At 37.0% G+C, this 144,179-nt stretch overlaps 1 protein-coding gene and 1 pseudogene across 1 annotated transcript; one reads left to right on the plus strand and one right to left on the minus strand.

Annotated features, from left to right (window-relative positions):
- The first annotated feature begins 2,849 nt into the window (after nucleotides 1-2,849).
- On the plus strand, nucleotides 2,850-104,396 carry LPGAT1 (lysophosphatidylglycerol acyltransferase 1). Its single transcript, XM_077157749.1, is given in 9 exon segments — nucleotides 2,850-2,873; nucleotides 2,875-2,931; nucleotides 3,806-4,070; nucleotides 50,278-50,396; nucleotides 54,491-54,586; nucleotides 57,232-57,505; nucleotides 60,765-60,891; nucleotides 97,544-97,653; nucleotides 99,671-104,396. Coding segments are annotated over 9 exon segments (1,224 nt in total). The 3' UTR covers nucleotides 99,823-104,396.
- On the minus strand, nucleotides 92,112-92,462 carry LOC143681036 (transcription elongation factor A protein-like 8; annotated as a pseudogene).
- Nucleotides 104,397-144,179: the final 39,783 nt, after the last annotated feature.

Consider the following 144,179-nt stretch of genomic DNA (forward strand, 5'->3'; position numbering starts at 1 on the left):
CTGCCCTGTACTAACTACATCTCATTAAGTGCAGGTGTGTCTAGCTCTTAGGCAGATGCTCTGTGATTCAGAGGTAGGGTGTAAATCCCAGGGTAGGTTATCTCTTTCTAGGTATCAGTCAGTGCTTACCTGGCAGGTGCACCAGATTGAGTGGGATGGATCATGAACGTGGCCCAGTATCCTTTGGGGAGTTTACTCTTGAGTCTCAGAAGAAGCTTGTGCCTCATCTTACTTAAGAATACAATGGCATATTTCTAATAATAATCTACAGTACATATGTTATTTCTCTCATGAGACTTATTTAAAAATCCTTTCACCTTAGCACCTAAATTCTCAGATGGACTACAGGGAACAGAACTGGAATATCTAATTCTCCTATTACTATACATCAGTTAAACTTACATGGAAAGTTCCCAGACAGAGCCTCTGCCCTTTTATGCCCTGTACAGTTAAAATATATTAGTGAAATATATAAATAAAAACAAATAATAAATGGAAAGGACTCTAATAAACACTTTCAGCCAGACTCTGTGCATTCAAATATTACCTTATGCCATGATGAACGGAAATATAAAATATTCTTTTATATGGTATAAGGTGAATTTTCTTCCTTCACCTCATTATATTCTGTGAACTAAAGAGGAACTGAAATTAAAAAAGATAAAGTTGAGGGTCCAAACAATCAGAGTGAGGAACATTTTCAAAGCAGGCAGAACAGGTAGCATTCGGACTTAAATATGGCAGCTAACTGGGGACATGTAAAAATTGCCTCCTCCTTCCTCATTTACAAATATGGTTAAGGGACATAAGGTTTTTATTATTTTATTTTAATGTTTTATTGATAAATCGTCACACACATAAAGTCCATACATGGCGTACAATCAATGGCTCACATTATCATCAGTTGTATTCATCACTATGATCATTTTAAAAATATTTCCATCACTTCAGAAAAAGAAATAAAAAGAAAAACTCATAGATCCCATACCCCTTATCCTTCCCTGTCATTGACCACTAGTATTTCAATCTTTCCAATTTGTTTTACCCCTATCCCTCCTATTATTTATTTTTTATCCATAATTTTTTACTCATCTGTCCATACCCTGGATAAAATGAGCATCAGAAACAAGGTTTTCACACTCACACAATCACATTGTAAAAACTATATCATCATACAATCATCCTCAAGAATCTAGGCTACTGGACACAGTTCAACAGTTTCAAGTATCTCCCTCCAGCCAGTCCAACACACCATAAACTAAAAACGGATAACCTCCAGGATAACTGCTTGACTCTGTTTGAACTCTCTCAGCCACTGAAACTTTATTTTGCCTCACTTCTCTCCTCTCCCTTTTGGTCAAGAAGGCTTTCTCAATCTCATGATGTTAGGTCCTGGCTCATCCCTGGAGTCCTGTTCCACGTTGCCAGGGAGATTTACACCCCTCGGAGGTATGTCCCCATATAGGGGGGAAGGCAGTGAGTTCACCTGGACATAAAGTTTTATAAGTTTTTTTTTTCCCCTTCTTTTTTTTAACTTAACTTTGGGCAGGCCATTTGAGAATGTTCAGGTGGGCAAGTCATTGGCCTGCTTTCTCTATTCTCCATGGAGTGGTCCCACCTCTGAAACAGAATACAGCTACAGTACTCCAGGAGGGAAGAAGCCTGTCCAGGGGTACCTGTGGCCACCGTGTTTTGAGCACTTACTCAAGACCAGCCACCTGATTAAGCACTTTTCCCTCCTTGACTAAATTTCAGTCTCTCTGTGTAGATCTCACATTCCCATTGAATTGGGGGGTGAGGGTGGGGGAAGAGGAGTGGATGGGGAATAGGAATTGTTGTTAATGTTCCAGGTGTTTTCCAGAAACAAAATCTGGAGCTTAAAATGAATTGCTCTTTAAATTCTGGACCTTAATACGCTAGAAAGATTCTGAAGAAAAGCCATGAGGGCATTAAGAAAAAGAGATTCCATCTTCAAGGAGATAGCTCCCAGTTTGGGCAGTGGTGGGCCTGTTAGACAAGAGAACCCCAACAATGAAAAGCAGCAGTTTTGGCTGAAAAGAGATCTCTCAATTTGGACCAAAACACTCCTCGTGTGGCGTACGGATTCGGGCTCATTCCTAGATCTTCCCCGGGCAGTCCTTTCCTCGGTCCTTGGCTCGGGGAGGTCCTGGCCTAGCCGCCAGGCAGCCCTAAGGGCCCCGACCCTTAACCAGCAGGGTTTGGGGCGCGGGCCGCGGTGGCCGCTGCGCCTTCATTAGAGGGCGCTCTGGGGGCGCCTCCGCCGCAGTCCCGGCTCCCGCCGCTTCCTCCCCGTCGCCCCTCCCTGCTAGACCGGAGAACGCGGCCAGGCCCTGGGGACCGAGTCTCGGCGCTGCCGGAGACTGGGCGCGAGTCGCGCCGCAGCCGAAGCGGGGCTGGGCCCCGCTGCCGCCTCTTTCTACCGGCTCCGGCCATGCATTCTTCCGGCTGCTCCGGCTCCCGCCACCCGGGCCGGGGCCCGGCCAGCCCGAGGTAACCCCCAGCCCGGCGGGCGCAGGCCCTGAGGCGGCTGCGGAAACGGGCCCGGGGAGACGCTGGGGGGCGGGGAGGGGGTGTCGTCGTCGCGTAACCTCCTCAGGGAGGCGGCGGCGGCGGCGTGAGGGGCTAAGCGGAGGGACCAGGGCGCGGTAGGCCCGGGGGAGGAGGCGGGGGCGCGGGGCATCCGCCCGCCTCCCCGGGACCCGCCCCGGTGACAGGTCCGGCCTTTGAGTCCCCGCCGTCCCTCTGTCCGCAGGCAGCCGCGAGGGGAGTAGGGCGCCCGCGCGCCCGTCCGCGCCGCGACTCGCGCCTCCTCGGCCGCCGCCGCGCCCATGACCGCGACTCCTCGGCCGGGGACACACGCCGTCCGCCTCGCGCTCCGCCGCCGCCCGCCCGCCGTCCGCGCCCGCCGAGGTGAGCCGCGCGCGCTGGCCGCGCCCGCCGCTCCGACCCTCTCCACGTCCTTGTAAACCGCTGCGAGCTCCACCCGCCCCTTTAGCGCTGTTGTCTCCCCTTCTTCCCGGCTGCTTTTATCGTCGTTCGCTTCCCCGTTCTCTGGTCGGAGAATTTATTCTCTTCATCCCTGGCCCCTGGCCCTTTCCCTCCTTCTGCCCCCCCCCCCTTCTGCTGCCCTTCCTCTTTTTCCTCCTATTACGTCCACTTTCTTCCTCTCACCTTTATGTTCTCTCTTTTCCAGGCCCTTGTCCTTTTTTTTTCTTAAAAAAGGGAAAATAACGCCCCTCCTGCCACAAATGAAAAATCTTAGCCTCAGTCTTGACTAATGCTAATGCTTTTTAAACCATGGATCAGTGTGCAGGAATGGTATTGGTGAGGATAGCGGGGTTCTCGGTGTCTGGGAATCTGATGGAGAGGTCCATGTTTCAGCCTTTTCACGCGTGTCGTCAGTTTTGCAATACTGAGGGTGCCTGAAGCATGTGGGTTTATTTTTCTTCTTTAAAATCCTAATAGACGACTGCAGTGAGACGCGGTCCGGGGAGGGGGGGGCGGTCAACGAGCCATCCGTTGGTGTGAATTGTATTATCATTTGCTGAATATATCGTGACATACCCTCTGTCTCTGTGAACAGCTCCCTTGACCTTGTGCGGCTCCTCCTTCCTCGCTCTCTGTCCCCCTCTGGAATTTCCCAGAGAGATCACTGAGGTACTACACCGGGAAAGCTTAGACCCTCGTCTTGTCTTTTCTTTTTATGCTGGAAGCGTTTTCTTTGCTGGTGACTAGTTAGATATGTTTAATCCTTTTTTAAAATAATTTTTTTCTTTCACCGCAGAAAGCCAGGGCCGACTCCAATGTGAGAATGGCGATGACTTTGGAGGAAGCTCCCTGGCTGGGCTGGACTTTGGTGAGAGCCGTGATGAGGTTTGCCTTCATGGTTGCCAACAACCTGGTGGCTATTCCTTCCTACATCTGCTATGTAATCATACTTCAGCCTCTGCGAGTGCTGGACAGTAAGCGGTTCTGGTACATTGAAGGAATCATGTATAAATGGCTTTTAGGAATGGTGGCTTCTTGGGGATGGTATGCTGGATATACAGGTAAGGAGGAGCACTTTTGTTTAATATATATGAAAAATGTATAATGTTCGCTTAACTCGGGCCATGATTAAATTTATATATTACGGTTTGGATTGCAGATGCTTTTATGCTTTGATTATTGAAAAAAATAATAGAAAACAATTCTATTAGGAAGCATGATAGTTTCAGAAGTGTAGTTTTGTAATTATATATTGCTAAATTCCTTAGGGTTTTTAATGCGATTGAGATTCATTTATTAAAATTGTTTATAGAAAATATTTCTTAGAGAAATAAAAGCTAAAAAGGAGTTGAGGGCTTATAAAAAGTGAAAAGTTAAGATATTTAGCCCATAAACCTTAGGAATTTAGAAAATGACTGATCCATATTTGTGCTAAGTTTTTCATTTAATGTGGTATACACTGTGTTAACAATAGTATAAGCCAAGCAAAAATGGCCTTCTTTTCTGTTACGTATGTTTCTTTTGTTTACTGTAATCGATATTTTATCTTTTTATTATATATAGAATATTATATATAAAAAGTTGAGTTTTATGTAAAGCTAATGTCTTTAAGTAGATTTTTATTTCTGCTTTTAAATTGTATTTTGGAAAGGAGGGGTAACTGTTCTGAAGCAGACTTGTGAGACTAAATGAGAAGTAGTGTTTTGTTTATTTACTGGTTATAAACTTTGTGTACTTTGAGAATTTTTGCCTTTGCTGTGCTACTCAAGAAAGTACCCTCTTCACTCTTCCAAGCTATGAACTACAGACCCTATTGGCTGTGAATCTGCAGCATGATCTCTACGGAACTTGCCTGTTACAAAATTCTATGATAAAACTCTCCACTTCTAACAGCAGTTTCCCATTGTAAATTCTCTGTCTCCTTCTTTCCTGCTCAGGCTGCATCTGCAGATTTTATCCATGCACATGAGAAAAGGACTGACAGCACACTGCTTGGTTGGAGTCTGACAGACTCTATGACAGAGTGCTCTCACTTGCCCTGATGAAGCCTTTTCTCCTTCTGGCAATGCCATTTATTATTCTAGAAAAACTGAAGCCTCTGGAATAGTATATGCATTGCTTCCTTGTCATGCGTCTTGTTGAAATGCTAGTTCTCTTTGAATACAGTAGGTAAGCATTTAGTCCTTTTTTAGGACATGGTGGTAGCAGTAGCAGTGGTTGAGATAAAATGAAATTCTAGTCTGTGGTGCTGTATTCTTATCTGAATGTCATGACTGTCTTAGAATTGCTTTGCTGGGTATAGTTTGATTTTCACCAAATATGTTATGTGGTACTAGTGTCTTTATATACTTGGCTTTGCTTGTTTTAAATGAGCTCATAGTATTTTTATATACAGGTTAAGCATTATGAAATTAATGTTTGTTCTTGTAAATGTGGTACATTTATGTATAAGTGTTATCATGATGGGAAGCTGAAAAAATTAATTTGACATTGATTTTGAAATTATAGGAAATGTAATGGTGCCTCTTGGAGTTAAAGTTAGTTGTGCTGTGGTCACAGCATGGCTGCAGTGTGTTTTTAAGTATATTTTCTTAGGATGTCTTTTCCTTGCTGACTTTGGAATTGTGTAGTTTCTTTTGCCACCTGCCTGAAATGTGGTCTTGGCATGGTGTGCATATTTTAGTCTCTCTGAAGCATCTGCTCTTCTTTAGACTGCTGCATTTTGCCAGTTTGATTGATTTGTTTCATTTAAATATAGAATATTTTAGTATATATGTTTTAAATGGTTTTCCAATACTTGATTTTAGAGGATTTAGTCATAGTTTGATCATTATAGAACACAGTCAAAGAGGCCAAATAACTGTAGGAATGAGTTTGAAAGCCACAACTAGGCTTAAAAGAAGCAAACATAAATAGGAGTCCATAGGAGTCCATTTCTCCTTAAATAGGAGAAATGAATAAGAGATCATTTCTTTCCTTTGTGTCAAGAGGAGGGTGGGCCTGCTAAGATGTTTTTTTTTTCCCTCCTCTCTCCCTTTTCCTAAGTTTCAGATGGAAAATTGAATATTGCCAAAGGAATTCTTCTCAGTAGACCTAGTTATGTTTCTGTTTTAGAATAAGTATTGCCAAAACTTTATTGAAAAACAACTTCTGAAGAAGCCTGATAAGCCTTAGATATTAACTGGGGAGATGACAATGGAATGTTGGTTTAGAATGCCAGTTTTTCAAATTGTGACATTCAGTCTAACAATTACTTAGCTTGTAGCTAAGGATTTATGTTGAATATCTGAGCTACACCACCCCATGTGGTAGCCGCTAGCTACATGTGGCTATTTAAATATAAATTAATTAAAATGAAATAAGGTTTAAAATTCAGTTCCTGTCACACCAATCGCATTTCAAGTGCTCACATTTCAAGTTGCTACTGTATTAGAAAACTCGGTTGTAGAACATTTACGTCATCACAGAAAGTTCTATATTGCACAGAGCTGGTAAATACTAAGTGTGACTTTCTCCCTTTTCTTAGGAAAAATGCAGTTTATAAAAATAACATCTTTTTCATTCCAAACAGATTTTTTTTTGAGAAGACAAGATTTGTTAAAGTTTTATAAAACTCTCTTAATTTGAGGCAGATTTCACAAATATGAGTCCTTTAAAGTATTAAGACTGTTTGTATAAGCCCAACGCTAACATTCTTCTTGGGTAGGGATTTGTGAGGTTAGTGAGTCCAAGAGTTTGGGTGAAAATACTTTTACTTCGTTTTGCATTCTCAGAGTTGAAGTTACTGCCCATGGACAGAAGATGAAAAGGAAGTTTTTCGACTTTGTCTGTTTCTGACTTTGTGTCTCATCAGGAGAATGCAGTTCTTGAAAGAAGTCTGATGGCACTGGGGTTTGTTGGTCCCTAGATTGCTACTGGGTAGTGATGATTGTTACACATTCCCACCCGAACATTTCATGTTGAAGAAAAGCTTTATGCTGCCTTTGCCCCGGTACTTCAAGGGCAAACCAGAAGAAATACTAGTTTAATGATCCACTTCTGCATGTTTTATTCAGATCTGGGATAAATCAGCCCCCCAGTGCCAGCCCTCACCCCCCAGTTTAGGAGATGATTGCCAAATTTCAGAGAGAGATTTTTAAAAAATGTTTATTTAAAATTGCTTATTTTGATTTTCATTCCCTTATTTTGATAAATTCATTGTTCCCTGTCCAAACACTTATAGTTTCTGTATATAAAATAGTTTCAAAATATTCATTACAGCGGAAACTCCAGAATTTCTATATAGGGTAAGAATCTTAATGGGCTACAGTCTGGCTGAAAGGTGGCTGGAGTGCAAGGGGACTTGCCACCAAGCTTTTTCTTTCTTAGCAAATGCTGTTTTCCTTAGATTGGGAAGGCTTTAGGGAAAGCTGAGGGAGATTAGATTTAGTCTCCTCCCAGCTCCCTCCCTCCCAAGTGACAGCTGCCATGGTTGTATGTTAGTTTATTTATTTTTGGTGTGAAATAAATTCAGTGTGTGAGAAAAAGTAATTATTAGGAATGATATGTGATCTTGAAATTCTAGAGAAAGTTTAAAAATATATTTTCTAGAACAGTGTTTTTCAGTCTTTGAGTCATAAATCCAATTTAGTCAACATGAACATTTTTTTGGAAGTGAAATAGAATAGCATTAAATATATGTTAAGGATTACAGTCAGAATTGCATTAAATATAAAAGATCAGGAACGTGTGTATCTGTGTGGTGGGCAGTGCTAAGAATATATTTTTTTACTGTGAGTACTACCACCAGTTTTTGAAAGGCATTGTTTTAGTGGAAATAGCACCATATTTAGGAGAACTTGGAGTCAGCTGTCTCCAGCTTTCACATTTCTACTCAGTGATGAGGGGAGATCCTTACCTGTTGTATGCTGCCAGGCTGGGAGTTCTTTAGAGGCAGAGACATGGTCTTTATGACTCAGGAGCCCAGCTCCTTGCCTGATATACTCAGTAAGTGTTTCTTGAATGATCCCCTTTCTCTTTCTTGGTCCCAGTTGAAGTGACTTCGTTTGCCTACTTTTCTGAAAGGTTTTATAGCAAGATCATTGCAGTCTGCAAAATACAAATTCTGAATGAGATCATGTGTATATACATATATTTCCTATAACACCACATTTATTAACATACAAAAATAACACATTTATTTCAGAACAGGTGCCCTGCAGGTACTGAGATATACAAGATGTAATCACTGACTTTAAGGATCTCACAGTAGTCTTGGTGGGGAGATGAGTACACCAACTATGAATGTATGCTGGGATTATTCTATACTAGAGTGGGATTAAAAGGTGGGCCTCCTGATCTAGCATCTGTGTTGGTGGTGGGAGGGAGAAAATAGGAAATTTAGGGGAAGGAGGCTTCAAATTCCTTTTTTTTTTTTCTTTTGGGGAAGTGTTTTTCCATGGATTTCTTGTCTAGCTTTCATCGGTAATTATAGTAGATTTAAAGGCTTGGATAAATCTTTAATATATGAATATGTCAGTTTTAAATTTGCATCTTTGTTGTGAACATTATTAGCTAACATTTATTGAAATGTAAACCAAACAGTGTTGTAAGTGCTTCACTTATTTAATCCTCACAACAGTCTTATCAGGTTAGTACTATTATAATTATTTCCCTCCCTTTTCTGTTTTTTGTATGTTTGTTTTAAAGACATTTTTTAATTGTTAAATATAGCATATATACAAAGAAAAGAAAGAAAAAACAATGATTTCCAAAGTACACTTCAACAAGTAGATACAGAACAGATTTCAGAGTTTGTTGTGGGTTACCATTCCACTATTTCAAATTTTTCCTCCTAGCTGCTCCAAAACATTAGAGGCTAGAAGAGATATATATTTTTTCTTTTTTTGTGAAAAGTAACATATATACAAGAAAGCAATAAATTTCAAAGCATTTCTCAACACCCTTAATTGTAGAACAGATTTTAGTTTGGTATGGCTTACAGTTCCACCATCTTAAGTTTTTACTTCGCACTGCTTTAAGATATTGGAGACTAAAAGAAATATTATAATGAATCAGCAATCATACTCATTTCTTTCTTTCTTTTTTTTTTCATACTCATTTCTTAAACCCTATCTTCTATAACTCCACCATCATCTTTGATCTTTCTCCCACTCTTTGCGTGTATTTGGAGTTATTGGCCATTCTAACTTTTTCATGTTGGAAGGGGCTGTAGATAATATGGGATAGGGGGATGAAACTTGTTGATGTTCTGGAGAAGCTGGCCCCTCTAGATTTCAGGACTTATCTGGTCCAGGGACCCATCTGGAGGTTGTAGGTTTCTGAAATGTCACTGTAGTGCATGGAACCTTTGTAGAACCTCATATAACATCCTAGGTATTCTTTAGGATTGGCTGGAATGTTTTTGCTTGGGGTTTGGCAAGTTGTGGTAAGTAGCAATGTCTAGCTGAAGCTTGTGTAAGAGTGACCTCCAGAGTAGCCTCTCAACTCTATTTGAACTCTCTCAGCCACTGATACTTTATTGTTACACTTCTTTTCCCCCTTTTTGTCAGGATGGCATTGTTGATCCCGCAGTGCCAGGGCCAGGCTCATCCCTGGGAGTCATCTCCCACACTGCCAGGGAGAATTTCAATCCTGGATGTCGTGTCCCATGTAGCAGGGAGGGCAATGATTTCACTTGCAGAGTTGAGCTTAGAAGCAGAGAGGCCAAATCTGAGCAACAAAAGTGGGCCTCCAGAAGTGACTCGTAGGCATAGCTATAGGTAGGCTAAGCTTCTCTGCTGCGTATATAACCTTCATATGAGCAAATCTCAAGATCAAATCCTTGGCCTATTCATTTGGGTGTCCCAAATGTTTGACACAGTATCAGGGGTTTCCATGGTGGTAAAGTTTAATAGTTCTGTATTTTTTTTCTCCCATCCCTCAAGGGACTTTGCCAATACTTTTTGGTTATTTGCTTAATATACTCTAGGATGTATCCAAGCATTACATTACCTATTTTGTTTTTGATGTTGAAACTGAAGCACAGATATTTCACAGTTCCCTTAAGCATTAATTTGAGTTACCACAAGTTTATTTTTGTTTTAAAGAGCCATTATTGACCTTTATGTAGTATTTCTAGAGTTTCTTAATTTTTCCTACCCATATAGCCTTTTGTTTCTGAGGCATGAAGTTTTTTTTCTGAAGCTACACCTCTTCTATACCTAAAAGTGATAGCATAGTTTGGATTTCTGCAAAAGGGTAAAAAAAAATTGTTGCTTTTTGAATAGAAATGTTTGTAGTATACTATAAATTTCATAAAATACCACTTCCTTAAGTCTCTGCCCTAATGGAGAGCAAAAACTCAACTGGAATTTTATTTTTTGAATACTTGACAGTAAATTGTCATCACAGGAGTTTTACTGCATGATATTAGATTGACAGCTGATCTTCACATAAGTCAAGTAGCAAGTTTTCAGTACAGTGTTTTGATTTTTATAGGAAAATATACTGTTAAAGGTAGATATGACTAATTGCTTTAAACTCAAGCCATCTGGTAGGAGTACAAACTTGATATCTGATCTTACTCAAAAAAGTTTATAATAATTATTTTAGATAGTTATTTTTAAATATCTAATGTATATTCATGCATGCATACATACCCACATGCACAATTACATAAACATGTGAGGCAGTGTATGTAATATTTGTAGTGGTTAAGAGCTCAAGATTTGGAATTAGCTGGGTTAAATAAATCCTGCTTTCTTTTTGTTTTATGATAGCTATATATATATATATATATATATATATATATATATATACACACACACACATTATATCTTTGCACATCCTTTTGTTTTCAAACACGCGAGATACATCTCTAGTATATATTATAGGGTTAGGTTTTGCTTAAAAGTCTTCTAATATGATTTGAATGCATTTACATTTATTGATATGTTAGATATATCTTAGCTCTGTCATTGCATTATATTTTTTCTGAATATATATGTATATATTTATTAAAGTCTTTCACTGAGTCTTTCTTTGCTCTTTTGTTGTTGTTCTGATATTTAGGAAGGTTTGTGTTTTTGTCTTACTATTTACTTTATATAATGTTTTTAGTTCTCTAAAACTAAAAAGTTTAGTAACGATTAGTTGCCCTTTATGAACGGTGGCAAAATTCTTTTGAAATTCCTTCCCCTCTTCCCATTCTACCATTTTTCTGATATTATCTGCGTGTCAATTACCCTTTTAGTCCTTTGATTTCATGGTTGAATTTCCTCAGTCAGATATTTGCAGGTTTGTGGCTGGAATCAGGGTATATTTCAAGATTATATGTATCTATGTGTTGCCACAAATCTCCTCCAAACTGTACTGGGTCTAGGAGGTCTCCTGCTGCCAATTCTAGTTTTCCCCCTTAAGGAAGTATAATATTTGCTGTTGTTTTCTGATATCTGCCATTTCTGGGCCCTCCTCATCACATGCCATGTACCCCATACCCAACGTAGATTCTGTCTTACATTGGCCTTGTTTGTCTCTGTACCCCATACCCAACATAAATTCTGTCTGACGTCAGCCTTGTTTGGTCTCAGCACTGCTGAGACATTTTAGATTTCTTTTTCCTAGGTTTGCTGAAAAGGGGATTTGTGGTTCTTTCCCCCCTTTCACCTTGTTGCTGTGTATACGTGTTTTCCAGGAAGAGTCATGTGTACAACTCTACCATGTTCCTATCAGAAAGTATAACACAAGATTTTTATTCAGCTATGTAATTATAATTCAGATAGCTCTGTAGCCATTTTACTGTTCTCTAGTTGATTGTTATAAAATGGAGACCAATTTTACCATCTAATTAACTGTCTTTGAGGTCTGTCCAGAAGCAATAAGGAGCTTACAAAATGTATTTTTTTTCCTCCCAGTAATTCCAAGACTATTTTGATTCTTAGATTACTTACTAATGCAGTAATTAAGTCATCTACTGTTTCCACTTGGCTACAGTAAGAAGACATCACTAAAGTGAATAGAAGAAGTGAGTTATCTATGGCATATCAGGGAAGAATATGGTTGAAATGTGACATTAATACTACTCTTCTTGGGTCTGGTCTGTGGGTCACCTTGAAAACTTTTAAGAATCACCAGTGTCCCCCAAACTTTGCTAAATATTGTTGAAACTAGGTTCTGTGTTTGTCATTCCTGATCTAAAATTAGGCTTTACTGAGTGTTTGCCTTTGTTTGAAGAATTTCTTTTCAGTTTGCAAACCAGTGGCTATATTCAGCAGCTGATGTGTTTTAATTTGGCCCTAGCATTATTATTATTATTTTTTAATGTGATTTTATTGAGATATATTCATACACCATACAAACCATCCAGAGTTTATGATGAGTGACTCACAGTATCATCACATAGTTGTGCATTCATCACCATGATCAGTTTCAGAACATTTTCATTGCTCTGGAAGAAGAAATGAAAATAGAAAAAATAAACTCAAAACATCCCATACCCCTTGTCTCTACTGCCTGTTATTGACCCATTGTATTGGTGTGGTACATTTGTTAGTGTTGATGAAAGGATATTAAGATATTTCTGTTAACTATGGTCCATAGTTTGCAGTAGGTACATTTTCCCCCCATATATCCCTCTATTGTTAACATCTTATAACAGTATTATACAGTTGTTCTAGTTCATGAAAGGACATTTTTATATTTGTACAGTTAATCACAGTCATCTTCTCCCACAAGCGTTTCTGAGTTTTGCATTCCCATGTTTTAACCTCCAGCTTTCCTTCCATGACTCTAAACTTCTCCCTTTCTACTACCTTCATCCACAATTCAGCACTGTTAATTATTCTCATAATAATGTGCTACTGTCAGCTCTGTTCACTTCCAAATGTTTATGCTCAACCTAGTTAATATTCTGCACGTATTAAGCAGCTGTGTCCCCTTCTCTAGCTGCATTCTATATTCTGGTGACCTATATTCTATATTATAGTTACTTCGTGTCAGTGAGATCATACAATATCTGTCCTTTCGTTTCTGACTTATTTCACTTAACATAATGTCCTCAAGATTCATCCATGTTGTCACATGCTTCAGGACTTCGTTCCCTCTTACTGCTGAATAATATTCTATTATATGAATGTATCACATTTTGTTTGTCCATTCATCCGTTGATGGACACTTGGAATGTTTCTGTCTTTTGGCAATTGTGAATAATGCCTCTGTGAGCATCAGTGTGCAAATGTCTGTTCGTGTCACTGCTTTCAGATCTGGGTACATACCGGGTCGCAAGGCAACTCTATATTTAGCTTCCTGAGGAACTGCCAAACCATCCTCCACATTGGCTGTACCATTTTACATTCCCACCATCAGTGAATAAGTGTTCCTGTTTCTCCATGTCCTCTCCATCACTAAATTGGCCTTATCATTATTAAAAAAAATTTTTTAATTAGTTGCCAACATTTAGAAATTAGATTTCACAAAACATGGAAAAAAATCAAGATTTCCAGCTACTCTTGAGAAATTAAAAATCTGGCGATGGTGAGTTCTCATTCCTGCCTGACAGCAATTTGCTAGAACTGAATAGTGACTGCCCCTTTTAGGTGGGGCTTGCGTTCTCCAGCTCACCAAAGAAAACCCATGGATCTTGTCTGTCTTTGGGCTGCTTTGCTCATTTATATCATCTCCCTGGACCCTATAGGCCTCTGGATGATGTTCACTTAAAAAAAATTTAAATCACAATTACTAATCTATTTCTGTTGGTCATATGATAGTTTTACATTTATGCATTAGGAGTGTTTGTAAACTAATGAACTCTTACCCTTAAGACTAAAAGATTGTGAGTGACCACAGTTGCTGATTTCATGAAAGAGGCATATGATGGGAATTGAAAAATGAAGTGCCATTAGTAAGAACGTGGTCACAAGGTTTTTCAAGTTTCATGTGTACTGTATTACTAACCTGGTGAAATGTTTGCAGCTGTGTGTGTACTCGGTAGTTAGTGAATGCTTTAGTTTTACTTATAATTATATAAAATTTACATTATAAAAAATCAGTAACTTCTCTTTGATATTTCATGTATTTAAAATAGAAAAAATAAAACAAGCCTAGTTGATTTCTAGTTATTATTTAAAATTATAATATGCAAATTAAAAATATAGCATTGTAAAAAGCAAGCATAAATTTTAGTCACAAGGTTATACTTTTTCTTAAGGCTTAGCAAAACCTCCTCCTCAATCTTCAGAAAATTTTTTAGACCTTAAAGCATTATGAATCATGTATATGACACATTGTGTGTATGCTCTTAATTAGAAGTTCTTATGATTTGACCCTTAGGGGAAAAGCATTTATTCATTGAACATCAGAATGCTTCTGAGTCTCCAAAAACATACTAATGTTCAGTATAGCTTTAGTTTGAAAGTATTATATACCCCATAAAAGTCCTGTTTTAATCCTTATCCAATCTTGTGGAAGCAGCCATTTCTTTTAATCCCAATTCAACATTGTAGGGAGGAAACTTTTGATTAGAATGTCCCCATGGAAATATGACACATCCGATTGTGGGTGTGACATTTTAATTAGATAAAATATGATGCCACTATTCAAGGTGGATCTTGATTAGTTTACTGAAATCCTTTAGAAGAGGAAACATTTGGAGAAAGTTCAGAGCCGACAGAGAGCTCATACAGATGGTGAGAGAGGAAACCACTGGCATCAGAAGCTGGAAGCAACAAAGCCAGGAACAAGGATCAGCAAACGCCAATCACGGGCCTTTCCAGATCATCCTTTCTTGAGCCAAGGTATCTTTTTCTGAATGCCTTGGTTAGGACATATTTAAGGCCTTAGAACTGTAGCCTTATAACTTATTAAATTACCTTTATAAAAGCTGTTCCATTTCTGGTATATTGCTTTTTGGCAGCTTACCAAACTAATACATTTAGTATTAAGTATATTTGTACTTTTTATTGATATAATTCACATACCATAAAATTCATCCTTTTAAACTGTACATTTCAATGATTTTTAGTATATTTGCAAGGTTGAGCAGTTACCACCTGTTCTAATCCTGTACATTTTCATTACCCCAAAAAAGAAACCCTGTACCCATTAGCAGTCACTCCTTATTCCCCTCTTCCTAGCTCCATGATGCTAATGTGCATTCTGTCTCTATGAATTTGTCTATAATGGACATTTCATATAAATGGAATTGTACTATTTGTGGCCGTTTGTGTCTGGCATTTACTTAGCATGATATGGTCAAAGTTCATCCATTCTGTAGCATGTATCAGTACTTCATTGTTTTTTATGTCAAATAATCCATTTATGGAGAGCCCACATTTTGTTTATTCAGTGATAAACAAATATCAGTGGGCATTTGGGTTGTTTCCACTTTTTGGTTATCATGAATAATGCTACTGTGAAGATTCATGTACAAGTTTTTGTGTGAACATATGTTTTCAATTTTCTTGGGCATATACCAAGGAATGGAATTTCTGGATTATCTTACAACTCTATGTTTAACTTTTTGAGGAACAGCCCAACTGTTTTCCACAGCAGCTGCATAATTTTATATTCCTACTAGTATGAGGATTCCAATTTCTCCACATCCATTTCCATTTCTAAAAATTATTCTAGTGGGTGTGAAGTGGTATTTCATTGTGGAGTTGATTTGTGTTTTTCTGATGATTGATTATGAGCATCTTTTCAATTGCTTATTGACCATTTGTATATCTTCGTTGAAGAAATTTCCATCTAGATGCTTTGTACACTTTAAATTGGGTTATTTTGCTTATCATTGTTGAATTGTTAGGGTCTGGTATCCAGAATATATGGAGAACACTATTTTTCTTTGGTTGCTTGTACTTTTGTTGTCATATCTAAGGTGATGATTTACCCTTATTTTCTTCTAAGAGGTTTATAGTTTAGATCTTACATTTAAGTCTTTGTATATAGTATTTTAATATACATTTTTAAATAATTTTAAATTATTTTAATACACATTTTAAAATAATTTTTGTATATAGTTTGGCATAGGGGTCCAAATTCATCCTTTTGCACATGGATCTCCACTTGTCCCAGTATCATATGTTGAAAAGACTATTTCTTTTCCCATTGAATAATCTTGGCACCTTGTTGAAAGTCAATTGACCATAGAAAATCAGTTGACCCTAGATCTATTGGTTTATGTTTGGGTTCTCAATTCCATTCCATTATATGTCTTTCCTTATGCCAGTACCACACTGCCTTGATTACTGTAGTTTTGTATTAAGTTTTGAGTGTTAATTGTATTTTCTTGTATTTTAATTCGTTAGAAATTCATGATCCTCTTTGTCATGTATTATGACTTTGATAATGAGGCTAATTCAGTGATCAAAAATCCTGATTTCAAACCATTTTGGATTTAAAAGTGTTTTCTGAGTTAGAACAGTGTTTTTCAAGAGTTTAATAATATAATTGGATTAAATGACTCCTTTCTTCATGTTGAAGAAATGCTTACTAGTTATATATTTTATTAGGAGTTGTCCTATAAATTTATTTTAGATATTTTTATTGATAAATTTAACACATAAACATGCCATATATGGCTCACAGTATATGTTGTGTATTCATCATTATGATCATTTTTTAGAACAGTTCTGTCACTCCAGAAAAAGAAATAGAAAAAAGAAAAAAAACTCGTACATATCATGCCCCTTGTTCCTCTCTCTCATTGACCTCTAATATTTCCATCTACCCAATTTATTTCTTATTATTTTATTTATTTTAACCTTTGTCCCCTCTCTTATTTATTTATTTTTTATCCATATTTTTTACTCATCTGTCTATACCTTATATAAAAGGAGCATCAGACACAAAGTTTTCACAGTCACACAATCACATTGTAAAAGCTGTATCATTATACATTCGTCTTCAAGAAACAAGGCTGCTGGAACACAGATCCACAGTTACGGGTAATTCCCTTTATCCACTCCAATATACCATAAACTAAAAAGGATATCCATATAATGTGTAATAATACCCCCCAGGATAACCTCTCAACTCTGTTTGAAATTTCTCAGCCACTGAAACTTTATTTTGTCTCATTTGTCTCTTTCCCCTTTTGGTCAGGAAGACTTGCTTAATCCCCTGACGCCAGGTCCTGGCTCGTCCCTGGATTTCTGTCCCACGTGGCCAAGGAGATTTTCACCCCTGGGAGTCATGTCCTACAATAGGCCCAATATGATACATATTCTCGATTTCAGTTCACCGAGTTTTTGTTTTTTTTTTGGCATGGGCAGGCTCTGGGAATTGAACTTGGGTCTACAGCTCAGCAGGCGAGAATTCTTGCCACTGAGCCACCATTTCACCGCCCTCACTGAGTTGGGGTTTTTTTTTTTTTTTGTATTTAAATTTTTTTTTTTAAATACCAAAGAACACCAAACAAACAAAAACATTCGTAATTTTTGATCATTCGTTCTGCATATATAATCAGTAATTCACAATGTCATCACATAGTTGCATATTCATCATCATGATCATTTCTTGGAACATTTGTGTCTATTCAGAAAAAGAAATAAAGAGACAACAGAAAAAATTCATAAATACCGTACCCTCCACCCCTCCCCCTCACCGATCACCAACATTTCACTCTAAATTTATTTTAACATTTGTTCTCCCTATTATTCATCTTTATTCCATATGCTTTACTCGTCTGTTGATAAGGTAGATAAAAGAGGCATCAGACACAAGGTTTTCACAATTACACAGTCACATTGTGAAAGCTATATCATTATACAATCATCTTCAAGAAACAAGGCTACTGGAACGCAGCTCCACATTTTCAGGCAGTTCCCTCCAGCTTCTCCACTAATTCTTGACTAACAAGGTGATATCTATTTAATGCGTAAGAATAACCTCTCTACTCTGTTTGGAATCTCTTAACCATTGATACTTTATTTTGTCCCATTTCACTTTTCCCCGTTTTGATCGAGAAGGTTTTCTCAATTCTGATTCTGAGTCTCAGCTCATTCTGGGATTTCTGTCCCATGTTGCCAGGAAGGTCCACACCCCTGGGAGTCATGTCTCACGTAGACAGGGGGAGGGTGGTGAGTTTGCTTGTTGTGTGGGCTGGAGAGAGAGGCCACATCTGAGCAACAAATGAGGTTCTCTTAGGGGTGAACCCTAGGCCCAATTTTAAGTAGGCTTAGCCTATCCTTTGTGGGGTTAAGTTTCATATGAACAAACCCCAAGATTGGGGGCTCAGCCTATAGCTTTGATTGTCCGCACTGCTTGAGAGAGTATCAAGAATTCAACTTGGGGAAGTTGAATTTTCCCCCTTTCTCACCATTCCCCAAAGGGGACTTTGTAAATACATTTTTATTCACTGTTCAGATCACTCTGGGATTTATCAGGGGCATCACTCTGGACAAACCAGCAAAATCTTCTGTCCTGTTCAAGGTTCCATGTACTTATGGTGTTCAGTTAAGCTGTCTACATAAGTTGCACTAGTAAAAATATAAATTGTACCAAGTGAACATTTTTGCTTTAGTCTCACACATAAGTTAAAATTTTAAAATACTAATTACCATCTATTTTCAGCCCCTGCAGTGATGACATTCCTTTGTTCTTTCTCATGCAAAAATAGTTTTTAAACTTGTACATTTAGTCACTATCTCTAGGCATTCCTAGATTATACCATCTCAGTTTTTATCATCTATCTTTCTTTATGATTTCATTTGTGCCCCCAGCCCTCCTCCCTCTATTATAATTAGTCCATAGGAGTGAGGCATGATAATATTTCTCCTTTTCTTTCTGACATTTAATTCGACATTCTGTCCTAAGGTTTTCACCTAGTTGCATGCCTCACATATAAATATTTTTAGATATAACAATATTTCCTGTTTAGTCTCTCAAATAAAATGGAGCATCAGTTATAGAAGCATCTTGTTAGGTGATTGATCAGTCAAATGTTTATTGAGTACCTACTACCAGTTAGCAAAGCTATTGATTTGTAAAACATTGCTACATAGTATGATTTAGAGTAATTCCTGCTGAAGTGATTTTTTTTGACTTTTTTTGTGAAAAATAACATGTATACAAAAACAATAAATTTCAAAGCATATCACAATAGTTGTAGAACAGATTTCAGAGTTTGGTGTGGGTTGTAATTTCACAATTTTAGGCTTTGACTTCTAGCTGCTCTAAGATACTGGAGACTAAAAGAAGTATCAATATAATGATTCAGCAATCATACTCATTTGTTAACTCCTACCTTCTCTGTATAACTCCACTGTCAGCTTTGATCTTTCTCCAGCTCTTTACGGCTGTTTGGGCTATGCCCATTCTAACTTTTTCATGTTGAAAGGAGCTGTTGATAATATGGGATAGTGGGGTGGAACTAGTTGACATTCTGGAGAGGGTGGTCCTTCTGCATTTCAGGACTTATCTGATCTAAGGAGGTTGTAGGTTTATGGAATGTACTTTAGTACGTGGAACCTTTGGTAGAATCTTATATAACGCCCTAGGTGTTCTTTAGGATTGTCAGGAATGGTTTTGGTTGGGGTTTGGTGAAGTGATTTTTTGGCATAGTGTTTTTCTGATAGACAGTTTAGGTAATAGTTCAGTTTAGTATGAACTTTGTACAAAATGCACCTGTAAGAAGTTTTCTGGAAAATGGAAATCACTGTGCACATATTCCCTTCTAGTGATAGTTCTTTTTTGAAGTTAATTGAGGTCCCTGCAGAGAAGAAAGTTATTTGGAGGCTGAATTTATATTTTAGAATAAATTTAAAAGATCACATGGGGAAGGAACAAGGGTGTTATTTGAAGTAGAAGTCTCATGCTGTTTTTTGTGAACAGAATAGAATTGTATTTTGTACATGAGAGCCAATATTGGGCAGTCATTTTGAAGCTTAAACAATTGTGTTAAGCTGTTTTAAGCATCACATATAGATGCTGTATTTATACAGTTATTGCTAAGTAAGTGTGATATTGGAGAAAACAAACTGTATTGGGAAAAAAACACATTGACTTGAGCTAGTCTGAATTTGGGTCCTGTCACTACCACTTACTATTTATATAATTTTGGGCTAATTGCTTAACTTCTCTGAGTTGCAGTTTCATCATCTGTAAAAAAAATGGGGGTTATAATACTTATCTCTTGTGAAGCTTAAAGGGAATGGCATGCTGTGTGGTACTCTATAATGATAACATCATCATTATTGTTATTACTACTGTATGAATGCTGAGGAAAACAGCTATGCTAATCTTTTGGGGGAAAGGCATATCTAAATGAATAAGGGCTAATTTGTAGCATAGTTTTGGAAATATCTGCTTTTATGTATTTGAGGATACTCAAGCTTGGCTAATGGTATAGCTCAGTAGAGCTCTTGTTTTAATTAATAGATGAAAGTTTTTAAAACTATAGTCTAAGTAAAATATTAACTAACCAAATTGTATGTTTATAAATTTTGAAATGCTTCAAAGCAATTTAGGCTTAACTGTCCTTTAATTAATTCAGTCACTTATTCTAATATAAAGTATTTATATTGTGTGCCACTCTGTACCAGGCAGGCATTGTGCTGATAGCTGGGGGATGCAGAGCCAACAAAACAACATAGCTCCTATTCTTAAGGAGTTTATGTTTAAATGTGGGACACAGGTGTTAAACAAGAGTAAGTAAATAACCATATAATTGGAGTTGTGAAAAGTGCTAAGAAGAATAATGGGTAGAGGCAATAAAAGTATGTATTAGAGGACTTGATCTAGAGACAAATGATGCCAGGAAAGAATAGTCTCATGGGAAAAGAGTTTTTGAGACTGAAACCTAAGGAATAAGTAGAAGTTATTATTGGTGAAGGTGAAGGGGGAGGGGCAGCACTTACAAAGGCAGTAAAGAGGGTGGCATATTTGAGGGGCAAAGGGAAGGCCAGATTGGCTGTAGTATGGAGTGAGTGAGAAAGAGGCACCACAAGGGGTTGGAGGGTGGGGAAGCTGGCCAGGTCAAATCCTTTGAGACTAAGTAGTACATATTAAGGATTTTGAAATTTAACCTAAGAGGAAAGTATTGAAAAATTTTAAGTAAGTGAATGATGAAATCAGGTTTAAATTTGTAATTCTCCACTCTGCCTGCTTTGTGGAGGTTGAACAGAGAGAAGTGAGATGCTTACCTTATTCAGTGCAGATGATAGTTGCTTGGTCTAAGGGTGATAGCAGTGGAGATGGATTGAAGTGAACAGATTGGAGAGTTATACAGGAAGTAAAATTGTCAGGACTCACTGAGGGATTGGATATGGAGGGGGCAGTAGAGGGGCAGGAACAGAAATGACCATGAGCCTTTTGGTGTGAGCAGCTGGGGAAGAAGCAACATTGAGAGGAAAAATTAAAAATGATGCATAGGAGATGCAAAATATCCAGGTGGTGCTCTGAAACAGACATAAGGATATTCAATCTGGAACTCAGAAAGGAAGCCCAGGCTAGAAAGGTAAATTGGGAAATTATCAATGGCATTTAAAGCTGTTGAGATGGATGAGGGACCTGTTGAATGCTACTGAGAGTTTAAGTATTTTAAGATGAGAGCTGATTTTTTTGAACTTTTTTATTATATAATACAACATATATACAAATGAAAGAAAGGAAAAAGCAATAGTTTTCAAAGCACACTTCAACAAGTAGTTATGGAACAGATCCCAGAGTTTGTCATGAGCTACCATGACATATTTTTCCTTCTAGCTGCTCCAGAACAGTGGAGGCAAGAAGGAATAAATATTTACCATCACAATAGATTTTTTTTCTTTTTCATGAAAAATAACATATATACAAAAAAGCAATAAGTTTCAAAGCATAGAGCAACAATTAGTTGTAGAACAGATTTCAGAATTTGGTATGGGTTACAGCTCCACAATTTTAGGATTTTACTTCTAGCTGTTCTAAGATACTGGAGACTAAAAGAAATATCAATGTAATGATTCAGCAATCATTCTCATTTGTTAAACACTACCTTCTCTGTATAATTCCACCATCACCTTTGATCTTTCTCCCCCTCTTTAGGGGTATTTGGACTATGCCCATTCTAACTTTTTCATGTTGGAAGGACCTATCAATAATAAGGGATAGGGAGATGAAACTAGCTGATGTTCTGGAGAGGCTGGCCCTTCTAGGTGTCAGGACTTATATGGTCCAGGGACCCATCTGGAGGTTGTAGATTTCTGGAGTGTTACTCTAGTGCACAGAACCTTTGTAGAATTTTATATATTGCCCTAGGTGTTCTTTAGGATTGGCTGAAAAGGTTTTGGTTGGGGGTTGGCAAGTTATGGTAGGTAGCAATGTCTAACTGAAGCTTATATTAAGAGTGACCTCCAGAGTAGCCTCTCAACTCTATTTGAACTCTCTCAGCCACTGATACTTTATTTGTTACACTTCTTCCCCCCCCCCACCTTTTTCTTTCTTTTTCTCCTTTTTGATCAGGATGGCATTGTTGATCCCATGGGGCCATGGCCAGACTCATCCCTGAGAGTCATCTCCCATGCTGCCAAGGAAACTTTCATCCCTGGATGTCATGTCCCACATAGTGGGGAGGGCAGTGATTTCACTTGCAGAGTTGGGCTTAGAAAGAGTGAGGCCATATTTGAGCAACAAAACAGATCCTCTGGAGGTAAGTGTTAGGTATAGCTGTAGGTAGGCTAAGCTTCTCTGCTACATACATAGGCTTCACAAGAGCAAGCCTCAGTATCAAGGGCTTGGCGTTTTGATTTGGGTGTCCCTACTGTTTGACACAGTCTCAGGGTTTTCCCCAGTGGTAAAGTTTAATAGTTCCATATTTTTTCTCCCATCCCTCAAGGGACTTTGCGAATACTTTTTGATTATGTGCTTACTATATTCTAGGATGTATCCAGGCATTACATTAAGCTATATAGGATTAATGGCCCTCATTATATGCTTTTTTATAATGGGGTTTTATATGCTTTTTTTATAATGGGGTTTTATATGCTTTTTTTATAATGGGGTTATATGCTTTTTTATTCATATTCAAATCACTCTGGAATTTATCTGGGCATCACTCTGGCCAAACGAACAAAATCTCATGCCCTGCTCAAGGTTCCATGTACTTATGGTGTTCAATTATGGCTTGAAGTTTCTTGACTTCAGACTTTAGTTTCCATGGTTCTACCTCTGAAGACATTTTACCTTCACATTGTCCCTTTTCTGAGTACCCCAGTCCAGACTGGCAGCAGTTCCACTGATACAAGTCCCACAACACTCTTGTTGGCTTTCTATGCAGTAAGCAAGGATTTTGCCCATCAGACAGCAGGAGTTTCCATAAATCCTTTCTGGATAACTCTGTCTCCAATCTTGTCTTTCTCTGAAATGGCTGACTGGTTCCACATTTGACCAAATCCTCACATGTGGCACCATTCTCTGGGGTCTCCCTTCCTGGAAGCCCAGAATAATCCAAAGCATCAATTTCTGATTTCTTTGTACCGTAGAGTTCAGTTCTCAGCTTTCTCTCTTTCCTGTTGCATTTCATGTAAGCTGCAAGGAGGAAACAGATTGTACTTTTCACATTTAATTTGGAAATCTCTTCTGTTTAATATCCAATTTCATGGCTTTTAAAATCTACCTCCCAGCCAAAGCCACTAGTCAATTTTGTCACATTATCTGCCATTTTAAAACAAGGGCCACCTTCTTTCCAGTTCGCAATAACACATGCCTCATTTCTGTATAGATCCTCATCAGAAGTATCTTTAGAGTCCACATTTCTACCAACCGTTTCTTCAAAGCATTCTAGGCCATTATCTATCAAGCTCCTCACAACTCATCCACAGTCTTCCCCTTATCCATTCAAAAGCTGTTCCAATTTTTGTTATTTGCACACTGCAGGAGCACCCCCACTTCTCCAGTACCAAAATCTGTTCTAATTTGCAAGCTGCTGAAACACACTATACCAGAAACAGAATGGCTTTTAAGAAGGGAAATTTATTAAGTTGCAAGTTTACAGTTCTAAGCTGTGAAAATATCCAGATTAAAGCAAGTCTATAGAAATGTCCAATCTAAGGCATCCAGGGAAAGATACCTTGGTTCAGGAAGGTCAACGACATTCAGGGTTTCTCTCACAACTGAAAAGGCACATGGTGAACATAGCGATGTCTGTTAGCTTTCTTTACAGGCTTCTTGTTTAATGAAGCTGCCCCAGGGCTGTTTTCTTTTTTCATCTCCAAAGGTCTCTGGCTGCATGGGTTCTATGGCTGTCATGGCTCTAAAGCCCAGAAGGGCTCCAGTAAGCAACCCCACCTTGAATGGGTGGAGACACCTCTCCATGGAAACTGTGTAATCAGAAGTTACCACCCACAATTGGGTGGGCCACATCTCCATGGAAACAATAAAAAGGATACCACCCAGCAATACTGAATGAGAATTGAAGGACATGGCTTTTCTGGAGTACATGACAGATACAAAACTGCACAATTGTGTATTTATCATTACGATCATTTTTAGAACATTGGCATTACTCCAGTAAAAGAAATAAAAAGAAAAAACTCATGCATACCATACCCCTTGCCCCTCCCTTTCATTGACCACTTGTATTTCAATCTACCCAATTTATTTTACTCCTTATCCCCCTATTATTTATTTATTTACTTATCCATATTTTTTATTCATCTGTCTATACCCTGGATAAAAGGAGCACCAGACACAAGGTTTTCACAATCATATAGTCACATTGTAAAAGCTGTCTCATTATATAATCGTCTTCAAGAATCAAAGCTTTCTGGGGGCTAGATGGTGGCATAGTGAGGTATGGAATTTAGTTCATCCTACAGAGCAGCTAGTAAATAGCCAGAAACAGTACAGAACAACTGCTAGGGAACATCAGTGACCAAACACACAGTGTATATCAGCGGACCAGGTAGAACAGCTGAGACCCCACAGAGAACTCTCATTAGATAGAATTGGAAACTCTCTCAGGCTTCCCCAGACAAGGGTGAATTAAGCCTTGTCTGAGAGACAAAGTAACTAGCCAGGTGAAAGGAATTAATTACCTAAAGGGTGTATCTTCCCCAAGAGAAAGGTGGGACCCAGCTCAAGTGGAATTCCTCCTTCAAGGAATACAGGCCCCAAGGATTGGAAAAGTGAAGCAATTGAAGCCATCATATTACCTCACCTCTGTTTCAGCCACGCCCCCAGCAGGGAGAGTCTGCTGAAGTTAAAGGCACCACATGACTTTACACTGGTGGGAAGCCACAGGAAGGCAAGTGCCACATGCTGAGCAGGATAGGAAAAACACAAAGTATAGAGACTTCATAGGGAAGTCTGTGAACCGGCTGAGTCTCACCTTCAGGGAAAACTTGTGCTGGCTACAATTTCCTTCTCAGATGTGGGCCTGTCTGGTTGGGGAAAATCTAACTGAGATCTATAATATCTGAGGAGACCCTCTTCAAAAAAAAAAACTCTGTATAAGAAGGGCAAGAAACAGAAAAGCAAGAACTAAAAAATTCTGATCTGTTAAACAGAACTTATGCTAGAGGTCTAGAATAAGTTGAGCTGAATGTTAAAGAACAGGTAGAGTACACAGCCATCAGCAAGAACGTCCTAGGTAAAGAAGTGCAGACAACCTCCAAAATAAACTACTTATGGAAGTCAAATGCCTAGATGCCAGCAAAATAGGAGTCTTACTAGGAAAAATCAAAGATAAGGCCCAGTCAAGGGAACAAACAAACACATCAAATGAGGTACAGGAGTTGAAATAACTTAATTCAGGATGTTTAAATAGATACGGAAAATCTCATCAAAAATAATATCAGTGAGTTGAGGGAAATTATAAAGAAGATAATGGGCAAACAAAAAGAAGAGCTGTAAAGTTTGAAAAAACAAATCACAGAACTTATGGGAATGAAAGGAACAATGGAAGAGATAAAAAAAAAAGTTGGAAACCTACAATAGATTTGAAGAGGCAGAAGAAAGAATATATTGAGAAAAACTGCCAACAGGAATTCTATATCCAGCAAAAATGTCCTTCAAAAATGTTTGCAGATGATGTGATACTATATGTTGAAAATCCCCAAAATCTGTAACAAAACTGTTAGAGCTAATATAAATGAGTACAGCAAAGTGGCAGGGAACAAGATAACACCCCCAAATCAGTAGTGTTTCTATATATACACTAGTAATAAGCAATATGAGGAGGAAATCAAGGGAAAAAATCCATTTATGATAGCAACCAAAAGAATAAAATATTTAGGAATCAATTTAAGGGTACAAAAGACCTGTACACAGAAAATTACAAGAAATTGGTAAAAGAAATCATAGAAGACCTAAATGAATGGAAGGGCATACCATCCTTATGGATTGGAAGACTAAATATAGTTAAAATGTCAGTTCTACCCAAATTTCTTTAGCAATTCAATGCAATACCAATTAATATCCCAAACACTTACTTTGCAGAAAAAGAAAACCAATAACCAAATGATGTAGAAGGTAATGGTGCCCCGAATAGCTAAAAATATCTTGAAAGAAAAATGAAGTGGAATGTTTCAGACTAACCACCTTCAAAGCATATTACGAAGCTACAGTAGTCAAAACAGCGTGGTACTGGCATAAAGACAGATGTACTGACAGTGAAATCCAATACAGTGTTCAGAAATAGAACCTCTCCTCTATGGACAATTGATCTCTGATAAGGCAGTCAAGCCAATCCACTTGGGACAGAGTAGCCTCTTCAATAAATGTGCTAGATATGCTGAAGAACTGGATATCCATGTGGGAAACAATGAAAGAGGATCCATATCTCACACCCTATACAAAATTAACTCAAAATGGTCCTAAACAGTGGAGCTAAGACCATAAACTTTTAGAAGAAAATGTAGGGAAATAGCTTATAAAACTTATAATAGGAGGCAGTTGTAGGGAAATATCTTATAAAACTTATAATAGGAGGCAGTTTCCTAGACCTGATACCCAAAGCACAAGCATTGAAGAAAGAAATAGATAAATGGAAACTCCTCAAAATTAAACACTTTTGTGCATCAAAGAACTTTGTCAAAAAATAAAAAAGTAGCCTACACAATGGGAGATAATATTTGGAAACCACATATCAGATAAAGGTTTAGTGTCCAGAATATATAAAGAGATTCCTCAACTCAACAACAAAAAGACAAACAACTGAATTTTTAAAATGGGCGAAAGACATGAGCAGACATGTCTCAGAAGAGTAAATACAAATGGCTAAAAGGTACCTGAAAAGATGCTCAACTTCACTTGGCTGTTATGGAAATGCAAATCAAAACCACAATGATATCAAGTGACACCCACTAGAATGGCCATGATCAATAAAATAGAAAACACAAATGCTGGAAGGGATGTGGAGAAAGAGGCACACTTATCCACTGTTGGTGGGGAATGTAAAATGGTACAGCCACTCTGGAAGGCAGCTTGACAGTTTCTCAGGAAGCTAAGTATAGAATTGCCATATGATCCAGCAATCCCCTTACTTGGTATATATTCAGAGGACCTGTGGGTAAGGACACAAATGGACATTTGCACACCAATGTTTATAGCAGCATTATTTACAGTTGCTAAGAGATGGAAACAGCCCAAATACCTATCAACGGATGAGTGACTAAACAAGCTGTGGGATATACATATGATGGAATATTACGCAGCTGTAAGGCAGAATAAAGTCATGAAACATGTAACAACGTGGATGAACCTTGAGAACATAATGCTGCATGCAATTAACCAGAAACAAAAGGATGAATACTGTATGGTCTCACTAATATGAACTAACATTGAGTGAACTTGGAGAATTTAAGTTAACGTAAGTTATCTGGAGATAGAAATAGGGTAGAGATTGGGAAGTTGCTGCTGAAGAAATACAGATTGTACAACAGGACTGATTATTAAAAGTCAGAAATGGATAGCACAATACTACCTGACTGTAGCACAATAGTATAAGTACACCGAATGAAAAAAAAAGATCAAGGCTACTAGAGCACAGCTCAACATTTTCAGGTACTTCCCTTTAGGCACTGCAATACAGCATAAACTAAAAAGGGATGTCAATATATAATGCATAAGTATAAACTGCAGGATAACCTCTCAATTCTGTTTGAACTCATTTTGTCTCATTTTGCTCTTCCTCTTTTTGGCCAAGAAGGCTTTCTCAATCCCATGTTGCCAGGTCCTGGCTTATCCCGGGATTTCTGTCCCACGTTGCCAGGGAGATTTACATCCCTGAGAGTCAAGTCCCATATAGGGGAAAGGGATATGAGTTCACCTGCCAATTTGACTTAGAGAAGATTCCCGTTTTTAATGTGCTTTTTAGAATTTGTCTTTTAGCTAGAATTTGTACTTTATCAGAATTTCATGGATTTTTGTGGTGGTTGTATTTCATTTTGAATTTTAGCTTTTGGGATTATAAAGAGTCCTTTGATGTGCCTTTGGGCCTGGATTCTAGTTTACCTGATATATTTTTGTATTTTGTATTTATTTTGTATGCTTTTGCCCATTTTTTTATTTTTTGATTTTTCTGACCCATTTTTCTTATATATTTCTTATTTTAAAAATATATCTTGGGCACGCCATGGTGGCTCAGCAGGTAGAGTTCTCGCCTGCTATGCCAGAGACCCGGGTTGATTCCCAGTGCCTGCCCATGTAATTTAAATATATATATATATCTTGTCCTAAAATTGAGCGTGGTGAGGAATGTACAGCCATGTGATGATAGTGTGACCCATTGTACACTTTAGATGGTATGTTAGGTAGGGCTCTCTAGAGAAACAGAATCAGCAGGAGATATCTGTAAATATAAAATTCATAAAAGTATCTCATGTAACTGTGGGAATGTAGAGTTCAAGGTCTGTAGGGCAGCCCGTGAGCTGGCATCTCCAATGATAGTCCTCAGTGAACTCTCAGGAGAGGTGGCTGGCTGAAGCAGGAAGAGTGATTGTCTCTTCTGAGTCCTCCTTAAAAGCCTTCTGGTGATGAGATTAAGCATCACTCATTACAGAAGATACTTAGCTGATTGCAGATGCAGTTATCTGTGGATGCAGCCAATGTGGTCATGATTTAAGTCCATGAAATGTCCTCATAGCAACAGACAGGCCAGCACTTGCCCAACCAGGCAACCGGGCACCACCACCTGGCCACGTTGACACGTGAACCTGACCATGACAGATGGATTGTATGATATGTGAATATATATCTCAGTAAAACTTCAGAAAAGAAAAAAACATGAGCAGTATTGAATACACGGATACTTTTCTGAAGAGGAAATGCAAATGGATCAAAAACATATGAAAAGATGCTTGCTTCACTGGCTATTAGGAAAATGCAAATCAAAACCACAGTGAGATATCTCACACCCACCAGAATACCCTTATAAAAACACAACAAAACAAAACAGAAAGCCACAAGTGCTGGAGAGGATGTGGAGAAAGGGGTACATTTATTCACTGTTGATATCTGTGTAGAATGGTGCAACTACTCTGGAAGGCAGTTTGGCAATTCCTTAGGAAGCTACATATAGAATTGCTGTATGATCCAGCAATCCCATTACTAGGTATATATTTGGAGGAACTGAATGCCAAGGTACATGGACATTTGTGCACTGATGTTTATGGAGGCATTATTCACGATTGCCAAGAGATGGAAACAGCCCAAATGTCCATCAACAGGTGAGTGGATAAACAAACTGTGATATATACATACAGTGGAATATTACACAGCTGTAAGGTGGAATAAAGTCATGATGCATGCATGCAGCAGTGTGGATGAACCTTGATCATATGTTGAGTGAAATTAGCCTGAAACACACGGACAAATACTGTGTGGTCTCACTAATATAACTAACTAGAATGAGCAAATTCAAAGTTAAATTTCAGAATACAGGTTATCAGTAGATAGAGAGGATAGCGATTGGGCATTTCATGCTGAAGGAGTACAGAATATTCAACAGGATTGATTGTGGAGATCCAGAAAAGAATTGTACAATAGCTAATGTTTGATTGTAAAGATCCAGAAACGGATTGCAAAAATAGCTAATGGTAGCACAATATTTGAAGTATAATGAAGAAAGCTGAATGTATGTTGAAAGAGGAAGGCTGGGGGCATGCATGACACCGGAAGGAAAGATAGAATAAAAACTGGAATTGTGTAACTTAGGGAAACTTAGAGTACTCAATGATGTTGATTGAGTGAACAAATACAAGAAAGTTTTTCCTTGAGGGAGAACTTGAAAATGAGCTGATATATGGAAAAAAACCACAATTAATGCAAACTAGGGTCTGTAGTTAATAGTAACAATTTAATATGCTTCCACTAATTGTAACAAAAGCAATATACCAAAGCTAAATGTCAATAAGAGGGGGATATATAAGGGAAAGGTATTGGTTTCTTTTTGTTGTTTCTCCTTTTTATTTATTTTTTATTCTTTATTTTTTCCTCTTCTTTCTTTGTGAAAGGAATGGAAATGTTCTCCTATAACTTCTGGTGGTGAATGCATAACTATGTGGTTATACTAGGACCCATTAATTATTTACTTAGAATGGATTGTGTGGTGTGTGAATAAAACAGTTTAAAAAATAAACAGATACAAGTGCTGGAGAAGATGTGGAGAGAGATAAATATCTATTCACTCTTGATAGGGAAGTAGATTGGTGCAGCCCTCTGGAGGATAATGTGGTGGTTTCACAGGAGGCTATGTATAGGGTTGCTATGATCCTACAACCCTGTTATTAGGTATATACTTGGAAGAACTGAAAGCAGAGACATGTATGCACATTTACGTGCTGGTGTTTTTGGAGACATTATTCACGATTTGCAACGGTTGGAGGTGGCATAAGGGTACATCCACGGTTGTTCAGAAAGGTGAACTGTGGTGTATACATACAATGGACTTTTGAGCAGCTGCAAGAAGGAATGAAGTTATGAAGCATGCAACTAGATGAATGAACCTTAAGGACAATATGTTGAGTGAAATAAGCCAGAAACAAAAGAACAAATATTGTAGGGCCTATTAATATGGACTAAATATAATGAGCAAACTCTGAGAATTGAATTTGAGAGCATAGGTTAGCAAGGGATAGAACAGGGGCAGAGATTGGGCAATTGATGATTAAGGAATACAGAATGTTTAATAAAGCTTATTGTAAAGATTCCTAGATTGTAAGCTCTTAGAGCAGTCACATCTATTTCTGAGTTTTAAATGTTATTTCTAACTCAGCATAAATGCTGAGCTCTTTGTGTATAATCTGGTAGTTCTCTGGAACTTTGGGGGTATTTGTGTGACACCCGAGATTCAGAGTTAGTTCAGCAGAATTGAGAATCACCATTATTCCATACAGGAACTTATGTTAAAGAAGCTGAAAAAGAGATCAGACTTCAATTAGATATATGAATGAAACAGACTTGGTTACATCTAAGGTAAATTAGGCTCTTTATGTATGGAGTATTATGTACCCCAGAAAAGCCATGTCCTTTAATCCTCATTCAGTATTGCTGGGTGGTATCTTTCTTATTGTTTCCATGAAGATGTGACCTACCCAATTGTGGGTGGGAACCTTTGATTACATGGTGTGTTAGTTAGATTCAGTTGTCAACTTGGCCAGGTGAGCATACCTAGTCTTGTTGCTGCGGACATAAGCCAATGGTATGTGAACCTCATCTGTTGCTAATTACATCTGCAGTCAGCTAGGAGGCGTGTCTGCTGCAATGAGTGACGTTTGACTTAATTGGCTGGTGCTTAAATGAGAGAATGCAATGTAGCACGGCTAAGCAGCTCGGCATTCCTCATCTCGGCACTAGCAGCTCAGCCCAGGCCTTTGGAGATGCAGAAAGAAGTCACCCAGGGGAAAGTTGTTGGAACCCAGGGGCCTGGAGAGAATACCAGCAGAGACCATCCTGTGCCTTCCACATAAGAAAGAACCTCAGTGGAAAGTTAGCTGCCTTTCCTCTGAAGAACCAACAAAATAAATCCCCTTTTATTGAAAGCCAATCCGTCTCTAGTGTGTTGCATTCTGGCAGCTAGCAAACTAGAACACATGGTTACCATAGAGATGTGTCACCATCCATTCAAGGTAGGGTTGCTTACTAGAGCCCTTTAAGAGGAAACCATTTTAGAAAAGGCTTTAGAGTCACCAGAACCAACAGAGCCCATGTAGCCAGAGACCTTCGGTGATAGAGAAAACACCCCTGGGGGAACTTCATGAAACAAGAAGCTGAAGAGAAAGCTAGAAGACTTCTCCACGTGCCCTTCCAGCTAAGAGGGAAACCCTGAATTCATTGGCCTTTCTTGAGTGAAGGTATCTTCTTGTTGGTGCCTTAATTTAGACATTTTCATAGCCTTGCCTTAATTTGAACATTTTTCGCAGTCTTAGAACTGTAAACTTGCAACTTAATAAATTCTCCTTTTTAAAAGCCGTTCCTTTTCTGGTATAGTGCATTCCAGCAGCTTGCAAACTAGCACACAAGGGTAAAGGATGATATTGACTGTATTTTAAAACTTCAACTTCTGTGTGAGATCAAAGGAAGAGTTATTTATCAGGTACAAAATTTATATTTTCTGTAGCACCTATCTAATTTAACCTGTATGGTCTAAGTTTAATGTGGGTCTATGTTTAAACAATATAAATTTTGAATAGGGAATGAGATCTTATATATATATTATTATATATATCTTATAATATATAATATAATATATATTATATTAATATAATACCCTGATATATCCCAGAGTATTTAGGGTAGAAAATAAAAAAAAACATTTGCAGAGTCCCCTTGAAGTACTTTGGGGAAATGTGGAAATATTAAACTTCCCCACCTGAGGAATTCCTGATATTCTCTCATGCATTAGGGACTCCCGGTTTAATAAATCAAGCCCTCGATCTTAGAACTTGCCCTTATGAAACTTAATCCTGCATGGAAGAAGCTAAGCCTACTTACAATTATGCCTAAGAGTCAATCCCAAAGAACCTCTTTTATTGCTCAGATGTGACCTCTCTCTAAGCAAACTCTGCAAATAAACTCAATACCCTCCCCACTATGTGATTGTGAAAACCTTGTGACTGACACTTTCTTCATCCACTCTATGTGCAGATGAGTAAGAAGATAAAGGCAAAAAACAAATAAATAATGGGGGGAGGGAGAAGGGGTGTGGGATGTTTTGGGTGTTCTTTTTTTTACTTTTGAGGTAATGAAAGTGTTCTAAAATTGTGGTGGTGATGAATGCACAACTGTATGATGATACTGAGTGCCATTGTATACTTTGGATGATTATATGGTTTATGAGTATATCTCAATAAAATTGTATTTTAAAGATTTATCAATATTTAGAGTACAGTATATGTGTGGCTTTCCTAAACTTGATAAGAAAGAAAACCACAATGTTGGGAGTAATAGTATAGAAAGGGGAAAGAAAGGAAAAATTGGAAAATTCTGTAAATGTGGTAACATATACAATGTACCATTTCCCATTTTAACCACTTGCAAGTATACAAGTCATTGGTGCTAAATTCACAATATTATGCTACCATCACCACCATCTATTACCAAAACTTTTCCATTACCCCAAACAGTAACTCTGTACCAGTTAAATATTAACTCCCCATTCTTCACTCTCACCCCTGGTACTCTGTTATCTAATTTTGTCTTGTGTTAGTTTGCAAGCTTCTGGAATGTGATATGCCAGAACTGGAATGGCTTTTCAATGGGGGAATTTAATAAGTTACAAGTTTACAGTTCTAAGGCAATGAAGATGCCCAAATTAAGACACCAACAAGAGGTTCCTTAATTCAAGGAAGGTCCATGTGTTAGGGACACCTTTATCAGCTGGGTAGTCACATGGCTGGCATCTGCCTCTCTAGGTTCTGGCTTGCTTAACATCTCATGGCAACATCTGCTGGGCTCCAAGCATCTCCAAACATCCGTGTCTCTATTCTCCACATGTCCACATCTATGTCAGCTCTGCTATGAACTTTTTATAGGCTCTGAGGCTTCTGATATTTCTGTCAGTTCTGACTTTTTCCAAAATGTTCCCTCTTTTAAAGGATTCCAGTAAACTAATCAAGACCCACCCAAAATGGGTAGAGTCACGTCTCCATCTAATCAAAGTTTAATACCCATAACTGGGTGTGTCACATCTCCATGGAGATCATCTATTCAAAATATTCCAATCTGCAGAATTGAATCAGGATTCAAAGAAACAGCTGCTTCTACAGAATTGGAGTCAGGATTAAAACATGGCTTTTCTGGGGTACATAATAGATTCAAACCATCACAGGTCTCTATATTTATGTATGTTTTGATAATTTGAACCAATTACATCTATTATATTTATTTATTTTATATAAACAGATAAGATACATTTTATTTAAGCAACTTATATTTATTTGCAGTTATGTTCACATTTATGTTTTTGCTTTGCATAGGCCTATGTATTAGTATTTTCCATTTATGTGGCAGAAATAGCATTAAAGGAATATTTGGTTTTGAAACATCTGTACAATTGTGAAGGCAGATTTTTCCCATTACCTTGGTTTGTTTTCTTCTTTAACCTGGTAAAATAATGATTTTTTAAAAAATTGAGGTGAGATTCATATAACATGCATTTACCATGTTAAAGCATATAGTTCAAAGACATTTAGTTTATTTACAATGTTTTTGCTACCAACACTCCTCTCTAGTTCAAAGCTTTTTTATCACTCTTAAACTATACAGCACTCCCCGTTCCCTACTACTCCCATCACCTGGCAATCACTAATCTGCTTTTGTCTCTATGGATTTGCCTATCCTGAATATTTTATATAAAGAAATAATACAGTATGTCACCTTTTGTGTTTGGAATCTTTTGATTTTGCATAATGCTTTCAAGTTCTATCCAAATTGTAACATGTAGACAATACTTCATTCCTCTTTTAGGCTCAATAATATTCCATTGTATGTATATACTACAATTTGTTTGTCTGTTCATCCCTTGATGGATATTTGGCTTGTTTCCACCTTTGCTTATTATGAATAATGCTGCTGTCAACGCTCCCTTCTGAAATGTTTTCATTTTGGGGAGGTATACATCTAGGATTAGAAATGGTGGGTCAGATCATAATTCTGTGTTTAGATTTTTGAGGATTTAACAAACTCGTTTTCACAGCAGCTGTACCATTTCACATTCCCATCAGGAGTGTGCCAAGGATCCCTTTTGTCCACATCCTCACCAACACTTGTTATATTCTGTTATTTTGATTACAGACATCCTGAAATGGTGCCACACTGTGGTTTTGATCAGAATTCCTTAATGACCAATGAAGTTGAGTATCTTTTCGTGTGCTTATAGGTCATATATATCTTCTTTGGAGAAATATCTATTGAAGTCCATTGCCCACTTTTTTTTTGGCTTTTAAAAAGAGGAATTTAATGAGTTGCTAGGTTACGGTTTTAAGGCCGAGAAAATGTCCCAATTAAAGCAAGTCTATAGAAATGTCCAATCTAAGGCATCCAGGGAAAGATACCTTGGTTCAAGAAGGCTGATGAAGTTCAGGGTTTCTCTCTCAAGTGAGAAGGCACATGGCAAACAGTCACAGTTTCTCTCTCATCTGGAAAGGCATATGAAAACACAATCAGGGTTCCTCTCTCATCTGGAAGGGCACATGGTGAACACAGTGTCATCTGCATGCTTCTTCTCCTGTTTCATGAAGCTCCCTGGAAGGCTTTTCCCTTCTTTATCTCCAAAGGTCGCTGGCTGGTGGACTTCGACTTCTCATGGCTATATCGTTCTGCTCTGCTCCCTCTGAATCTCCTATTCGCCAAAATGTTTCCTCTTTTATAGGACACCAATAAACCAATCAAGACCCGCCAAAATGGGTGGAGACATGTCGTCACCTAATCCAGTTTAACAAACACTCTTGACTAAATTACATCATCCAGGGAGATGATCTGATTACAGTTTCAAACATACAGTTTTGAATAGGGATTATTCTACCTTTATGAAATGAGATTTTTTTCTTATGCTTTTTCCATTCTACATACATGATCAGTAATTCACAATATCATCACATAGTCGCATATTCATCATCATGATCATTTCTTAGAACATTTGCATCAATTCAGAAAAAGAAATAAAATGAAAACAGAAAAAGAAAATTATACATACCATAGCCCTTACCCCTCCCCCCATTGATCACAAGGATTTCAAACCAAATTTATTTTTACATTTGTTCCCCCTATTATTTATTTTTATTCCATATGTTCTACTCGTCTGTTGACAAGGTAGATAAAAGAAGCATCAGACACAAGGTTTTCACAATCACACAGTCACACTGTGAAAGCTATATCATTATACAATCATCTTCAAGAAACATGGCTACTGGAACACAGCTCCACATTTTCAGGCAGTTCCCTCCAGCCTCTCCATTACATCTTGACTAACAAGGTGATATCTACTTAATGCATAAGAATAACCTCCAGGATAACCTCTCGACTCTGTTTGGAATCTCTCAGAATTGACACTGTCTCATTTCTCTCTTTTCCCCTTTTGGTCGAGAAGGTTTTCTCAATCCCTTGATGCTGAGTCTCAGCTCATTCTAGGGTTTTTCTCAATCCCTTGGTGCTGAGTCTCAGCTCCTTCTAGGATTTCTGTCCCATGTTTCCAAGAAGGCCCATGCATACCCCTGGGAGTCATGTCCCATGTAGAAGGGGGAGGGTGGTGAGTTTGCTTGTGTGGGCTGGAGAGAGAGGCCACATCTGAGCAACAAAAGAGGTTCTCTTGGGGGTGACTCTTAGGCCTAATTTTAAGTAGGCTTAGCCTATCCTTTGTGGGGTTAAATTTCATATGAACAGACCCCAAGATTGGGGGCTCAGCCTCTAGCTTTGGTTGTCCACACTGCTTGTGAGAATATCAGGAATTCAACTTGGGGAAGTTGAAATTTCCCCTGTTCTCACCCTTTCCTGAAGGGGACTTTGCAAACACATTTTTATTCACTGTTCAAATCACTCTGGGGTTTATCGGGGCATCACTCTGGACAAACCAACAAAATCACCTGTCCTACTCAAGGTTCCATGTACTTATGGTGTTCAATTAAGCTGTCTACATAAGGTATATTAGGAAATGCAGTAGTCAAAATATAAATTTTGTAACAAATAAACATTTTTGCTTTAGTCTCACACATAAATTGAAATTTTAAAATGTTAATTACCATCTATTTTCAGCACCTTGCAGTAATGACATTCGTTTGTTCTTCCTCATGCAAAAACATTTTTAAAATTTGTACGTTTAGTCACTATCATTATACACTGTAGACATGCCTAGATTATACCATCTCAAACTTTATCGTCTATCTTTCTTTCTTATTTCATTTGTGCCCCCAGCCCTCTGCCTCTATCATTCTCACATTCAGCTTCATTCAATGTTTTAACATAATTGTATTAGTTAGGTAGTATTGTGCTGTCCATTTCTGAGTTTTTGTATTCAGTCGTGTTGTACAGTCTGTATCCCTTCAGCTCCAGTTCCCAATATCTTACCCTATTTCTATCTCCTGATGGTCTCTGTTACCAAGGAAATTCTCCAAGTTTATTCACTAATGTCAGTTCATATCAGTGAAACCATACAATATTTGTCCTTTTGCTTCTGGCTAATCTCACTCAGCATAATGTCCTTAAGGTCCATCCATGTTGTTACATGCTTCATAACTTTATTCTGTCTTACAGCTGTGTAATATTCCGTCGTATGTATATACCACAGTTTGTTTAGCTACTTGTCTGTTGATGGACATTTTGGCTGTTTCTGTCTCTTCGCAATTGTAAATCATGCTGCTATAAACATTGGTGTTCAAATGTCTGTTTGTGTCCTTGCTCTCATGTCCTCTGAGTAGATACCTAGCAATGGTATTGCCAGGTCATATGGCAATTCTATATTTAGCTTTTTGAGGAACCACCAAACTGCCTTCCACAGCGGTTGTACCATTTGACATTCCCACCCACAGTGGATAAGTGTGCCTCTTTCTCCACATCCTCTCCAGCACTTGTCATTTTCTGTTTTATTGATAATGGCCATTCTAGTGGGTGTGAGATGATATCTCATTGTGGTTTTTTTTTTTTATTAATTAACAGAAAAAAAGAAATTAACCCAACATTTAGAGATCATACCATTCTACATATGCGATCAGTAATTCTTAACATCATCACATAGATGCATGATCATCGTTTCTTAGTACATTTGCATCGGTTTAGAAGAACTAGCAACACAACAGAAAAAGATATAGAATGTTAATATAGAGAAAAGAAATAAAAGTAATAATAATAGTAAAAAAAAAAAAAACCTATAGCTGAGATGCAGCTTCATTCAGTGTTTTAACATGATTACTTTACAATTAGGTATTATTGTGCTGTCCATTTTTGAGTTTTTGTATCTAGTCCTGTTGCACAGTCTGTATCCCTTCAGCTCCAATTACCCATTATCTTACCCTGTTTCTAACTCCTGCTGGCCTCTGTTACCAATGACATATTCCAAGTTTATTCTCGAATGTCCGTTCACATCAGTGGGACCATACAGTATTTGTCCTTTAGTTTTTGGCTGGACTCACTCAGCATAATGTTCTCTAGGTCCATCCATGTTATTACATGCTTCATAAGTTTATCCTGTCTTAAAGCTGCATAATATTCCATCGTATGTATATATCACAGTTTGTTTAGCCATTCTTCTGTTGATGGACATTTTGGCTATTTCCATCTCTTTGCAATTGTAAATAACGCTATAAACATTGGTGTGCAAATGTCCGTTTGTGTCTTTGCCCTTAAGTCCTTTGAGTAGATACCTAGCAATGGTATTGCTGGGTCGTATGGCAATTCTATATTCAGCTTTTTGAGGAACCGCCAAACTGCCTTCCACAGTGGTTGCACCATTTGACATTCCCACCAACAGTGGATAAGTGTGCCTCTTTCTCCGCATCCTCTCCAGCACTTGTCATTTTCTGTTTTGTTCATAATGGCCATTCTGGTGGGTGTGAGATGATATCTCATTGTAGTTTTGATTTGCATTTCTCTAATGGCCAGGGACATTGAGCATCTCTTCATGTGTCTTTCGGCCATTTGTATTTCCTCTTCTGGTAGGTGTCTGTTCAAGTCTTTTTCCCATTTTGTAATTGAGTTGGCTGTCTTTTTGTTGTTGAGTTGAACAATCTCTTTATAAATTCTGGATACTAGACCTTTATCTGATATGTCATTTCCAAATATTATCTCCCATTGTGTAGGCTGTCTTTCTACTTTCTTGATGAAGTTCTTTGATGCACAAAAGTGTTTAATTTTGAGGAGCTCCCATTTCTTTCTTTCCTTCTTCAGTGCTCTTGCTTTAGGTTTAAGGTCCATAAAACCGCCTCCAATTGTAAGTTTCATAAGATATCTCCCTACATTTTCCTCTAACTGTTTTATGGTCTTAGACCTAAAGTTTAGTTCTTTGATCCATTTTGAGTTAACTTTTGTATAAGGTGTGAGATATGGGTCTTCTTTCATTCTTTTGCATATGGATATCCAATCTCTAGGCACCATTTATTGAAGAGACTGTTCTGTCCCAGGTGAGTTGGCTTGACTGCCTTATCAAAGATTAAATGTCCATAGATGAGAGGGTCTATATCTGAGCACTCTATTCGATTCCATTGGTCGATATATCTATCTTTATGCCAATACCATGCTGTTTTGACCACTGTGGCTTCATAATATGCCTTAAAGTCCGGCAGCGCGAGACCTCCAGCTTCGTTTTTTTTCCTCAAGATGTTTTTAGCAATTCGGGGCACCCTGCCTTTCCAGATAAATTTGCTTATTGGTTTTTCTATTTCTGAAAAATAAGTTGTTGGGATTTTGATTGGTATTGCATTGAATCTGTAGATCAATTTAGGTAGGATTGACATCTTAATTATATTCAGTCTTCCAATCCATGAACACGGTATGCCCTTCCATCTATTTAGGTCTTCTGTGATTTCTTTTAGCAGTTTTTTGTAGTTTTCTTTATATAGGTTTTTTGTCTCTTTAGTTAAATTTATTCCTAGGTATTTTATTCTTTTAGTTGCGATTGTAAATGGGATTCGTTTCTTGATTTCCCCCTCAGCTTGTTCATTACTAGTGTATAGAAATGCTACAGATTTTTGAATGTTGATCTTGTAACCTGCTACTTTGCTGTACTCATTTATTAGCTCTAGTAGTTTTGTTGTGGATTTTTCCGGGTTTTCGACGTATAGTATCACATCGTCTGCAAACAGTGATAGTTTTACTTCTTCCTTTCCAATTTTGATGCCTTGTATTTCTTTTTCTTGTTTAATTGCTCTGGATAGAACCTCCAACACAATGTTGAATAATAGTGGTGATAGTGGACATCCTTGTCTTGTTCCTGAAAGTTTTCAATTTTTCCCCATTGAGGATGATATTAGTTGTGTGTTTTTCATATATTCCCTTTATCATTGTAAGGAAGTTCCCTTGTATTCCTATCTTTTGAAGTGTTTTCAACAGGAAAGGATGTTGAATCTTGTCAGATGCCTTCTCTGCATCAATTGAGATGATCATGTGATTTTTCTGCTTTGATTTGTTGATATGGTGTATTACATTAATTGATTTTCTTATGTTGAACCATCCTTGCATACCTGGGTTGAATCCTACTTGGTCATGATGTATAATTCTTTTAATGTGTTGTTGGATACGATTTGCTAGAATTTTATTGAGGATTTTTGCATCTGTATTCATTAGAGAGATTGGTCTGTAGTTTTCTTTTTTTGTAATATCTTTGCCTGGTTTTGGTATGAGGGTAATGTTGGCTTCATAGAATGAATTAGGTAGTTTTCCCTCCACTTCGATTTTTTTGAAGAGTTTGAGGAGAGTTGGTACTAATTCTTTCTGGAATGTTTGATAGAATTCACATGTGAAGCTGTCTGGTCCTGGACTTTTCTTTTTAGGAAGCTTTTGAATGACTAATTCAATTTCTTTACTTGTGATTGGTTTGTTGAGGTCATCTATTTCTTCTTGAGTCAAAGTTGGTTGTTCATGTCTTTCCAGGAACCCGTCCATTTCATCTAAATTGTTGTATTTATTAGCGTAAAGTTGTTCATAGTATCCTGTTATTACCTCCTTTATTTCTGTGAGGTCAGTAGTTATATCTCCTCTTCCATTTCTGATCTTATTTATTTGCATCCTCTCTCTTCTTCTTTTTGTCAATCTTGATAAGGGCCCATCAATCTTATTGATTTTCTCATAGAACCAACTCCTGGCCTTATTGATTTTCTCCATTGTTTTCATGTTTTCAATTTCATTTATTTCTGCTCTAATCTTTGTTATTTCTTTCCTTTTGCTTGCTTTGGGATTAGTTTGCTGTTCTTTCTCCAGTTCTTCTAAGTGGATAGTTAATTCCTGCATTTTTGCTTTTTCTTCTTTTCTGATATAGGCATTTAGGGCAATAAATTTCCCTCTTAGCACTGCCTTTGCTGCATCCCATAAGTTTTGATATGTTGTGTTTTCATTTTCATTCGCCTCGAGGTATTTACTAATTTCTCTTGCAATTTCTTCTTTGACCCACTCGTTGTTTAAGAGTGTGTTGTTGAGCCTCCACGTATTTGTGAATTTTCTGGCACTCCGCCTATTATTGATTTCCAACTTCATTCCTTTATGATCCGAGAAAGTGTTGTGTATGATTTCAATCTTTTTAAATTTGTTAAGACTTGCTTTGTGACCCAGCATATGGTCTATCTTTGAGAATGATCCATGAGCACTTGAGAAAAAGGTGTATCGTGCTGTTGTGGGATGTAATGTCCTGTAAATGTCTGTTAAGTCTAGCTCATTTATAGTAATATTCAGATTCTCTATTTCTTTATTGATCCTCTGTCTAGATGTTCTGTCCATTGATGAGATTGGTGAATTGAAGTCTCCAACTATTATGGTATATGTGTCTATTTCCCTTTTCAGTGTTTGCAGTATATTCCTCACGTATTTTGGGGCATTCTGGTTCGGTGCATAAATATTTATGATTGTTATGTCTTCTTGTTTAATTGTTCCTTTTATTAGTATATAGTGTCCTTCTTTGTCTCTTTTAACTGTTTTACATTTGAAGTCTAATTTGTTGGATATTAGTATAGCCACTCCTGCTCTTTTCTGGTTGTTATTTGCATGAAATATCTTTTCCCAACCTTTCACTTTCAACCTATGTTTATCTTTGGGTCTAAGATGTGTTTCCTGTAGACAGCATATAGAAGGATCCTGTTTTTTAATCCATTCTGCCAATCTATGTCTTTTGATTGGGGAATTCAGTCCATTGACATTTAGTGTTATTACTCTTTGGATAATATTTTCCTCTAACATTTTGGCTTTTGTATTATATATATCATATCTGATTTTCCTTCTTTCTTCACTCTTCTCCATACCTCTCTCTTCTGTCTTTTTGTATCTGACTCTAGTGCTCCCTTTAGTATTTCTTGCAGAGCTGGTCTCTTGGTCACAAATTCTCTCAGTGACTTTTTGTCTGAGAATGTTTTAATTTCTCCCTCATTTTTGAAGGATAATTTTGCTGGATATAGGAGTCTTGGTTGGCAGTTTTTCTCTTTTAGTAATTTAAATATATCATCCCACTGTCTTCTAGCTTCCATGGTTTCTGCTGAGAAATCTACACATAGTCTTATTGGGTTTCCCTTGTATGTGATGGATTGTTTTTCTCTTGCTTCTTTCAAGATCCTCTCTTTCTCTTTGACCTCTGACATTCTAACTAGTAAGTGTCTTGGAGAACGCCTATTTGGGTCTAATCTCTTTGGGGTGCGCTGCCCTTCTTGGATCTGTAATTTTTGGTCTTTCATAAGAGTTGGGAAATTTTCAGTGATAATTTCTTCCATTAGTTTTTCTCCTCCTTTCCCCTTCTCCTCTCCTTCTGGGACACCCACAACACATATATTTGCGCGGTTCATATTGTCCTTGAGTTCCCTGATACCCTGTTCAAATTTTTCCATTCTTTTCCCGATAGTTTGTGTTTCTTTTTGGAATTCAGATGTTCCATCCTCCAAATCACTAATTCTATCTTCTGTCTCTTTAAATCTATCATTGTAGGTATCCATTGTTTTTTCCATCTTTTCTACTTTATCCTTCACTTCCATAAGCTCTGTGATTTGTGTTTTCAGTTTTTCTATTTCTTCTTTTTGTTCAGCCCATGTCTTCTTCATGTCCTCCCTCGATTTATCGATTTCTTATTTGAAGAGGTTTTCCATTTCTGTTCGTATATTCAGCATTAGTTGTCTCAGCTCCTGTATCTGATTTGAACTATTGGTTTGTTCCTTTGACTGGGCCATATTTTCAATTTTCTGAGCGTGATCCGTTATCTTCCTCTGGCGTCTGGGCATTTAGTCAGATTTCCCTGGGTGTTGGACCCAACAGGTTGAAAGATTTTTCTGTGAAATCTCTGGGTTCTGTTTTTCTTATCGTGCCCAGTAGGTGGCGCTTGTGGCACACGTTTGTCTGCGGGTTCCACCAGTAAAAGGTGCTGTGGGTCCTTTTATTTTGGAAAACTTCCGCCGTGGGGGAGGTTCGCCTGCCGAAGCGGCTTGGAAGAGTGCCAGCCGGCCCGGGGGTCTGAACGCGGGGAGGGTCGCCGGCCGCCGCAGCCCGGGAGAGCGCCCGACTGAATTTCCTAGTCGGCCCGGGGCGCCAAGTGTGGCGGGAGCGCGCCAGCCGCCGCATCCCGGGAGAGCGCATCCCAGCCGGACCGGGGAGTCACGTGTTTGGAAGGGACCCCCCCAGTCACCGTTCTCCGCGGTCTGGGGATTTCCAACCCAACTCTCTCAGTTGGTCTGGGGGGCCTCGCGTGGTGGGGGTGACAGCTGCCACAGCCCGAGGGGACCGCCTGCCCAATTCTGCCAGCTGGCCTGGGAAGGAGGAAGGGAGGGACTCCGACCGCTTGCCGTCCCGCGCAGGAAAGCCCGCACCCCGCGGCGATCTCACCGGAGCTGGTTCTCCCAGACAGTCAGCCGTTCCAGGATGGGGTACGCCGTCCCTTTGATCTCCGTCATGGCTCCGGGAGCTGCTCTGTATCGTCTCCACTCCCCCAGTAGCTGTTCTGGAGGAGGAAAGGTGAGGGTGGCAAGGCTGTCGAGGACGGTGGCGGAGGAGCCGGTGAAGGCGGAAGAGGGCACGGTGGTGGTTGGAGAGCTGCCGGAGCAGGAGGAGAAAGGGAAGGATAAGATGGCGGATGGAGCGCTGCCGGCGGAGAAAGAGGGAGAGGAGGGCTGACTGGCGGCGGGAGCGCCGCCGGCGGAGAAAGAGCTCATTGTGGTTTTGATTTGTATTTCTCTAATAGCCAGGGAAGTTGAGCATCTCTTCAAGTGCCTTTTGGCCATTTGTATTTCCTCTTCTGAGAAGTGTCTCTTCAGGTCTTTTGCCCATTTGTAATTGGTTCGGCTGTCTTTTTGTTGTTGAGTTGAACAATCTCTTTATAAATTCTGGCTACTAGACCTTTGCCTGATATGTTGTTTCCAAATATTGTCTCCCATTGTGTAGGCTGTCTTTACTTGCTTAATGAAGTTCTTTGATGCGCAAAAGTATTTAATTTTGAGGAGTTCCCATTTATTTTTTATTTCTTCAATGCTCTTGCTTTGATATAAGGTCAGAAAACTGCCTCTAAGTATAAGATTCATAAGATATTTCCCTACATTTTCTTCTAAACAGTTTTATGGTCTTAGATCTAATTAGGTCTCTGATCCGTTTTGAGTTAAGTTTTGTATAGAGTGTGAGAGATGGGTCCTCTTTCATTCTTTTGCATATGAATATCCAGTTCTCTCGGCACCATTTATTGAAGAGACTGTTCTGTCCCAGGTGAATTGGCTTGGCTGCCTTTAGTTGTCCATAGATGAGAGGGTCTATATCTGAGCACTCTATTCAATTCCATTGGTCAGTATATCTGTTTTTATGCCAGTACCATGCTATTTTGATCACTATAGCTTCATAATATGCCTTAAAGTCAGGTAGCATGAGACCTCTGGCTTCATTTTTTTACCTCAGGATACTTTTAGCTGTTTGGGGCATCCTGCCCTTCCAGATAAATTTGGTTCTTGGTTTTTCTAGTTCTGAAAAGTAAGTTTTGGGGATTTTAATTGGTATTGCATTGAATCTGTAAATCAATTTAGGTAGAATTGACATCTTAACTATATTTAGTCTTCCAATCCATGAACACGGTATGCCCTTCCATCTATTTAGGTCTTCTGTGATTTCTTTTAACAATTTCTTGTATATTTCTTTGTATTGGTCTTATGTCTCTTTAGTTAAGTTTATTCCTAAATATTTTATTCTTTTGGTTGCAATTTTAAATGGAAGTTTTTTCTTGATTTCCCCCTCAGATTGTTCACTACTAGTGTATAGAAACACTATAGATTTTTGAGTGTTGATCTTGTAAACTGCCACTTTGCTGTACTCATTTATTAGCTCTCGTAGTTTTCATGTGGATTTTTTGGCATTATTGATTTTGGCACATTAATTTTATATCCTGCCACCTTGCTGAATTTGTTTATTAACTCAAGTAACTTTGTGGTAGATTTCTCAGGACTTTCCTAGTATCATATCATCTGAAAATAATGAAAGTTTTACTTCTTCCTTTCCAATTTGGGTGCCTTTTATTTCTTCTTCCTGCCTGATTGCTCCTAGCTAGAACTAATTCAATGTTGAATAATAGTGGTGACAGTGGGCATCCTTGTTTTGTTCTCAGTCTTAGGGGGAAAGCTTTCAGCCTCTCAGCATTGAGTATGATGCTGGCTATGGGTTTTTATATATGCCCTTTATAATATTGAGGAAGTTATCTTTGATTCCTACCTTTTGAAGTATTTTTATCTGAAAAAGATGTTGAATTTTGTTGAATCATTTTTCAACATCAATCAAGATGATCATGTGATTTTTTCACTTTCTTAATGTGCTGTATTATATTTTCTTGTGTTGAACCATCCTTTTATTCCTGATATAAGCCCTACTTGCTCGTAGTGTATAATTCTTTTAATGTGTTGTTGGATATGATTTGCTAGTATTTTGTTGAGGATTTTTGCATCTCTGTTCACTAGGGAGATTGGCCTGTAGTTTTCTTTTCCTGTAGCATCTCTACCCTGTTTTGGTATTAAAGTGATGTTAGCTTCCTAAAATGATTTAGGTAAAGTTTGTTTTTCCTCAATTTTATGGAAAAGTTTGAGCAGGATTGGTGTTAGTTCTTTTTGAAATGTTTTATAGCGTTCCCCTGTGAAGGCATCTGGACCTGGGCTTTTCTTTGTAGGAAGATTTTTTTTTAACTTTTTAAATTGTATAATATAACATATATACAAAGCCAAGAAAGAAAAAAGCAATAGTTTTCAAAGCTCTCTTCAGCAAGTAGTTACAGGACAGATCCCAGAGTTTGTTATGGCTACTAAACCATCATCTCATTTTTCTGTTCATTTTTCTGTCTGCACTTCAGAATGGTTGATTTCAATTGCCCTGTCTTCAGGTTCAGTGATTCTTTCTTCTGCTGCTTAAATCTGCTCTTGAACTTCTCTAGTGAGTTTTTCATCTCAGCTATTGTAGTTTTTGAGCTCCAGAATTTCTGTTTCTTTTTTACATTTTCTGTCTCTTTATTGAGATCCCATACTTGTTCATGTATCATTCTGATTGCCTTTAGTTTTTTGTCTGTGGTTTCCTTCAACTCTTTGAATGTTGTTAAGTCATTCGATTTAAAGACTATCTGGTAAATTCAATGTCCAGGCTTCTTCAGGGATGCTTGCTGTCAGTTTCTTTTTTCCTATCAGTGGGCCATACTCTGCTGTTTCTTTATATGCTTTGTATTTTTTGTTGCAAACTATGTATTTTGAATATTGTAATTTGGTAATTAAAAATCAGATTCTCCCTACTACCCCAGAGATTACTGTTGATTCTTGTTTGGGATTGCAGTTGTCCATTCAGATCATTGACTTTTTGTTTTTTTTTTAATTTTAATTTAATTTAATTTTTTTAAATACCAAAAAACATGTAAGAAACGCAAACATTCCTCTTTTGATCATTCCGTTCTACATATATCATCAGTAATTCACAATATCATCACATAGTTGCAAATTCATCATCATGATCATTTCTTGGAACATTTGCATCTATTCAGAGAAGGAAGTAAAACTAGATCAGTGACTTTTTGCAAATATTGGTGTGTGTAGTCAATGAAGTGCCTGTTGTGTTCTCTCTGTGGGCAGCTAGTGACCTGACAGACTTTCTTGACTGCCTGAATCCAATAGGAAAAGAACAACAAAAAAGGTGTTTTGTGTCTTTAAATTTCTTTGACAGACACAACCTGGAAAATTTCATTGAAATAATGGACAGCTTCTGTACCAGTCCCTCAGAAACCTGCCAGGCAAATCAAAACACACAGCCCCAATTTTCTGAGGGCAGTGTCCTTATGCACCCCCTAGCACCAGCAAGCCATACTGGAATGTGTGTCAGTTGTCCCCATGCCTGCAGGACTGGGGTACAGGGAATGGTAGCCACTACACATAGGGCCAAAATTTACCAGCTTCTTCCTCAAGCAGTTCCCTGGGTGAAACTAGATATTGAAGTTCTGAAATAGTTGATTCTAACAGTTCTTGCTAGCTCAGTAGCTAGTTTAATGGAAGAATCAGTTCCTGGAACTTCCTACTCTACCATCTTTTATGATGTTAACTGTTGACATATCACTTAATGTGATCTTATCACTGTACTTATAGAGCAAAGATAGACTTATCTTGAGAATTTTAGCTAGTATTCATATTAGAGTAATACTTGAAATATCTAATTTATTTTATATCTCAACCCCAAACAATTCTTGACAATGATTTATTAGTAAAAAATGGATGAATGGGGTATGTATCTGTGTGTGTGTGTGTATGTGTGTGTATCTATTGAAGGGTAATTTAAAAGGGCCATGAGAATGGGGAGTTTGCATTTAGTAAATATATTCTTCTCCATACTGTTTTTTTAACCCACCTAGTGGCATCTCTTGCACACTGTTCTCCATGTTGCTTTTATTACTTACAGTTTTTCACTCCATATATATTATAATTTTTTAAATTAATCCCCTTCTTTGGTTGTTTTCATCTTTGCTGCATAAACAATGCTGCAGCAAGTGGCTTTGATATGTCATTTGGACTCTAAATGAGTATATCTGTAGGAGGAATTCTTAGAAGTAGGATTTCTGGGTTAAAAGATTTCAGAATTTTAAAATTTTGTTATATGTTGCCAAATTGGCTTCTAAAAGAATTGTGCTAATATATACTTCCTCCAGATGTATGAGATAGATCAGATTTTTAGATATGTTTTAGTAAAGTTAGCTTTTCAGCTGAACTGAATTGGGAACTTGGGAAAGGAAAAGCCACTCTGAAGAAAAGTTGGTGCTGCTAAATTTTTCAAGAGGCTAGGGCTCTCTTGGTGTTCTATGTTTATCCCTAGAATCATCTGACATCATATTTAAAGTTTCTGTAAAATATTTTTCATGCTCTCATTCATGTTTAAAGAATAAAGTGCTTTTTTTTTCACCTATATTGTAAGCTTTTTGAGTATTCATAATGAAAACTTCACTTAAGTAGATGCCACAATTTAATATATGTTCAACCCAGCTGAAACATTTCTTAATAGAAAATTTCAGGATTAAAAATGAATAAATAGATGCCTTGCTTCAATAGGTGTTGTTCTAGTTTGCTAGCTGCCGGAATGCAACACACCAGAGACGGATTGGCTTTTAATAAAAGGGGATTTATTTTGTTGGTTCTTCAGAGGAAAGGCAGCTAACTTTCCACTGAGGCTCTTTTCTTACGTGGAAGGCACAGGATGGTCTCTGCTGGTCTTCTCTCCAGGCCCCTGGGTTCCAACAACTTTCCCCGGGGTGATTTCTTTCTCCACCTCCAAGGGCCCGGGCTGAGCTGCAAGTGCTGAGATGAGGAATGCCAAGCTGCTAGACTGTGCTACATTGCGTTCTCTCATTTAAGCACAAGCCAATTAAGTTAAACGTCACTCATTGCAGCAGACACGCCTCCTAGCCGACTGCGGATGTAATTAGCAACAGATGAGATTCACCTACCATTGGCTCATGTCCACAGCAACAGAACTAGGTGCTTTCACCTGACCAAGTTGACAACTGAATCTAACTACCACAGGTGTTAATAGAAAGAAAAAAATAAGCAGAACCCTTTTGTCAAATGAACACTTAAGAGGAGTTCCACTACTTTCTGAGGAGCTCCTCTGTCTTGGAGTGGTGATGAGGGATGAGAGAGGAAGGAGGGAGGTGGGAGGAGGAAAGCAGGTGGTCTACCCATCCTTTTTTGATGCAGAACTGTTACACATAGGTGGCTTGACTTCTTTCCTTGTAGCAGTAAGATGAGGATGGGGTAAAAGTGAATACTAATTTATAACCAGCTTCTGATAATTCAAGTCACACATAAACTCTGGAAGCTTCTTTGTAGACTCCAGATGTTTGAAAACATAGGCTTAATTTTATTTTTCCTGAGAAATCAACGTAGGGCTAACTGCGTTGAATTTAATCAGACTGTACATATAGTTTTTGGTGCGATGGCTTTTCATCAGGAGACTTTAAAAAATTTAGTATATTAGATTTCTAATTTTAAAAGCAATATGTTCTTATATATATTTGCAATGCTTGTTAGAATTTGAATGACTTTGGGAACTACCTCCCAGTGATGATCAGTATTAATAGTTTGGAATTAATTTACATGGACTTTTTTTTTTTTTTTGGCATGGTCAGGCACCAGGAATCAAACCCGGGTCTCTGGCATGGCAAGCGAGAACTCTGCCTGCTGAGCCACCGTGGCCTACCTAGACTTTTTAATGCATAAACTAACATATAGATTTTATTTCTCCTTTAAAGAGATGCTATCATATTATATATAGTGTTTATGAATATCTTTGTTCACTTGATAATATGCTGTGTAACCATATATAGATAATTGCTGGGTTAGCTTGTATAGATTCCTCCATTATTTTAATGGCTTTATACTATCCCATTATATCATAATCTTCTGATCCATTCCCTGTTAGTGAACATTTAAATTGCAGTAAACGTCCTTTATACACATATCTTTCCCTATATGGACAAACTCCTAGAAGTAGAATTTCCAGTTTAAAAGTTTGATCTTTTTACATTTTGATCAATATTTTTGGATTCTATAAAATGTTATATTACCATCCTGATTTTTATGTGGTATAAACTTAGTTCTATCTAACCTTTCAGAAATTTTAGCATAATCATTAATGTACACCAGTTTTTCTAATATAAATTTTACAGTAATTTAAAAATCTTTAAAATGACAGCTTTCAAACTTTTTATTCTTACAGTGATAGAATGGGGGGAAGATGTTAAAGCAATTTCAAAGGATGAAGCAGTCATGCTGGTGAATCATCAGGCGACAGGAGATGTGTGCACTCTGATGATGTGCCTGCAGGACAAAGGACTGGTAAGTTTTCCTGAAGACAATTGGTAGTCACCCAGAAAGGGAAAAGAAATTTTTTTCCTGTATTGTGGTTGATACACTTATTTGTTCTTTTATATTTTTTTCTTTAAAAAGAATCAGTTCAAGTATAGTTTGGAACATATACATGGGTTTTAATGTGTATACTTTTCTTAAAAATGTAGAAAATATTAAAGAAAAAACACATAATTCTTAGTCACTCCAGGTGGGGAAAAGTTACTAAAATGAAAATAAAGTTAATATGGGTCAAATTGGGGACTGTCTTGTCCAGTATTGCTTTAGACAGAAAAGTAAAATTGGTTAGTGGATTAGGTGATCTTGGGATCTTCAGCCAGAAGAGAAGATATTAGGACTGCTTTATCTATTGTTACTAAGGCTATAGTTAAACTGTTGATTTTACATTGCTTATGTTGATAACTAAAATACTGGGTCGATTTTAAAATAAATTCAGTCCTTAGTATTAAAGAATTATCACCCTAGCAGAAGCTAAAGAAGTTATGTTCATAGAACGAAATAAATAGGAAGTATGTAAAATTAATGGAGTTAATTTTTGGCCTATTAGTAAAGAATACAAATCAATAGAGGTGTATTAAGTGCTTAATATTCATGGTCAGTGGATATAAAAAATATAAAACACCATCATTCTTATCAAGAAGTTTATAGTCCAGTGGTGGGTGGAAGGAGGTGTCACAAACAATACTTAATTATAAAAAGAAACATATTCAGTGGTAGATGAATTCACCATGGATCTGATAAAAATAGAAAACTTTGTGGAAGGAGAGTGAGCATAAACTTGGCCTAGAAAAATGAGTAGAATTTTGTTAGATAGAGTGGTGAAGTGTCAAACAATTTTAGCAAAAACCGAGAGGCAGGAATAAGACTGCTGTTTAGTTCTTAGAAAATTTAATTCAGGAAATGAAGTGAGATGAAAAGAAAATGTTTATTTGATTATTCAGAAATTTGTTTTCCTTGCTTATCTTAAAAGCAGAGACATAGCCTTTCTGGAATATAGAATAAATTCAGTTGTTTATGATCATAATCTTAAATTGTTGAAATGAAATAATAACATTATGTTGACGTATTTGCATTTATAATAAGATTTTTCTGTTCCCTAAATTTTGATGTCAAAATTTTGTAAAAACTACTTTACAACACGAAACTCCAGTTAGCTAACACTATATTTTTGCTGACACAATAATTATATTTATAGTGATTATTCTGAGGGCCTGCAGTGTTCTTAAGTGGTTTTTTAATCTCAACGATTAAATGGTTGGTATTCATTTAATGAAATTTGGGGGGAAAAAAGGTTGGTATGAATATGTCTAATTGTATTCTAACTTCCACTTGGCATGGATAATAACTGTATTAACCAGAATGTTATGTTATCTGAAATTCACCAATAATGTGAACAAAAGAAAGCTTTGTTTATTTGTACACGTTTGTAAAAAGATTTGCATTTCTTTGTCTGGCTTTATTTTTCTGTTCAGCATAATTTTGCTTTTATTTCAGATTAATTAATGCTGAAAAATTTTATAATACTCATATTACTGAATAATTCAAAATCTAGAAGAATTTATTATCTTCTGTCCTAGAGGAGTAAATGAAAAATATAAGGTAGAAGCATTGTAATCTCTCCCTCCTACCTAATAAGTACAGGGCAGTATTAATTTATATTTACTAGTAGGAATGTTTATTGTAAACTCCATGGGTACAGTCAAAGAAGGAAAACTAATGCTACATTGTGGGCCAGTTTTAAAAAATCAGTTTAATGGTGATGTGACTGTAACATAACTTTTTGAGTTTAGAGACTTCTTGGAGCACCCTGCCAGCGATTCTTAATGGGGGTATTGTTTGATTTTGGTACTGTTCTTCTGGACTTCCCTGGGCATTGTTGGACATTTTGCAGCCCCAGCTACTGCTCTCTAAATATTAGTAGTACTCCTTAGTCATTGTGACAATAAAACATGTTCTATAAATTTCTGTACTCACCCAGTGAAGAATCATTGACCCTACTTTAAAAAAGATGTGAAGAATAAAAACATTATTTAAGCTTCTCTAGATATCTTAATATGCAGAAAATCTATGCTTCCTGATAAAGAATAATTGATGTAGACCAATTTTGTCTTTTGCAAATACTTCAAGTTCTGAGGGGTAAGCCTATCAAATACTGACAGTTGATTCAGGCAGCTTTTGTGTACAGTTCCTCTATTTTGAGTAATATGAAAGAATTGATTGTGTTTTCTGCATGAGCTGCTACATTTTAAGTAAGTTTCTGTGAAATAAGGAGTCATTTTAATATAAAACTAAGAATTTTTATTTCTGTTAAGAGCGCTTTATTAGATGTTTAAGCATTTATTATTTTGTACATGAGTCCCCTAAAATAAGTTAGAGAGGGCTGAATTATCCATACAAAACTCAGAATTTACTTTACTATATTATAGAATTTATTTGTTTTAGATGACCCTTCTAATTAAAAATGTAAATCTAGCATGAGTGGATCTTAAGGTTACACATAAAAGCTTACTTTTTTTAAGCCTTGATTCTCGAAGGCTATTGTATAATGATATAGCTTTTACAGTGTGACTGTGATTGTGAAAACCTTTTGTCTGATGCTCCTTTTATCCAAGGTATGAACTGATGAGTAAAAAAAGTATGGATAAAAAATAAATAAATAATAGCGGGATAAGGGTTAAAATAAATTGGGTAGATTGAAATACTAGTGGTCAGTGAGAGGGAGGAGTAACAGATATGGGATGTATGAGTTTTTTTCTTTTTATAACTTTTTCTGGAGTGATGCAGATTTTCTAAAAATGATTATGGTGATGAATACACAACAATCATGGTGGATGATATCGTAAGCCATTGATTGTACACCGTGTGTGGATTGTATATGCGTAAAGATTTCTCAATAAAAAAATATTTTTAAAGAAGCTAGTGACTTTAATGTTGATATTTTAAACAGAAAGGCCAGTAAATTGCAGCTAAACTTTGTACTGTATATAAAGCTAAAATGGTTTATAAATTGGAATCCATTTGCTCTTTGTTATTTAGGGTACTTTTTAGCAAATTCCATAAAGTTCAAATCTCAGTTTATTTAAACCAAGTAGCCATCACTGGAAAGCAAAACAAGATTGAAAAATGAGATGGTGGTGATTATTTTCATCTGTGTAAATTAACTTGGAGAATCACTTCTTTACTGTACACTTATCTTCATTTTTATGAAGATGATGGAATAGGAGTTGTGTAACTGATACTGAAGAATTAAGGCAGAAGCTCTAATGCTATATTGTTTGAGCTTTTGTAATAGTGAATGTTTTCCTTAGTCAGTGGTTAACTTTTTCCTTATATATAAATTCACCTATTTTGATGCATAGAGGTGGTGTTTATATTTATTTTTCCTGTGGGAAACTGGAGTAGAGTTCTGCTACATTCTTTTTTTTTTTTTTAGCATAGGCAGACACCAAGAATTGAACCTGGGTTTCTGACATAGCAGGCAAGAGCTCTGCCACTGAGCCACTGTTGCCCGCCCTTAACTGAGGTTTTTTTTTGTTTGTGTTTTTACGTGGGTAGGCACTGGGAAGCAAACCTGGGTTAACTGAGATTTTAAATGTTCTTTTATATGGAACATTATTTAGTCAAATTTATTTAGCCATTAAGGTACACTCACATTTTATAAAGCCTTAGTACTTTTTATTTTTATTAAACATGGCCCTCATTTGATAACTTTAACCATTTTATTGTATTATTTTAAAATAATTTTATAAGCGACATAAGAATTACCAGTGACTTTAAGGTAGAAGAAATTTGAACTCATTAAGTCCAAGTTTAAGAAGTTAGTTCAGCTTCATTTGGTATACAGTGATGAGCTGTGATTTAGGATTCCAAGCCTTGCAGGGTAATTTCTCATGTACTCTATTAGTGACTGTACTTTATATGTAGAAATAACATTAGATTTAAGATATTTAGGTTGATTAAGAATATGCTTAGATGATTATCTTTAAAACTTGGAGACTAGACTAGACTATAGTCAAGTTTCTTTTATCCAATATTTAATTATTTCTTGCTTTTAAATATTTTAGGTTGTTGCTCAAATGATGTGGTTGATGGATCATATTTTTAAGTACACAAACTTTGGAATTGTTTCTCTAATTCATGGAGACTTCTTTATAAGACAGGTAAGTAGTGAGTATTTTTTCCCCAGTGATAGCTCATTCTTTATTATGAAAAGAGGCATATTAAAGCCAATCATAATAAGTAAGACCAGTTCTTGTAGTCTTAGGGAATGCGTCCTATGAATTTTTGTTACCCAAAACATTTATTTTGATCTGAATTTGTTTGCATAAATATTAAAAGCCTGATAATACAAATATTCTAATCTCTACCCTTCTATTTTAGCAGACATATTTGAGTACTGTAAACATTTATCAATCACCTGTCATATATATCCTTGCTCTTTGCTTCTTAGCTATGTGAATTGGGAAAGTTACTTAAACTCTCAAAGTTTCCTCATTTTTCAAATGAGAATAATAAATAGCAGCTCCCTCATTATAGTGATGATCCTTAAGTGTCATGAAGAGACTAAGTTATACTAAATTACTAGTATGCTTTGAAAGGCTAGAAGTAGAAATTTGTGTTTCCCAAAACATTTCTCTTTTATTACATTTTGTTGCATATTAAAGTCTACACTTAAAAGTATATGGGAGATTTAATGATTCTTTTCTCTTAAAGAGCAATATTTCTGCGCACGCACACACACACACCCATACACACCCTCCATAAATTAGTAATAAAAATCTCTACCTTGTAGGGGACAGGGGGAGAAATTATTAATGTGGAAAAAAAAAGTGTCTTGCTTTCACTAGACTGTTTTGACAATATATTCCCAAAAAACAGTAAAAATATTTTACATGTAGTCTTGGGAACTTAATAACTACCTTAATCATAATTCAGTTCAGTAAACTAAGTAAAAAAATATCTTACTGGTTTTGCATTTGGAATATATTTAATCTATAGACTAAAAGTATGTTAATTATTTTTGGGAACATCTGTAATTGTATTGGTAGAAAAAGATATTTACTTGTGGGTTTTGGGCCTTCCTTCAAATTTCCTGGACACTTTTTTTCAGTCCCCAAGTCATCCTCTTTCCTTTCTTTCCCTGACAGCAAAGATCTATTCCATCAGTATATCCTTTTAGCTTTAGCTTCAGTTTTTTTTCCTAAATGTAACTACTTCTCAGGACACCTCATTAAACTCCCTTGTCTGGACTACTGCAATGTCTCCTAACACCTCCTGTATCACTTTTTTTTATTTAGTGTCGATTAAGATCGTTCCACTCTCAGCCCATAACTATTCAGTGACTTTCCATTCCAAATTACTTATCTTGCAGAAGGCCCTTCTTATTAGTCTCTATTTCCCTCTCCTACCCCTGTCTTCCCTGTTCCTTACTCACTATGGGCCTTTGTACTGGTTCTCTAATATGCTAAATTTGTTCCTACTCAGGCCTTTGTCCTTTTTGTTTTTATAACTCTCTTCCCATGTGGCTTGTTTCTCTTACCTTATCAGCTCTTTGTCATCTCCTCAGAGCTTCTTTCTCTGACCTTTGACTCTATCCTTTTACTTTGCGTTTCTTCCTAGTACATATCACTAATTGAATTTATACTCCTCATTTACTATCTTCTCCACTAGAACATGAACTGTAAATGAGTGTCTTATTTATTCCTCTTATCTCCCATGTCTAGGACAGTGCCTGCCAAATTGGCACTCAGTAAATAGTCAATGAGTTGATAAATGAATGACTATTCAGCACAGTCAGAGCAGTTTGCTTTTCCTTCACAAAAAAAGGGCTTCTCAGTCTTGGGGTTTACCCCTTGAAACTTATTGCCTCAAAAGTATAGGCTAAGCCTACTTAAAATTAGGCCTGAGAGTCACCCCTAGAGAAACTCTTTTGTTGCTCAGATGTGGCCTCTCTCTCTGAGCCAACACAGCAGGTGAACTCACTGCCCTCCCCCACTACGTGGGACATGACTCCCAGGGATATAAATCTCCCTGGCAATGTGGGACAGAAATCCCCGGATGAGCCAGTACCCAACATCAAGGGACTGAGAAAGCCTTCTTGATGAAAAGGGGGAAGAGAGTAATGAGACAAAGTTAAGTTTCAATGGCTGAGAGATTTCAAACAGAGTCGAGAAGTTATTCTTACACATTATATACCCCTTTTTAGTTTATGGTGTACTGGAGTGGCTGGAGGGAAGTACCTGAAACTGTTGGGCTGTGTTCCTGTAGCCTTGATTCTTGGAGACTACTGGATAATGATACAGTTTTTACAGTTTGACTGTGTGATTGTGAAATCTAGGGTATGGACAGATGAGTAGAAAATATGGATAAAAATAAATAATAGGGGGGACAAAGGTTAAAATAAATTGGGTAGCTGGAAATAGTAGTGGTCAATGAGACGGATGTGTAAGGGATATGGTATGTATGAGTTTTTCTTTTTTCTTTTTATTTTTTCTGGAGTGATACAAATGTACTAAAAAATGATCATGGTGATGAATACACAACTATGTGAGGATATTGTGAGCCATTGATTGTATACCATGTATGGAATGCTTGTGTGTTAAGATTTATCCATAAAAAATGTTTTTTAAAACAAGGGCTTAAATACTAATAATTTCTGTATCTTCACCATTGATCAAAAAGGGAAGGGGGGGAAATTGCTATTCTATGAGTGGGTTTTAATTTAGAAGCTGTTATTTCTATTTAATTGTGTGGCATTAAAATTTCAGATGTACCTATACTTATTATATTTGTGTATTTCTTCTAGGGACGATTGCATCGTGACCAACAGCTTCTCCTTTTAAAAAAGCACCTAGAAAATAATTACAGGAGCAGAGATCGAAAATGGATTGTTTTGTTTCCAGAAGGGGGCTTCCTCAGGAAGAGACGAGAAACAAGTCAGGCATTTGCAAAGAAAAATAACTTGCCATTTCTTACACATGTCACCCTGCCAAGGATTGGAGCAACAAAAATTATTTTGAGTGCACTTGTAGCACGACAGGAAAATGGAATTCCAGCAGGAGGAGATGCTAAAGAATTAGGTATGATGATTTTTAGCCTTTTTCCCCCTTATTGGAATTAAAGGATATCTGGAGTTCCAGAAGATGGCTTCTTTGTTCTTTTTTATATTTATAATTTTTTTGTCAAATAGAAATAATACTTGGGGAGAAGATGAAACCATAAATATATTTTATTGTTCTTATTTACAAAAGTAGTCCACACTTACCATAATTTGAGTAATCCAGAAAGGTATAAAGGCAAAGGTGTCTTTCCTTTGCCTACCTACTCTTACCCTGATCATGACTACTACTTCAGTAAGCACACTTGTAAATATACCTTTACATTTTTGTGGAACTATTTCTGGAGTAATAATATTCTTGAAAGTGGAGTTACTAGGTTAAAAGATAAAGATGTAGAAATGACTAATAAATTTGAAGAAATAATCATAGTTATACAAATTTAGATAGTAATGATGTATGTTTAATTTTCTCTTATCAAATTAAGGAAGCATCTTTGTTTTGTTTTTGATACAGAGAATGAACTTAATGTGATTTGGCAGTATTTGTTAGAAGTCTTAATAATGCTGAGATTAGTGATCCAGTATTTCCATTGCTAATAATACTTATCAAAAGGAAATAATCTGAAATACAGGCAAAGGGAGGTTATCATAGCATTATTTATAATAGCAAAAAAAAACTGAAAATAGCTTTAGTAGCCAGAGGTAGAATGGATAAGTAATTATTAAATATCTATACAGTGGAATACAACACAGCCATTACAGGGTGTTTGTGGAGAGTTTTTACTGGCTTTGGAAAATGCATATACTATAATGTTAATGGGGTGTAGAGAACATGTAACCTGTTGTGAAAACAGTGTGAGCTCAAGTATGTAAGCAATAAGACAGAAGAAAATGAGTGAAAGGAAAGAAACCAAATACCAGTGATTGCTTCTCTGAGTTGTAACATTATGGATGATTTTCCCTATTTCTTAATACTTTCCTGCTTTTTTAATAATGAGCATTTATTACTTTTATGATCAGAAAACACAAACCACACTCAAAGAAGCAACTATCTTGAAAATAGTCTGATGAATTGTGAAGTTTGGGAGAAGAAATTTCTGTCTCATAGAGATAGTTTTGAATAAGTTTATCTAAGACACTATTAGTTTGATGGTAAATAATAAACAGCTGAAAGAAACTCTCAGGGCCTGTTTTCTTAGTAGCATTTTGCTATTTCTTTTTATATTCTTTAGATACAAATTGAATTGCTTGGCTTTCAAAAATGTGTTTTTAAATGGCCTTAAGGACCAGATGTAGAAATAATGCCCATGAGATTGCACTGAGTTTTCCTTTCTTCAGTTTTTCTAAGCAGATGCTTAGCAGTCAGCACAATTAATCTTTCATTGTATATTAAAAAAAGAAATTGAAAGAGTCTTTTAATAGAACATGGAAGTTCAGAATTGCTTCTGCTGGGGCCAATCCAAAGCTTTAAAGGCTAAGGTTTTCCAATAGGTTTAGTTGCACCAATAAAGACTGTTGTCTTTTAAGTAGTTCCACTTAGCCAGAACCCTGTGGTGTTCTAAATACTGATTGCACAATAGTGAAAAAAATTTTTTTTCTTTGTAGAGAAACTATTTCTGATTATAACCAAAGCAAAATAGTTCACTACTTATTTTACTTTAAACATTTTTGTTTAAAGATTTTTCTGTTTAGAAAAATCATAAGAAATTCTAGGAAGTTGTTGATTAGTAAACTAATTTTTTCTGTATTTTAGCATTTCTTTTGTATGTTTTGGTATTTTTGCATTTTATTTTCTTTAGCATTTATATTAATTATGTAGTGTTTTGTTCCATGTAAATACAAACCACACCTTTGGGTTTGTTTTTGATATGTGTCCCATACACATACGGCAAAATTACGTTGTTGCAGATTAACTTTGAAAAGGTTAGTATTGTTTGTTTATTGTGTGATTTAACAGATTTTGGACTGAACTCTGGTAATTTATTCCTATAATTTTATTATAAAATTTTCAAACACCTAAAAATTGAAAAATTTTTACAGTGAACGTCCATGAGCTGGCAACTATATTTACAGTTAATGTTTTATTATATTTTCTTTATCACATCTCTCTCTATCCATCCCTGTATAAAGCAATTTTGGGGTTTTTTTAATGCATTTTGAAATAAGTTATAGGAATCAGTATATTTACCTGTAAACATTTTAGCATTATTATCACTGATAACTTTTTAAAATGTTTCTTTAACATTCTTTAACAAACTCTTTTCCTTTAGCAATGTTATCTAAAAATTGGAATTTCTTTTACCAATTTTTTTACAGATATTTTTTTCCTTCTGAATGTTATTCTAAAACCTTTGAAGTATTTAAACCCAGTTTTTAATTATCTGAACACTTATAGTGTATTATTGATTCCTAATACATTTTGGGCCTTACGCTTGAGAACGGGTTTTTTGTTTGTTTGTTTTTTAAGAGAACTCTTTTTGAGATACTTCAAACAAAAAACAGACAATTACAATTTAAAGTCTGGCTGTCAGCATTCTCTGTGAGGAATCCCCTCTCAGTTTTTCCCCCCTCTCAGTTTTTGATCAACTTTGTACCCCATGCTGGGAATAAAAACAGTACTACGCAAAGGACCAAAGTAAACGGAACCTCCCTATACCCTCTCCCCAAGGGTGTAGTTACCTATTGTGCCTTTCAAAAGACGAGATGCTTTATTGCTTTGTGTGTAACTCTTGCTAAAATTAGAGAAGATTTTGTTTTTTTGTGAACAAGAGCTGGAACCTGCAATTATGTGTGGCAATAAAGTACTTCATATCTTCTAATATTTTTTAACTTCTCTGAAGTAACATAAATCTTAGTTTTTGTATTATATTGTTATATTTAGTGAATGGATTTGTTTTATTTTATTTTTAAGGTTGTTTTTCACTTTTGTAATCTCATACTTTAGCTTGACTTTTTCATAGGCCAGTTTTTCTATGTATGATGAAATATAAACTAGGCCTTTATGGTATATAATTATGTTAATACTTGAATGTGCAGAGTCAATAAATAATAGTTCTCTGTTACTTGTTAATTTTTTTGAGAATCATCCATTCTGTAATTTAATAGGAAATGCTTAATTTCATCCTGAGTGCATTAGATAGAATAGTAGCACAAAATTCATCCAGTTTTTTTTAAAGTTACGTATGTTGGTATGCTTTACACTGTTCAAGTAATCTACTATGTTATTTGTGGCAAATAATCTAAAAATTGATCCAATTTAAGTCATTTTTTTTTGTTCTTAGACAGCAAATCAAAAGGCCTCCAGTGGATTATAGATACAACCATAGCTTATCCCAAAGCTGAACCCATAGATATTCAAACCTGGATCCTTGGATACAGAAAACCATCAGTCACACATGTGCATTACAGGTAGGAGTTCTACTTTAGTTCTCAGTGTATATCCAATATAAAGAACTAACTACCTCATGACAGTGTGGCTATTTTAATATTTGATTTTTAATAAGGCAGCGGAAATAGTTGACCCCTAAATCATTCTAATGCTAAATTTTTTATATGAAAATGTCATTGGAAGTATTTATTTTCATTGAGTGATAAAGTCTAAAAATGGCATTCTAGAGTCACTACGTTTATTCGATTGCCTCACTCTCTTGAGTAAAAGTAACTTACAGGGAACATCAAGAATAAATATGACTTATACTTAAAAATTTTTTAATATCTCAATACAGCTGTCACTTGCATAAATAATAGCAAAAATATTTATTGAATATCTACTGTACTAGCTTCTTAAGATTTAATGTACACTTCTTTTTTCAAAAAGTACTTTATATTCTCAGACCATGTGCCCTCCCAAAAAAGTGTTTTATGTAAATGTGTATGGGTATTTATATCAAAGTATGGTGCTAATAAGTCCTAAATAGATCTGATCACTTTATAGTCCATTTAGATTTACTCTATTTCCTTGTCAAAAGATCTTAACCCATGCCAACTAACTAACAAATGTGAGGAATTGGTCCCAAGTATGATCAAATGCCACAAAAGCCCCAGTTAAGAGAAAAACTACCAAAATTACATGCCGTTGACAGTAGATGAGTGGCGTGTTTTAATATGTGAAAAGCGTGAGTTTTACAAATAAAAGACACAGTTGGAAGAATTTGAAACTTAAGTGTTGCATTTTGGGTTTTTGATGTGAATGACTATAAGTTGATAAGTTAAAATAGGTCACACACATTCTAGTATGTGACTTATGTTGCTACGTTATACAGTTCATGTGTAAGGTAAAGTAATTTCTAATGACTGCTATCTTACTCCATTCCATGTAATTTGTTCATTTTACTTAATGTCTTGAGCCCTTACTTTGTACAAGGTGATGTGCTTGGCCCTCGAAGAATTTCTTTAGGAACAGTTATATTTTCATGTAAATGAAAAACATCTAGCCTTCAGTACGTTTTTCAATTCTGATCTATAAGTGAAGATAAATTCTAAAGCCTGAGCTAGAAATATGTGGCTTTATGTATGTTGCATATATGGATGTATTGGATATATGTCAATCTGCCTAGTAGATGATATGCAAAGAGAACTGAGACAAGGAAGAAAGCATGCTATTTTATAGGCATTCTATTACAGTTGACCCTGCTTTTCTGTTTTGGGTGGGGTGGGGGGTGCATGGTCCAGGAGTTGAATCCAGGTTCCTGCATGGAAGGCAGGCATGCTACCACTGAACCACCTGTGCATCCTCTGCTTTTCTTTTTTAACCAATAAATAGATGAAATTCTAATTTAGTGATCCACACAATAAAAGGAATGAAATCGTAAGAGATCTTTAATTAAAAATTGAAGAAATCACCCCTTTTTTAGCAGAGTTACTTTAACAGGAACAAGCGCAAGCAGGTCTCTTAAATTCATGGATGTACCTCAAAGAACTTTTGAACTGGATCTCTATGAAAACTTTTGTGTATATTTGCAATTTTCTGCAGAGAAGTCTCATAGCTTTTACACTACTCTCACAGGGCTCTGTGGACTAAAAAAAGATTATGGACTCCCAGTTTAAAGATCAAAACCGAACATAAAATATATATATATTAGATAGAAGATGATTAGTTTGATTAAAAAAAACTTATCTTAATAAAAAAGAAACCTCAGAAATTTATTTATTTATAGAAATTTTATTATTAGAATAGAAGTAATAAAAAATTCTGATTAGCAGAGATTAAATTATATTATAGTATCATATTCCAAAGTATTGTTGTATAAATAATGCCTGATTCTTTATTTATACAAACATATACACACACCCTTAGAGTTGTAGGACAAGTGAAGAGAGATATTTTCCTTTTCTTCCCAGAAATTTAATAGAAAATAATTGTCTAACCAGTGTTAGGAAAGGGAAAGGACCTGTGTCTGGGTAAGAAAGGTCAGACAAATGAAAGGGATAAGAGGGAACAGAGGTGTCCTGGTGTAACCTGACTTATGTCAGGATAGTTTTGAGGTTTTGGGAGAAGCTTGTGAGAAAGGACATGGGCCATGTCTCAAGCAGCTCGCAGGAAATCTTTGTTGCATTGTTATAGACTGGCAGGACACCATGGGGAATAGGGAAAGAAAGATTGGTTTGAGTTCAGATTCCCTAGTTGTTTGATAATGTTTGAAAAATTTAAAGCTGGAATCACGTTTTCAACTAGAATAAGAGGTTTAAAATGCAACATTGGAGGTGCTCTCTCTCTCTCTCTCTCTCTCTCTCTCTCTCTCTATATATATATATATATATATATATATATATATACAAACACACACACACAGGTTAATAATATAAATAACTGAAGTTCCCTTTTACTGGGGGAGGCTGTTGACAAAAAACTGAACAGCACTGACTGCTTGAAGAGGAGAGTGGGTGCCCAGAGGCTAGGGAAAGGTAGTCTGAAAACTATAGAGTTCACTAGAAAACAGTAGTTTTACTTAGTATTGGCTTACTTATTTACACTATAGGCAAGTTTAAAAAACTACATGCCATTAAATGTAATTTATCCAGACAACCCAGTTGGTACAGTTTTGCTTCACATGATAAAAGGAATTCTTTTTAAGTTCAGCTGACTCTTTTTTTAATAAAGCAGCTCTCATTCTTGAGAATTAGTTATGGTGTAGCTGGGCAAGTTAGAGTTGCTACTAGTTTTTTCTCAGCATGATCTAGGGGAGTATGACATTGAGAATCAGAAAGTAATTATTTAATTATGTCCAGCATTTATCAGACCCCACTTAGAATATTTCATGAATTTAAATTCTCCATTTTAAAAGAAATAGATATTGAATAGAAGTTTTGAAAATAACTATAATAGATGTTTTCCCTCTAATCCTAGAACACTAAAGCTACTTTAAAGGTAGTCATTTTACATCATATCAAAACAAATTTGAAGATGTAATAATTGAATGAAACATACATATAATTGTAAGAGAAACATCAAGTTGAAAGTATAAACAGATTTAGGAGACTTTTAAGTATTGAAAAGTTTCCATATATTTGAGGTAAATTTCATAGAGGACAATAACTGTCCTGTCCTGTGCAGTACCTCCTGATGCAGGCTGTGAGCCACAGAATCTGCCTCTGGATGGTACATAACTGTGTTCATATACCATGACATTCCTTACCATCAGAATTCACTTACCATCAGAATTCACTTGGGAAGCACAGGGCAGGGTAATTTTCATTTCCTTAAATATATTTCCTTTCTCTTCTTGGAAATTATAATTGGGTTCAGTTTTCTAGAGCTACTGAAATGCACTGTACCAGAAATGGGTTGGCTTTTTCAGTGGGGATTTATTAGGTTACAAATGTATAGTTCTAAGGCCATGAAAATGTCCAAATTAAGGCATCTAAAGGAAGATACCTTCTCTGAGGAAATGCAGCTGATATCCAGGGATCTCTGTCACATGGAAAGTTTCCATTGTTCCCCTTCCCAGTTCCATACCTATTTTTTCCCATCCACAAGGCCACCACCATCATAAATTTGCTTTACATCCTCACTGTCTCTGTTCTTTTCTTTTTTTTTGCATTAGATTTTTTTTTTTAGTTTATTTGTTATTAATTTTTCATATAGGTATTGCATTTACAACTTTTGGACTGAGGGTAAAAACTGTTTTTACAATGAATTGTTACAATACTGGCATAGTATTCTCAGTGATGTTTATTATTAGTGTTCTTAGATATTGTTTTAGTTTCTTAGGCTGCACCAAGCAAATACCATGAAAAAGGGTTGGCTTGAACAAAGGGAATTTATTAGCTTACAGTTTTGAGGCCATGAAAATATCCAAATCAAGGCATCATCAAGACGATGCTTTCTTCCTGAAGACCAGCTGCCAGCAATCCTTGGCTCCTTTGCCACATTGCCACGTGGCATCTGCCTTCTCTTCCAGGTTTTGTTGGAAACAAAAACGCCCACCGCGTCTACTGGTTACTCCGTTCTCTTCCAGGTTTTGTTGCGTTCAGCTTCTAGCTTCCATGGCTTTCTCTGTCTGTCTGCATTTTATTCTCTTATAAAGGTTTCCAGTAATAGGATTAAAACCCATCCTGAATGAGATGGGTCACACTTTAACTGAAGTAGCCTCATCAAAAGTCCTACTTACAATGGATTCACACCCACAGAATTGGATTAACTTTAAGAACATGTTTTTCTGAGATACATACATTTTCAAACCACTATAGATATGAAGTTTTCTATCTAAATGGCAAACATATACTGTCTGATATGTGTATTATCAATATTATGCAACCCCTTATTTTCTTAAAGCATTTTACTTAATATTTATGCATTATATAAATAATATATAAATTATATATATATATATATATCCTCCTAACTTTCAGAAATTATGAAGCTAGTAGGGTATATATTGTTATGCTTATTTAGAAATAAAGAAATCAAAGCCATGAAATTTAAAGCAATTTACTCAATATCACATAATTAAAAGTGTAAGTGTTAAAGTATGCTCTGTATTGGAGGTGTCCAGATTGAAAATATTTTCGCTGCCTAAGATAGGTGATCAAAATTACCTTCCCATCATTTAAAACTAGATAATTAACGTAAGGAAAGGAAATTGTCTTGGATGTTGCTTTTTATAAAAGCATGTGAGCAAGCTCTTTGGTGTTTATTTCCTGAAGCTATCCATGGGCTTCATTAGTATTAGGTCATTTCCATGGAGACATAATTTTGCTTTATTTTCTGGCTTGGAGTCTTATGATATATGCCTCTTGGTCCAAGAGGGCCGATGATGTTTAGAGTTCCTCTCTCAACTGGAAAGGCATCTGGTGAACATGGCAGCATCTGCTAGCTTTCTCTCAGGCTTCTTGTTTCATGAAGCTTCCCCGGGAGTGTATTCCTTCTTCATCTCCCCAGGTCTCTGGCTGTGTGGGTTCTGTGGCTCTGTGGCTCTGAAGCTTTCTCCAAAATGTTTCCTTCACTCATGAAAGGCTGGTGTCAGACGCGCCACGGAGGCTCAGCAGGCAGAGTTCTCGCCTGCCATTCTAGAGATCTGGGTTTGATTCCCAGTGCCTGCCCATGTGAAAAAAAAAGAAAGGCTGGTACCATCTGAAACACCTCTGTCAGCTGCGAAGGCATGCGGGTGGCATCTGCCATTTCCTTGCTTCTGGGCTCCTTTTCTTTCAGCCTCTGTTTCCCATGCGGGTTCCTCACATGCCATCTGTGGGCCTTCACTTAGCTTCTCTGGGACACAACTCTGGGTTCTGGCTTGCTTAGCATCTCCTAGGAAGACACATAGCCATGTCTACTGGGCTCTGCCCATGTCTCTGTCAGCTCTGAAGCAACTGTTTCTCCAAGCACCTGCAGAGGCTCTGTCTCTGTTCTTTTATTACACACACACACACACACACACAATATTGTTTTGTATGTTTTAAAAAATTTATAAAATTATATTGTATTACATTTTGCAACATGTATTTATCTGTTCTATATTAGTTCCTAGATCTTTTTATTTTTATTTTTACATCTATAGCTCCATTTCATTCATTTCAGCTATTTTATTTGTATAGTTTGCCATCATATGAATATCACTCATTATTTATTAATTTTCTTATTGGATTATTTATTGTTTCAGTCTTTTTTTGCTATTACAATGTTGCATTTAGCATTCTGATACTTCTTTCAATGACTGTATTTGTGAGAGTGAGAGTATAACATGAGAGTGAGAATTTAGGTTAGGGATGTATGTACCTGCGGTGGAATTGCTAGATCATAGAGTATGTGCATTTTCACCTTTACCTGGATGTAATCAAACAGTTTTCAAAATGATTATATCAGATTAGAATCCAATTAGCTTTATTGAAAAGATCACCTTTTCTTATATATTTGTCCAACATCTTTGATTTTTGTAAATCTGATTGGTTTGAAAGGGTAAATATTTCAGCTTCAAGTTTGCTATTTACAAAATAATTATGATAATCTTGCAAATTGTAGTAAAATGCACTGCTGTGAAACATGAAATTAGGAAAAGGTGGTGGCATCTTTATCTAGAAATTGAAGCAATCACTATTGGAAAGCTTAATGATTTACTCATTTATGTCTGTCTTCCCTGCCTAGAGTGTAAGCTTCATGAAAACAGGTACTTTGTTTGCCTTGTTCGTAGTTATATTCCAAGAACAATACCTGGCACACATTAGAAATTCAATATTTATTGACTGTATGAATGCTAAAGTTCATGCTCTCTAGACATTTATTATCCAGCCATTAGCCACATGTGGCTCCTGAGCAGTTAAAAATATGAATAGTCCAAATAGAGATATGATGTAATAGTAAAATCAACACTGGATTTCAAAGACTTTAATATGAAAAAAAGAATATCTCATTAATAATTTTTATATTGATTGCATATTATTGAAATGATAGTATTTTAGATATTTGAGGTTAAAGGATTAATCTTCTTTAATGTTATTAGATATTCCCTATATTGTAAGCTATCAAATTTATTTTTATTGTAAAAGCATGTAATTATGAAAAATATTTGAATAGAGGAAAAATATTTCCCAGCGTGCTCATATAAAATTCCTTTTTTATATTTACTTCTAATATTCTTATGTTTTTGAGGTAGCTAGTTGTAATATGCATAAATGGTATTTATATTATACTGTTTCTGACATAACATTTCAATGAACTATACATATGCTAGAAGTCAAGGTTACACTTTTTTTGTTTTTTTTTTGATTGTGATCTGAGAATCGAACCTGGGTCTCCTTTATGTAAGGTGAACATTCTACCACCAAGCCACCCGTGCACCCAGTATTACAGATTTTATAAGCATTTATGAAATTTCTGTGTTTTTAATAGCTTTCTGAAATTCTTTTTAGTTGGATATATTTAATTACCCATTTTCCTACTGGTGATAGACTCTTCAGATTTTATTCTTGATTTTAAATAACACTATGCTGAATATCTTCGCACATATAAATTTTTCTCCCATGCTTTAGATTATTTCCTTTATAATGAATATATTTAATCTGTTAATTCTGATAATAGTTTGGAGAGTTTTATTAAAATTACATCTGCATTGTGAGAGTGATTGTCAAGGAAATGAGGGAAAAACTTACCTAGGAGGGAAATCACCAACACTTAAAAACAGTGTATAATATTTTAGTAATTTCATGCATAAAACTATGTATGTATGTTATAGACATTTTTATTTTCCTTTCCGTTTTTACCCTTACCCCCTAAAACAGTAAAACAGAAAAGTCATAAGCTTTTAAATAAGTTTTAAACGCTGTAATTTCAGAAATATTTATTTTCCCAAAACTTCTTTTTTTAATTAGAGAAGGTGCAGGCTTATAGAATAATCATGCATAAAATACAGGATTCCCCCATATACCACCATATTTATTAACTTTGCATTGGTGTGGAACATTTGTTACAATTGATGAAAGCACATATTTATAATTGTACAATTAACTATACCCATGGTTTAACTTAGGGTTCACTATTTGTGTGATGCAGTTCCATGGATTTTCCAAAATTTCAAAACTTATTTTGGAAAATTACAAACCTATTAATGAACTCCCAACATTACATACCTTCAACAATTATCAACTTGTGCTATTTCCCAGACCCCCACCCCACTTGATTATTTTGAAGCAAGTCTCAAATGTCATCTCCTTCATTTTTTCATTATATATTCTCTACATTGTTAGTATTCTCTTTGGAAAACAAAACAAACAAAAAAAAGATGTTCTTTTTTTAGGTAATGAATACCTAAAAACATTAATGGCAATTCATTAATACCATCAAATATCTAGTTAGTTATCAAATTTCCTGGATTGTCTCATAGATTGCAGTTGGTTGATATATATCTCTTAAGTTTCTTTGTATGCATAAATATTCTCTCTGTCTCTTTTTTCTTTTCCTTGTAGCTTATTTTTTTGGCATATGAGATTATTTGCCCTGTAGAGTTTTCTACAGTTTGGATTTTGCTGATTTCCTGTGTATTTCTCTGTTCCCTTTATTTCCTATAAATCAGTAGGTAGATATCAAAGCTTCATCAGTTTGACATTTGAAATTGTTTGACAATGAATACTCCATAGGTGGTAATGTTTACATCCATCAAGAGATGTACAATGTCTTGTTGTCTCTCAGAGATTGTTTTTGAATACTGTTATTACTTTGAATTTTTAATACAAATAAATCCAGTGCTTTTTGGAAAAAATAGCACCTTCTGACTCCATCTCTCTCACATCGCTTTAAAAACAAATATTATTTATAATGAATGAAAAGTAAGGTATTAAATTGAACAATATGGAAAACTGAAAATTTTTTTATAAACTCAAAATAATGTTAGTGTAGTATGGAGGCTGTTTCTGGCGTGTAACACATAAAGAGTATCAGCTTTGCTTAGATGTCTTCATAGCAGTGGTGTAAAAAGGTCCATACTCTTATATTGTTTGAGCCATTAAAATAAATCTTTTCTCTCCTGTATTGGAAACTACAAAGGTATTAGGAAGTTCTAAGCTTAATTGAAAAAAGAACTGTAAATAATCCACTGGGATTATTCGTAATCTAAATAGAAAATCCGGGAAACTGAATGGACCAACTATTTATAGAGTTCGGCAATCTTGATATCAAATCATTACAGAAAAATCAATGGTGTCCTTTATTAAAAATTTATTTAATTTTATTGAAGTATAAAATTCATATAACATAAAATTCATTATTTTAACTGTCTTAAAATGTACAATTCAGAAACTTCCAGAACATTCCAAATGTTATACAACCATCTCCACTAATTCCAGAACATTTTCATCATCCCTTAAAGAAACCCCATACTCATTAAGCAGTCATGCCCCATTGCCCTTCTCGCCAGCCCCTGGCAAATGTTGACCTTTCTGTGTCTATGGATTTGTCTATTCTGGACAGTTCGTATGAATGGAATCACGTAATATGGGGTTTTTAATCTAGTTTCCTTCACAGAACAATGTTTTCAAGGTTCTGTGTTGTAGTATGTAACAGTACATCATTGCTATTTGTAGCCAAACAATATTCTATGGTATATATATACCATATTTTGTTTACCTATTCATTATTTAATGGATATTTGGATTCTTTCCATTCTTTCTATCGTGAAAATGCCTCTGAGCATTTTTGTATGACTCTATGTTTGAACACCTGTTTTTAATTCTGTTGGGTATATACTTTGGTTTGGAATTACTTGGTCATGGTATATAATCCTTTTAATATGTTGGATTCAGTTTCCTAACATTTTGCTGAGGATTTTTACATGTATACTCATTAGAATATTGATCTGTAGCTTTCCTTTCTTGTGCTGTCTTTGTCTTTGCTGTCAAGGTAATATGTATCTTATAGAATGAGTTGGAGGTATTTCCTCCTCTGTATTTTTGGCAGGGTTTGAGAAGAATTGCATCTGTATATAAATGTTTGATAGAGCCATCAGTGAAGCTCTGGTCCTAGACTTATTTGTTGTTGGAAGATTTTTGATTACTGATTCATTCTGTTTATTATAGGCCTACACAGATTTTCTATTTCTTCTTGTGTCGGTTTTAGCAGTTCGTTTCTTGGAATTTATGCAGTTCTGTCCATTTCATATAGGTTATCTAATTTGTTGGCATACAGTCATTCATATTAGTCTCTTATAATTCTTTTTATTTCTGTGATATTGATAGTAATGTCCTCACTTTATTGCTGATTTTAGTCTTTTGAATTTTCTTTAATGATCAAACTTTGTTGGTATCAATTTTATTGATCTTTTCAGAGAAACAGTTCTTGGCTTTATTAAGTCTATTGTTTTAATGTGCTCTATTTCACTTAACTTCACTCTAAACTTTATTTCCTCCCATCTGCTGGATTTCCTCTTCTTTAAAGTGGAAGGTTAGGTTATTGTTTTGTCATCTTTCTTTTAAAATATAGGCATATCTATAAATTTTGCTCTGAGTACTGCTTTTTCATCATCCAAGAAGTTTTGGTATGTTGTGTTTTCATTTTCATTCACCTGCAAGTATTTACTAATTTGGCTTATGATTTCTTCTTTGATCCATTGTTTAAGATAATGTTTTCTTAAATTCCACATATTTGTGAATTTTCCTTCTACTGATTTCTAATTTCATTCCATTGTGGTCAGAGAAGATACTTCGGGTAATTTCAATTTTTTTAAATGTATTGACATTTATTTTTGTGGCCAAACATATGGTCTACCTAGAATAATGTTCCTTGTGCGTATATGTTTATAAATGTTATATCTTCTTGATAGATTTATCCTTTTATCAATATGTGATGTCCTTTACCTGTTGTAACAATTTTTGTCTTACAATCTATCTTATCTATGTTAATGTGGCCACTCCAGTTCTCTTTCAGTTAGTATTTTTATGAATTATCTTTTCTTTCTTCTGCTTTCAATCCATTTTTGTGTTTTGGGTTCTAAAGTGAGTTTCTTATAAATAGCAATAGCTGGATTATGTATATATTATTCCACTCTGTTAATATCTGCCTTTTAATTAGAGAGTCAGTTGACTCCTCTGACCCACCAACCATTTGTTCCCAGTCTCTCTCCCTCTCCTCAGGCCTCCCTATTCCCTGAGATACAACAATATTGATATTAGGCCAATTAATAACCCTGCAATGGCCTCTAACTGTTCAAGTGAAAGAAAGTCACATATCTCTCACTTTAAATCAAAAGCTAGAATTGATTAAGCTTAATGAGGAAGACATGTTGAAAGCCAAGATAAGCTGAAAACTAGATCACTTATGCCAAACTGCCAAATTGTGAATGCAAAGGAAAAGTTCTTGACGGAAATTAAGAGTGCTACTCCACTTTTAAAGGGCTGACTCTCTTGTAAGGATTAATGCAGCTGGTGACTCTGAGTTGAAGCCAATGCTCATTTATCATTCCAAAAATTCCAGGACCCTTAAGAATTATGCTAAATCTACTCTGCCTGTGCTCTATAAATGGAACAACAAAGCCAGGATGACAACATATCTGTTTACAACATGGTTTGCTAAATATTTTAAGCTATCTGTAGAGACCTACTGCTCAGGAAAAAAAAAATCACTCAAGATTTTAGGCTTGTTGACAGTGCTCTTAGTCGCCTAAGAACTCCGGTGGAGATGTACAATAAGATTAATGTTTTCATGCCTCCTAACTCTGTAGCCCATGGATGAAGCAACAGTTTCTACTTTGAAATCTTATTACTTAAGAAACACATTTCATAAGGCTGTAGCTGCTATAGATAGTGATTCCTCTGATGGATCTGAGTGAAGTCAGTTGAAAACCTTCTGGAAAGGATTCATCATTCTAGATTCCATTAAGATTCCATAAGAACATTCATAATTCATAGGAAGAGGTCAAAATATCAACGTGAACAGGAGTTTGGAAGACACTGATTCCAACCCTCATGGATGACTTGAGGGATTCAGGACTTCAGTGGAGAAAGTAATTGCAGCAGTGGTGGAAATAGCAAGAGAATTAGAATTAGAAATGGAGCCTGAAGATGTGAATGATTTGCTGCCATCTCATGATAAAACTTGAACAGATGAGGAGTTACTTCTTATGGATGAGCAAAGTGGTTCCCTGAAATGGAATCTACTCCTGGTAAGATGCTGTCAATATTGAAATGACAACAAAGGATTTTGAATATGACATAAAATATGATAAAGCAGTGGCAAGTTTTGGGAGGATTGACTCCAATTTTGATAGAAGTTATGGAGGTAAAATACTATCAAACAGCATTGCATACTATAGAGAAATCTTTTGTGAAAGGAAGAATCAATTGATGCAGCAATAGAAAATAAGACTTCATTGTCTTATTTTAAGAAATTGCCACACTTCAAAAAAATTGGGCATTAAAAACCCCATCAGGTATTAATAAAAACCACTGGATGGACCAGATGAACTCGATTGGCAATTGCCAGGAAGATTCTGACTCTCAGAGTAGGAAAATGAAGTCAATGGTGTATCCCTTAGAGGTTGTTTTCTCAAGGGTAGCCCTTGATCCACCTGTATCAGATCAACCTGGAATGCAGGCTTTGCATGCAGATTTCTGGGAGCCACCCCGAGGCATAGTAAATCTGAATTTCTAGGGGTGGGGCCTAGGAATCAACATTAACTAGTATTCCAAGTGATTCCAGTATAGACCAGCTTTTGAAAATTACTACTTCTGAATCCAGCCTTGCTAGGCCTCACTCCTGTAGAAAGCGTTCCCTGAGTACTCACATCATCAGTCACTGTGTGCAGCCGAATGCAGGGACTGGTGTACATTTACCCTCCCATGCTGGAAACCCCTGGGAAGTCACAGAGAAGGAGGTGCTTCTTAGGGAATGCTTTCTAATGAGGGCCTCTGCCCTTCCTTCAAATACTTTCAAGTTTATATAATTTGCTAATTTTGTCATAAATCAGCATCTGTGAATCATTTCGTGGTCTGTTTTTAAAAACGAAATATGACTACATTGAACAATGGCCTTGTTTTTAAAAACACTCTTATAATAGTAACAGTTGTTTCAAAAGTTATATTTTAACTGCTTTTCCTCAATAATTCAAATTTGGAAGCAAAATCTGTGATAAAAATTTAAAAAAAAGAAATTGCCACAGCCACCCCAACCTTCAGCAACTACCATTCTGATCAGGCAACACCGATCAACACTCAGGCAAGATCCTCCACCAGGAAAAAGATTATAACTCGCTGAAGACTCAGAGAATCATTAAGATTTTTTAGCAGTTAAGTATTTTTTAATACCTTATACGTTGTTTTTTTTAGACACAATGCTACTGTACACATAGCCGACTATGGTATAGTATAAACATAACTTTTATACTATGTGGCTTGCTTTATTGTCATAGTTGCTTTATTACAGGGTCTGGAACCAAACTGCAGTGTCCCCAAGGTATGCCTGTAGTTGCTATTTGGTTGTGACAGTGATTGCCTCTGGAAGGGGATCTTCTCACTGTATTGTTGAATTTTTTTACAATGTGCATATATTTATTCTTCAATTAAATTAATTTTATAAAGAAATTGCAAAATTTAGAATTTTGGGTTTAATAATTATTTGAATGATTGCAACAAAAACATTTTCATCAGGTAGTTATAAGAATTTAATAAGTTCACTAATAAAATGGCTACTTTTTTTTTTTTTGCATGGGCAGGAACGGGGAATCGAATCCTGGTCTCTGGCGTGGCAGCTGAGAATTCTGCCACTGAGCCACCATCACACCACCCCAAATGGGTACTTTTAATAGATGCTAACTAGAGTTTCCCTTTTAATTCAAGGGTCTTGAAATAGGGTATGTAATCTAGATTTTCATAATCTATTCTTCTATTCATAATTTAAAACTGAATTTTTTTTCCTTTTCCTTTTATTGGAATTATTTTTTTATAATTTTTAAATTTTATTTTGTTAAATACCAAAAAACACCAAACAAATGCAAACATCCCTACTTTGATCATTCTGTTCTATATATATAATCAGTAATTCACAATATCATCACATAGTTACATACTCATCATCATGATCATTTCTTGAAACATTTGCATTTATTCAGAAAAAGAAATAAAATGAAAACAGAAAAAAAATTTACCATACCCCTTAGCCCTCCCTTTCATTGATCACTAGCATTTGAAACTAAATTTATTTTTACATTTGTTCCCCCTATTATTTATTTTTATTCCATATGTTCTACTCATCTGTTGACAAGGTAGATAAAAAGAGCATCAGACACATGGTTTTCACAATCACACAGTCACATTGTGAAAGCTATATCATTATTCAATCATCCTCAAGAAACATGGCTACTGGAACACAGCTCTACAGTTTCAGGCAGTTCCCTCCAGGCTCTCCATTACATCTTGAAGAACAAGGTGATATCTAACTTAATGCGTAAGAATAACCTCCAGAATAATCTCTTGACTCTGTTTGGAATCTCTCAGCCATTGATACTTTGTCTCATTTCACTCTTCCCCCTTTTGGTCGAGAAGGTTTTCTCAATCCCTTGATGCTGAGTCTCAGCTCATTCTAGGATTTCTGTCTCATGTTGCCAGGAAGGTCCACACCCTGGGAGTCATGTCTCACGTAGACAGGGGGAGGATGGTGAGTTTGCTTGTTGTGTTGGCTGGAGAGGGAGGCCACATCTGAGCAACAAAAGAGGTTCTCTTGGAGGTGACTCTTAGTCCTAATTTTAAGTAGGCTTGACCTACCCTTTGTGGGGTTAAGTTTCATATGAACAAACCCCAAGACTGGGGGCTCAGCCTATAGCTTTTGTTGTCCACACTGCTTGTGAGAATATCAGGAATTCAACTTGGGGAAGTTGAATTTTATCTCATTCTCACCATTCCCCAAAGGGGACTTTGCGAATACTTTTTTACTCACTGATCAAATCACTCTGGATTTATCGGGGCATCACTCTGGACACACCAACAAAATCTCCTGTCCTAGTCAAGGTTCCATGTACTTATGGTGTTCAATTAGGCTGTCTACATAAGTTATATTAAGAAATGCCGTAGTCAAAATATAAATTTTGTACTAAATCAGCATTTTTTGCTTTAGTCTCACACATAAGTTGAAATTTTAAAATATTAATTACCATCTATTTTCAGGACCCTGCAGTAATGGCATTCCTTTGTTCTTCTTCATGCAAAAACATTTAAAACTGAGTTTTAAGTTTAAATTTATATAGTATTTTTGGTATAAAATTAGAATAAAGTTAATACGGTATAAATTGGTCATTCACTATATTGGGGACCAATTTTCTCTTCGGGTTTTCCCAATAACTATGAGTGACTCTTAAGTGCTACACACTTAGGTACTAATGATAAATGCTGAGGGGTTTGCTACCCTCAACCCCAGTTCAAAAATAGTCATCTGGGAGTGGGATAATAAGATTGTCTTTGAGGATTCTTGAATTAAACATGGCTTTTGTTTGTTTATTTTAGAAAAAAGAATGACTATTTTTTTCACATAGGCAGGTACTGGGAATCAAACGTGAGTCTCTGGCATGGCAGGCGAGAACTCTGCCTGCTGAGCCACCATGGCCCGCCCAAGACTGTCCTATCTTTAATTTTTCTTATGCCGAGTCTTTTCTCTATCATTGCTTATAATTATTGCTCATTTCACTATATTACCACTATGATAATCTAATGACTCTCTTCTTCTTTCTGTTTGCTTTTCTTAGCTCTTGTTTTCTATTGCTTTGCCCCTGTTTCCTAGTGCTTCCCTGGAAAAGGCCAGATTTTTTAGCCATTAGTCACTATTCAGAACTTCCAGCTGGAAAATTAGAAATTACGTATTGTTTAATCTTTAAGTTTTTAGTTCTATGTTGCTGTACTTGTTTGAAATTGTTGTGTACTCCAGAAAAGCCATATTCTTTAATCCTGATTCAATATTGCTGAATGGGATCTTTTCGATTAAGTGGTTTCTATGGAGATGTGTCTCTATCCATTCAAAATGGGTCACTCACTAGCGTCCTGTAAGAGAGAGAACCATTTTGGAAAAAGCTTAAGAGCTGATGCAGACAAGAGACCTTTAGAGATACAGGAGGGAAGCCTTTTGAAATAAGCTGGGAGAGAAAGGTAACAAATGTCATCATGTGCCCTCCCAGCTGACAAAGAAACACTGAACTTCATCGACCCTTTGAGTCAAGGTATCTTTCCCTGGATGCCTTAGTTTGGACATTCTTATGGCCTTCCTTGGAACTATAAACTTATGAATTAATAAATTCCCTTTATAAAAGCTGATCCATTTCTGGTATATTGCATTATGGTAGCATGAGCAAACTAAAACAATGGCTAATTTTATTGATGTTCACCATCCACAAGTTCTTCCCCCCCCATGCCCAGCAGTTTTTTCCCGTTTCCTTTTTAAAAATTAAATATTTTAGTTTGACCCATTCAAGATATTGAAGGCATCAAATAAATGTTCTCAATTGAGATTTGACTATATTGTGGATTGAAGTCTGTGTTTCTATAATAAAGTTGAAAATTTGAAAGAGGTGAATTAGTTCAATAAATTAAAATCCCCATCCTGTAGTCAGAAGATGTGCCTAATTTCTTTTCAAATATAAGGAATGAATTTTTTTAGTTAACATAAAAAAAAACATAAATCTAATTATTAAGATGTTTTCAATAAATAAAGTCTGATTTGGAGAACTTTATAATCTGATGAGTGACTGGAAATAAGCATTGGAAAATATGAATAGCTGTCTACCTGCTTTGTCTTTGGAGGTTCAGCATGTCTTTTTCACTTTAATGTACTTTCAAGGTCTAGTGACTGCCGTTAGTATTAAAAACATTTTTTATTTTCTAATTTAATTTAGAGGTGATAAATATTTTGCCCCCTTCCTGCCATGCCAGTTGAGAATATTATATACCCCAGAAAAGCCATGTTTTAATCTTGATTCAGTCTTGTGGGGACAGCTGTTTCTTTGAATCTCAATTCAATATTGTAGGACAGAAACTTTTGATTAGATTATCTCCAGGGAGATGTGATGCAACCAGTTGAAGGAGAGAGTCAGAAACGACAGAAACCCCAGAAATGATAGAGCCAAAGAAACTTCAGAGCAGAGCTGACAGAGGAGAGCCAACAGAGAGAGCTTGTTCTATACTTGAAGAACAGTTGCTTCAGAGAATAGAGATATGGGTGTTTGGAGATACTTGGAGCCTAGCAGACGTCACCATGAGATGTTAAACAAGCCAAAACCTGGAGAGAGCCAAAGGAAGCCAAGAGATGAAAGCTAGCCTTGGAGAAGAAACAAAGTAAGAAACCCCCACAGGAACAGAGGCTGAAAGCAGTTGCATCCAGGAGCAACAGACCAGCAGATGCCAGCCACGTGACTTTCTAGCTGACAGAGGTGCTCTAGATTTATTGGCCTTCCTGAATTAAGGTGTCTTTTCCTGGGTACCTATGTTTGGGCATTTTTATAGGCTTAGAACTATAAACTTATAACATATTAAATTCCCCCTTTTAAAAGCCATTGCATTTCTTGTATATCGCATTCTGCCATCTTGTAAACCAAACCCCCCATCCCAATCCAGAAATTTTGCAGTGTAAATTTGAATTTAATTTAAGTATAATTCTCACTAATCACTGTTTAACTTTTAGTTACTTGAAGTCGTTGAATCTGAGAAATAGAGGCATCAAATAAATGTTCTCAATTGAGATTTGACTATATTGTGGATTGAAGTCTGTGTTTCTATAATAAAGTTGAAAATTTGAAAGAGGTGAATTAGTTCAAATAAATTAAAATCCCCATCCTCTAGTAAGAAGATGTGCCTAATTTCTTTTCAGAATCCTCTAGTCAGAAGATGTGCCAGAGAGGTCTTTTTTTTCTGAATCGTTTGTTTACTATAGGATCCTATGTTAACTGTCTCTGACAGACTGCTTTAAATTTATGCCATCTCCAGGGTCCTGTTTCTTGCTGTGGAGAATGAATTCATGGAAGGAGAGAATATAGAAATGACTTGTCTATAAATATACCTTTACACTTTTTCTCCCAAGTTCCAACTCCTTATTTAACTTACTTTTCTCTCTACCTGGATGCCATATTACTTTCTTCACGCCTAAAGTTTTTAAAAACTGAACTCATTTACCATCATTCAAACTTATTTCTCCTGACTTTCCAGTTGAGGTTTATGTTGACACCATTGCACTTTTCACCCAGACTGAAAATTTTGGAATTCTGTTGAGTCTTCCATTTTTTATTTTATCCCATCTCTCATATTTAGCTGCCAATTCCTATGTACGTGTTTTTGATTCATTCTTTTTCTTTTCCTAAATGCCACAGCCTATCTCAGTCTTTATTACCTCTTACCTAGAGTATATTTGCCTATTACATGTTTCTTTATTAATATTGTTTCTCTACTTCAGTTTGTCTTATATATTACTGCTAGATTTGTCTTCCTAAAGCATGGTGCCTTTTTTTCTTTCATGTTTTCTTGTTGTAGCTGTAATAAATAACGTTAGTGGGACAGCTGGCAAAATTTGAATAATGTTTATAGATTATAGATTTGATAATAGTATTAAATCCATGTCAAATTTCTGATTTTGGCCATTGCACTGTGGTTATATAAAAGGCAATCCTATATTTAGAAAATATGACTGAATTACTTAGAGTGCACATCTAAAACTTACTCTCAAAAATTGAGGAAATCTCTCTCTAAGCCAACTCGGCAGATGAACTCACTGTCCTCCCCTCTATGTGGGACATGACTCCCAGGGGTGTAAATCTCCCTGGCAGCGTGGGACTTGACTCCCAGGGATGACCTGGGACCTGACATCATGGGAATGAGAAAGCCTTCTTGTTCAAAAGGGGAAAGAGAGAAAGGAGACAAAATAAAGTCTCAGTGGCTGAGAGATTGCAAACAATTGAGAAGGTTATCCTGGATTGCACATTATATAGATACCCTTTTTCAGTTTATGGTATATTAAGAGTGGCTAGAGGAAAATACTGAAACTATTGAACTGTGTCCCAGTAGCCTTAGTTCTTAAAGAAGACTGTATAACTATATATAGCTTTTATAATGTGGCTATGTAATTGTGAAAACCTTGTGTCTGATGCTCCTTTTATCCTAGGTATAGACAGATGAGTAAAAAAAAAAAAGAAGGATAATAAATAAATAATAGCAGGAGATAAGAGGTAAAAATTGGATAGATTGAAATACTAGTGGTCAGCGAGAAAGGGAGGGGCAAGGGGTATGAGATGTATGAGTTTATTCTTTTTTCTTTTTATTTCTTTTTCCGGAGTGATGCAAATGTTCTGAAAATGATCATGGTGATGAATGTACAACTTTGTAATGATATTGTGAGCCATTGATTGTATACAGTGTATGGACTGTATGTGTGAAGATTTCTCAATAAAAATATTTGAAAAAATATATATGTACATATCAAGAAAAAGAACAGTAGGATAAAACAGATGCAGGAAATATTAACTTTTAGGAAATGTGGGTGAAGTTTATATGTGTTAGGAGAATATGATAACCACTACACAACAAAAACCCACTGAAGTTTATATGTGAATTCTTTGTACGATTTTGTATAATCTCTGAGTTTGAAGTGATTTTGAAATAAAAAGTTTTAAAATTTCGTTAGGCATATGGAAAGTTTCATAGTGATTCTCTTAAGCAAGTGTACTAATGCGATCTTTTTACTTACTTATTTCACTCATGCATTTGTTACGCATCTTACTGTGTCTTAAAGGATGTAAAACAAATAAAGATATAGATAAATAAATTCAAGGTCTAAACAATGAAACAATCATTACTTGTATCTTCAAGTAGCATGATGATTTTGCTATAGCTTTGACTCTTGCGATGAGCTGGATGGACTCAAGATCCCTGACTATGGAGGGAATACTAAGGTGCTGAGTATTTGCCATCTTTCTGTCCACATAAATGTTAAAGTCACTCAAAATGATTTTCCAGTATGAGCCCAGGTGTGCTACTGATGGAGTCTTTTAAGATACCTGCCTTGATTTATCCTTTTTATTAAAGTGCGTAAAAGTTTATGTTGCTGAAGCCACATTCAGATAACTGAGGTATTGCTGTTTGTTTGTTTCTTTTTTTAAGCTTTCTAATGGTTCCAAAGGGAAACTAAAAATATTCCATTGTAGTATGTTGAGGATTAGGCCTTAATTGCTTACCTCAAGACAATGGCTTAAAGCAAAACTTCCGTAATTGAATGCTGGAAGATATTCTTATATTTCAATTTAACGGTTTCTCTTCTTGTCTGTGAATCTATTTTTGGTACAAGAATTTTCTGGAATTCTGAGTTATTCTTGTCCTACTAACCTCGGCCTGGTGGAGTCAGTTAACTATGTCCATAGTGTTGGTGGCTGTCTGCAGTTGTCACCTAATAAAGGCAGATTACTTTCAGTTTAATTCAGTTCAGCAAACTTTTAAGTTCTCACTAAGGACCAGACACTGATTTACCCTCTGAATTTGCAAAGCTGAGTGTGGCACAGTCTGATAGGGGAAATAGATACAGAATAAATGGAATACAAACTAACAAGTATGATCACAGACATAGATAGGACAAAGTTGGTGCTGTTATAAAGAATTATTATCTAGGAGTAGAAGAGGAAGCCAAAAGAGAAGAGGGCAATTAGGGTAAGAGAACTAAATTCTTATCTTTCATAGAAGGAAGTTGAATAAATTTCGAATTAGATAATCTGAATATAGTGGTATTTTCTCCCTTAAAGATGTTTTAAATATATTTCAATATCTTCTTTAGCCCTGTGGCTTTTTCTAAATTATCCTTAGCCTGATTAGGCCTGATTGTGTATTAACAAAAGCTAAATTAATCTTATACAGCACGTATCATCTGACAAGATTCAACAAGTTTTTATCTTTCTTAAAAGAATCCTATACTGTGTAAGGAACTGGACTCATGGCCTTATTAGACCAGAGAGGGCTTTATGGAGGCTTTATTTATATTAGACATCAAAGGATGATGGATAGAATTTAGAGATGTAGAGATGGGAATAGTAGATAAGTGGGCATTTTATCTCTAAGTAACTGAAAAAACAATTCAAAGTCAGACTTTACCAATAGTTCAATTGAGACAAGTGTCTCAGGCTGTATTTCTCTCAGTTCTTCTCTCTTCTGTGTGTTGATTTTATCCTCAAACTTTAGCAAGGTGGCTCAGCAATTCAGGATCACATACTTCCATGCAAGACAAAGACAACAAAACAATAGGCCTTTATTTTTTTCTCCCTGTGCTGTCTCTCAAATTTTTCTCTAAAGTCCCTATAGAATTTCCACTAGAGTTTCCTTGGTCCTAACTGGATCATGAGTCCATTATTTAACCCTAATAACTGTGCCTAAGAGAATGATATGTGATGATAGACTCTGACATGAGTTCTTAATTGGAAGGGCTCCAAGATTGCCGTAATTAGCTTGGTGACAACAGATTTGCAGATGTGTTTGGGGTGGTGTATTAGGATTCTCCAGAGAAACAGAACCGACAAGATATGGATATATATATAGAGAGAGAGAGAGAGAGAAATTTATTTTAGGAATTGACTCATGCAACTGTGGGATTGGCGAGTCCAAATTCCATAGGTCAGGTGCTTGGAACTGCCCATGAAGATAATGTTGAATTCCCCAGGAGAAGCTGGCTGGCTGAAATAGAGATAGAAATTCTTATTTCTGATGGCTGAAATCCTAACTCTTCTCATTCCTGAAGGCAGTCTACTGTGTTGATTGTAAAGTAATCAGCCATACTTACAATCAGCTGACTAATGATTTAAATCCATCTATGAAATACCCTCCCAGTAGCTCAGGCCAGTGCTTCTTGACCAAACAACTGGACACCATAACCTGGCCAAGTTGACACATGAAATTAACCCTCACAGGTGGATTTATTTTACTTTTTAAAGTAATTCTGTAGGATGTTCTTCCTTGGTGAGAGAATTCTAAAGAATGGTTGCTATATATATCTTTTATACTAAATATTGAGTGTCAACAATACAAAAGTAGTATAACTTTAAAGGTAAAAAAATAATGCAAATATTTCACCAGACCCTTTGGTTGGTAGAGGTGAGTAGCTTAAAAAGTATCACTTATGTTATCAAGCTATGTTAAGACAGTATTAAATTATCTAAAAGTAAAAAATTTGGTAATTTTTAATGACATTCACTTAAAAATAAAATCTTATTTTTTTTAATGTTACAATTGGTATATTAAAACAGTCATTCAAATCAATCAATCCATTGATGCAACTGAATCAGAGATGCATTTATATATAATGCTAGAAACTACATAGGCATCTAATACACACACTAACAGTATTTTATACTATGTGTTTAACAGAAAAACATATTATTTCAGGTTTTAAATCAAATTTAAATTGAACTAAAATTAAATGAAAAACTCAGTTCCTTGGTCAGTAGCCAAATATGGTTAGTGGCTACCATATTGAACAGTGTAGCTCTAGACTGTTTCTCAGTAACAAAATTAGAGTGATAATTCAAACTCTAAGTCCAATATGCTTGCCTCAACCCCTCACTGCTTCTCAAGCAACAAGCACTGGCTGCAAGGAGACATCTATGAGGCTTCATGAAGCCTCCCAAGTTCAAGGTATGTAAAGCAGAGTTGAGAGAGCCGATATAAGATCCATTTCTTTCCTCATCTTGTTCAAGTTTCCTTTATATTCTTGAGCATATCTTTTAGTTCTTTTTTTTTTCATTTTTTTTATTAATTAAAAAAAATTACAAGAAGCACAAACATTCCCAACACCTACACTCAGCAATTCACAATATCATCACATAGTTGCATATTCATCATCATGATCATTTCCCACACATTTGCATCAATTCAGAAAAGGACATAAAAAGACAACAGAAAAATAAAACAAAAACAGAAAAAAAAAATTTTACATACCATACCCCTTACCCCTCGCTTTCATTGATCACTGGCATTTCAAACTAAATTTATTTTAACATAAAATCTGATTTTTAATTCTTGAAAGATCCCTCCAGTATCAGTATGAAGTTAATTAGCCTTCCTAAATCCATATATTTAAGAATATTTATTTGGAGAAGAAAGAGGGGTAAAAAATGATTGTTTCCTGAATAGTCAAATTTCTTTTGTAGTTCAAGGCACCTCCCTTGTGCCTAGGACTGTACAAGCTAAGACTTGTGGGGCTTGATTCTATTTGGAGCCTACCCTGCATATGCACAGGTTAGGAGTCATCCAGAGATTTAGGTAGGGTTCATACACAGAATTTATGGCCCTCACTCTGTAGTGCACTCCTTTCTGGGATTCCTCACTTACCAGCTGCCATGGTTGCCTAAATCTTCCTCAGCCAGATCCTATATAAGTTTTATTCTCCCTGCATGGTACTAACTGGGAACTATTCTTCGGCAATAAACTGTAAAAAATGGGAGACTCACTGATTACTAGTCTCCTCTTCCAATGTTGGCTTTCTTCCCACAGTTGTTTGTAATAACATGATTGGAAACAATGTCCATCAATAGGAAATAGCAGGAATTTAATGTTAATTGTGTATCAAGACATTCCAATGAAAATTAGAAAATATTTTTAAAAGAATGATAATGAAAATATGATCTGTCAAAACTTGTGAGATACAGCTTACTCTGCACCTTGAGGAAAATTTGTAACCTTAAAATACTTATATTAGATAAGAAAATTGAAAATCACTGATCTAAATATCTACCTCAAGAAGTTAGGAAAAGGAAAAGCAAATTAAATCCAAAGATAGTAGAAGGAAAGAAATATTAAAGATAAAAGTGAAACTTATTGAAATAGAAAACATCTGGAAAAAGAATAACACTCAAAATTTGTTTTTTGAAAACACTTGATCAACTCCTTCCAAGACTGATCATGAAAAAAAGAAGGTTCACATTACCAATATTGGGAATGAAAAGGGGACAATAGTACAGATCCTGTAGCAATTAAAAAGAAAGTGACATTAAAGTACAATTTTTCCAGAGATTAAAAAGAGGGGGCATTTTGCAGCTTGTTTTATGAGGCTGCAAAAACCTAACAAGATACTAAACCTAAACGAGAATATTATAAGAAAGGAAATATTACAGGCAAATCTCTCAGATGATAACAGATATTAAGACCAGATCCAGTGACCTGTAAAATATATAAGGTATCACATTATGTACTGAGAACTTAAATTCCAGGAATGCAATTTTGATGTAATATTCAAAAATCTATATAATCCTTCATGTTAACAGAATAAAATAGAAAACTATATAAGCATTTCTGTAGGTGGGAAAAAGGCATTTGATATAATGCAGCTCTCATTCATGATAAACATTTGTAAAAGCTTAGCAAACTGGGAATTGAATTTCCTCAACCTGACTTTAAAAAATAGAGGACAGAACAAGCAAATACCATATATAACGGTGAACTATGAATACTTCTCTTCTGAAAGATCAGGAATGAGAAACAAAGATACTTGTTATCATCACTTTTTTCAACATCTGGAGGTCCTTATCTGAGCAATATGACGAGGAAAAGAAATAAAATGTGTAAACATAGCTACAGTAGAAATAAAACTCGTTATTTGCATTAATTCATCTTCCTATCTGCAAGTTCAGATTATAAGATTACTTGATGGGTACAGACTTTCACTGATTTAAACAGAACCTAAACAGTATGTAAATAGCTGGATCTACAGCCAGGTACATCCAGAAGATTTCCTAGAGAAGTAAAGAGATTAGAAAAAGCACCTTCATAAGAATGACTTAAAAAAAATTCTCTCTCAAATTCACTTCAAGTAAAAGTAGTGTCTTGCGTCAGAGAAAGTTTGGCCATTTGCAGCCAGGAAGCCAAGGTAGAGCAGGGTCAGAAGATAAAAGCTTAGCAATGAATGGTTGAACACTGAAAACATTTTTCCAAAGAAATAGGATTTAATATACACTGTAGGTAAAGCAGCCTATCATGGCTGCCTTTGGATTGAAAGTAGCTTATCAAGGCTGCCATAGGGTTTTTTTTTTTTAATTTTTATTAATAAAACCAATCAACATACAATCAATAAGAACATTCTTTTTTTCATCACATAGTTGTATATTCATCATCATGATCATTTCTTAGAACATTTGCATCAATTCAGAAAAACAAAAAGAAAACAAAAAAATTCATACATACCACACCCCTTACCCCTCCCTTTCATTGATCACTAGCATTTCAATCTACTATATTTATTTTAACATTTGTTCCCCCTATTATTTATTTATTTTTAATCCACATGTTTTACTCATCTGTCCATAGGTAGATAAAAGAAGCATCAGACACAAGGTTTTCACAATCACACAGTCACATTGTGAAAATTATATCATTATACAATCATCTTCAAGAAACATGGCTACTGGAACACAGCTCTACATTTTCAGGCAGTTCCCTCCAGCCTCTCTGTTATGCCTTAACTAAAAAGATGATATCTATTTAATGTGTAAGAATAACCTCATGACTCTGTTTGGAATCTCTCAGCCATTGACACTTTATTTTGTCTCATTTCACTCTTCCCCCTTTTGGTCAAGAAGATTTTCTCAATCCCTTGGTGCTGAGTCCCAGCTCATTCTAGGATTTCTGTTCCACGTTGCCAGGAAGGTCACACCCCTGGGAGTCATGTCCCATGTAGAGAGGGGGAGGGCAGTGAGTTTGCTTGGCATGTTGGCTGAGAGAGAGGCCACATCTGAGCAACAGAACAGGTTCTCTTGGGGGTGACTCTTAGACCTAATTTTAAGTAAACTTAGTCTGCCCTTTGCAGGGTTAAGTTTCATATGAACAAACCCCAAGATTGGGGGCTCAGCCTATTGCTTTGGTTGTCCACACTGTGAGAATATCAAGAATTGTCCACTTGAGGAAGTTGAATTTTCCCCCAGGGGGACTTTGCAAATACTTTTTTATTCACTGTTCAAATCCTTCTGAGATTTATCAAGGCATCACTCTGGACAAACCTACAAAATCTCATGCCCAACTCAAGGTTCCATGTACTTATGGTGTTCAATTAAGCTGTCCACATAAGTTATATTAGGAACTGCACTAGTCAAAATATGTTTTGTACCAAATAAACATTTTTTGCTTTAGTCTCACACAGAAGTTAAAGTTTTAAAATATTAATTACCTTCTGTTTTCAACACCCTGCAGTGTTGATATTCCTTTGTTCTTCCTCATGCAAAAACATTTTTAAATTTGTACATTTAGTCACTATCATTATACACTCTAGGCATTCCTAGATTATACCGTCTCAGTCTTTATCGTCTATCTTTCCTTCTGATTTCATTTGTGCCCCCAGGCTTCCTCCCTGTATCATTCTCACATTCAGCTTCATTCAGGGGTCTAACATTAATGTATTACAGTTAGGTAGTATTGTGCTATCCATTTCTGAATCTTTACAATCAGTCCCGTTGCACAATCTGTATCCCTTTAGTTCCAATTACCCAATATCTACCCTATTTCTATCTCCTAATGACTTCTGTTCTTAACCGAAATTATCCAAGTTCATTCTTTAGTTGCTCTTTCTTTTTTTTAGTGTGGGAACATATACACAACATAAACTTTCCCATCTCAGTCACTCCCAACTATACTATTCAGTGGGATTAATCACATTTACAATATTATGGTACCCTCACCACCTTCTCATACTAAAACTTTCTCACCTCCCCACACAGAACCCTATACCCATTGTGTATTATCTTCCCATTTGCCCTGGCAGCATGTACTTTAATTTCTGTTTCTAGGAGCTTGTATATTCTCGAGTATTTTCTTGTAGTTACCATGGGCTTAAATTTAACATCTTAAATCTATAACGATCTTTTTTACTTTAATTCTAACTTACTTTCAATAGTATGCACAAACTATGTTCCTTTATCCTTAGCCGTTCCTCCCTCACCCCACCTTTATGTAGTTCTTGTCACAAATTGCATACTTATACATTATGAGTTTGAAACTACTGATTTTTTTCATTATGTGTCCTAAGTTTGTCTTTTAGATCCTGTAAAGTAAAAAGTGGAGCTGCACACCAAAAATACAATAGTGCTGGCATTTATATTTACCCATGTCATGACCCTCACCAGAGATCTTTATTTCTTTATGTGGCTTTAACCTATTTATTGTCCTTTCCTTTCAACCTAAACAACTCTTTTTTTTTTTTTTACTATCACTCATCATAATTTTTTAAAGTTTATTCATTTTTATTGCAAAAGGAATATATTTTTTTGCCATAAATATTTTACATTACAGATAAAGTTAAAGCATCCCTTCTGCAGTGCTGTACATAGTTACATAGACCTTGCACAGTGAATCATTGTCCTGCAGAAGCTTTGCCCTTGACCACCTGCTCGCCAATTCCCAACCCTATATTCCCACCTGAGGGTAACATTGCTGTCAGTTTGGTGTAAGTAAACCCTTCCAGACTTTTTTTCTGTACATTCACATACAAATATACATATATTTGTACAGAACAGAAGGAATGATATGGGGTCATGCTCCTTTTTGTATAAATGGCATCATTATATATATATCATTCTGAAACATGCTTTTTTTTTGCATGGGCAGGCACCAGGAACTGAACCCGGGTCTCCAGCATGGCAGGCTGAAATGTGCTTTTTTAAACTTGACAATATTACCTGGAGATCTTCCCACCTTAGTGTATACATTTTTATAAATTTTTAGCCAATTTTACACATGATTAAAAAAATCAAATAATACAACAAGAGACATAAAAGCAGTAGTCCTTCTTCTTACCCTTCCTTCCTCTGGGTCCAACATTCAAGAAGGAACCACTTTCAGCAACTTCCGCTTTAAATTTAAAGAACTCTTTGGCTTCTCTCTTCTAGGGCCAGTCTAGTGGTGACAAACTCCCTCAGCTTTTGTTTATCTGAGAATGTCTTAATCTCTCCCTCATTTTTGAAAGACAGTTTTGCAAGATACAGAATTCTTGGTTGCTAATTTTTTTTTCCCGGCACTTATTAGATATATAATCCCACTGCTTTCTTACCTCCATCATTTCCAATAAGAAATCAGTATTTAATCTTAATCAGCCTCCCTTGTATGTAGCATATTGCTTCTCTCACAGTTTTCAAAATTCTCTCCTTATCTTTGGCATTGGGCAGTTTGATTATAACATGCCTTGGTGTGGGTCTGTTTAGGTTTATACTGTTTGGAGCTTCTTGAACATCTTGGATGTGTATATTCGTGCCATTTGTTTTTTTAGTTGGAAATTTCCAGCCATTGTTTCTTTGAATACTCTCTGTGCCCCGTTTTCTCGTTCTTCTCCTTCTAGGTCTCCTGCATCGCACGCATCTGTAGGCTTGAGTGTGTCCTGTAGGCTCCTCAGACTGTTCACTTTCCTTCATTCCTTTTCTTTCTGCTTCTCAGACAGAAACAATTGAAATAATTATTCTGTCATCAAGGTTACTAATTCTTTCTTCTGCAAGCCCCAATCTTCTATTGAATCCCTCTAGGGAATTTTGAATTTCCGTGCATGGTCTTTAGCTCTCTTTTGTTCCTTTTTATTATTTTCATCTCTCTATTGATACTTTCTTTGTATTCGTCTATCATTTTCCTGGTATCCTTTAGTCTTTCTCCATGGTTTCCTTTAGCTCTTTGAGCAAAAGTCTTTGCCTGGTATGCCTCAGATCAAGTCTTCCCCATTGATGGTTTTTAATGCTTTAATTTTCTCCTTTCCCTGCTCATTACTTCCTGTTTCTTTGTATGTTTTATAATCTTGTGTTAAAACCTGGACATTTTAATATTTTAATGTGTTATCACTGGGACTTAGACTCTGAGATGAGTTTAGTCTCTGAGGTATCTGTTCTTTCTGTTACTAACCAGCTAGTGTTATAACAGAGCTTTCCTTGAATGCTGGGAGCTTATTTTAAAAACAAACAAAAAAAGAAACAAAAGACAACTTTCCTAGTCTTTGCAAATTGACCTGTGCAAGGGCTCTCTGTCAGGGTTTAGCAATACAGTGAGTTTAGAGAATAGCTCCAGGCCAACACTTAGGGGTCTCCCTGACCCCTTCTGCCCCTGTGTCTCATCTCAGCATGTATATATGGCCCTATGAATTCCCCCTTTTCCATGGATACAAATATCCCCTCTTCTCTAGGAAACAGTTTCCTCATGGTGCCAGGCACTGCACTGTGTATTCTACAGCCTGCAATCCCTTGTCCCAGGCACCCATTTGACTGCTCTCCCACAGCATTCTGTAGGAGAGCTCTGTGAACTGCATTCCATACATTTGGCAAGTTCTGGGATGGCAGGTCTCTCTGGCCACCACCAGACAAACTGGGCTAGACATATATGCTACCAGTATGTGCACAGAAGTTAATCTGTCCCCCCCCAGAAAAGAGTACAATGGGAGTGTAGGCCAGCTCCATGCAGAGCCTGGGAGGGGTTAAGGGAGGAACAAGCCAGGGAGCAAGGAGAACCTACCACTTTTAAGTAGCCTTTTTCTTTTCTCTTCTCTTTTCTTTTTTCTGTAATAACTGCCAGTTGTATTCCTGTTGCTCAGAGATCTAGGGGTAATTTGAGGTTTACATTTCTTTGTTTATAGTTCTTTCATCAAGAGTTTAAGTGCCATCAGATAAGTCCTGAAATGCAGAGGACCCAGCCTCTCTCTAGAACATCAACTAGATCCATCCCCCATCCCAAATTATCAACAGTCCCTTCCAACATGAAAAACTTAGAATGGGCATAGCCCAAATACCCCTATAGAGTGGGAGAAAGATCAAAGTTAATGGTGGAATTATATAGAGAAGGTAGGGTTTAACAAACAAGTATGATTGCTTAATCGTTATATTGATATTTTTTTAGTCTCCAGTGTCTTAGAGCAGCTAGAAGTAAAAATCTAAACTTGTGGAATTGTAACCCAGACCAAACTCTGAAATCTGTTCTACAACTAATTGTTATGATGTGCTTTGAAATTGCTTTTTTGTATAAAAGTTATTTTTCAAAAGAAAGAAAAACCAAAAAAAAAAGAATTGTGTTTTGTAGGATGTTGGTTTGAAGATTGATTTCAAGATCTTCTTTGGTAATTTAAGTATGTAAAGTATGCAGGAAGTATTTTTGTTAAAGAAAAACAGTACTTTTTCCCCTAAAGTAAAATAACTGATTATAGCAGAATGAGAAACAGAAATGTATAGGACAAAATGAATGGATATACAAAGTTGCAAAAGTCTTGTTGGAGGCAAATGTTGTTGGTTGTGGTTAAGGTTGGCTAAGATTTTATAGTTGTATAAGATTTTTAATAGTTTTCTTATCAAATGTATCTTCATGCAAAACAAGAATTTGATTTTCATTCTGATAAAAAAAATGATAATTTTTCTTAGATTATTTGTTTGCTCTTAGAAACTATAAGAGGCTTGTAACCATCTGAGTCATCTGCCTAGATGACAAAGATTCTGTCTTACCAGACCAAAATACTTATTGATATGTATGTTGACTGTCTCCTTCCTTATTGTTTTAGACAATGCCTCCTCACTTTTGAAAAAAAAAAGTCTTTCCTGCCCACGAGAAATGCTAAAGGGAGTCCTTTAGGTTTAAATAAAAAATGATAGTGGACAGTAGCTCAGAGCCATAAGAAGCAATAAAGAAGATTGGTATAAATAAAACCTGTTATTGAACTTTTGGATTTTAACTGCTGCCCCTACCTCCTTAACGATGTAATAGCCAAATGTGTAAAATAATGTTTTTGATCTATGTTAGTGTGCATAAAATATATAAAGATGTAATCTGAGACAGAAATAATGCAGGCATACCATGAAGATAATGCAGGTTTGCTCCAGACCACCGCAGTAAAGCTAGTCATAGATTTTTTGGTTTACCAGTGCATATCACAGTTATGTTTGTACTATACTGTAGTCTATTAAGTGGGCAAAAGCATTGTGTCAAAAAACCCCAATGTATATACTTTAATTAAAATGTATTACAGACATAAAGTGAACAAATGCTGTATGAAAAATGTAACTGATAGATTTGCTTGATGAGCATTGCCACAAACCTTCCATTTGTAAAAAACCAGTGTCTGCGAAATGCAATAAAGCTTAAAAAAATTTTTTCTTTTTAAAATCATGTTAACTTATCTATTTACTTTCAAACTTTTATGTGACCTTGCTTAAATAAAGAACAAAAAAAGAAAAGAGTTTACATGCCCTCATTAACCCTTTCTTATAAGCTGGTTGTAAATTATTTGATTGACTCTTACTTATTAAAAAAACTTTTATTTCTTTATGCGTGTGTGTGACATAAGTAATATGTTCATTAAAAATACATATGAGAAAAAAAACCAAAAACTCACACCATATAGAAATAAGCAGTCACATTATTGATATGTGTGCATGTGTGTGTATATATATATATAATGCACATACAAACACAGTTTGAATCCTATATATGTAGGGTGATAATCACTATGATGTTTTGTAAGCTGTTGTTTTATTTTACAATATGAATAAACATTTTTCAATGTATATGTATATGTGTGAAATTACCCAAAAGAAAAACAGACTTGGACAATGAGTCAAAATACAAAATCCAACAAGATGCTGATAAGAAGGAAACTACTTAAAACAAATTGCTGCCAGAAGATTACAAGTAAAACGGATGTCAAAATACATCAGAAAATACTAACAAAAAGAAAACACGTCAGATTTCACTATGAGATAAAAAATAATTCAAGGCCTAAAGCACACAGGATAAGGACGGCAGCATGAATGTCTTTGCTTCCAATGCGTCATCACAAACTTTACTCCTCTTATCTCTTCCCTAAGTCTTTCGAACTCATCTGCTCCTCATATATCATTTCTTCAGGGTCCAAATGCCTAATGGGAGTATCCTCTTAAATCCCTGGTGAGGTTGAGCTAGCCCTTCTCTAAGGTTTTTTTCTCTGCTTTCTGGCTCATACCTTCTCCATAATGTTGAGGGTTTCCTTCTGCCTTCTGTGGTGCATCTTCCAAAGGGCAGTCTTCTGCAACCTTTGGCATGTTCTGTGTCTTTCCTTCATTTTCTTTGCAAAATTGTTGCATGTTGAGTGTTTTTCCTTTTTGAACAAATTAATCCTGCAGGAATCCAGGTGATTTTCCTTCTTCTTCCCTCACCTCAATTTGTGGCATGCCCAAAAGACCAAGAGTCTTAAAGAGATCCAGAGCATTTTCTCTTTCTCCAGCAATAGAAAACTGCTATGGGGAAACAGGCCCTGGGCTATAAAAACTTCTGCACACATCAACTCCAGGTCACATGAAACTGCCTAACCTTTTTCTTTCTTTTCTTTCTTTTTTTTTTTTTTTTGGAATTTTAGATAATTTAATTTAATTCAAACTTGTGTTTAAAAAATTGCACAAGTAGAATGTCATTTTCCTTCCTTGTTTCAATCCATCTACATTGTCGTATTTATTAGCATAAAGTTTTTCATAGTATCCTGTCATTACTTCCTTTATTTCTGTGAGATCAATGGTTATGTCTCCTCTTCCATTTCTGATCTTATTTATTTGCATCCTCTCTCTCCTTCTTTTTGTCAATCTTGTTAAGGGTCCATCAATCTTGTTGATTTTCTCATAGAACCAACTTCTGGTTTTGTTACTTTTCTCAGTTGTTTTCATGTTCTCAATTTATTTCTGCTCTAATCTTCATTATTTCTTTCCTTTTGCTTGCCCTGGGGTTAGTTTGTTGTTCTTTCTCTACCTCTTCCAAGTAGGCAGTTAATTCCTTGATTTTTGCCCTTTCTTCTTTTTTGATATAGGCATTTAGGGCAATAAATTTCCCTCTTAGCACTGCTTTTGCTGCATCCCATAAGTTTTGATATGTTGTGTTTTCATTTTCATTTGCCTTGAGATATTTACTGATTTCTCTTGTAATTTCTTCCTTGACCCACTGGCTGTTTAAGAGTGTGTTGTTGAGCCTCCACCTATTTGTGAATTTTCTGGCATTCTGCCTATTATTGATTTCCAACTTCATTCCTTTATAATCTGAGGAAGTGTTTAGTATGATTTAAATCTTTTTCATTTATTGAGGCTTGCTTTGTGACCCAGCATATGGCCTATCCTTGAGAATGATCCATGAGCACTTGAAAAAAAGATGTATCCTGCTGTTGTGAGGTGTAATGTTCTATAAATGTCTGTTAAGTCTAGCTCATTTATTGTATTATTCAAATTTTCTGTTCCTTATTGATACTCTGTCTAGATGATCTGTCCATTGATGAGAGTGTGGCATTGAAGTCTCCAACCATTATGGTAGACGTGTCAATTTCTGTTTTCAGTGTTTGCCTCATGTATTTTGGAGCATTCTGGCTTGGTGCATAAATATTTATGATTGTTGTATCTTCTTGTTTAATTGTTCCTTTTATTAATACATAATGTCCTCCTTTGTCTCTTTTAACTGTTTTGCATTTGAAGTCTAATTTGTTGGATATTAGTATAGCTACTTCTAGTCTTTTCTGATTGTTATTTGCATGAAATATCTTTTCCAAACCTTTCACTTTCAACCTGTGTTTATCCTTGGGCCTAAGATGTGTTTCCTGTAGGCAGCTTATAGATGGGTCCTGTTTTTTAATCCATTCTGCCAGTCTTTGTCTTTTGATTGTAGAGTTTAATCCATTAGCATTTAGTGTTATTACTGTATGGGTAGTACTTTTTTTTACCATTTTGCCTTTTGGATTTTATATGTCATATCTAATTTTTCTTCTTTTTGCCTTTACTGATAGTCTTCATTTCTACACTCTTCTCCACACCTTTCTTCTGCCTTTTTGTTTCTGCCTCTAGTGCTCCCTTTAGTATTTCTTGCAGAGCTGGTGTCTTGGTCACAAATTCTCTCAGTGATTTTTTGTCTGAAAATGTTTTAATTTCCCCCTCATTTTTGAAGGACAGTTTTGCTGGATATAGAATTCTTGGTTGGCAGTTTTTCTCTTTTAGTAATTTAAATATATCATCCCACTGTCTTCTTTCCTCCATGGTTTCTGCTGAGAAATATATGCATAGTCTTATTGGGCTTCCATTGTATATGATGGATTGCTTTTTTTTTGCTGCTTTCAAGATTCTCTCTTTCTCTTTGACCTCTTACATTCTGATTAGTAAGTGTCTTGGAGTACGTCTGTGTGGATCTATTCTCTTTGAGGTACACTGCACTTCTTGGATCTGTAATTTTAAGTCTTTCATAAGATTTTGGAAATTTTCAGTGGTAATTTTCTCTATTTTCCCTTCTGTTCTTCTGGGACACCCACAACAGGAAAAATTCCTCCTTTTCCTTTCTCTTCTCCTTCTGGGACACCCACAGCATGTATATTCGTATGCTTCATATTGTCATTCAGTTCCCTGAGTCCCTGCTCATTGTTTTTCCATTCTGTTCCCTATATTTTCTTTTGCTTGTCAGATTTCAGATGTTCCGTCCTCCAGTTCACTAATCCTGTCTTCTGCCTCTTGAAATCTAACATTGTAGGTTTCCATTGTTTTTTCATCTCTTCTACTGTGCCTTTCATTCCCATAAGTTCTGTGATTTGTTTTCTCAAACTTTCAATTTCTTCTTTTTGTTCATTCCTTCTAGCCTTTTTCTTGATCAGCAGTCACCCTATTACTGTAGTCTTTAACTGTTTTCTAGAGCTTTGATGAAAATTTTTTTGCCAGTTCTTGCTGGTTGTTCAAAGTTTCTGCAGGAGGATAGAGCTCTGAAGCCTGTCACTCTGTCATAATCATCCATCATAATTTTTAAAACTTCCCATAGAGATAAGATATTTTTACAACAATAATAGCATAATGTAAAAAAAAAAAGGAGCATTCAGAGAACAGTGAAAGGTCCCTTAGATATTAAAAATATGGTAAAAGAAATAAGTTCTCAGGAAAAGGTTTAGAAGTTAAATAACAGATCTCTCAAATGAACAGAAAGAGATGGAAGAAAATAATTCCCAAACCAAATTCTTAACTAAGTTTAGGAACAGAAAAAAAGCATTTGCAGATATGCATGATTTAAAGTACCCTTTCTCAAGTAACTGCCAGAGAGTGTGCTCCATCAAAGTAAGGAGTAAGTAGAAAAAAGGGAAGATATGAAGATATAGGAAATATTATACCCATTTTAGGAGAGAAGTACAGAGAATCACCAGAATGATAGTGAAGGAACTTCCCAGAATGAAGACTATAGGCAACAAATCCAGAGTCTGGGTAAAACTTCCTCAGGAAGATGAAATTAAAAAAATGATGCATGTGAATGCCTTGGGGAAAGATCTAGACCAAGGATCAGCAATCTGGCCCACTGCCCATTTTTGTAAATGAAGTTTTATTGGAACCCAGCTATATCTATTCATTTATGTATTGTCTGTGGCTACTTTTGCACTCCAAAGCAGCATTGAGTGGTTGCAACAGAGACAATGTAGCCTGCAAAGTCTAAACTGTTAGAAAGTCATACCTGAAAGATAATAAGCACTCACTCAGTTGTGGAGAAGAAAAGAATTTATTCACAATCTTGCAAGAATGGGTGCATAACCAAAATCTGGTGGCTGGTGCACCAAGCAATAGAATGCCACAGGTATTGTACCCTAAGCTTAGTATGCAGGTCCCTCCCCTGTTTCTCCATTGATTGGATACTCCAGGGGTTACAGCCTATCAGATAGTTTAATTCAAATTTCCCGCCAAAGGTTCCCTCTTTTGATTAAGCTTTACATTTCAGTGACCCTGACCATTACTTATTTAAGCTTGTTTTTACCTATAAAAGGATTTGGCGCCAATTCTAGTTTTGCATCAGAGGCCCTCCCTTTTCCCTGCCTGCAAGACCAGTCTGAGCTGTTTTGCAGCCATTTGTTTATTTAGTTCTATTCCTCTCATCCTGCGCCATCTTGTGTGAAAGCTAAAAATTTTATTGTTACAAAACTATTTATTGTTTGGGAAAGGGAAAGTTTGCCAAACCTTGATCTAGATCATTGTTTCTAGACGATTGACAGAGATCTTGGGGTTGGGTTAGTTTTGTGTAAATAGGAAATTAAGTAAATTAAAAAAAAATGTATAATTGCTCAAACAGAAATTGGTGAGGAAAGGAAAAGTAGCCGTGATTTACTGCATGCTTAGTTATGAATATATTTTCATGATTGTAATAATATAAAAGTGGAATATTGAGCTGACCAAAATTATTCTACAAGCGCACTGAGAAGGTGGGAAGAATGCACGTGTGCGGTGAGGACAGGATGAGGAAAGAATTTCATCTGCGTCTTCTGTAGTGGGAGTCGGTAGATAAGGCCCGAAACTGAAAACCAAAGAAGAAACATGGTGAGACGTTCAAGATAATCAGATAAAAGTGAAAGTTGATTCCTCTGGGAAGGGATGAGAGACACGAACTTCTATTTATTATTATTATTATTATTTTTTGTATAAACAAGCCCTTTGTAGACCTTTTTTAACTGATAAAAAAAAATTTTTGAAGAAAACTTCCCACAACATTGGGAGGGGAAAAAAGAAACTCTTTTGTAAGGTCAGCAAATACCTAATATTCTTGTTGCCCCCTTCACTTCTCATTTCCATGGATATCACTAATCATCACTATCTTATTTCTTGCTGAGTCAGGGTATGGTCTCAAAATCTTCAGAATAATGATCCATTAGTAAGAATGGTTCCTGTTCATGAAACCAGTTGCCTGTCTCTGACATAGCTATATAAAAACATCCATTTGGCACATTCTTACTTGGTTCACAGACATTCCCACTAAAAAGCACACTGCTAAAGTACATTATTTGACTCAGCATTTGACTTCACTAGATGAGTCCTGAAGTGGCTGAATTTTAAAATGCTATCTATTCTTAATATCAGTTCTACTTAACACAAACATGGAAAGACATAGTTGTTTCTCAGTAAGTATTCTTAGTTATAGGATGATATAATAGTAAGCTGTCAGTGTCCATGCTAGATCTAACATATAATAGGTCTGGTAAGTCGTTTGAATAAATTAACTCTTGTGTAATCAACAACTTTTTGAAAAGTTTTCTTGAGGTACAGAAGAAATCACCCCTCACACAAGCCAAAAAATTATTCCATAGCTTTCTCAACTCTTCATCAGCTAAACAGAGTTAGTAGTTCTGAATGATTTTGACTTCTGAATTAAAGTAGTTTTCCCTTTTTTTTCTAATTCTCAATAGGATCTTTCCAATTAAAGATGTACCCCTGGAGACTGATGATGACCTTGCTGATTGGCTCTATCAAAGATTTATTGAAAAAGAGGATCTCTTATCACATTTTTATAAAACAGGTACACAGTGTCCTTTCATGTTCCTGAAGTTACTGCTAGTTCCAAAGTTGTACTTTAGATGATAAAACCATTTTTTGAGTCTTCAAATGTCCTAAGGAATCAAAGTATGTCTATATTTAAGAATTTCCGCTTAGACTTTTTATAAAGACTATTCACATCTATTCCACTGTTACTTCATCAGTCAGTGCACAAAGATCAAATGCTGGGTATAATATTATACCCAGACAAATGGATCTAATTCAAGCGAATATACAGGAATACAGTATGTAAAAGACTACAATTATGCATACACAATTAATTATATGTGGTGTTTTATGAAATATCAGATAACAATGTTTTGGCGATTTTTACATGCTTATTCTTTTTTTTACACATTGGGGTAAAGTTCTCTTTTTAAGTTTTCACAATGCAACCTTTACTTTCTTCTCCTGGGGAAGAAAAAGTCTTTCTGTCCCATATTCCTTCCATTCTTAAGATTCTCAACAATCAATTAAAACTATGATTCAGTGAAAAAGACATAAAAAGGGGAGGAGGAGAGAGGGAAGAAGAAGGGAAATTAGAAAAGAAGGAAACTAACATTAGTAGATTGCCAGACACTACAATAAGTGCTTTCATAGTTTGCTGTGTTGTAAGCTATATCCTATAACCTACCATAGGAAGAAGAAGGGAAAAAAAAAACAAAGGTTGGCAGAAAGTTATCTTGGGTCTGAAGATGGCAGTGGGGTTTTAGATTAACAGATCCTATTTTCTCCCCACTTAGAATTTTTGGTACAGAATTAAAGCTGATGTTAAATTATACTGTCAAAGCCTGATGTTGCACAAAGCGGTTACTGTTAATTACCCTTCATGGTTTGTTTTTTGTATTTAGCATTTATTTGTTTCACTTTTTCCCTTAATGAGTTTCCTTCCTTCCAGACCTTAACTTTTTTACTCTGGGGCTATAGAATAGTATATATTAATATGACAGGAGTTAGGCACTGTATGTCATTAGGATTCATAGTAAAACTAATTAAGAAGCCTTTCCCCTCTATGAGCATTTCTTTGTCCTACTATCAAATTCTTTCTAAAGATGGGACGAAATAGATATGTAAGCTAAGAAAGTAAGAGGCTAACAAGGTCTCTCCTTTCCAACCTTATTCTTTTGCCTTCTAATAATTGGCCTAAATTGTAGGTACAATAATGGAAACTTCTTTTTAAGAAAGCTTTTTGTGTAATAGAGCTTGGAAGTGCTTTCTGTTAATTGCTTGAGAAGCAAATCCGCTCATGAATCAGTTTACCCAGGGAATTAGCAACAAGGACAAAGTCTTTGAAATGCTGAAGAGTGTTATCAAGATGGCTTTAGGTAATATTGTTTTGAAGTAGTCTAGTTTTCCTTTCTAGAAAAGAATTTAAAGACATCTGTTTACTTTGTGTTTCTCTTTTTTATTATTAAAATATATTTCATAAAACATACTACTTTTGTAAATAATGCCAGTGTTTGACAACTACTTTATTATAGCAGAAAAATTTAATTTGTAAATCCAGGAACTTTTATAAAGCATACTATTTCAAAATGACTTACTAATAACTATTTAACACATTCTGTGTCTAGGAATACAGTGGGAAACAAGGCAGCCAGGGTCCTTGCTCTTATGCAGCATATATTCCAGTGGAACAGACAGTAAACAAGTCTGTAGCAGGAAAGATAGAAAGCTAGGGATATTACAGATCATGAAAAGTACCCTGAAGAAAATAAGCATGGAAATGAGAGAATGACTGGGTGGGAGTGAGGAATAGGTCTTCTTTTCTGATCTCCGAAAGATGTAGATGATGAGTCAGCCATTCACTGAGATGGAAGAGATGCATTCCAGGTGGAGAGCAGACTCAGGAGAGCAAAGGGCAAAAATATCTCATGAGCAATGGGAAGTCATGGAAAATGCTCTATTTTAAAACCCCCTAGTTAAACTTATATTCAGTTTTTATTCCAGTAGACTATCATCACAATAAAATTAATTAATGTTTCTATCTTGTTCTTTAGGAGCTTTTCCATGTCCCAAGGGCCATAAGGAAGCTGTTTCCAGAGTGATGACCCTCAGCAACACATGGATATTTCTCATACAGTCTTTTGCATTTTTGTCAGGCTATCTGTGGTACAACATCATTCAGTATTTTTACCATTGTCTGTTTTAGGAATTTACTTGGACTTGTCAAGGCTGCCATAGGAGTTCAGACTTTCATAAATGTGCATTATTTTACATGTGCAAATCAGAATATAGAAAGAAAAAAGACAAAGGAAATTCAGTGAAAGGATTAATGTTTATCCCCTTTGGGATATTTTAAAACTCTGTGAAAATGAGGATCAGTAATATAATGACCTTCTAATATATTTTAAGAACTTTTCATGTTTTAAAAAGATACATTCTACCACATATTTAAGCAGATACCACATCTGGAGAAGTGGAGATCATAAAACCATCCTAGAAGACTGAGAGAAATTCTTTTGCCACCAGATATACTGATAACTGAGTTCAAGCTCAGAAAGTTGTATTTGCCCCTCCTAGGTAGTAGTGTGTGTTACAGCAGTGCTCTAGAGAGCCCTCATTTCCAGCATTTCATGCTGTTTTACTAGTAACCTTGAGGGGAGCCGGTTGGCACCTTCTGAAGAATTGTTTCCTTGTCCTTTGCAGTAGCAAACTCCGGTCTTTAATAACAAGTGAGGTACAGTGTCAGACATCTCTGGGGTGGGGTGGGAGGAAGCAGTGTCCATTAAACACATTCTAGTGCTAGAATGTGTCCTTTAAAAATCCCACCCAGGCTAGCTCAGTCCAACACTATGTTTACATGTGCCACTGCTTTCCCTTATGTGACGGGGTCACCTGATTTTTCTTTTTGTATAGGAGGCATATCATAGACTGATAATTGTCTTTTACAAAATGCACTTTTACAAGATGCAAATATAGGAAGGATTAGTAATATAGTTTGAAAATAAATGTAAGAATAATCAGCAAGTGGGATTCTTGAGAGACTGTTTGTCTCCTCATGTCTGTGTGCTGATGCTGCCCTGTGCCCCCTGCACTGGGTATCACACCCTTGCTGATGTGATGGTTCTGTCTATAGCTAGAGGCTTTAAACAATTTCTTTTCCATTTTGACTTACTAGCACTAAATGCATTTGGGGATGGCTAAAACGAATAAATATAGAACATCTAAATGACCCATCTAAGGGGAAATAGGTTAATTTTATGAGAAAAAATGAGAGCTAGAGCCAGACAATAGCTTAAAATGGTGACAAGTTGTGGCATGGCACCCCCAGAATCTGCAGACAGCGCTCTGGTCATCATCACATCCAGGTGCTGCCTGTCTCAGGGCACCTGTAACCAGAGAGGGCCAGCAGAAAAGGCTTCATGAGCTCTTCCGGGTGCTTTTGAAGAGAATGAAGTTGAATTTCTAATTTCTAGAAAATGTGCCTTTTTTTTCCTATTTGTCATCATGTTAGACATCATGTTAGCTCATGGAAGAACCAAACCATTATGACAAAGCAGTGGCACTGTATCAGTCAATAACCTATACTTCCAGTGTTGAGATAGATTTTTTGGTTTGGAACTGTACGATACTAGTAAGTCAGTGGTAGTTGTCTGTGATACGAGTATTCGAGATTTCCCTGTTATCTCTAATCACACAAATAACAATTTTGAGAAGTAAGCTATGTAAGTTAAAAAAAAAAAAAGATAATGTTTTTCATTATCAAATAAACCAAAAAAAAAAGAACTGAAAAGATATGAATTTTTCCCCTGGTTATGTGGGAGAGAGAAATCAACACCAAATAAAAGCCCACAGCAGCTTCATCCTTTAAGATAACTCTGCATATGTGAAAGATAATGATGTATTAACTGAAATACCTCACTATTATATTACTACCGATAAAAATGCAGAAGATGGTGTTAATATGCTTCGTTTGGTCATGCTTATTGTAAGATGTAATTTTTTTTTTTTAATTTAAGGATTTCGTTAGTGCTCACCTACGTGATAGTGTGTAAGTAAACCAATCTCAATTTAGAGGTGTGTATAATGGTAACCAAATAGAAGCTTAAATATGCTTCTGTTTGAGGCCCAGCAAACACTTCTCAGTTAAGAAGATAAATTGAAACTATTCATTTGAGAGATTAGTCAGCCATCTGGGGAATAAATTATTCACTGTCAAGTTTGGAATGCACAGTCCTAGCTAATAGACCCTTTCTTCATTGATAAATAAACCACAGAATGGAGTATCCAGTTCTTCTATCAAAAATATGAGCATACACACATACATATATAAATGTGGCTTAGGGCCACTTTGCCATTACTGTACTCCAAAGGAACATGATGTTATTAAATATACTGTATACGTAAACAGACTATCCTGTTAGATGCTTTACTTTTCAAGTGCAGTATCATTTCAACAGTCTCTAGAGTGACAAATACCAATAGATGTGTGAGTTAATTTAAAAAATAAATCTGTGAATTGTAAATAGACATGTATTTGATCTGCCCTGACCCTCTGATTCTTTTTTAACATGTTCTCTCTCTTCTATTTGCAAAATAATGTTTGTTTGAGAGCATTGATAGTGCTTTCCTTATCAATAACTGGAGTTCTCCTGTTTGTACTAGGGAATGTAAAGGATCAGTGTTCTTTGTCAGTCTGGGGAAGCAGTATGCCACTGTACAGAACTGAATAAAAATTACTAATTTGTACTTTCTTTGTGAAGTGAGATGAAAGGAAGTTTAAAGGTTATACATTTTGTCAAGGGGAAAGGAAATGAAACTATGCCAGCTTTATACCAGTAGCTTGTAGAATTTCGACACTTCTTGGTCTCACCTGGTCTACCTAGATTCCCACAGCAGAGAGGGTTCAGAACTCACTACTGGAATCCTGCTACCAACAAGTCATCATAGCGGGAGCATCACAGGCAGATCCAGTGAAGAAAAAAGGACCTAACCCAGCAGTTCACTCTTAACTCCAGAAAGAGTTGGTGTTGAAATATATATATATAGTAGAGGAATTATAAGTCAGTGGGAGGTAAAGAAAAAATACAGAATGCAATATGATGTTTTGGGTGGGATTTCTGGGTAGTTAATCTGGTAATAAATCATGAATAAGCCAAAAATGTATTTAGGAGTTTGAATTTCTATTCTCATCAAATGTTTTTCTTCTTCTAGGGATGCTTATTTGTTTTAAAGAAAAATGAGTCATTTATTAATTACTCTTGCCTGTGTACTTATGACTGTGCTAATGAGTAGTGAAATGATTTGGAAAGACAAAAGATAGCTATCAGGAAGAAGAGAAACAAAAGCCAAATAATCCATGAGCTAGAAGATAGATTTCTGAATAGTGAAGAGCTGGCAGTATTGAAATTATTCTCAAGCTGTTTTAAGGAAATGAAATGAAATCTTAAATCAAATCACCAAATGTAAACCTCAGAACATCATTCTAGTATTTCTGTTGTTAATATTCTTTGAATTGATGTTAAGAATGCCTCTTCATTCTTTGCTCATGTTACTGACCACCTGTAGACTTGTCTTAGTAACATTTTTTGACAATCACTTCCCTAAAGACTCTTCTCAACTAGGTGAATGTGGTAATAATAATAGAAAGTAGTCTCCATCCATGGGTATTCTTATTGGAATTGGAATTCTTTTTATATTTAAGAAAATCTTTTAATTGCACTGTGTAGGAAAAGTTAGTTGTTTTCTTTATTCCTTCTTTGAAGTCATTATACAGAACTTCACTCCAGAGTTATCATTATGAATATGTTCAGCTCTGGTCCACAAAGGATGGATAAAAATGCTTGCCTTATTTTTTGCTATGCAGTGCTGTGAACCCTACATCTCTTAACATAAAATGCAAAGTCAAAAGCAGCACTGGGCAGCAGGTATAGTGGCTCAGTTTATGAAGGGTTGAGATGAATATGTGTGGGACCAAAACCACCTAAATTGGAAATTTCCAGATCACGAAAGGGTCAGGTGTTCTCTAGAGCAGTCACTGGTAGGTGCTTTATTATAATCATTTTGCACCAATCCCCAACAGTTAGGAAATGGACCCTGGAATAAACAGGGTGCTGAACTGTTGAGGGACGGTAACAGTAGCCATATAAGGGATAGAATATGAAGTTTTCTGCAAAATTTCCATTTGAGGATTTTTTACATTTAATTTTTTTTAAACAGAGCAACAATTTTCTTTAGGTATATTGTTGCAAAGTATGCACACATATTTTAAATGGCTTCATTTTTATTGTGTAAAACTGTTGAACTCATGACTGTGATGCACAAATTCTTTACCTGTAAGGAATCTATGCATTTTACAGTAATTCACTATATGGTTGGGTAATGAAACAGTTATATATTGAGCTGCCATTATTTGTATTAAGTGCTTTCATTTTCTTTTCAGTTATTACAAAGTTGTATTTATTTTATCTGAATGGATTTTTGTTTTCCTGATGTGGAAATGTTTACTTCAGCTTGTTGACCTTTCCTTCTTTGTGTATCTGCATGTTGTAATGTATGGTAAGGATGAATGTAAAGGCTGTGGCATCTGTAATTAATTTTTGTAAAGGGCTGGTCACATGTGGATCTGGTTGATGAAAGCATTTGGAATTATTTTAGTCACCAGATCACCTTTTCAGGAATTTAGATGTAAACATCAAAAGAAGCATTTTATCAACAAAAATTAATAGCTGGTTCTATTTTTTTTAACCTAGAAAAAATAAAGTTGATTTTTTTTCAAGTAAATTGCTTTTAATTCTTAGTAATGGGGATGGGATATTTTGGCATTAACATCTATCTGAAAGCATGTATTTAGAGCACACCATGGCAGCTGGATGCCAAGGGCAAACTTGAGAAGGCAAATGGAAAAGCATCATACTTCCTTCATAGATTTTTAAATATTCTCCCCCTCTTCCCATTCTCCCGTTCAGTGCTGTGCTGGTAAATGTTTAGCAGTCTGCTGTCCTGGAAAAAAATGATGTATACAAGAGTACACAGTTGATTATACATTTTTCTGATAGCAAGGATATATAACACAATTTATAATAAAATATGCAAAAAGCAGTTGATTCTTAACAGGATACTTTAGTTGATTTTTGCTGAAGTCTTACATCATAGCCAGCCTGTACTTGCAATTTAGTCATGATTTGAAAAATGGACTTGCAGCCACTAATTCCTCTCCCAAATTATTGTTGTACAATCTGTGTGAACTACTGTGATCTTACCCTTTTACAAGTTATACTTGTTAAACTGAAATTACTTCTACTGTCAGCACTAATTATAGGTTTATATAATTTAATTTTTAGTAATAGCTGTGTTTAACACTTGGCAAAATTCTAAAATTTAACAATTGGCTCTCAAGAACTGGTAGGAGCTGTCTCCACACACCATCATCCTGTCCCTTTAAAAAAAAAACTGTTGAATAAGCTTCTGGTAGTTGATCTGCTTGCTTTCTGGAAATTTGTATCACTTAAGATGAGTCCCACAGAGCATGCTTGTGAAGGAATTTGACAAAAGCAAACTTTTCCTGAAGGGCGTGGGGAGTTTCCATATTTCTGAAGTTGTTTTTTTGCCTTCATTTCTCAAAGCTAAGAAAACTGAAGTAGGCATCTCTAAGATTTTGTTTTGAACATTTAAAGCATCTGTTATTTAGGGAGTTTTTTGCAAACTATAAATTTGATCCCACCAAAAATTTTAAATGTGTTAAAACATCTTACACTTTCAACCAAATAAGTTAAATAGCTACAGTTCAGTCTACCTCTTCTTTTTTCTCTCTGGATTTAAACTGTTGTTTTGATTGGAGGTTGTATTATTTGTTTTCCCCTAGAAGTAGTTTCTGTGAAAGACAAAGAACAAATTGGAGGGAGAGGCCTAAAAGCAAATTTGAAGCACTCAGAGATCTATTGCTGACCAGCCCTATTCCTCATGAACTGGGGAGTGGGGTGGGGGTGGAAGGCATTGTTTTAAATTCCCAATTAATATCAAAATGTTTGCTTTTAAAATGTTTCTTCCTACAGGAAAAAAAGCATATATATTTTTAAAAGGAAAAAAATACCTCTTTTGGCTATAAGAAAAAGTCAGCTGTATGAGTAGGTATGACCATATCATAACATGCTGATATGATATAAACCAATAAATTTTTATCTCTCAGGATTTTTATAACCTTGTTCTTAACTCTTAGATTAGGACACATCAACTAAATATCAATAATCCAGATCACATATAAACACACTCAGATGGAACATGGAAGGCAGATTAGCAAACAACAGGAAATGAGACAGACTCCTTTCATAGTCCAACAAATACTCTTTAAGTATGATTAAACCCATTTTACAAAAGAAGTAATTAGAACAGTGTTTTTTGCTAATAAGCCTAGGGCATAACATGAAGCTCATTCCTGAGTTTTCCCTTGGAAAGATTTTGTTTCCTCTGTTTGGAATACTTTCAGTGTGAGACTCCTGGAGATGGTGCCTCAGTCTCTTACTGTTTACTTCAACCAAGAGAGAATATTCAGCCATCCCTGTGATTATAGCAGCTATCTTAGTGATGTCATTGCAAAGATACAAGAGGAGCTACTGTCCCTAAAATATCGATGGTAATATCCTCATTCCTTGTTTTATTTTTAATGTAAACAACCTGGAAAGGGTCTTCTCAGGTTTTTACCAGTCCACAAGACTGGAGAGTTGAGATCAAAGAAAATAGGTAGCTTAGAAGTGGAAAGCTCAGAAGAGTTTGAAGGACTAGGAAGAAGAAACCAGGATTGTTGGAAGACAGGTTAGAAGGGATCCCAAAGGCTACCAACAAACAGGTACACACACCCCTGGCTGCATGAAGACTTTCCAAGAAGTATTTAAACACCACCTGGTCTTAAGGAAATCTAAGAGGGCCATCCCTAAGGACTCAACTACAGGGATTGCACCTCCCATTTCAGATAACATTGCCCATTTTATAGAAAATAGGCTTACCTCTCAAGGATTAGGCATCTCTCTCCTGGTTGCCAAACAAAGGGACAATTCAAAATGTTGGTGACACATAAGCCTCTTTCAGTCAAATCATCTACTGACTATAATAGGGCTTTTTGTCTTTTCCAGATCTATACACATTTCAGTAAGGACAAAGGATGGCATTAGAAATGGGACATTTGGACCTATTATTGGATGTACTGAATTCTGATATATTTAGCATGGGAAAATGAGAGCAGTGGCAGCTCAGGGCTCCCCAAAGCACAGAAACAAACTGCCAAGACTTACTATAGTTTAGGTCCCAATCTGGCACAATGTCACTTTTACTGCTGTATTCTATTAGTTAAGGCAAATCCCACAGTCAGTCCAGATTAATTTTGAGGGGAATCACATAGGGTGTGAATAATAGGAGGTATTGGGAGCCATCTGAAGACCAGCCAGCACAGTAAAAAATTCCTCAGCTTTTAGTTTTTTAAAAATGTTTTATTGTGGTAGCATATACAACATGAAATTTCCTATTTTAACCACTTTCAAGTGTATAGTTCAATGATAATACATTCACAATATTGTACTGCTATCACCACCATCCATCCTCAGTTATTTTAATAAAAAACACTAGAATCGTCTATAAGAGCTCTCTCACTTTGGTTAGTTTTGTCCATAACTTCCATTAGCTTAACATTTTTTGAGTTTCCAAATTCTTTGAGAGGATTAGATCTATCGCTTGTTCATACAAACCACATGAATCAAAAGGACACTCAGGGCGGTGCAGCAGTGGCTCAGTGGCAGAGTTTTCGTCTGCCATGCTTTGAGACCCGGGTTTGATTCCCTGTGCCTGCCCATGCCAAAAACAAAAAAAAAGGACACTCACTAAAAATACAGGGGTTTTGCTGGGGAGTAATATTTACATTATTTTTGGCAATGGTTGAAATATAGCTCATTGACTCCTAGAATTTCAGAGCTGGTAGAAAGTTTAGAAAGTACTTTTTTTTGGAATGATGGATTTCATCCTGGTGCAATTTTGGTCCATTTCTGGTGGCATCTGAGTTAGATAGCTACATAATAGAACCAGGTCTCTTGATTCCCATTTAGATGCTCTCCCCAAAACAGCAGATTGCCTCCCTTTAGGCTTCTGTTGTTAGGAAATACGAGTTCAATCTCAAGGATTAAGTGCACTTGCTAAAGCATGATGGATCTAAAAGCTGCTATAATTTCCTTTTCCTCAATTTTAAAGTAAATACTAAGAAGTCCTAAAATCCTAGATTTTTTCAGTTTTCCCTCAGCTGTTGCAGAGATACAGTTAGCCATTTTTTAAAATGTGAAAGTCATGATTTTTATCCTTTTGGATAGGGACATGAAATGAGGGTTTTTTGTGTTTTGTTTTGTTTTGTGGTGGTGTTGGTTTTTAATTTTTTGCCCTGTAGGAGAAGATAAAGAGAATACCTTCATTTCAGACTGAAGTGTTTAGAAATCTCAATGTCATAATCGTTCCCTTCATTTCTGAATTCCAGGTATGAAACTGGCAGCTGGTGATACGTTGTAGCCATGGTTGCCCCTAGTCATGTGACCATTAGGTTCAAGGTCATTGTCCAAACAGTACACAGACAGGCAACAGAAGTAGGATTCAGCCCATGACTTAAATACCAGCTCTGCCATTCAGCAAGGTTCTTATCCTTTCAACCTCACTCTTCTTTGCATGTGAAATGAGAAGCTCTCAAAGAGCTCTTTTCAGGATTAAATATGACCATGTATATGAAGCACATAGGTAGGTAGCACATTGTACTGACTGCTTGGTAAGGGAGGTCGTTTTTATCCCATTTGAGTTTGAGGGTGGATGTAAATCATCCCCACATCTTGCTGTGCCTAAGGTCAGAATGACCTAGGGGTAAAAATTTTGTCACTATGTCGTAGGTGGTAACACCCACTATCCTGTTTTCCAGAGCCCTGAGTCCTTTAGGTCTCCTAAGGTAGACTGAACTGCAGTGAGCGTGGCTAAACTGCTAACCACATCTAATCAGACTATACCCAACAGAAAGGTTTATTAAAGGCTACAGAGAACAGCAAGAAAAAGCTCTGAGATTGGAGAGCCAATGAGAAAGATGAGACTAGGGCATAAGGAGAAATAGGGCCTGGTAGACAGAAGACTTTACATAGCCTCACCAGGGGCCTATTTTTCCTTCTGAGACATGATGTCACTTATGGTGAAGACCTTGAACTAATTATTGAAAAGGAGGAAAATAGAATTATTAGTATTTGGAAGCTATCCAGTGGCCCATGGTTCTCTATGTATAATTCATATGAGCCTAAATATAAAAGCAGCCTGAAATGAAAGCATCCTAAAGCTTCAGGGACCTGAAAGTAATTTTGATTTGTTTTTCCTTTCTGGTTGCAAATGACCCTGAGGTTTATATCTTGAAAACTGAAATATTGTCTCCAGTGGTAAGTGCCAAGTACTTAATACTTAGGAATTTGGGACCTGGCATGGGTACAAAACAGTTCTGCTGGGAGTGGGAATGGGGAGGAAATAAGGAGGTGATGTTTCAAAACCTCATCTGGCCTTATGTGCCTTTGATTCCCCAGCCTGATTCCCAGCCAGCTGCCTAGTCCACCACTCAGAATTTCCTCAAAGTATCAGCACCAGAAGGTGGGAATTTCCAGATGGGGAAATTCTGAAATGAAAAGGGAAGATGAGATTGTGGAGCAGATCTCTCATAGGAGGTTTGGAAATACTTTGGAAGCCGACAGCCAGTGGGAAGTTTGACATGAGCAAACATTCATGGCTGCTCACACCTGTGCCTGCCCAGGTGTGACAATATTCAGAGCAGTACCAGGTACCAGGCTGGCTCATAATGAAGGGGATCTGGCTTTGTTTTCCCAAGGGATTGCTAGAAGAGACAAGAGAATGAATGAATGAGTGTGGAATTTACAAAGCAGTTTCTCCTTGACAGCAGAGAAATGGAAGCACTGACTACTCAAAGTCAGCCTTCAGAATCCATCCATTGTAAGATCAGGAACAGTAATTGGAATGGTACTTATGTCGGAGTGATGGAGAAACCTAGTATGACTGGAGGAGCACAAATTCAGACTCTGAAGTAGCTTTCATTACACTTTGACAGAGGAAGAAAAATGACAGGAGGGCTACCTCACCAGGCCCACTGGTAGGAATCGGTCTAACAGCAGGGGTAGAGTCTAACACAGAGTCCAACCTAAGCAGACTGCCCATTAGGATTCTCATTGGCAAGGTATTTCTAGTAGCCGGGAGCGGGTGGTGGGGAGGAGTAGTGGTGGTGGGTGCAGAATATAGGAACAAAGAATATGGAAACCTGCAAACACGAAGGAAGTGGAAATGAAGGTGGAGCCACTGGGGGTTTACTATAAGCTGTGGAATCAGGACAAGGTCTGATGAAGCAAGTGGGAAGCCGTCAAACGAGCCTGCCTAAAGAGCTCCTCCCACAGGCTGGATCCTGCAGCAACGTGGTGTGGGTGTGAACACATCTGCCTCTGTGTCTGTGTGTGTGTGTGTGTGTGTGTGTGTGTGTGTGTGTGTGCACCATGGTGTGTGTACAATGGCGCTGCACCTCCTGTGGGCTCCAACTTCCCCCCCCCCCCCCCGGCCCTGTGCCCTGTCTGGAAGACAGCAAACCAAGGACAGCCCTTCCTGTCCCTACAGGTCCAGTGCACCTCCATTCTCAGGTAGTTCCTTTCCCTACCCAATCCCTCAGGCTGCTGCCCTACAGATTGAAGGGTATTGATGAGCTGCTCTGGATTTACCACCAGCAGACTTCATTTCCTACTGTGTAGGGATAAGAGCCGCAGGTTCTTAGAAGCTTCCGTTTCTTTCCTTGACTGGCACTTTTCAAAGTACTCTCTGCTCTCTTTCCTTTTGTGGTTGATGTTGGTGTTTGAGGTTGTTGGCTGTTTGAGGTTGTGTATTTGTTTTAAACTTTGGTGTTTGTTTCTTTGGGCAATAGGGGAGGAGGGTTTTGTGATCAAAAATAGATTCAGTGTATTAAAAAGGCTGCTTAGCTCAAGCCATTTCCATGATTTTTTCAAAGGCAAGCATATCTGATACAAGGCATTACATTATCTACAGCCTAGGGGAAAAATTATTTAGCATCAAGAATTAGGGGCTGAAAGACTTCCTAGAAAAGGTAAAATGTCAATCTCTTAGAATTCTGACAGAATGAAGGGGAAAGACTGAGAGGTGAGAGAAAGGGCTGCTTATCACACCGTTACAGTTTCCTCCAACTCCACTCCTTTAAAAATGTCTGCTGCAGGGAACTGTTTGAGAAGCCGGTGAGATAATCCTTATGAAAGGGTTTGGAGAACCTTATAACACTCCACAAGAGGGAGGGACAGTTAAAATTAGAATCAACAATGAAACATGCCCTTTCTTATCACAAGAAGAATTCACAAAGAGGCTGGGTGAGCCTGTGCTGGGGTGCAGAGTAGGAAAATCCAGCCCCCGGGTGGGCTAGGCCAGCTGGCCCCTAAGGCCTCTCTCCTCCGTGGGCCGTTGTCACAGAAACCATGATAAAAGCTCCTACTGTGACTAGAAAGCCTGCATTTTCTGCTGTACTCGGAGAAGGGAAGAAACAATGAGCTCAGCTTGGCCAGAGGACAGGGTTCATTTTGCTCTCACCACTTGCTGAAGCCTCTCCCCAAGCATACCACCAGGAAGGACCAGATACATTATTTGTGAGGCCATGTGCACAGTGAAAATGCAGAGTTCCATGTTCAAAAAATTATTAAGAATTTCAAGGTGGCAACATCAGAGCTTTAAAATGAACACAAGAAACATGCCCAATCAGCCAGCCCTGCCACTGGGACCACTGAAGAGGAAATGAGAAACACAAAAGAGCCACAGTGCCCCTCTCTGTCCTTTCTCCCAAGGCACTAGGTGCTCTTATGGATGCTGGGGTAAGAGTAGCAAACACAAGTGGCATTCCTGTGTGCTAGACAACGCTCCAGGCACTTCACACACACAAACTCCTTTCATCCTCACAACAACCCTACGAGGTGGGTACTACTATGGTCACTATTTTGCAAATGTGTAAAATGAGGCACAGAGAGTTTAAGTGACTTGCCCAAGATCACCCAACTGGTAGTGGCACAACTGGAATTCAGAGCTGGGCAGTTTGGCCTCATAGTCTGTCATCTTAGCCACTGGGATTTTCTCTTTTTCCAAGAGGTTAAGGACATGTTCTTAGAGAAGAGACCAGTACAGGAGAACTGCTGAGGTGATATAAATGAACCACCCAGGGCAGTAGCCATCTTTTATTGCCCTTAAGGAAAACCACACCAAGCCTGCATAGAAGGGCAAGGTCTCTGTGAGACCCCACTGCCCAGTCAGGCAGAATTGGCCATGCACCTCATCCAAGCAAGGGCTGTTTTGGTCTGGGTCCCCTCAAATGCAAAGTCTGAGATGAGATCGTGGGAGTTTACTCGGGAGATGAGAAACCAGAGAAAATGAAAGGACAGAGGAAAAGCCAATAGAAGGGACACCGTTGAGGCTAAGCTCTGCCAAGGCCTCCTAGGACTGTGCCCCTGAAGTATGATTGGCTTAGACTCTCATTTTCCTATGCTGACGATCGGTTTATCAGTGTGTCCCAGTTCTGGCAAATAGAACCTGAGTAACAGTCTACTGGGAGCTTCTAGGACAGATTTTCCTCCTTCTCGATAAAAAGAGAGAGAGAGAAGCAAGGAAGCCTCCTCCCTCCTCCCCATCAACCACTAATTCCTCCAGTGCTTTACCCTGTCCCATGTGACATTAAGTAACTGAGCTGATAATTCCTGTTCACATTTCTAACCAGCTCCCCTGCTGCCCTCCGACCCATACCTTCCAGTCTTGGCTGTTGACATGTGTGATGGTTTGGAGGCTTTATGGACCCCAAGAAGATCATGTTCTTAAAGCTAATTCATTCCTGTAAGTGTAAACCAAATGTGGGTAGGACCTTCTTAATTAAGTTATTTCAGTGAGGCATGCCCCAGGTGGGTCTTAATCCTTTTACTGGGGTCCTTGTTAAGAGGATGAAATTCAGAGAAAGACCCAAAAGAAGGACAGAAGCCCAGAGACAAAGCCAGGAAAGCAAGAAGCTGAAGCAGTGGAGCCTAGAAGAGAAGGGGAAGTCAGCAGATGCCTGCCATATGCTTTCCCATATGACAGAGGAGTCCAGATATCATCTGGGTGATGCCTTGATTTTGGCCATTTTCATGGTCTCAGAATGGTAAGCCTGTAAGCTAATAGATCCCCATTGTTAAAAGTCAGCCCATTTCTGATATATTGCATTTCAGCAGCTTTAGCAAACTAAAACAACATGTGAGGCTTGGAAAGCTACAGCCGTCTAGCAATGGAGAAGAAAGCCAAGAGCGTTATAGAGAACCTGACCCAAAGGACTGGCGTTGTCAAACTGCTGAATCAACAATCTTGCAAGTCCCTGCAGATTTCTGGATGTGTGAGACAAGGAACACTCTTATGGTTTGAGCCATTTGTATTCCAGTATTCAAGTGGCAAGAGAACCAAGGATAACATGACACTGATAATACCTGACAGCCATAGAAGAGAACTTCTCAGTTTGCAAAGCTATTTGGTCCTCACAATAGACAAGATATTGATCTTATCGTCTTTTTAAAATAAATGAGGAAATGAAACTAGAGAGCATAAATAATTTCCCAGTCACCTAGCTAATTGGTGGTAGATCTAACATCACAGGTCAGGCCTTCTGATTCCTAGCCCAGGACATTTTTCACTTTTCCCAAGAGAAACTGAAATTAAAGCTAAACAGGAACTGCAAATGCTCACAGACAGCTAAAATGAAAAGCCAGGCAGCTTCCTATTTTCACCTCCCAGAGAAGTCTCAGGATTAGGGGAATTGATAAAAGATAATCCGACCATCACATATTGGTCATCCATTAGATCAAAGAGAAAACTGTGTCCAGGCATGGAACCCTGTTCTTGGAACCAGTCAGCCTGGCAAAGGGGAGGTGGACAAATGAAGGAAGTGTCATTTCCTACCCCACCTTCAGGGAGCTCCTAAATGGAGTGGGAGAAAGATGAGGAAATGTAAAGCAAGGACCAGCAATCTTTCCAAAGTGTAGGCCAGCTGACTTCTTGGAGCCCACAGATCCAGCAGCAGAGGGGCACTCTATCCAAGATAGAGATAGAAAGGAGTGTCAGGAGCAGGGCATATTCTGTCTGAGAAGTTTCCAGAGAAGGTGAGCTCTGAAAAGGAAGGACGGGGGAGCAGAGAAGCATTGGAAAGGGACTTAGAACACAATTAACTTGTGTGAGGGGACGAGGAGGTCCCAGGAGGCATCGCCAGGGATTGGGAGCAGAGAGAGGACTGGATTTTATTCATTTGTTCTCCCTTTCTTCTTTCATTAATTTTTCTTTCCATTAACAGATATGTATTGAGTGCTTACCATCAGCTAGGCACTATGCCAAATGCTGAAGTGAACAAAACAGATAAGGTCTCCTGGAGTTTATATTCTGGCGGGGAGAAATGAAAAACAAAACAAGAAAACAACTCTTCCAGTTTGCTAGCTGCTGGAATGCAATATACCAGAAATGGAACAACTTTTTTTTTTGAAACGGAGAATTTAATAAGTTGCTAGTTTTACAGTTCTAAGGCCTTGGAAGTGTCCAAATTAATTCAAGTCTACAGAAATGTCCGATCTAAGGCATCCAGGGAATGATACCTTGATCAAGAAGTCTGATAAAGTTCAGGGTTTCTCTCTCAACTGGAAAGATACATGGGGATGTCTGCTAGCTTTCTCTCCAGGCTTCTTGTTTCATGAAGCTCTCCTGGGGGATATTCCTTCTTTATCTCCAAAGGTCTCTGGTTGCATGGGCTCTGGCTCTCATCATTCTCAGGACTCTACTCTTTGTTCTCCCATTGTTTTGAAGCTTTCTCCAAACTGTTTTCACTTTTAAAGGATTCCAATAAACTATTTAAGGCCCACCTGGAAGGGGTGGAGTCACATCTCCCTCTAATGAAAGGTTAATACCCACAATTGGGTGTGTCACATCTCCATGGAGATAATCTAATCGAGTTTCCAACCTCCATTACTGAATAGTGATTAAAAGAAAGGGTTGCTTCCACAAGATTGATTAGGATTAAAACATGGCTTTTCTAGGGTACATAAATCCTTTCAAACTGTCACAACAACCAAATAAAATACTTTTATCTATGATCGGTGCATGATGAAGTTCAAACAGGGAAATGTGTTGGAGTGAGTGTGAGAGGGCGTGAGGGGTGGGTCGTGCTTTAGATCGGGAGATCAAGGACGCTGCTGAAGAGGTAATGCTTGAATAAAGGCCTGGATGACACCAGCTGGGCAGCCACAGGAGGGCTTGGGCAGAGCATTCCAAGGAGAGGGGACAGCAGGAACACTGGCCATGAGGTGGGAAAGCTGTGTGCCTGGCTGGGTCAGACTGTAAGCCTGTGTGGCAGCAGGTGGCAAGCAATAAGGGCCACATAAGGACTTTGGCTTTTATTCTGAATCCCATGGAAGCCACTGTAGGATTTTTAAGCAGAGAAACAAAGCTAGATGATTTATGGATTTTCAGAGATGCCTGGCTGCTGTGTGCAAAATGATCATAGGAGACCACGGTGAAAGCAGAAGCCCAGTTGGGAGGTGACTGCAGTTTCCAGATCTGAGATGGGGGCTGTGATGGTTGAGACAGATTCACGGTGTACTTTGGAACAAGAGTCAAACGTGATTTGCTGATGAACTGAGTGTAGAAGGTGAGATAGAGGAATGAGGATGACTCTAACTTTGGGGGGCTAAAACAGCTAGGTAAATTGTGGTGCCATTTACTCTGATAGAGATGAATGGAACAGGAAAATTAAGAATATGTTAGGTTCCTGGCACTGAAACCCAGTGTCCTTTTGAGTAACAGGATCTTCCACCAGCCTGGGGCCCATCTAACAACCTCTCCAATGCCTTGTCCTGCCTGACATCAAGTACCTGCACTGGATAGTTCCTGGTGCGCATTCCTAACCAGCTCACTTCCCTTTTGGAAAAGGATGTTGCTACTGGAGCTGGATATCCAGCCAATGGGGAGGCCAGAGGCAGGGGCTGGCCTGAGAAGGAGTCAGGATTAGAGAACATGGGGATTTCCCAAACCTGCTTAGAACTTAGATGACGGGAGAAGGAGGCCAGCTGGCAGCCCCAGGCACAGGCAATAGCTGTGTTGTGCCCAATAAACCAGGAGGGGCAGGGCAAGGTGGCTAAAACACAGACTCTGGAGCCTGACTATTTGGATTCTAATTCAAGATCTGCACTCTTACCAATTATTTTTTTTCTTTTTCTTGCATGGGCAGGCACTGGGAATTGAACCCAGGTCTCCAGCATGGCAGGCAAGAACTCTGCCACTGAGCCGCTGTGGCCCACCCTCTCTCACCAATTTTTGTGCCTCAGTTTCCTGCAGAACTGCACCTAACTCACCCTGTACTCCTGAAGTGTTTAGAACGATGGCAGGCACATAAGCAAGCACTCAATGAACACTGGATATGAGTAGAGCGGGATATGAGTCAGTTTAACTTCTGTCTCTCAGTTCAGTGACTTCCAAATTGCAGGTCACTCCTGCCCAGGTAAGAGGTGACTGCAGCTGTAGCAACAATATAAAAGGGCAAGATCTGAACAGCAATCTGAACTAGGCAAAATCAAAGAGGCTGATACAGTTCCACGTGATCGCTATGCTTATTCTAACAACATCCTTTATCCCATGACACTATCTTTTTCACATTTTTTCATCTTATCTTCACAGGGCCTCTCTGGATCAAGAAAGGCAAGTCTTATTATTCCCTTTTTAAAAACTGGAAAGCCGTGTCTGACGAGGAGGAGTTAACCATCCTCTGCTCACATAACTAGTTGGTGGGAATAGATTCCAGATTAAAATTCCTCCACCACCACTCTTCCCCCCAGCCAAGATTTATTCTCTTTACATATACATGTCACATGAATGTGTGTGTGAGAGAGGCAGATGAACAGAGAGGGCAAGGAAGAGTTTTTGTCTTGTCCATCCAGCTCTCCTTCCTCTTCTTCTAGAAAATTGTCTTGGGCCGGCTCCCACCGTGTGGTTTTGCGGAAGCAACCGTGCTCTTATAGGCACAGGGAGTCACCGTGAATCCCATGACACCATTCTGACTGCACTGGATTGGTCCAGAGAAGAGTGCGTGATTCAAGTAGAGGGAAACAGAGCCTCTTAGCATGTTAGCCTCAGAGCCTGAGAGAGCGAGTCTTGAGCTCACTCTGATGGAAAAGCTGGGAGATGAAGCCTAGAGCTGCTGGTGGCCACGAGGAACACACCCTACCAGGGAAGAGCAGAGACAGGTGGACAGAGGAAGCCCTCGTGGCACTGGAGCTCTTGGCTGCAGCTGTTCCCAAGGCCTTTCCCATGGCCTGATTACTTGAACCAACACAATTCCCTTTTGCCTAAACAGGTTCATGCTTGTTTACTGTCACAGGGAACCACAGCAGTTGGAATTTTCTTAGCACAAAAACAAATATCTGTTCACTTTGGCAGTAAAGAGGTCAGTGCACAAAGCTAGGAATCATGTTTGTTTTTTTCTATTTAATTTTTGAGAGCAAAAAAATGCATTCTTTAATCACGGGGTTGACACAAAAGAAGGGTTGATGGATCTATTTTTTTAATTCACTATAAAACAGCAATAGTGAAATTCAAATAGCCTCTTTTTTTAACTTTTTTATTGTATAGTATAAAATATATACAAAACAAAGAATATAAAAAGCAATAGTTTTCAAAGCTCTCTTCAACAAGTAGTTACAGGGCAGATCCCAGAGTTTGTCGTGGGCTACCATACGATCCCGTCATGTTTTTCCTTCTTGCTGCTCCAGAATATAGGAGGTTAAAAGGAATAAATATTTTTTTATCAACACAACTGACTTTCTTTCTTTCTGAAAAATAACATATATTCAAAAAAGCAGTAAATTTCAAAGCACAGCACTGCAATTAGTTGTAGAACATATTTCAGAGTTTGACATGGGTTATACCATAATTTTAGATTTTTGCTTCTAACTGCTCTAAGATACCGGAGACTAAAAGAGATAGCAATTTAATGATCCAGCAATCATATTCATTTGTTAAATCCTATCTTCTCTGTGTAATTATACCATCACCTTTAATCTTTCTATCCCTCTCTTTTGTGGTGTTTGGGCTGTGGCCATTCTAATTTTTTCATGTTGGAAGCAGCTATCAATAATAAGGATAAGTGAGATGGGACTAACTGACGTTCTGGAGAAGCTGGGCCCTCAAGGTTTCATGACTTATCTGGTCCAGGAACCCATCTAGAGGTTGTAGGTTTCTGGAGAGTTATACTAGTACATGGAACCCTTGTAGAATCATATAGTGCCCTAAGTGTTCTTTAGGATTGGCTGGAATGGTCCTGGTTGGGGTTTGGCAGGTTATGATAGGTAGCAAGGTCTAACTGAAGTTTGCATAAGAGCAAACTCCAGAGTAGCTTCTCAACTCTATTTGAACTCTGTCACTGATATTTTATTAGTTACACTTCTTTTCCCCCTTTTGATCAGGATGGAATTGTCGATCCCGTGGTGCCAGGTCTGGATTCATCCCTGGGAGTCATGTACCAAGTCGCCAGGGAGACTTTCACCCCTGGATGTCATCCCACATAGAGTTGGGCTTGGAGAGAGTGAGGCCACATCTGAACAACAAAAGAGGTCCTCCAGAAGTAACTGTCATGCACACCTGTCGGTAGGCTAAGCTTCTCCGCTACCTACATAAGCTTCACAAGGGTAAGCCTCACGATCAAGGGCTTGGCCTATTGATTTGAGTGTCCCCAAAGTTTGACACAATATCAGGGGGTTTCCTGATGATAAGTTTAATAGTTCCATGTTTTTTCTCCCATCCCTCAAGGGACGTTGCCAATACTTTTTTTTTTTTTTTTTTTTTGCATGGGCAGGCACCGGGAATCAAACCCGGGTCTCTGGCATGGCAGGCAAGAACTCTGCCTGCTGAGCCACCGTGACCCACCCGTCAATACTTTTTTATTATCTGCTTAATATATTCTAGGATGTATTCAGGCATAACATTAAGCTACACAGGATTAAAGGACCTCTTTCTTATTCTGGGCTCCCTGTGTTTCCATTGTTCAAATGAGCTGTACAGATAGGTTGAGTTAGATTATATACTACAGAAAATTTCAGTTCCAGACCAAATCAATCTTTCTTTGGTTGTCTTCCTTACCCCTGTGTTCTTAATTACTTTAACCCCAATCTGATCAGCTTCATTATTATCTCTAATAATGATATATATATAAGGTTATATATAAAACAGCCTCTCAAAATCCAGAAATAACGATTACCACTCTGGACCTAATGTATCTGCTGTAAAAGACCACAATCTAGGCCCCTGTTTTCTTCTAAGCATTTTCTAAAGGAGACCATACCATTGTTATTCTTTTGTTTCTGATTTATGTTAACTCACCAAATGCCCCACACATTCATTCACATCGTTGCTTGCCTCACAACTTTGTTCCTTTTCTGTAGCAGCACAACCTTCGTTCATAAGTATACACCATCGTTCTCCAATCTACTTCTCAGTCAGTGAATCCTTCAGCCACCTGCATTCATCAGGGATCATGTAAAATGCCCAAAGTCCACAGTCCATCAACACTCTCAATTTTAGATAATGCCATTTTTCCCAAGAGAAAGAAAACCAATAAACACACCCTTGCCGAATAGGAAATCTACACCTCCTGTTAACGCTTGTCCCTCCCCCCATTATTTACCTCTGCTGTTGCTGTGGTAGTGCTGATGGTTTCCTTTTGAACATAGCCCATAGCATGCAATAGGAGTTTCCCCCCTGTACCCTAGACTTCAACACTTTTTGTAAATGAATCATACCTTTGAAGTAGTTCCTGCAAGAACTAATTTATATTTCTAGTGTTAATCAGTGGGCCACGTAGGTCTATACAACCCCTTTCAATCTTTTTCCTCTTCAATATGGTAATATTACTTATAGACCCACTACAGAGCTGCCTTCACTTCTGGCTTATTTCACTCAGCATTATGTCCTCAAGACTCATCCATCTTGTCATGTGCTTCTGGAAGTCATTTTGTCTTACTGCTGCATAATATTCCATTGTATGTATATACCACATTTTGTTAATCCACTCGCCTGTTGATGGGCATTTGGTTTGTTTCCATCTTTTGGTGATTGTGAATAATGCTGCCATGAACATCGATGTGCAAATGTCTCTTTGTGTCATTGCTTTCAGCTTTTCTGGGTATATACCAAGTAGTGTTATTACTGGGTCATAGGGCAACTCAATATTTAGTTTGCTAAGGAACTGCCCAACAGTCTTCCATACTGGCTGCACCATTATACATTCCTATCAACAGTGCATAAGTGTCCCAATTTCTCCACATCCTCTCCAACATTTATAGTTCCCTGTTTGTTTAATAGCAGATATTCTTATAGACATGAGGTAGTATCTCATTGTAGTCTTGAGCTGCATTTCCCTTATAAGCAATGAAAATGAACATATTTTCATGTGCTTTTGAGCCATCTGTATTTGCCCTTCAGAAAAATGCCTATTCATATCTTTAGCCCATTTTATAATTGGATTGTTTGTTCTTTTGTTGTTGAGTTGTATGATTTCTTTATGTATATGGGATATCAAACCTTTGCCCAATATGTGGTTTCCAAATATTTTCTCTCATTGAGTTGGCTGCCTCTTCACCTTTTTTGACTAAGTCTTTTGAGGTACAAAAGTATTTGATTTGAAGGAGTTCCCATTTATGTATTTTTTTTCTTTTGTTGTTTGTGCTTTGGGTGTAAACTTTAGGAAGCTGCCACCTATTACTAGGTCTTGAAGATGTTTTCCTAAATTTTCTTCTAGAAGCTTTATGGTGCTAGTTCTTATATTTAGATGTTTGATCCACTTTGGGTTAATTTTTGCATAGGGTGTAAGATAGGGGTCCTCCTTCATTCTTTCGGCCATTGATATCCAGTTCTTCTATGCCCAATTATTGGAAAGACTATTTTGTCCCAGTTCAGAGGATCTTGTCAAAAATCAGTTGGCCAGCGTTCCGGAGAAGATGGCGGCTTAGTAAGACGCGTGGGTCTTAGTTCCTCCTCCAGAAAAGCAACTAAGAAACAGAAACAATACGAAACAGCTCCCGGAGTCACGACAGAGACCAAAAAGACAGCGTACCCCATTCTGGAACAGCTGAACGGGCAGGGAGAATCTGCTGCGGTGAGCTACCCGAGGGGCGCGCGTTTTTCCGGCTGGGTCGGCTGGCGACTGGGGTCCCCTCCACGCACGTGGCTCCCCGGTCTGACTGGGAACGTTGGATAGCGGGGCCCTCCCGTCACGCTTGGCGTTTTGGGCCAGCTGGGCAATTAGGACCGGCACTCTCCCAAGCCGCGGCGGCCAGCGACCCCCACCTCCACGCGCGGTTTCCCGGGCCGACAGCCGTGCAGACAGACGAGCGCCATGAGCGCCACCTACTGGGCAGGAAAAGAAAAACAGAGCCCAGAGATTTCACAGAAAAACGTTTCAACCAGCCAGGTCCCACACCCAGGGAAATCTGATCAAATGCCCAGACACCAGCAGAAAATAATGGATGACGCTCGGAAAATTGAAGATATGGCCCAGTCAAAGGAACAAACCAATAGTTCAAATGAGATACAGGAGCTGAGACAACTAATGCTGAATATACGAACAGAAATGGAAAAATTCTTCAAAAACCAAATCAATAAATTGAGGGAGGACATGAAGAAGACATGGGCTGAACAAAAAGAAGAAATAGAAAATCTGAAAAAACAAATCACAGAACTTATGGGAGTGAAGGACAAAGAAGAAAAAATGGAAAAAACAATGGATACCTACAATGGTAGATCTAAAGAGACAGAAGCTACAATTAGTGAACTGGAGGATGGAACATCTGAATTCCAAAAAGAAACAGAAACTATAGGGAAAAGAATGGAAAAACTTGAGCAGGGGATCAGGGAACTGAATGACAATATGAAGCGCACAAATATACGTGTTGTGGGTGTCCCAGAAGGAGAAGAGAAGGGAAAAGGAGGAGAAAAACTAATGGAAGAAATTATCACTGAAAATTTCCCAACTCTTATGAAAGACCTAAATTTACAGATCCAAGAAGTGCAGCGCACCCCAAAGAGAATAGACCCAAATAGGCGTTCTCCAAGACACTTACTAGTTAGAATGTCAGAGGTCAAAGAGAAAGAGAGGATCTTGAAAGCAGCAAGAGAAAAACAATCTGTCACATACAAGGGAAACCCAATAAGACTATGTGTAGATTTCTCAGCAGAAACCATGGAAGCTAGAAGACAGTGGGATGATATATTTAAATTACTAAAAGAGAAAAACTGCCAACCAAGACTCCTATATCCAGCAAAATTGTCCTTCAAAAATGAAGGAGAAATTAAAACATTTATAGACAAAAAGTCACTGAGAGAATTTGTGACCAAGAGACCAGCTCTGCAAGAAATACTAAAGGGAGCACTAGAGTCAGATATGAAAAGACAGAAGAGAGAGGTATGGAGTAAAGTGTAGAAAGAAGGAAAATCAGATATGATATATATAATACAAAAGCCAAAATGGTAGAGGAAAATATTATCCAAACAGTAATAATACTAAAAGTTAATGGAGTGAATTTCCCAATCAAAAGACATAGAATGACAGAATGGATTACGACCCAGCAATACCACTGCTAGGTATCTACTCAAGGGACTTAAGGGCAAAGACACAGACGGACATTTGCACACCAGTGTTTATAGCAGCATTATCTACAATTGCAAAGAGATGGAAACAGCCAAAATGTTCATCAACAGAAGAGTGGCTAAACAAACTGTGGCGTATACCTACGATGGAATATTATGCAGCTTTAAGACAGACTAAACTTATGAAGCATGTAATAACATGGATGGACCTAGAGAACATTATGCTGAGTGAGTCTAGCCCAAAACTAAAGGACAAATACTGTAAGGTCCCACTGATGTGAACCGACATTTGAGAATCAGCTTGGAATATATCATTGGTAACAGAGACCAGCAGGAGTTAGAAACAGGGTAAGATAATGGGCAATTGGAGCTGAAGGGATACAGACTGTGCAACAGGACTAGATACAAAAACTCAAAAATGGACAGCACAATAACACCTAAGTGTAATGTAACTAGGTTGGAACACTGAATGAAGCTGCACCTGAAATATGGTTTTTTGTTTGTTTGTGTGTTTGTATCTTTTGTTTTTGTTTTTTTTCTTTTTCCTTTTTATATATATATATATTATTAGTATTATTATTTTAATTCTCTTCTCTATATTAACATTCTATATTTTTTTCTGCTGTTTTGCTAGTTCTTTTCCTAAATCGATGCAAATGTACTAAGAAATGATGATCATACATCTATGTGATGATACTAAGAATTACTGAGTGCATTTGTAGAATGGAATGATTTCTAAATGTTGTGTTAATTTCTTTTCTTTTTTTTGATTAATAAAAAAATTAAAAAAAAAAAATCAGTTGGCCATAGATTTAGTAGTCTATTTCTGCACTCTCAAATTGATTCCATTGGTCAATGCTTCTATCTTTGTGCCAATACCATGCTGTTTTTGACCACTGTGGCTTTATAATAGGTTTTAAAGTCAGGGAGTGTTAATCCTCCCACTTCGTTCTTCTTTTTTAGGATGCTTTTAGCTATTTGGGGTCTCTTTCCCTTCCAGGTGAATTTGGTAACTAGCATTTACAAGTCTTCAAAGTTGGTTGTTGGAGTGGTCTTGAATCTGTAGAACAATTGGGGTAGAATTGACATCTTAATGATATTTAGCCTTTCTATCCATGAGCAGGGAATGTCTTTCTACCTATTTAGATCTTCTTTGATTTCTTTTAGCAATGTTATGTAGTATTCTAGTTAAGTCCTTTATATCCCTAGTTAAGTTCATTCCTAAGTACTTGATTAATTAGTTGTTATTTTGAATGGAAGTTTTTCTTTAACTGACTCCTCAGTTAGATCATTGCTTGTGTATAGAAACATTACTGATTTTTGCACATTAATCTTATATCCTGCCACTTTGCTGAATTTGTATATTAGCTGAAGTAATTTTGCTGTAGATTTCTCAGGATCTTCCAAGTATAGTATCATGTCATCTGTGATAATGTAAGTTTTACTTCTTCCTTTCCAATTTGGATGCCTTTTATTTCTTTGTCCTGCTTGATTGCTCTAGGTAGAGCTTCTAGCACAATGTTGAATAATAGTGGTGACAGTGGGCATCCTTGTCTCGTTCCTGATCTTAGGGGGAAAGCTTTCAGTCTCTCTACATTGAGTACAATGCTGGCTATTGGTTTTTCATATATCCCCTTTATCATATTGAAGTAGTTATGTTTGATCCCTATCTTTTGGAGTATTTTAACAGAAAAGGATGCTGAATTTTGTTGAATGCTTTTTCAGCATCAATGGATATGATCAGCATCATGATCAAATCATGGTCATGTGATTTTTCCATTTTGATTTGTTAATGTGCTGTATTACATTAATTGATTTTCTGTTTTGAACCATCTTTGCATTCCTGATATAAACCCCAATTGGTCATGGTGTATAATTCTTTTACTGTATTGTTGAATTCAATTTGCTAATATTTTGTTGAGAATTTTTGCATCTATGTTCATTAGGGAGATTGACCTGTAGTTTTCCTTCCTTATAGCATCTTTATCCAGTTTTGGTATTAAAATGATATTAGCTTCATCAAATGAGTTAGATAGAATTCCTTTTCCCTCAACTTTTTGGAAAAATTTGAGCAGGATTGGTGTTAGTTCTTTTTGGAATGTTTGATAAAATTCCCCTGTGAAACCATCTGGCCCTGGGCTTTTCTTTGTAGGAAGATTTTTGATGACTGATTGACTCTCTTTGGTTGTGATTAGATTGTTGAGCTCTTCTATTTCTTCCTGAGTCAGTGTAGCTTGTTTGTGCATTTCTAGGAATTTGTTCATTTCATCTAAGTTGTCTAGTGTGTTGGCATATAGTTGTTCATAGTATCCTCTTATGATTTCTTTTATTTCTTCAGGGTCTGTGATAACTCACCCCTTCTCACTTCTGATTTTGTTTATTTGCATCCTCTCTCTTTTTTTCTTTGTCAGTCTTGCTAGTGGCCCATCAATTTTATTGATTTTCTCAAAGGACCAACTTTTGATTTTAGTGATTATTTCTGTTGTTCTTTTCTTCTCTTATTCATTTCACTCTGCTTTAATCTTTGTTATTTCTCTTCTTCTATTTGCTTTGGGTTAGTTTGCTGTTCTTTCTCAAGTTCATCCAGGTGAGCAGTTAAGTCCTCAATTTTTGCTCTTTCTTGTATTTTAATATAAGCATTTAGGACAATAAATTTTCCTCACAGCACAGCCTTTACCACATCTCATAAGTTCTGATAAGTTGTATTCCCATTTTCATTTGTCTCCAGATAGCTACTGATTTCTCTAGCAATTTCTTCTTTGACCCACTGGTTTGTTTAAGTGTGTGTCATTTAATCTCCATATATTTGTGAATGCTCTCATACTTTGGTGATTATTGAGATCCAGCGTCATTCCATTGTGACCAGAAAAAGTGCTTTGAATAATTTCAATGTTTTTAAATTAATAAAGACCTGTTTTGTGCCCCAGCATATGGCCTATCCTGGAGACTGTTCCATGAGCACTAGAGAAGAATGTATATCCTTGTGTTTTGGGGTGCAATGACCTATATATGTCTGTTAGGTCTAATTCATTTATCAAGTTGTTTAACTTCTCTATTTCTTTGTTGATCTTCTGTCTGGTTGTTCTATCTATAGAGGAGAGTGGTCTACTGAAGTCTCCTACTATTATTGTGGAAATATCTAGTGCCCCCTTCAGTTTTGCCAATGTCTGTCTCATATACTTTGGAGCTCCTTGATTGGGAGCATAAACATTCATGATTGTTGTATCTTCTTTGTGAATTGACTCTTTAATTAGTGTATAGTACCCTTCTTTGTCTCTTATGATGTCTTTACATTTGAAGTCTATTTTGTTCAATATTAGTGTAGCTACTCCTGCTTTCTTTTGGTTACAACTTGTGTGGAAAATCTTTTTCCATCCTTTCACTTTCAATCTATTGGTATCCTTGTGATGAAGATGAGTCTCTTGTAAGCAGCCTATAGCTGGATTGTATTTCTTAACCCATTCTGCCAATCTGTATCTTTTAATTGGTAAGTTTGACCTGTTAAAATTCAAAGTTATTATTGAAAAGGCGTTTCTTGATTCCACCATCTTAACTTTTTAATTTTATTTATAAGATCTATATATTCTTTACCCTCTTTCTCTTTTATCCTTTAAGTTACCCCTTACTGGTACTCTTCAATTCTATGCCCTCCTCCAGACCTCCCTCTCTTGTCTTTTTTTTCAATTGGCAGAACTCCCTTTTGTATTTCTTGTAGGGCCAGTGTCTTGTTGATAAATTCTTTCAGGACTTGTTCATCTGTGAAAACTTTAATCTCTCCTTCAGTTTTCTTTTTTTTTTTTACATGGCAGGCACCGGGAATCAAACCCGGGTCCTCGGGCATGTCAGGCAAGCACTCTTACCTGCTGAGCCACCATGGCCCGCCCTCTCCTTCAGTTTTGAAGGGCAATTTGACTGGGTACTGAATTCTTGGCTGGAAGTCTTTCTCTTTCAAGATCTTAAATATATCATACCACTGCCTCTTGCCTCCATGGTGCCAATTAAGTAGTCTGAACTCAGTCTTATGTGGTTTCCCTTGTATGTAGTAGAATGTTTTTCTCTTGTCACTTTCAGAATTTTCTGCTTCTCTTCAACATTTGACAGATTGATTAGTATGTGTCTGGGGGAAGGCCTGTTTGGATTTATTCTGTTTGGAGTTCACTGGGATTCTTTGACTTGTATATTTGTGTCCTTTATGAGGATTGGGAAGTTTTCCTCCATTATATCCTCAACTATTCTTCCTAGCCCTTTACTCCTCTCATCTCCTCCTGGAACACCAGTGATTCTTATATTGTGTGTTTTGCTTTGTCTTTTATTTCCCTGAGATCCAATTCAAATTTTTCCATCTATTTTACTATTTGCAGTTTTGAGTGTTCAAAATCGATTATCCTGTCCTCTATATCACTTATTCTTTCCTCTGTCTCTTCAAATCTGGTGTTATGTGCCTCTAGTATGTTTTTAATTGGTCAACAGGGTCTTCAATCCCTGCGATATTTGCTATTTTTCTGCTTATTCTTACAAATTCCTCTTTATGCTCTTTTATTTCTTCTTGATCTCCTTTATGTTCCTGCTTTCCCACTTATTTTATTAAGTAGAGTTATATGAACATCTTTGATTAGTTGATCCAATGTCTGTGTCTCCTCTGGTGTTTTTTGTTTGTTTGTTTGTTTGTTTTTTACATGGACAGGCATTGGGAATCGAACCTGGGTCTCCAGCGTGGCAGGTAGAACTCTGCCAGTGAGCCACTGTAGCCTGCCCTGGTGTTTCAATTTGGTTGTTAGGCTGGGCTGTATCTATCTGCATTGTGATATGCTTAGTGATCTTCTGTTGTTTTTGTTACATGTAAGTATCTTGACTGATTTACTTGGTAGTAGATTTCTTTCAGTAATCTAAAGCCTTGTGTTTGCCGGGTGTATGTGGTCAGGGTGCAAGGTATAGGGCAGGGCGCAGTGCAGTGATGCATTGCAGTGCAGGTATAGACACAGATTGAGGATGTTATGCTCGTGTTTGCGAATGTGGGTGTCTAGTGGCCCGGGGGAATGTAGCTGTGCAGGCGCACCAGTCTGGGGGGCGTAACCCTGGTGTGTGCATGGGGCCCTTTATCTGCATGTGTAGAGCTGTGGCAGAAGATCAGCATTATGCCTTCGAGGGCTTGGGGCAGATGTGACCCAGTTGCGCAGGTCAGTGCTTTCTCAAAGCTGGGTAGCGTGACTGAGGGCCATGTGCATACATGGGTCTAGGAGTGCTGTAAACTGATGTTCCCAGAGCTGAAGGATGTGATTGTGGGCCATGTGCATGCATGGGTCTAGGAGTGCCATAAACTGATGTGCAGAGCTCGGGGGGTGGGGTGGGGTGAGGCTGTGTGACGCTATGGGTGGGGGGTAGGTATAATCTGGGTATGGAGGTATGTGCCTGCAGCCTTTATGCTCTGGTGGCAGCCTGTAAGGAACAGGGAGGGGGAGATACTGCTCAGGAAGGATGCAGGAGAGGTGGGTTTGGCTACACTTGAGGTGGGTGTGTGGAGTGGGTATGCACGCTGGGGGTTGATGGGGCAGGAGTACTTGGAGCATGGGAAGTGGGGGCGGGTGATGGGGTTTGGGTGCGTGGGTGTGGGGTGAGTCACCAGTCATGGGCTGCACTGGTGAGGGTAGGGCATTCAATGAACATGGCCTGGCTTACTTCCTGGTCCCTTGCTCCCATCCGTGCACTCCATGGGCTCCACACCTTCACACCAGGCTCCAGCTTTCTGCCTCTCAGTTCTCAGCCTCTGCAACCAGGGTCGCCTTATGTGGTACAGAAGTCTCTCCAAGGTTAGTTGCACTCTTGAATCACTGTCTCAATTGCCCTCCCATCCCTTCTGTAGTTTTTCCATGGAGCAGGGCTGAACTTGAGCTACCCTATTCAGCTATCTTCCCAGAACCCCAAATAGCTTCATTTTTAATAGTCACACCCCTTGTGGTAGACAGACTTCTAAGATGGCCTCCAATGATCCCTTTCTCCTGGTGTGTACACCCTTGTGTAATGCCCTTCTCTTGAGTATGAGCCGACAAACAGAATACAGCAAAGGTGAGAGAATGCCACTTCTGTTGTTAGATTACAAAAGAATATGAAGCAGGCTCTCTTGTGCTGGCCTTGATGAGAGGGTTGCCATGTTTGAGAGCCCCACATGGCAAGGGGTTAACAGCAAGGAACTGAGACCCTCAGTCCAACAGCCAAAAAGGAATGGAACCCTGCCACCAACCATGAAAGGGCACGAGGAGGTGGATCATGGTCCAGTGGAACCTCAATTGTAGCCTTGTGAGAGACCCTGAAGAGAGTCAGGTAAGCCGTGTCCAGATTCCTGACCCATAGAAACTATGAAATAATAAATGCGTGTGTGTGTTTTACTAGAGAAGTTGTAGGTTTATAAAAAAGCCAGGCAGAAAATAGAGAGTTCCCATAAACATCCCCACCACCTCATTATTAACACCTGTGTCAATATGGTATATTTCTTACAATGGATGAAAGAATATTATTATATTATTAGCTATAGTCCATGGTTAACATTAGGATTCTCTCTGTTGTAGAGTCCTATGTTTTTAAAAAATGTTTATTCTAGTTTTTATACATATACATATTGTTTATATATATATTAAAATTCCTCCTTTTAACCACATTCAAATATATAATTCAATGCTGTTAATTATGTACACAATGTTATGCCACCATCACCATCATCCATCAGCAAAACTTTAACATCACCCCACATAGAAACTCTGTACAATTTAAGCATTAAATTCTCATTCCCTACCCTTACCCTGATCCCTGGTAGCTTATATTCTAGTTTCTGACTCTGAATTTGCTTATTCCTATTATTTCATATCAGTAAGATCATACAATATTTGCTTTTGGTGTCTGGCTTATTTCACTCAGTGTATGTCATCAAGGTTCATCCATGTTATCACATGCATCAGAATTTTCATTCCTTTTAATGGCTGAATAATATTGCATTGTAGGTGTATACTACATTTTCTCTATCCATTCTTTGGTTGATGGAGACACTTGGGTTGCTTCTATCTTTTGGAATTGTGGATAATACTGCTATGATCATCAGTGTGCAAATATCGAGTCCCTGCTTTCAGTTATTTGGGGTAAGTACCTAGTGGAATTGCCAGGTCAAACGTGTAATTCTGTACTTAACTTTCTGAGGAGCCTCTAAACTTTCTTCCATAGCAGCTGCTCCATTTTACATTCCCAGCAACAACGAATATGTCTTCCTATTTCTTCATATCCTCTCCAACATTTGTAATTTTCCATTTTTTAATAGTAGTCATTCTAATGGGTATGAAATGTTATCTCATTGTAGTTTTGATATACATTTTCCCTAATAGATAATATGTTGAGTGTATTTTTCATTTCATGATGAAGTTCTTTGATACACAAACATTTTTAATTTTGATGAGATCCCACTTTTCTGTTTTTTTCTTCTTTTGTTGCTCATGCTTTGGGTGTAAAGTCTAAGAAACCATTGTCCAACACGAGGCTGTAAAGATGCTTTCCTTTGTTTTCTTCCAGAATTTTTATAATTCCGGTTCATATATTTAGGTCTTTGATCCATTTTGAGTTGATTTTTGTATATGGTGTGAGGTAAGGACCCACCTTCATATTTTTTGCATATGGACATCCAATTTTCTTAATACCATTTGCTGAAGAAATTGTTCTTTCTAAATTGAGTGGACTTGACATCCTTGTCAAAAATCTATTGGCCATAGATGTGAGGGTTTATTTCTAAACTTGCAATTTAACTCCATTGGTTTGGATGTCTATCCTTATGCCAGTACCATGCAGTTTTGATTACTGTGGCTTTGTAATAAGTTTTATGATCAGGAAGTGTGAGTGTTATAGCTTGGTTTTTCTTCAGCATGGCTTTGGCTATTATGTATAGCTACCTATATATAAATGTGATTATTAGTGTTCTAGTTTGCTAGCTGCTGGAATGCAACACACCAGAGGTGGATTGGCTTTTAGTAAAAGGGGATTTATTTTGTTAGTTCTTCAGAGGAAAGGCAGCTAACTTTCCACTGAGGTTCTTTCTTACGTGGAAGGCACAGGATGGTCTCTGCTGGTCTTCTCTCCAGGCCCCTGGGTTCCAACAACTTTCCCCGGGGTGACTTCTTTCTGCATCTCCAAAGGCCTGGGCTGAGCTGCAAGTACTGAGATGAGGAATGCTGAGCTGCTTAGCTGTGCTACATTGAGCTCTCTCATTTAAGCACCAGCCAATTAAGTCAAATGTCACTCACTGCAACAGACACGCCTCCTAGCCAACTGCAGATGTAATTAGCAACAGATGAGGTTCACATATCATTGGCTTATGTCTGCAGCAACAAAACTAGGTATGCTCACCTAGCCAAGTTGGCAACTGAACCTAACTAACACAATTAGCTTTTCTGTTTCTGCAAAGAAGGCTGCTGGAATATTGATTGGGATTTAATTCACTTTGGGAGAATTAATATCTTAATGATATTTAGTCTTCCAATGCATGAACATGGAATGTCCTTCCATTTATTTAGGTCTCCTTTGATTTCTTTTAGTAATGTTTTTGTGTTTCTGTGTACAAGTCATTTACATCTTGGTTAGATTTATTCCTAGATATTTTATTATTTTAGTTGCTACTGTAAATGGAATTTTGAAACATTTCTTCTTCAGCATGTTCATTACTAGTATAGAAAAACACTAGTGATATTCTGCATATTGATCTTAACCCCACCACTCTACTGAATTTATTAGTTCTAGTAGCTTTAAAATGTTTCTGGATTTTCTGTATTTAGAATAATATCATCTGCAAATGAAAATTTTTACTTCCTTTATAATTTGGATGCCCTTTATTTCTTTTTCTTGTTTAATTGCTCTAGCTAGAAACTTCCAGTACAATGTTGAATAACAGCGGTGACAGTGGGCATCCTTGTCTTGTTCCTGATCTTAGAGGGAACACTATCAATCTTTCACCATTGAATATGATGTTAGCTGTGGGTTTTTAATATATACTGTTTATCATGTTGAGGAATTTTCCTTCTATTCCTGGTTTTCTAAGTGATTTTTTTTTATCAAGAAGGGATGCCAGAGAAACATTTAGAGAGAGAAAAGAAACACCCAGAGACCTTCTAGAGAGAGCCCATACTAAGTCCAGAGAGAGAGAGAGAGATGCGCTGGAGATGCTAAGATTGGACCCGCAAGACCCAGAGCTGAGAGGTTTCTCTGGAGGAGCAAGCAAGGACCCACAGATGCTCAGAGAAGAGGCCACTAGGAGTGAAGGATCAGCAACTGCAACCCATATGACAGAGGAACCTCAGATGCCATTGGCCTTTCTTCAGTGACGCTCTTTTTTTTTTTTTTTTGCATTAATAAAATAATTGCTTATTTATTTACTCAACAATTACTTTTGCACTTATTTGGAGAAAGAGCTGATACAAGAATAACAGCCCCATTCCCTTTAGCCTGGCCAGTATACAGACTGTATTTTCACATAAACATTAATAAAATAGGGAGAACAGTACAATGAGGGAGTCTGGGGGGAGACCAGAAGGGGAAATTACTCAGGAGGATTCAGCTAAAGTGAGAAGATGTTCAGATAATGAATTTTTACATGTGAAATAGGGACAAGATAATCATCTTCAAATGCATCACTATTAGTAAGGACAGTTAGCACTTATTATGAAAGGAAATCTGTATATATTATATATATATATTTTTAAATTTTCATTGATACAACAACATATAAGCACATACATTCCTAACATACAAACATTCCACACATGGTGCACAATCAACAGCCCACAACACCACCACACAGTTGTGTATTCATCCCCATGATCACCCTCTAGAACATTTGCATCACTTCAGAAAAATAAGCAAAAAGAAAAAACTCACACACACCACACCACACCCTTCCCTCCATAGACCACAGCATTTCCATCTATCCAATATATATATATATATTTTTAATTTTAACATTTGTTCCCCCCATTACTTATTCATTCCCAATCCACATGTTTTACTTATCTATCCATACTTCAGATAAAAGGAGCATCAGACACAAGGTTTTCACAATCACACAGTCACATTGTGGAAGCTACATCGTTATGCAATCATCTTCAAGAAACATGGTTTCTGGAACACAGCTCCACCGTTTCAGGCACTTCCCTCTAGCCTAATATACCTTAATTTAAAAAGGGGATATCTACACAATGCATAAGAGTAACCTCTAAGATAACCCCTCGACTCTGTTTGAAATCTCTCAGCCACCAACACTCTACCTTGTCTCATTTCTCTCTTCCCCACTTCCATGGAGAAGGCCCTCTCAATCCCTTGATGCTGAGTCCCAGTTCATTCTAGGATTTCTTTTCCATGCTGCCAGGGAGGTTCACACCCCTGGGAGTCAGGTCCCACGTAGAGAGAGGGAGGGGGGTGAGCCTGCCCACCACACCAGCCGAGAGAGAGATAGGCCACATCTGAGCAACAAAAGAAGTTTTCTCGGGGTGACTCCCAGGCCCAATCCCAAGTAGGCTCAGTCCATCCTCTGCAGGGACAAGCTCTGTAGGAACAAACCCCAAGACTGAGGGCTCAGCCCACTGACCTGGCTGTCCCTACTGCCTGCAAGAACACCAGGAGTAGAGACAGTCCATTTTTAAGAAATACCATATTCTATGCTCCCAAGCCAAGTACTTTGAAAATTGCCATTTCATTGAGAAGACCCTAACCAGCTGCCTTTTCCTGACTTGCATGAAGAATTCTTTCCCTTACCACAGTTTACAGAGGAATTTCTTCTTACGACAACATCACTTGTTCAAATGACTGTATATTAACTGAGTATAAAATACTTGCTGAATGGTCTCAAATTTTTCTCAAATTTCAACCCAGTTAGCTCTTTATTTAAGCTTTACCCTCTTGATATCTCAATAAGCTCTTCAAAGGAAATACCTTTATATCCTGTGATTTTTTTGGAATTTAACTTGTTCTTGCCATAACCCTGGAATGCAGTAACTAAAGTAATTACACTCTTTAAAGGTCACTAGAGTACAGCAATGAAAAACAGATATTAAAACCAAGAAAAAATAGTTTAAACACAAAGCATTTATTCTGATTTTGTTTAATATGTATGTTTATTATATATACATGTGTGAGAAGCTGTAAGTGTAGTGCCCAGAGCAACAGATCAGAAGAAAAAAAAATTCCTGGATTCTAGTGCTGTCTCTATCTGTTATTAATTATGTTGGCTTGATAAAATCACTTACACCATTTAGTTCTTAGTTTTTGAGGAATTTTGAGAGAACCAAGCAAGATTGGAAAGCAAGGTGGAAAAAAAACTTAAATTCTGAATAAAACAGTCCTGGGTATACAAAAAAAAATAAAAATAAAAGAAGGGATGCTGGGTGTTTCAAAGGCCTTTTATACATCAGTTGAGATGATCATGTTGTGTCTATCCTTTGTTCTTTTAATGTGATATATTACATTAATTGATTTTCTTATGTCAAACCACCTTACATAAAGTCCACTTGATCATGACGAACAATTCTTTTAATGTGCTGTTGGATTCATTCATTAGTTTATTGTTGAGGATTTTTACAAAATTATTGGCCTGTGTTTTAGCTTGTAAGCTGCTGTAATGCAATATACCAGAAATGGAACAGCTTTTAAAAAGGGGAATTTATTAATTGCAAGTTTACATTTTTAAGGTCATGAAAATGTCCCAATTAAGGCAAGGCTATAAAAATGTCCAAATTAAGGCATCCGGGAAAGATACCTTGGCTCAAGAATGTCGATGATGTTCAGGATTCCTCTCTCAGCTGGAAAGAGACATGGCATCATCTGCTAGCTTTTTCTCCCAGCTTCTTGTTCCATGAAGCTCCCCCAGGGAGTGTTTTCCTTCTTCATCTCCAGAGATCTCTGGCTTTGTGGACTCTGTTGGTTCTGGTGGTTCTAAAGCTTTTTCCAAAATGGTTCCCTCTTAAAAGGCTCCAGTAAACAACCCCACCTTGGATCGGTGGAGACACAGCTCCATGGAAACCATCTAATCAAAAGTTACCACCCATAATAGGGTGGGTCATATCTCCATGGAAGCAATAAAAAAAGATTCTACCCGGCAATATTGAATGAGGATTAAAGGACATGGCTTTCCTGGGATACATAATAACTTCAAACTGGCACAGGCTGCAATTTACTTTGATTGTTATATCTATCTGGCTTTGGTATGAGAATGATGTTGGCCCCTGTTCTAGTTTGCTGGCTGCTGGAATGCAATATACAAGAAACAGAATGGCTTTTCAAAGGGGAATTGAATAAGTTGCTAGTTCACAGTTCTAAGGTCAAGAAAATGTCCCAATTAAAACTAGTTTGTAGAAATCAAAGACATACATCCAGGGAAAGATACCTTGGTTCAAGAAGGCCGAGAAAGTTCAGGGTTTCTCTCTCAAGTGAGAAGGCACATGGCGAACACAGCCAGAGTGTATCTCTCATCTGGAAGGACACATGGTGAACACGGTATCATCTGCTAGCTTTTTCTCCTGGCTTCCTGTTTCATGAAGCTTCCCGGGAGGCATTTTCCTTCTTCATTTCTAAAGGTCGCTGACTCGTGGACTCTCTGCTTCATGGTGCTGCAGCATTCTCTGCTCTCTCTGAATCTCTTTCATTCTCCAAAATGTTTCCTCTTTTATAGGACTCCAGAAACTTATCAAGACCCGCTCAAATGGGCGGAGACATGTCATCACCTAATCCAGTTTAACAACCATTCTTAATTAAATCACATCTCCAGGGAGATGATCTGATTACAGTTTCAAACATATAGTATTGCATAATGTGCTGGGTTAAAAGGAAGTATGCCCCCTAAGAAAAGCCATGTTTTAATATAAATCTCATTTCATAAAGGTAGAATAATCTCGATTCAATACTGTATATTTGAAACTGTAATGAGGTCATCTCCCTGGATGATGTGATTTAGTCAAGAATGGTTGTTAAACGGGATTAGGTGATGACATGTCTCCACCCATTTGAGTGGGTCTTGACTGGTTTATTGGAGTCCTATAAAAGGGGAATAAGAGATTCAGAGAGAGCAGAGAATGCTGCAGCACCACGATGCAGAGTCCATGAGCCAGCAACCTTTGGAGATGAAGGAAAATGCCTCCCAGGGAGCTTCATGAAACCAGAAGCCAGGAGAGAAAACTAGCAGATGACGCCATGTTCGCCATGTGCCCTTCCAGCTGAGAGAGAAGCCCTGACTGTGTTCGCCACATGCCTTCTCACTTGAGAGAGAAACCCTGAACTTTATCGGCCTTCTTGAACCAGGGTATCTTTCCCCGGATGCCTTTGATTGGACATTTCTATAGACTTGTTTTAATTGGGGCATTTTCTCAGCCTTAGAACTATAAACTAGCAACTCATTAAATTACCCTTTTTAACAGCTGTTCCGTTTCTGGTATATTGCATTCCGGCAGCTAGCAAACCAGAACACATAGGGATTATTCTGCCTTTATGAAATGGGATTTAGATTAAAACATGGCTTTTCGAGGGAACACACATCCTTCCAAACCAGCACAGCCTCATGGAATGGATTAGGGAATGTTCCCTCCTCTTCAATTTTTTGGAAGAGTTTGAGCACAATTGGTGTTAATTCTTCTTGGAATGTTTGGTTAAATCCACCAGTGAAGTCATCTGGTCCTGGGCTTTTCTTTGTTGGGAAATTTTTTATTACTCATTCAATCTCTTTACTAGTTATTGGTCTGTTTAGGTCCTCTATTTCTTCTTGAGTCAGTGTATATAGTTTGTGTGTTTCTAGGAATTTGTTCATTTCATCTATGTTATCTGTTAGTGTTGGTTGTTCATAGTATCCTCTTATAATCCTTTTTGTTTCTGTGGAGTTGATAGTAATGCTCCCCCTTTCATTTCTGATTTTACTTATCTGTGTCCTCTCTTTTTTTCTTTGCCAATCTAGCTAAAATTTGTTGATTATATTGATATTCTCAAAGAACCAACCTTTGGTTTTTTTGATTCTCTGTACTGTTTTTTTATTCTCAATTTCGCTTATCTCCACTCTAATATTTGTTATTCCCTACCTTCTGCTCACTTCGGGATCAGTCTGCTCTTCTTTTCCTAGATTCTCCGGTTTGGAGGTTAGGTCTCTGATTTGAGATCTTTCTTCTTTTATCAGGTCAGCAGTTAGAGCTGTCAGTTTTCCTTCTAGTCCTGACTTTGCTGCATCCCACAGGTTTTAGTATAGTATGTTTTTAATTTTTTCAAATATATATTTTATTGAGAAATCTTCACACATATACAGTCTATACATAGTATACAACCAATGACTCACAATATAATCATATAGTTGTGTATTCATCACCATAATCATTTTTAGAACATTTGCATCACTCCAGAAAAAGGAACAAAAAGAAAAAATTCATCCATCCCATACTCCTTATATTGACCATTCCCTCTCATTGACCACCAGTATTTCAATCTACCCAATTTTAACCCTTTATTATCCACCCCCATTATTTATTAATTTATTTTTTCTTTGTTTTTGTTATTTATTTATTAACTTTTTTATTAATTAAGAAAATTAGCAAACAAAACATTAAGATATCATTCCATTCTACATATACAATCAGTAATTCTTTCTTTTTTTTTTTTTTTTTTTTACATGGGCAGGCACCGGCAAACAAACCTGGGTCCTTGGGCATGGCAGGCAAGCACTCTTACCTGCTGAGCCACTGTGGCCCAGTAATTCTTAATATCATCACATAGCTGCATATTCATCATCTCTTAGAACATTTGCATCGATTTAGAAAAAGAAATAAAAAGAAAACAGAAAAATAAATAAAACGATAACGGAGAAAAAAAAGATTATACATACCATACCCCTTACCCCTCAATTTCATTTGCCACTAGCATTTCAAACTAAATTTATTTTAACATTTGTTCCCCCTATTATTTATTTTTACTCCATATGTTCTACTCTTCTGTTGATATAGTAGATAAAAGGAGCATCAGATGCAAGGTTTTCACATTCAAAGAGTCTCATTGTAAAAGTTATATCATTGTTCAATCATCATCAAGAAACATGGCTACTGGAACACAGCTCTACATTTTCAGGCAGTTCCCTCCAGCCTCTCCACTACATCTTGAACAACAAGGTGATATCTACTTAATGCACAAGAATAACCTCCAGGATAACCTCTCGACTCTGTTTGGAATCTCTCAGCCATTGACACTTAGTTTCATTTCACTCTTCCCCTTTTGGTCGAGAAGTTTCTCTCAATCCCTTGATGTTAATTCTCAGCTCATTCTAGGGTTTTTCTCAGTCCCTTGATGCTGAGTCTCAGCTCCTTCCAGGATCTCTGTCCCACGTTGCCAGGAAGGTCCACACCCCTGGGAGTCATGTCCCACGCAGAGAGGGGGAGGGTGGTGAGACTGCTCGTCATGTTGGCTGGAGAGAGAGGCCACATCTGAGCAACAAAAGAGGCTCTCTTGGGGGTGACTCTTAGGCCTAAATTTTAAGTAAACTTGACCTATCCTTTGTGGGGTTAAGTTTCATATGAAAAAACCCCAAGACTGGGGGCTCCCACTCTCACCATTCCCTGAAGGGGGCTTGCAAATACTTTTCCAGTCACTGATCAAATCACTCTGGGATTCATCGGGGCATCACTCTGGACAAACCAACAAAATCTCATGTCCTACCTGAGATTCCAAGTACTTATGACATTTAATCAAACTATCTACATGAGTTATATTAGGAAATGCTCTAGTCAAAATATAAATTTTGTAACAAATAAACATTTTTTGCTTTAGTCTCACACATAAGGTGATATTTTAAAGTATTAATTATCATCTATTTTCAGCACCCTACAATAATGACATTCCTTTGTTCTTCCTCCTGCAAAAACATTTTTAAAATTTGTACATTGTACATTTCACTATTATTATACATTCTAGGCATTCCTAGATTATACCATCTCGATCTTTACCATCTATCTTTCTTTCTGATTTCATTTATGTCCCCAGCCCTCCTCCCTCTATCGTTCTCACATGCAGCTTCATTCAGTGTTTTAACATAATTACATTACAGTTAGGTAGTATTGTGCTGTCCGTTTCTGAGTTTTTATATTCAGTCCTGTTGCACAATCTGTATCCCTTCAGCTCCAGTTCCCAATATCTTACCCTATTTCTATCTCCTGATGGTCTCTGTTACCAAGGAAATATTCCAAGTTTATTCACTAATGTCAGTTCATATCAGTGAGACCATACAGTATTTATCCTTTTGTTTCTGGCTAATCGCAGTCAGCATAATGTCCTTAAGGTCCATTCATGTTGTTACATACTTCACAACTTTAGTCTGTCTTACAGCTGCATAATATTCCATCTTATTTAAATGTCACAGTTTGTTTAGTCAACTGTCTGTTGATGGACATTTTGGCTGTTTCCATCTCTTGGTAATTGCTAATAATGCTGCTATAAACATTGGTGTGTAAATGTCCATTTGTGTCCTTGGCCTCGTGTCCTTTGAGTAGAGATAGCATATAGATGGGTTGTGTTTTTTAATTCATTCTGCCAGACTATGTCTTTTGACTGGAGAGTTTAATCCATTAACATTCAGTGTTATTACTGCATGGGTAGTACTTTCTTCTACTATTTTGCCTTCTGGATTTTATATGTCATATCTAATTTTCCTTCTTTTTACCTTTACTCATAGTCTTCCTTTCTACACTCTTCTCCACACCTCTCTCTTCTGTCTTCGTATCTTTTTTTAATTTCTTATCCTTATTTTTTTACTTATCTATCCATACCCTGGATAAAAGGGGTGTCAGACACAAGGTTTGCACAATCACACAGTCACATTGTAAAAGCTATATACTTATACAACATCTTCAAGAATCAAGGCTACTGGAACACAGCTGAACAGTTTCAGGTACTTTCCTCCAGCCACTCCAAAAGTCATTCTTTTCAAGAGTCAAAAATGATGTTGAAAACATGTGTCAAGAAAATCACAACAACCATGATAAAGTTGAGTAGCATATACCAGGTACAAGGATGAATATTGTATTACTGAATGAAAAAGTCAGCTATAATTCTGAGAACTAAGCAATTGTAGGTTGGAGTAGGCACAGAAAATTATCATTAACTATGGGCTATTATTTTTCCCCACCAATATGTTTTCAAAAAAGTCCTGGAGTAATTCAGTAGATTTGCAACAAGAAATGCCAACTTGGGAATACAGGAAGCCGGCAATTATATTCTTCTCCATAACTTTAAAAACCTGGTCTGATGAAACAAGACAAATTCAAATTCATCAGGCATTCATTGAGTATCTAGTATGTGCCAGTTCCAGAGCTAAGTGCTTTTAAATGTATTATATAATATATATATTGTATATTTAATTCTCATCAAAGAAGAATTTTAATATGTATCAAGGTTATTTCATCAACATTAAAGTGAATAGAGTAAGCCCTATAGGCAAGCAGGAACACATTATAATTTTCCACCAGTCCCTCATTCATCACTTATTTTAAAGGCAAAAATGTTTGAATGTCCAGATACAGATATTTCTTTTGTTCCTTGATTTAGACTACTTTAGTGGTTCTCAAACTGTAGCATTCATAAAAGTTTTTCTATAGGGTGTCCCATACAACTAAGAATATTAGTATATTATGTTTTTATTTTCATTCCTCTCAAGATATTTCCTAGTTTCCCTTGTGATGTCTTCTTTGCACCATTGGTTGTTCAAGACTGTGTTATTTAATTTCTACATATTTCTAAATTTTCCAGTTTTTCCTTTGTTATTTATTTCTAGTTTCATTCCATTGTGGTTTGAGAAGCTATATGGTATAATCTTAATGTTTTGAATTCATTGAGACTTGTTTTGTGGCCTAATATAAGGTCTGTCCTAGAGAATGGTCCAGGTGTACTTGAGAAGAATGTGTATTCTGCTGCTTTTGGGTTAAATGTTTTGGTTTGTTTTGTTTTTTAATTTTTTTAAACATAACAACATACAAACTTGAACATTCTTACTATATGCTCATTCCATTATTGATATATAATCAAAAATTCACAATAACATCACCATGATAATTTCTTAGAACATTTGCCTCAATTCAGAAAAAGAAATAAAAAGAAAAAAACTCATACATACCATACCCCTTACCCCTCCCTCTCATTGCTAATATTTCCATCTACCCAATATATTTTAGCTTTCGTTTCCCCTATTTTTTTCTCTTGGGTTAATGTTTTGCATGTCTGTTAGTTCTAGTTGGTTTAGAGTGTTGTTCACATCTTGTATTTCCTTTTTGACTTTCTGACTGGATGTTCTATCCATTATTGAAAATAGTATATTGAAGTCTCCTAACAGTAGTGTAAAAAACACAATTTCGTCTTTCAAATCAGTCAGTACTTGTATTTTGGGGCTCTGTTGTTGGGTGCATATATATATAATTGTCACCTCTTCTTGTTGAATTGACACCTTAATCAATACATAATGACCATCTTTGTCTCTCATAACTGTTTTTGATAAAGTTTATTTTAACTGGTATTAGTATAGCCATCCCAGTTGTCTTTTGATTCCTACTTGCCTAGTACATATTTTTACATCCTTTTACTTTCAGCCTACTTTTGTCTTTGTTTTAAAGTAAGTCTTTTATAAACAGCATATATTTGGGTCATGCTTTCTCACCCATTCTTCCAATCCCTGCCTTTTCATTATAGAGTTTAATCCATTTATACTTAAAGTAGCTACTGATAATGTAGGACTTTCTTCTACCAATTTGCCTTTGTAATTTGTATACCTTTTTACTCTTAATTCTTCTCTTAATGTCTACTTTCATAAATACTTATTTGATATTTTGAATTGCACCATTTTGAGTCCTTTCTCATATCTTTCTTAATATATTTGTCATATATTTTCTTTGCGATTACCATGGGGCTAAAATTTAACATCCTAAATCAATATCAATCATGTTTGATTTGTTTCCACCTCAACCTCAAAAGCATACACATACAACTTTTCTTATACCCTTCTAACCCCTCACTTTTTTGTTGTACTTCTTTCAAATTATACCTTTATATATGTATGTCTGAAACATAGAGTTATCATTACTTTTTTTTATGCCTTTGCATTTTAGAATCTGTAAGAGGTAAAAAGTGGAGTTACATGCTAAAAATACGGTAGTACTGGCATTTATAATTATCCAAATTGTACTTTTACCAGAGTTCTTAATGTCTTTATACTGCTTTGAACCAATGTTTAATGGGTCTTCTTTTCAGTCTGAGGAACTCCCATTAGTATTGCGTGTAGGGCAGGTCTAGTGGTAATGGACTCTCTAGGCTTTTGTTTATCAGGGAAATCTTAATCTTTCCCTCATTTTTGAAAGAAAGTCTCACTAGATATAAAATTTTTGGTTGGCAGTTGTTTTTCTTCAGCAGTTTTAGTATTTTGAACCACTGCTTTCTGGCCTCCATGATTTCTGATGAGAAATTGGCACTTAATCAAATTGGGACTCTCTTGGACATAATACATTGCTTTTCCTCTGCACATAATATGTTGCTTTTCTCTTGTAGATTTCAGAACTCTCTCCTTGTCCTTTACATTCAGCAGTATCAACATGTGAAGGAGCATATTTTTTTCTTCATTTACTTTGAAAGATGTGGGTGTGATGGTGCCAGGTTGAACTAAACATTATTTTTGGTAGCAAATGAATACTTGCTATTTTCTTAGAGATTTCTTTGAGATTTCTTTGTACATAACTCATTGCTTTTCTCTTGCAGCATTCAAAACTCTCTCCTTGTCCTTGGCACTGGATAATTTGACTACTATATGTCTAGCCATGGTTCTCTTTGAGTTTATCCTGTTTAGGGTTTCTTGGGATTATTACATGTGCATAGTCATGTCTTTTATAAATTTGTCAAGTCTTTTGCCATTATTTTCTTGAATATTCCTTCTGTCCCTTTCTCTCTTTCTGGGACTCTCATAATAGGTATGTTGGAACAATTGATGGTGTCCCACAGATCTCTTAGGTTCTGTTTACTGTAAAAACATTTTTTTTCTTTCTGATCCTCAGCCTTAATTATTTCAACTGTCTTTTCTTTAAGATCACTGATTCTTTCTTCTACCTGCCCCAATCTGCTGTTGAAAGCCTCTGGTAATTTTTTCATCTCAGTCATTATGGTCTTTAGCTCTTGTATTTCTGTTTGGTTCCTATTGAGAATCTCAAAAATATTCTCCTATTGTTCATATTTAGCTCTTTCTTTATGTTTTTCTTTATCTCCTTGAGCATATTGAGGGTCATTTTTATAAAGTCCTTATCTGGTGTGTCCAAAGTTTTGTCTTCTTCATTAACAGTTTCTAGACTTTTATCTTGTTACATTATATGGTCCCTCATTTCCTCTTTGTTTTTCTTGTCATTTTCTGTTGCATGCTGTATATTTTAATACTCTAAAGTATTAACTCTTGGATTTAGTCTCTGAGTCATCTGTTACTCAGGTCTGTGTCTAGCTAATCATACAACAAGAGATTTTCTTGAGTGCCGGGAGCTAAAAAAACAAACAAACCAAACCCAAAGTCTTTGCTTTGCAAAAGTCTCTCACAGTCTTTGAAAATAGACTCTGCTTTGACTGGTCCTCTTCTTCAGAGCTTAGTCCTCTTTATCTAGAGGACTTCATTCATCTAGTCCTTCATCAGGACTAGATGAATGTGAAGTGCAAGTTCCTCTCTGGTTTGTGTGAGTGGAGCCATAGAGCCTACTTCTTTTTCATGGCCCCAACTTGCACATGGCCTTAGGAATTCCACTGGCAATGGGTTACAAGTATGTGAATGCCCCCTCTATCCCTATAAAGTAGACTTTCACCCCTCCTTTGTACTCTGTTGTATGACCTAAAGCAGGTTGTCCTTTGTTCCAAGTCACTTCAACTTAATTGTTTCTCACCCTGCTTTAGTTGTCTGCAAGCTCCTTCTCTACCTTCAGGACAAATTCTAGGAGGGTGAACCCAAGACAAGTCTTGGTTTTGTCTTTTAGCCTTTATTCTGGTTTGCAAGCTGCCAGAATGAGGTATACCAAAAACAGAACAGCTTTTAAAAAGGAGAATTTAATAAGTTGCAACCTTACAGTTCTAAGGCTGTAAAAAATGTCCCAGATTAAAGCAATCTCAGGCATGCAGGGAAAGATACCTTGGTTCAAGAAGGCTGGTAGAGTTCAGCATTTCTCTCTCAACTGGAAAGGCACATGGTAAACATGGCAATGTCTGCTAGCTTTCTCTCCAGGCTTCTTGTTTCATGAAGCTCACCGGGGAGCTTCTTCTTCATCTCCAAAGATTTCTGGCTGCATGGGCTCTGGTGGTTCTCACGACTCTTTCACTTTCTCCAAAATGTTTCCTCTTTTAAAGGATTCCAGTAAAGTAATCTAGACCCACCTGGAATGGGTGGAGTCATATCTCCCTCAAATGAAAGGTTAATACCCACAATTAGATGTGTCACATCTCCTTGGATATAATCTAATCACGTTTCCAACCTGGCTTTTCTAGGGCAATTATCCTTTTAAACTGGCACAGCCTTCCACCAGATAGATTGGCATTGACATACAGTCATCACAGTAAATGAATCAGGGTTACTTTTCTTCCCCTGGAACAGGGGTCAAGAACCCACAGTGGGAAGGCAGACTGGCTGGCTCCACACTACCCTAGGAGGGGGTGGGGAATGGGCTAGCAAGGGCACCGGGAGCTTTGCCTACTGTTTTTCAGGCTTTTTTCTTGATTCAGCACTTGCATGGTTACTGCAACCTTTTTACTAGTTTTCTGGAGTTTTGAGGATGATGGCCCTGCCAGTTTTTG

This window comes from Tamandua tetradactyla, chromosome 4, assembly GCF_023851605.1.
Source record: "Tamandua tetradactyla isolate mTamTet1 chromosome 4, mTamTet1.pri, whole genome shotgun sequence".
NCBI lineage: Eukaryota > Metazoa > Chordata > Mammalia > Pilosa > Myrmecophagidae > Tamandua > Tamandua tetradactyla.